Here is a 117,164-nt window from a genome sequence, read left to right on the forward strand (position 1 = left end):
CAGGTCCTTCATCAATTCTCGTGTATGAGGTGGCCCCTCAACTGATCGCTCTGTTTTGAGGTCACAGGCAGCTAGTCATTTGAAGAGCTCTGGAGTAAGGGAAAAGGCCACACCTCAGGGAGGTGACAGGGGGCCACTGTCCTGGCCCAGCTGTGGTCCTGGGAGGTGGCTCACTGTGACAACCCCATGTGACGAAGAGAGGGCTGAAGATTTTATTCCCATGTTTGAAGCTGGAGACATTCAAGCTTCGGCTGAAGCCACTGACCCTTCAGTGAGTTCCCTCCTTGGGCTGGCACTTTGCTGGGCCCTCAGGCGGGACTGGGAGCAGGGAGGGAGACTGGAGTTTGTCCTTGAAGAACTAAGAACAAAGAGGGCAGAAGCAATGTACTCACTCAAGGCAGCCCTTGCTCTCCAACAACTCGTTTCACACCCATCACATCCCCTCAAGCTGGTGTCTGCACATGCCATTCTCCCATGCTGGTGAATTCTTACTCAGAGGTCCCAACCCCGCAACTACTCATTCACTCCCTCCACCGAGTTCCTGCAGCACTTTGCACATTCTTCCACTGCAGAACTCATATCTGACATATCTCAACAACAGGGTTTGTCAAGTACACAGACCGCTTCTTAATTGTCTTTACCCCCGTGCCAATAGAGCTCAGAGGTCCTTGGAGAGGGTTTTCACGAAGGACTCACGTAGGATGCATGGTCCTCATGCTCAGCTTTTGACCTGCAGCCCCACGACAAACTGCTTTCGTTGGCTCAGGTCTACAGACGGCACTGCTGCACACCCTGCTGTGGGCCAGAAACCTGGGAGTGACTCCCCAGCCCTCACTGCCCCCTCTAAACACCTCCCCCTAGTTAGTCATTCTTGAAAATATACCTAAATTCTTCTTGCCGCTCTTACTACACTTATTCACAGGAGGTACTATCTTCCCTTGCCTAGGGGGCAGCAGCCTCCGGAACAGGCATCCGTGCTTCCCACCTTACTGTTCTCCATCCAGAGCAGGACCTTTTAACACGGTGGGCCTGTCCATCCCCTACTGGCCACAGTTCAGTTTCCTAGGTCAACCTGACATTCTTGTTGGGGCCTTCAAGGCCCTGTGCTCCTTGATCCTCACCCCCCATCCCCCCTCAGCCACTACCAGACATTCTCTCAGACCCTTAGGCACACCAGAGGCTCGCCAGCTTTTGTGATCTGTGCTTAGGCTCTCCCTCTTGGAACGCTGCCCACGCCCCCCTCCCCACCCAACTGGCTAACCCAATCATCTAAGCAAGCTCCCTTCTCAGTCAGGGCTTCCTGAATAACCAAGCTCAGCTAGTTCTCTCCAGTTATGCTTACCCAACACCTGTCCTTTGCCCTTCAGGGCACTGATCACAATTAGGAATTTAATGCTCATCTTCTCCAGGAGACCAAGTTCTACATCTTTTGTGTACAAATGAATGACTGAATATATTAGGCACTCTAAAAGACAAGTTACCTCCACAAGTATTATCGTCAATCTGCACCGGAAATCCCAGAGCCAGGATTTGAGGGAAGGTCCTTCACTCCAAGCACATTTGACCCCTACAATGACTTGGTCTCTGCCACAATTACAGACATGTCTCAGGCAGAAAAATAAGGAAGTCTTCACAAGGAATTCCTTTTTAGTTGGGCCATTTCAGTAAGTACCAAAGAAACATCTAAATGTCTGCCCCCACAGCATACTGGTCTCCAGAGAATCCTTCCAGACCATTTTAGGAAACGTTACATTCTGTCTCCTTGGAAAATCCCGAGAGGTTCTGAGACGCCCTGAACTCAAGAAACATATCAATATGCAACTGCAACTGTTTTCCAAGTTTGACTACAGTGCCCATTTTACCTGTAATACTTCACTTGGGGGAATGCTGACATGGAGGCTTCCCAAATGAAAACAGGAAAAGACTAATCCAGCTGTATGTGGAGGCTGTGTAGGGGAATGATGAAAACTACCCAGGTGGAATCCACTTATGGAAACTTGAAAGCCAAGATAAATGGGAACTTAATCCAAGAATGGGAAGCCACATGAACTCCAGGGGAACTGGAGACCTATTTGTAACAGGATATTCACCTTTCCTGATCCACTTCTCTAAGGTGGTGACTAAGAATTCTAAGGCTAGGCAAGGACCTGAGAGGCAACTTGACTGGAAGCTGAGGTATCAACCAGGGTTAAACTGGGTCTGTGGGTGCCACTGCATGAATACTGCTCCCCTGGAGCTACACAAGGTGGAGGTCCTCCTCTGGGCACATCTGGCTTCCAATCACAGGCAATCATTCACCAAAATAAAACTACAAGGCCCAACTGTGAAGGCAGGCAGATGAGGTTCCTGCCTTTTCACTGGAGCTTTCTCAAGCCAGTTTATTAATTAACCCAAGTTCAGAAATGACTTCAAAGTCTGTTTCCTAAACCGTATACAAATGTGTGCGTATCTGCATTTATGTACACTTTTCTTTTAAAAAACCCAATACTTTTATTAGATTCTCAAAAGGTCAGAAGGAAAGGTCCTTTACTCTCAAGTCCTTTTTTCACTTACACACTGCTATGTATCTGTATGTATATCTAACCATCCCAAAATAGTCAATGGTTTAAAGTACTTCCAGGGACTTCCCTGGCAGTCCAATTGTTAAGACTGTGCACATCTACTGTAGGGGTCATGGGTTTGATCCCTAGTCAGGGAACTAAGATCCCATATGCCACTCAGCATGGCCAAAAAAATAAAACAGTACTTCTCATGATTCTCTAGGGTGGCAACCCTTAGCTGGAGGATTCTTTAGTTTCAGGAGGTCAGCAGGGTAGAGGGTCTGGATTTTTGACACTTAAGTTTCTGGTCTGAAAATGTCAGGTTTCCAACTGCAAAAGTACAAACAGCTAAAATATCACTTCTGGCACCTTTGATTAGTGAGAAGTCCAGCCCACACCCTTAAGGAAAATTAGCTCTTATTGGAAGGAGCAGCACTCATATACAGAGATGGGATTGTTGGTGACCATTTCTGGAGGTGACTTACCACACCTTTTTTTTGAGATAAGGGTATAGATTTCTAAAAACTCTGCATATGATTGAATAAAACGTCAGTGGTTTCCAAAACATGTATCGAGTTAAGAAACACTGGTTTTGTGAATGGACATGACTGGTCCAGGGTAAAGATGTTCTCACACAGAGCATCCAGGGGGAGCAGCGGAGCCAAAGCTGTACGACAACACAGGTTATTTTCTCCACTCGGGCACAAATCAACAAACCCCAAACCCCAGAACGGTGGTAGCATCTACAGGTACCACATAACAGAAGAGACAAACTGATATTTCAGCACAAGGGACATTTTTCACCACTGGGCAGTCCTTTTTTACCTTCTTCTTAGTGACATTCATTGGCATTTTGTTGAAGATACCACAAAGGAAGTGGGCAATTAAACTGCCCTCATCAGCAGCAGACAGTCTGGGAGATGCAGTCATACAGGTTTGCAGCAGAAAGTGCTGGAGTAAAACCAGTGTCCAATTCTGTAACTCCATGATCCCAGTGAAGAGCAAAAAGTAGTTTTTAGAACTCCTAACATACATTATATTTAGCAAAGTTTCACCTCATTCTCTGAATATGCAAAACTCTATACAGCACTGTGTATACAAGTGCATCTGTGAAACCATGGGCAGGCGGCATGTTAACCTTCAGTAAGGACTTCTCTTTGGTCGTCACTGGACCTCACTTAATGGGACCTGTCACCTGGGCCTGCACAAACCATGCACAAGCCGAGGGCTGAGTGAAGGCTGGCAGGTGGGGCTCCCGTCTACCTTTTCACTGGAGCTTTCTCAAACCCTCAATCTCCTGAACTGTAGACAAATGTGTGCATATTTGCACTTCTGTATATTTTTCTTTTAAAAGACCCAATACTTTTATTAGATTTTCAAAAGGTCAGAAGTTAAGTAAAATGGGTAAGGATCACCACGGAGAGCAACACTGCTTGATCCCAGTACCTGGGATCATAAAAACCATGCTCCTTCAATGTTTGGCATATCAACTGCTCTTCAAAGGAGAAAAAGGCAGACATGTTTATGCCTAGTGACTAATATACTTCCAAAAAAACTGCTTTTCACTCATTTCATATTCCAGAAGGAATGCATGATGGAAGCAAGTTGTGGTATTTTTTTATACTGGCTTCACATGAACTCCATTAGAGGCCATTCCTAATCCCAGTCAGGCAACCCGCCCAGAACCACAGGGATAAACCAAAGCTCAGGTCATGTCAAGAGAATCATCTTGCCATATAAAGGGCACACCATATTCTTAAAAACTACTTAATGTGACTCACTGTTCCCCCTAGTGAGAAACAGGAAAGCAGGCACCGAGGCATCAGATGACTCACAGTAGTTTTGTCAGAAGCATGGGATCTGGACTCAAGAGAAGCAACGCTTTCATTCTTTTTCTATAACCCAGCACTAAGACTTCTGAGCCTCAAATTTTCTCCTGTGGAAGAGGGCTACAATATTTACCTACAGTGATGATGTGGTAAGGACTGAAGGAAACCACAAAAGTAAAGGGACAGTGCTTACTAAACAGTTTATTCCTAAATCAGAAGCAGAACCAGAATGAGGCACATCTCTGTATCCTGGTTTAGGTCTCTGACCTACAAATGCTGCCTGCTGCTGCTGCTGCTAAGTCGCTTCAGTCGTGTCCGACTCTGCGTGACCCCATAGTCGGCAGCCCACTAGGCACCCCTGTCCCTGGGATTCTCTAGGCAAGAACATTGGAGTGGGTTGCCATTTCCTTCTCCAATGCATGAAAGTGAAAAGGGAAAGTGAAGTCGCTCAGTTGTACCCAACTCTTAGCGACCCCATGGACTGCAGCCTACCAGGCTCCTCCGTCCATGGGATTTTCCAGGCAAGAGTATTGGAGTGGGTCGCCACTGCCTTCTCCAAATGCTGCCTACAGGAGTAACTAAACTCAATTCTTTCATTTTAAAGTTTTCACCAGTCTTGTCATTTTTCTGGCAATGGAAGCCACTAGAAGCATGGGGGACTGTGGCTGAAGCAAAGAAAACTAACTAGAAGGGAGAAGGTAAATCATTAGGGAATCAAACAAGCCAAGAAAGCAAATGGCAGAGGGGAGGGTCAAACAAGGCAGTGTTAAAGTACCCAGCACAGTGCTGAGCAGAAAGGAAGCAATCAGCACATGCTGAGGCTTTTTTCCTCTAGAAATGGTTGGTGCTTCCACTTATGGAGTCTCAGAGATGCAGGAATGACTCGAGACTTTTGCTCTTCTAACGAAGGAGCCTAAGAAGCTAATCTTCTTTTGTACAGGTACAAAAGGAGCCAGAGGGAACAGTCTGACTCAAAACAGCCAAAGAAGTGAACGGTCAGTTCCCACACCTGTAAGGATTTAAAGCAGAGAAATCTTCCTTTGATTTCTAGGTGAGGAAAGAGGGATGACAATCACCGAAGACTTGTGATCTGCACTGTCTATCCACTATCATTGAGGTCCACATTACCTTCCTCAATTTTTCCAAAATGGGAGAGACAAGAGAATTTCCCTTTGATGCAAACACTTAGAAGAGGGAAATCAGGGCACACATTTCTCTAAGATGTGTGTAAGAATGGTCTTTTTATAAGCCTGAGTTTCTCTCATCCCATTTCCCACCCTAGTAGGTGACACGTAGGACTCTAACTTTACCAAGGAAGACACTTAGTTTTTCTGCCAGGAGACGTTCTCACCATGCTGGCCAGAGCGGGCAAAACCACTCCAACAAATACAATTTCCACCTCCCTCCTCTCTACCATCCAGTTAAGTGCCCGGTCTCCCGTTTCTCACACTAGGTAAACGCTACAGGAAAGTGCAGCTACTTTCAGAAATCACCTCAACCTGAGAGAGACAATGATTATTAGAGATGGCATTGCTCACTACTGGCAAGTAAGCCTGGAGATAAAAGAGGACACGTCTGTTCCCACTTCCCACAGCTATCCCACCTAGCCTTACCTCCTGCTGGGTCTTCAAATGGGTAACAGAAACTACTCACAGCTACGCATACCTGTTAGCTGGAACCAGAGTGTGACACACAGAATTTACTCCAGCAACTAGACAAGCTCAGAGTTAAGCACTCCCGCCAGATAGCCTGCATCAGAGGAAAAAACAACTTTCCCCACCCACAAATCATGTCCCTGAACAGTCAGTTTACTGCTTAGAAAATAAACCTCAAGTGCATTTATTAGTGGTAGGCCAGCGGCACCATTTCACACTCAAATGAGAGTTCCTGGGTGAAACAAATTTCAGCAGAGAACATGCTTTATTGAAGAGTAGATATAGAACAGCACATTCTACCACATTTGGGGAAGGGTTAGCTTCTGTAAAAGGCCTTTACCCCTTAAGAAAACCCCCAGTGAAATTGCTTTTGGGTAAATTTTAACAGTGACACTGAAACTGGCAGGGAGCTGCCACTGAACATGCTTAAAGTTAGCTCCCCCCAACCCACAGTGAATATAAGTAGTGTACAAAGATGACAAGAGAAAGGCACAAATGACCAGAGTTAGGATTGTGGGAAGGGCTCCACATGAAGACAGCGGTGTTGCCGGAGACCAAGTTGGGAAGGGTGACATGTCATACATCAAAAGCTGCCCCAAGATAGCAGGTTATAATGGGCTAGAGAAATTAGAGGGAGCATCTCTTCCTTCACTTAAACGACACCAAAAATAGAGGAGACCAGAGAATGGGGGGTGGTGGTAAATCCCAAAAAGGAAATGGAGTTCTTGGAAGGGCATAAGCACTTTAGTCCTTAGAGGGAGGGTGAGGCACTGTTGAAAAGAAAAGCAAACCTTGGCAGGGGTGGCCATTCTGCCTTGCTGAGTCATGGGCTGAGATACGGAAGTCATTTTCAATCACTTCTCCAAGGATGTTCAGACAAAAGCAATGCAACTTATGTGCAACTTAGGTGTGCAATATCAGACCGGTACTGGTGAAAGGTTTCTGCAATATAATTAACCGGTTATCATGCAACATGAAAGGGAGAACTGGAAATTATTTTGGCACCTGCAAAAGTAAAAAGAGGCAGGGAGTAAAGAGAAGAAAACATTTACTACTGGGCACTTTCTCGTGAGGCAAAAAGTAGTATTTCATTCCCTTTCACCAAGATGTTGCCCACTGTTCACAGGTGAACTCAAATCCAAATAGAGAATCACCACCTCTCAATTCTTTTCTCCATCTCATTTAGAGCATATGCTGTAACCAAGACTAATCCCTGCAAGAGTCTTCAGAAGTATTTGGCTCTGGTCAGCCTGATACTGATTAAAAACAGGTCTTTCAGTAAAAATGGAGGAAATAACTTAAAGTGAGATGAAATCCAAAGGGAAGGGACCCCTCCCAACACACACTCAGAAGTGTCACCTCTTCCCTGCCCCTCCAAAAACACATGTAAGGAATAACTGGAAAGGTCCTGGTGGCAGTAACCGTACTTGGTGGTCTGGTGACCAGGTGGCAAGAAGCACTATTACAAAGTTTAGAAGACACGACACAACCTCATGGGGCCAGAGGAGAGAACCAGTGACTGGACAGGTACAGTACCAAAACAGAACACCTTGGGTCAGTGCTACAAGGGATCTGCACTCAAGTCTAATAGAGATCCCATCCAGGCAACCTCACTGAGGCCGAAACAACAGTTCCTCAGAACCAGCGTCTGCAGTGTACACGAAGGTCGGAGCCAGGACAGTCCTGAGGGGGATGGCCTTCCCAAAGGATACTGTACTTGCCAATCACAAGAGCGACAGAAATGACAGACAGATCCCTAGGGTACGGATTCCTACTGCTGGGGTTCGCTGGCTCGGAGTAACCGGTCACTTTAAGTGCCCTTGGGAGGGGTCCATTTTAAACAGCTTGGATCCATGGTTTTATTGGAGTTGGATCTTTTGGCCTCTTTGGCTATCCACTCATCAATGAGATCCTGAGAGAAAACAATGGGAAAAAAACTATTATATGCATTCAACTAAAACATCTTTATATGTGGATTCCAAAATGATTGTTAGCAAAGAAGAAATCACCAAAGGTTTCATAATATACTAAGGTGTGAGACAGGTATAAAAAAAGTTCTTTTGATTTACCTAATGTTCTCCTACCTAATCCATTTCTTCCTATTATGCCCTCAGCAAGACCTGAAAATCATTACCCATCTTCCCTTATTAAATGTTGTGCACACATGCTAAGTTGCTTCAGTTGTGCCTGACTTTGTGCAACCCTTCCAGGCTTCCCTGTTCATGGGATTCTCCAGACAAGAACACTACAGTGGGTTGCCATGGTCCCTCCAGAGTAAATGTTGTAAGTCAACTGAAAACATTTTTTAAATCGACATCAGCTGAGATGGCATTTGTTAAAGGAATTTAAAACCACTTCTGCAGGCCCTGAAGGTTATGGAGATTCTCCTCCACAGATGGGCACTCTTCTCTGATGTAAGAAAATCATCAAAGGACAGAAGTACAACAGTGCAACATAAAGCTGCTTAACTGGAGCTGTTGATGCTTGTGTCATCCAAGTGTGAGCCAGGAGCTTACCAAAAGCTTCTGATAAGGGAACAGTCAGAGACAAGCCTAACAATGAGACCAAGGAAAAGCTGCATGGAGTCAGACTCTTTAAAAAGGGAAGGTTACACTTTAAGGTGTGAAGGCTCCACTTTGCTAGGCCTCAAGAGACATAAAGCAATGAGTAAAAGGCTAACAGAAACTTTACCTGTCTTTTCAAAACTAGGTGTTTTCCTTTCCAATATTTGAGCATCTGAAGGGCTTGCAGAGTGCTGACAATGTCCACAGGATTCACAGCTGTCTCCTGGCTAATTTCTGAAACAGAAGAGCTACTTGCTCAAAATGCAGACCTCCCCACCCCCCTACCAAGGACCCTTTTCCATTGAAGGAAATCTACACAGACTCCAAATGTTTGGAATCTTTGCTACTTGACCCAAGCTGTCCAGAAGTTTATAAAGTATTCCTTTGACCACTTAAAATAACTACAAAAGAGGGACAGTACAGCAGGAAACCACTTTGGCTCCTATAGAAATTGAAGTCAAAGAACAAACTAAATTACTTCACTCTCGCATAAATATTCTGGGATGTTAGAGGTTCCGGTGTGCGCCAAATAACTTGAAGTTTTTCTTTCTTGCTTTTGTTGAGAATTTTGTGAAATAAAGTGTTAGCAACCTAAAATTTGAGAAACCAAATCATATAACCAGTCTCTAGGGCCAAATGCTTTGGAATCCTTAGGCACCTTAGTGAGTGGTCCACATTAGTGAGCCTTCCACTCTCATATTCAGATGAAACATAGAATGTGGCATTATCTTCGCTGATTACAAAACATGAACAGGGCCAAACAGAAAAGTCAGAATATTCAGAGGAGCAAACATCTTAGGTAACATTCTCTAAGAGCAAAAAAACCAACCTTTGATAGAAATCTCTTTGCCTTGGAAATTATGCAGGTAACGAAGAAGCACTTCTTTCCAGTAACTGCGATAGCTTATGAGCCCCAGATCTGAGAGTGGACGTTCTGGGGAGCCAACTTTTTCTTCCACTTTGGAAAGCAAATAACCTGCCAGAGAACAATGCAGATACTGTATCTCATCCTAATAAGAACAGCATACCAAAATGGATAAAGATTTAAGGAGTAGAGTCTGCTTGGCAATATCCATCAGGGTTCAGTCATTTAACGCAATGCTATGTATTAGCTGTAGTATAGTTGACTGCCTTTGTACAAACAAAAGGGGACTAATGTGTTTTCACGTTTACTTATAATGGACATTTAATATAAAAGCCTTCTAGTGGAAGCCTGCACTAGAAACTTATTACCTCAGAACTTGCCTGGTGGTGCAGTGGACAAGAATCCTCCTGCCAATGCAGGGGACACGGGTTCAATGCCAGGTCCAGGAAGATCCTACATGCTTCGGAGCAACTAAGCCTGTGCACCGCAACTGAGGAGCCTGCACCCTAGAGCCCAAGAGCCGAAACTACTGAGCCTGAGTGCCTAGAGCCTGTGCTTCGTAATAAGAGAAGCCACCGGAATGTGAAGTCTGAACACCACACCAAAGAGTAGCCCCGGCTCGCTGAAGCTAGGAAAGCCCAAGCAAAGGAACAAAGACCCAATGCAGCCAAAAATAAAATAATTTAAAAAAAAAAATTTTTTTTTTATGTAACCCTAAAAACTCTTAAAAGAAAAAAGGAATGGATTATCTCAGTACTGCCTATGAAATATTGGTAGTGGGCAGCAGATGGGAATAGACATGATCTGAATTTCACAAAGTCTCCAGTTTTAACAGCTAAACATCTAACTTTCAACACCAGGGGGATGCAGTCAGCAAACTCATACTTCAGGAAACTCAAACTACTATTTATTTAACCAACTTAAATAAATAGCAAAGAAAAGAAAGAGATGGGGCAGGGAACCTCTAAACTAAAAACTGATTTATAAGCTACACAGTTCTATCTCTATCTGAGTAAAAACAACTTCTTTTTTTTTTAAAGAACCAAATCACAAAATAATGAACATTTGAATAGTATATTTTATGACATTAAGGAATTTTTTGTTTTGTAGGGCTTTTTAGGTATAACAGACCTTATACTTTTAGAGATGCCAAGATAACTGAGGGTGGGACTATAGGTAAAACAAGACTAGCCATAAAATGGTGACCATTACAGGAGGATTTATTATACTGTTATGCTACTTTGGTGTATGTTTGAAAATGTCCACAAAGTTTACAAAATAGTTGTTACCTATTCAAAGATACACAACCCCCTCAACTCCATTAGTGGATTAGGCCATTTCCTGATTTATCTCTAACCAGGTGGCTTTAAAAAAAAAAAGGATCAAAAAGCTGATTCTAGGAATTCTAATTTGACCAAAATACATCATGTTACAGTGAACATGGAATAAAATACAGCTGAATCTCATTATTTACAGTAAATTATATTCTATAAAGTCACAGCAAACACTGAATAAGCTATATTGAACCATTGCTCTTGGGGTAAATACAGGGTTAGGTTCCTGTGGGCCCCTCGTCACATTTTCATCAACCAATCAATATATAACCAACTTTGTTTTATGCATTTTTATTTAAAGACACCTATTTAATACATACTGTTGACTTAACACTGAACTAAAAGCCAACAGCACAATCACGAATGCCTAAATAAAAACCTGTCTATAAAACACATTTTCTCTGGAAGGCACATCACAGCCTTACTAGACAGTACTTCAGCACTGTGCTCAGGGGCCACTGAAAACCAACAGGGAATTCCAGTGGCTGGGACTCCACCCTTTCACTGCTGAGGGCCTGGGTTTGATCCCTTGTCAGAGGAATTAAGAGCCCACAAGTTATGTGGCATGGCAAAAAAATAATAATAAAAGATAAAAATAGCAACAAAAAGCATAAAAATATGAACAACATGGCTCTAAAGGACACCAGCTTAAACAAAGCCCAAATAAGTATCTGTTTGACCTCATCTGGAAACATGTGGTTACTTTTTTTTCCCTGCCATGTGTATGTTCTTTGATTTTAGGGTTACAAATAAATTTTACCGAGTAGGCAAATTCCCAAATACAGCATTCATGATTAATAAGACCCAAAGCCTCTATCAGGTACACGAATGCCTTTAGAGAACAACTTACAAAACTGAACTTAACACCCATAAACAAATTCGAAGCTTTACAGATGAATGTGCTATTCATCGGAGAAGGCAATGGCACCCCACTCCAGTACTCTTGCCTGGAAAATCCCATGGATGGAGGAGCCTGGTGGGCTACAGTCCATGGGGTCGCTGAGAGTCGGACACGACTGAGCGACTTCACTTTCACTTTTCACTCTTATGCATTGGAGAAGGAAATGGCAATCCACTCCAGTGTTCTTGCCTTGAGAATCCCAGGGACAGGGGAGCCTGGTGGGCTGCCGTCTATGGGGTCGCACAGAGTCGGACACGACTGAAGCGACTTAGCAGCAGCAGCAGCAGCAGCAGCAGTGCTATTCATAAGTCTCACATTAGGATAATACTAAAGAGCTTACTTTACTATCCTCTATATCTCAGCAGACTATTAGGTACCAACTCAGGGTCCTGTATTCATCTGAGTGTTCAATGTGTATCAGGCCAACTGACAATGTTCAGGTTTTTTCCACTTACTCACTCACTTAATATGAGTGTAATTCCACTATATGCCAGGAATTGTGAAGACAGACCATAGGACAAAAAGACAATACAATAGTCCCTGCTTGTGCAACTTAGGACTTGGCTGTTTTACTTACTGAAATCAATAAGCATCTTGCCATAGCCCTGTCTCATGTACTGAGGCATGGTAAGGATACAGGATACATTGTAGTTGAGGAATGAATTCTTTTCCTAAAATCAAGAGCAAACAGATGAGAAGATTAGAAGAATACGGGACCAAAGGTGTCTCAGCAGTCCCAGATACAAGCAAGGCTGCTTGCAAAATATATGCTAACTAGTCCTGGGAAGTGGCTGTCAGGCCTCATAGCTGGTATATCCACACCCTTTATGCTGATGATCTCAGGGTTTCCCTAGCTGAGACCTCCAGTCTCACCTTAAGGGCAATGACTCTAGGATTCTTTTTTAGAGGCAAAGAGCAAGGCAAGAAGGTTTAGAACACTGAATCCAGTCTAGAGTAGCACTCTTTAAATCACATATTGTATGATTCCATTTATGTGAAATGTCCAGAATATGCAAGCTTAAACAGAGACAGTGGGCCTGCAAACAGAATGAGTGGAAATGAGGAGTGACTACTTATGGGTACGGTGTTTCAAACTGGGAGTAACAAAAACTGATAGTGGTGACTGCATGGTGGCTGCACAACTCTGTGACTATACTAAAACCCACGGCATCGTACACTGTAAATGAGTGAATTGTATGGTATGTGAAAATTATATTTCAATAAAGTTGCTGTATTGAAAAGCTATAAGCAAAATCTGGCCTTGAATCTTTAAAGGTGTAGTGGTGTTATCACTGAAGGAGCCCAGCTAGAAAACCAGGCAAAAGGAACATATTTCCTGGTTTTAAGCTAATAACACAGAGGACAGCAAAGCCAGGAGAGTTGGCTGGCTTGGATGGCAAGATGTGGGCTTGTGGGTTAGGAGGCCGGGTGCTGGCCAGCAACTAATGGGCAGCTTCAACCCACAAGTCCAGAAATGAATAAACCAAAAGCTTTTCATAAAGACTGCACATTTTCATTAAATAATCTTTGATACGTGGATGTCCACCCCACCCCCTGCCACCCTTTAAGAGAAGGGCAATCATCAATGCCCAGGGAACCGCCTCTTTCTGTCAGTGATTTGAGGCTTCATATGCCAACATCAACTATCCTGCTCTGGTCATCAGCTTCTTAATCTCCAGATCCCGCTGACCTTGGAAAAATATCCAATCAGGTGACAACCAGTGCTGTCTGCTTCTGTCATAACATAGAACAGGAAGGGTTCCACATCATAATATAATGTCTTGTGGTCCAGAAAAAGCTTGGCCAACAGGCACAGGTTTTGGCAGTAGATCTGGAAGTAAAGAAACAGCATTTATGTGTCAGCATGTGATTCTTATACTTATCAGATAAAGGCCTAAAATTAAAGATCACGCCATTATTGTTAATGAAGCAGAAACTGTATTTTGGCCAATAGAAAAGTTCTATCTTCTTTACAAGCTGGAGATAAATTTCTAAAACTGGTGAAAGTACATTTCCATCCCTTCTTCTGATATCACCATTTTTACCTTGTTTTTCTTGCCATCCACTTCAAATACAGAGATTGAACCTTTGCGATATATCTCATCACCAGGTGGGTGTTTCCACACACACTTAGCCTGTAAGAGAATGGAATTCACATCAGGCAAACAATCCTTCCCAGTAAGACTTGCTGCTCAAAAGGGAAAAGGAACCACAGGTTGAACTGGGTTAGCTGAGATGGACAGTCTGACAAACTGACAGCAAAATGGATTTTCTTCTTTTAGTGAAACAAAGACTTCTAAATTCACTGCAATATATTTCTGGATTTTTATAGTAGTTTGGAACAAGTTTTCTGGATTATTTTCTGGCGCTGCTCCAACCTAGGAGATTAGATCTTCTACTATGTAAGAGTAAGATAAATAAAAAATACCCAGGCTTATTATAAAATGGCTTGTGCCAACAGGAAATTCTTAAGCAGCTTATTTCCAGCAGCTTAAGAGTTGCTAAGTAAAGGTACTCTCACCTTTACCAGTAACTTCTCATTACCACCTAAACCATTATGGTCTTCTTTTCAGATTAGAAAACAGACCCAGTGATACAAACCATGCCCCGTCTCCAAATGTTCCCTTTGTTGTACTATACTGAAATAGGACATGTCCTTCTGCGGCTTTAGAAAAATAGGCAAGGAAGCCTGGTTGAGCAACAGGAAGACAGGGCTGGGGTGGGGGGTGGGGAGACAACAACTTGGCCACAAGAGGGCACAAGGTACCCCTTTCCTCACCTGCAAGTGCTCACAGATTTAATGCAGGGAAGCCACTACTGTAAATAGGTGACTTTTTGAAAGGTTTTATGTAAATACTTTAAAAAATATCATTAAAAAGCATATGTCTTTTCCAATAGTCATGTACAGTTGTGAGAGTTGGACCATAAAGAAGCCTGCACGCTGAAGAACTGATGGTTTCAAACTGTGGTGCTGGAGAGGACTCTTGAGAGTCCCTTGGACAGCAAGGAGATCAAACCAATCAACGCTAAAAGAAATCAATCCTGAATATTAGTTGGAAGGACTGGTGCTGAAACTCCAATACTCTGGCCACCTGATGCAAAGAGCTGACTCACTGGAAAAGATGCTGGCAAAGAGTGAGGGCAGGAGAAGAGGACAACAGAGGATGAGATGGTTGGATGGCATCACCAACTCAATGGACATGAGTTTTAGCAAACTCTGGGAAAGTGTGATGGTCAGGGAAGCCTGGTGTGCTTCAGTCCATGCAGTCACAGGGTCGGACACGACTGAGTGACTAAACAACAAAAAAAAGCATATACATGAATATTTTTTATGAATTTATATTCTGACTCTTTTAGTCAATAAAGAGTCATAAGGGCATCCATGGTGGTCCAGGGGTTAACAATCCACCTGCCAATGCAGGAGACCCACATGCTGCGTGGCAACTAAGCCCACATGCCGAAACTACTGAGCCAGCACTCTAGATAGAGCGCAGGCACCGCAACTACTAAAGACTATGTGCCTAGAGCCCTGCTCTGCAATGAGAAACCACCACAATGAAGACCCAGCAGAGTCAAAAATAAAATAGTCATTAAAAAAAAGCATGCCCCAATTTGTCACATATAAGTCCACATATTCATTCAGTAATGAGAGCTCCACCTGTGATTTGCTCCTGTCTCCACCCCTTTACTCATGTTGGCTCTTCCCAACAGTGAACAAACTAACACCATTATCTGTTCAGAAACAGAAGCCAAACTGTTGGCCAAATAGGCCAAGAAAGCCCATTTCTGTGATTATGCCTAAAGCAACAAGAGTCTTCGGAGGTATGAATTAAAATAGGTTTTCTATTCCGTGAAATTTGATTTTTATAACTTATATAATACAGTAGCTATTATCAAATATTCAGACTGTTTACTTGATCCTCAGACTATATATAGGCCCTTTGTTTTCTCTCCCTACTATTTCTTGCCTTTTGGCTACTTCATTAGTTAGTACCACTAAATAAACAGAAAGAAAAAAGAAACGGTAAGCAGTTCACATCAATAAAAATACCAGTCTTTCACATAGCAAACTCTGAATTAGCTTATCTTCATGGTCTACAATCATGAAGCCCAGTCCTCACTTATCACCCACCTGCCCCTACTCCCAGCATTCTTCCCTACCCAGTCTAGTGGGAGCCTACTGTGCTGCAGTCTAAAGGGCAGTCTTTAGACTGCAGTCTTAATTGGCAATGGTGGTTCTGGGCCAGAGTGTACTCCAGAGCTGGGAACACAAAAAAGCAGTTTTAGCACCAAACTGAGACAAATACTATGACAGAAACTATAGGAATGCTGGGCTATAGATTCAGCCACAATCACTTGTGACTATGGAAATAAGAAAAAACAGAGGTTTCCTCGTCTTACAGACCAATCTCCACCCCTGCTCCACGGCAGAAATTCAAGACAAGACTTTTCATTCCACAATTAGGAGAAGAAAAATGGCTTAAAACTATAAAATAAGGAATACATTTGTAAAAAAAAATAAATAAAATGATTCAATTGTTTATTCCTATTTTAACAAGAAGGCTGTTCAGAAACCAGCAAACATTAAACAACTCATGGGAAAGGCTGACCCAAGGACCTATTCTGTTAATTTCATAATTTGTCTTTCTTAAGCAAGAGTTCCTTCAACACACATTTATGGGGCATTTATTGCCAAGGCTAGTTGCTAGAGATACAAAGGTGAATCACATTGTCTCAGTTCTGTGTAGTGAAGTCCATCTGTTTTTATCCACTTTGAGTCAGAAAAACTGTGGGCAGAGGTAATTCATACCCCAGGAACAGAGAAGAGCAGGCAGCAAGAAAAAGACAGGGAGATGAAAATGACAGCATGTGTTTCAGAGCCACCCAGCACCAACCTTGCCAAAGGCTGTATACTCCGACTCTAATATGCGGCTTTCAATTTCCTGTGCCTTCATTCCATTTCTGTGGACCACTGAGAGGTATTTAGAAAGATGTCAAAATCTAGAATCCCCAGGCCAGTAAGTGTCTAATATGCTACTGGAGAAGAGCAACAAAATAGCTCCAGAAGGAATGAAGAGGCTGAGCCAAAGTGGAAACACCACCCAGTTGTAGATGTGTCTGGTGGTAAAAGTGAAGTCCGACGCTACAAAGAACAGTACTGCATAGGAACCTGGAATGTTAGGTCCATGAATCAAGGTAAAGGTAAATTGGAAGCAGTCAAACAGGAGATGGCAAGAGTGAGCATCAACATCTCAGGAAATCAATAAGTAAACCAAAAAGGACCGGAATCGGGGAATTTAATTGATGACCATTATACCTACTACTGTGGGCAAGAATCCCTCACAAGAAGTGGAATAGCCCTCATAGTCAACAACAGAGTCCAAAATGCAGTACCTGGGTGCAATCTCAAAAACGACAGAATGATCGATCTCTGTTCGTTTCCAAGGCAAACCATTCAATATCACAGTAATCCAAGTCTATGCCCCAACCACTAATGCCAAAGAAGCTGAAGTTGAACAGTTTTATGAAGACCTACAAGATCTTTTTTTATCATCAAGCACTGGAATGCAAAAGTAAGAAGTCAAGAGATACCTAGAGTACAGGCAAGTTTGGCCTTGGGAGTACAAAATGAAGCAGGGTAAAGGCTTACAGAGTTTTGCTAAGAGAATGCACTGGTCATAGCAAACACTCTCTTCCAACAATACAAGAGATGACTCTATACATGGACATCACCAGATGGTCATCACCAAAACCAAACTGATTATATTCTTTGCAGCCAAAGATGGAGCAGCTCTATACAGTCCAGCAAAAAACAAGACCGGGAGCTGACTGTAGCTCAGATCATGAACTCCTTATTGCAAAATTCAGACTCGAAGAAAGCAGGGAAAACCACTAGGTCACTCAGGTATGACCTAAATCAAAGCCCTTATAATTATATAGTGGAAGTGACAAACAGATATAATGGATTAGATCTGATGAAGAACCATGGACGGAGGTTCGTGACACTGTACAGGAGGCAGTGATCAAAACCATCCCGAAGAAAAAGAAATGCAAAAAGGCAAAGTGGTTGTCTGAGGAGGGCTTACAAATAGCTGAGAAAAGAAGAGAAGAGAAAAGCAAAGGAGAAAAGGAAAGATATATCCATCTGAATAAAGAGTTCCAGAGAATAGCAAGGAGAGGTAAGAAAGCCTTCCTAAAGTAATCACTGCAAAGAAATAAAGGAAAACAATAGAATGGGAAAGCCTAGAGATCTCTTTAAGAAAATCAGAGATACCAAGGGAACATTTCATGCAAAGATGGGCATAAAAAAGGACAGAAACAGTATGGACCTAACAGAAGAAGATATCAAGAAGAGATGGCAAGAATAAACAGAACTATACTAAAAAGATCTTAATGACCCATATAGCCACAATGGTGTGATCACTCACCTGGAGCCAGACATCCTGGAGTCAGGAAGTAGTGGAGGTGACAGAACTCCAGCTGAGCTATTTCAAATCCTAAATGATGATGCTGTTAAAGTGCTGCACCCAATGTGTCAGTGAATTTGGAAAACTCAGCACTAGCCACAGGACTGGAAAATGTCAGTTTTCATTCCAATCCCAAAGAAAGGCAATGCCAGAGAATGTGCAAACTATCACACATTTGCACTCATTTCATCTACTAGTAAAATAATGCTCAAAATTCTTCAAGTTAGGCTTCAACAGTATGTGAACTGAGAACTTCTAGATTTATACAAACTGGATTTAGAAAAGGCTGAGGAAGCAGAGATCAAACTGCCAACATCCCTCGGATCATAGAAAAAGCAAGAGAATTCCAGAAAAACATCTACTTCTGCTTCATTGACTATACTAAAGCCTTTGACTGTGTAGATCACAACAAACTGGAAAATTCTTAGAGAGATGAGAATAGCAGACCACCTTACCTTACGCCTCCTGAGAAATCTGTACACAGATCAAGAAACAACAGTTAGACCAGACACAGAACAACAGACTGGTTCTGTATAGTCAAAGCTATGGTTTTTCCAGCAGTCATGTACAGATGTGAGAGGGGAAAATAAAAAAGCTAAGTGCTGAAGAATTGATGCTCTTGAACTGTGGTGCTGGAGAAGACTCTTGGGAGTCCCTTGGACAGCAAGGAGATCAATCAATCCTAAAAGAAATCAGTCCTGAATATTCATTGGAAAGACTGATGATGAAGTGGAGGCTCCAATACTTTGGCCACCTGATGTGAAGAGCCAACTCACTGGAAAAGACTTTGATGCTGGGAAAGATTGAAGGCAGGAGGAGAAAGGGACGACAGAGGATGAGATGGTTAGACGGCACCACTGACTCAATGGACTTGAGCTTGAGCAAAAGGGAAGCTTTGAGGCAAACCTGGAGTGCTGCTGTCCATGGGGTGGAAAAGCACTGGACACGACTGAGCAACTGGAAAACAACGATCTAGACATCCTAGAGCTTATCGCCACCGTGGTCATGGACCTTCGGACAACTTACCATGTGTCGGCGGAGTATTGTTTGGCTCTTCATGTATTTTAAACAGAATTCACACATGTAAAGACGTCCCAGTCGTGCATATTCTTCAGGATATGGAGAATGGTACCAAGTATCAAGCTCATAGCGACCAAAAGCAATTGTTTTAATCATGTTGCTCCCCTCTGTGATTTGGCCTTGCAGCCTTAACTTCTCCTGTATTGCAGAGAAGAAATCAAGTTAAAGGAGGATAAGAATTAATCATTTCTATTGTTGTAAGCTGTGTGCATGCCACCACAACTGGCTATGAAAAAAATAATATCTGGCTTCTAGCTCATGAGAAACTTGCGATGAAGAGGACTATGGGGGCATGGGTCACCAGGAAGGCTAGAGAAAATGTACTGTCTACACCGCCCAGAGCACAGGTCTTGAGAGTGGCTTTTCTCTGCTACCTACCCACTTGGGCCTCATCTCTTGAACATCAGAACAAGTCCTTCGTAAAATTTTACTTTTTATCAGTCTGAAACAAATCGAATTTTAAAAGACCATTTATCACAAACTCCCTACACCTTAACAAACATTCTAAAACTAAACAAAAGCTTCTCGAGAATGCGCTTCATACATGTGCAAAAGCTTTTATAAAGAAAGCTGTATGGATCTGCATGACATGCACCCATGCTGGCCATGCTCTCAACTTGGGTCCTTTAAAAAACACTTTTGAAACAGGGATGATGCTTTAATTCTGGAATTTAAAGCTAGAAAGTAGAAGATATTTTTGAATACCTGTCCCCACTCAGTGGCTATGAGTTAGTCACAGAAATAATTCTGAAGAATAATTAGGCAGAGCTCTAAAAAGCTGGCCTAGGAAATGTTCAATACCAGGGTAAGATAGAGAAAACCAGCAGCTGTAGCCCAGCCTAAACAAGGGCAGCGATCAAACCCTGGCTCTCCCAAAATTTTAACAAGTCTCCTCTATGGAGCCTTATACCAAGGTCACAGGACAAAAATTTCTGTAATTAACCAAGGTCAGTAGCAACTGTTGCCATGAGCCTCCTGATCTAAATCAGCCAGGTCCTTTACCCTGCATTAGGTAAAATACCCACCCTGAAACATTCTAACCAATCACTTAATGTCACCTTTCCAGTTGAAATTTTCTCTGCCTTGAGGGTATAAAAACTGGCAACTAGCCGAAGAAAGGGGTCAGCTCTCCCTTGAGCCAGCCTGCTGTTCTAATAACATCTCCCACTCTAAGAAACTCTGTTCTCCTCTCATTCTGCCTCATGTCTGGAAATTCTTTTCCAACCAGCCCATGGACCGCTACAGAATCCAGAATTCTTAAATAAAATATTCGATTATAATTTAAAAAAAAAAAAAAAAGGAAGATGAAATTCACTTTACAAACTTTAAGTTTCTTTGGACATAAAGATTCTAAATATCTAAACTATCTGACAACAACCTTGATCATTATTCCTCTCCCATTCTTTTATAGCTGCAATGAAAGGCTGAAGCAATCCCACAAAGGGGAGTTCCTATTTAGGTTAAGAGGACAACAGAGAGGGGTACCTTCCAGTCTAGGGCTTCTCAGAACTGCAAATTATCCAACTGACACAAAGGGGCACCTACTGCTCTACCCAGATAACTACCTCTACCAAATAGGTCCTTCCAGGAGTTGAGGTGGAGAGGGAAAACTTTAAGGGACAAAGGAAGGGAGGAGGGGTAATTAATTTTAAATATCAATAGGAAGGAAGTCTCAAATAAGGATGGCCGGGGGAAGGGAAAAAGAGTCAAGCAGCAAGCTATGTTTAATCCCTAGCAAACTGAGTGCTAATTTTCCTTGGCAGTTCCAAGTGACCCTCACAAGTGGTCCTCACCTTGGAAGTTTTAATACTCACCAGATCCTCTGAAGCACGGGCTTGTGCTCTTCGGAAAAGATCCAAGTCATACTCGCTCGTCAGGTTTTCCAGGAGAGGTTCCCGAGTGTTCCCATAGGTCTGCCTGTGTTCCTAGGAAAATAACCAGAGCATGATACTTTCTGCTTCTAAGATCTTAACCTATTGCATTTCAACGGATGCCAATCAGAGGGCCAAGAATAACCATACCTATTTATTTAGTACCTACTATTAATATTTGCCAGCCATTATACTAGGCACTAGGGATCAAGTACAAAACAAACTATCAGACAGGTTAATTCCAGAAGATACCCACTACCCACTCTAGTGAACCTGGAAAGGAAATGTCCTAATAACCACCCCTAAAGGGAGTTTCATTCTTCAGAATTTTATGCTTCCATTTCTTCCTCTGAAAATGTGCATGGCAAAACAAATAAATAAAATATAACAAAACCCAAATGCACTACCAACTTCTAGAATCCTGAGATCTAGTTGGATAATCATTTAAAAACAAAACCAAATAAAAACTAGAATCTCTAAGCCTTCATTTCTAAGATTTTAGGCTGAAAATAAAATCTACAGGTAGGAAGGAGCAGCTGGACTAAGCAGGCTTTTGTAAACTCTTTCCCTTGAATTGCTGCACCTACTACCATAACACAATCCACCAAAGGCACTGGAATACTCCCACTTTAGAACTCCAGTCCAAGTCTACAGGAAAAAAGGTTAGCTTCCTTGAGAAATGCTTTACTAAATATTAAGCAAGTACAAAAGAGGGAACAGTCATTGAAAACTAGAATCATAAAAATAATCCAGTTTTAAATAAATAATATAAAATCTTACCATAGCAGTCAGTACACAAGTATCCATACACAAGAAAGAAAATCCAAAGGAGCAACTTTCCTTTTAACCTTCAATTCTAGCCCTTCCCACTCCTTCTTAGACTCCGCCTCCTAGCAGAAGGTGAAGAGGATCCGGAAGATAGTAGAAGATAACGGCTAAGAGGATCAGAAGGCTCATTCCAGGAAGAATGCTGTAGACCTTACTCATATATTAGCATATGAAGAAACCACTCACCAGTACTTTTACCCCTATTAAAATTTCTTCTGGCTTATCTGGGCCCCTTTGATGGATATCTTTTTAATTTGGGGTTCTGTCATCTAAGCCTTGGGTTCTAAGTATTTCTTCTAGTTTTGTGTACTTTTTTAAAAAGCTTTAAAAAATCCTATCCAGTACTTTTTTACCAGGAAGGTTCAGCCCAAACTAGAAAGCAGATGTAAGGTAAATTTCAGGAGCTTTTATTCAGACACTCTCTACCTTTATGATTCTGGGAAAATCATAATCTAAATCTCAGTTTTCCATCTATTCAACAGCTGAAATACCACCCATCTTTGTAACAAAGATTATGGGAGCAACATAACCACAGTGCCTGCCTAGCACATAAGCACTTAATAAATGGTATTATCATATTATTACATCTCTACCCAACCTGTAGATAAAAATACTGAACAAGACAGAGGGGAAGCACACAATTTTCACCCGAAAGCCCAATTCTACAGCTGGGTCTTGGCTGCTGGGATGGACTTCCTCTGGCTGCAGGGAATGGGGGCTACTCTTCCTTGAGGTGCGGGGCCTCTTACTGCACTGGCTTCTCCTGCTGCAGAGCACGGGCTCCAGCAGTCAGGCTCAGTGGTTGCGGTGCAATGGCTTAGCTGCTCCAAGGCATATGGGATCTTCCCAGACCAGGGATTGAACCCATGTACCCTGCATTGGTAGGTGGATTCTTAACCACTGGACCACCAGGGAAGTCATAAATGTACACTATTTTTAAAATTAGAAAAATAAAAAACTATAAAAAGATTTACTATATATCACCCAATTAAAACCTTTTATCGTGTAGGTATTTTATTCTTTCATTTAAAGACATGGACTGATGCTTGGCTTGAATATTCTTCCTTATCGTTAACATCGTATTTGTTCAAACAAGAAAATTTAACCCTTTAAACCTAAAGTGAGGTTTATAAACTAGAAGATTCTATTTTTTCTTAATCTAAATTCTAACAGTATTTGTTTTTTGAGGACGCCCAGTTCCACTCTTGTTGGAGAATTATATATACAGTGAACTCTAACTGCCAAAGAGTCCTGTTACAGAGCATACTAAATGGCAAATGTGAAAAGCAGAATCTTAGCAACCAAAAGGAATCAAATGTGATAGCAAGAGTTCATGCTATTAAATATTTAACTTATCCTCACCATATATTTCTCTTTTTGTTCTTTGCTCAGCCCAGAATTTCTTTTCTTCCTGAGTTCAGCAACCTTTTCCTTATATCGCAACTGCCTCTCTGATGGTGCCTAAAAAGAAAAAGGAGAAAATCGAGAAGCTAGCTAGAAAACTCATTATGTAATTAAGTCTCTAAATGAAAGTAACATACACCAAAGAAAGGGTAGAGGGAAAAATGGTCAGGGTGGGATGTGAAGTATATTACAGCCACCCTGTGAATGCTGCAGTTAATTTTTAAACTCCAAATGGGGTTCCCTCATCACCTAGACCACTACCCTGTCAGTTAAAATGAGTTTAGGAAATGTACTTACTTTAATATTAATCCAAATGGAATATAGATTAAGGATGGAAACAACAGGAATAAAATCAAGATCATTTCAATTCATTAGGCATTTATTGAATGCTTACTGCTTTCCAAGCACTGATACGGAAAATGAATAAAAATTTAAACACTGAAAGAATAGAACCCAAGATAAACAATGAAGAAAAGTGTAGCCACCTCTTACTGAGTGCTTATTACCTGCCAAGCACTGAGGACAGGTACTTATGGTACTTTACATGCATAATTTAGCTGACTACACTGCCAGGTAGATATTATTCAAGGAAATAAAATTGAGGGAAGTTAGCTGACCTGCCTAAGACCACGCAGCTAGAGTAACAGAATCGCAGTATTCAAATCCAGACCTGTCTGGCTCCAAAGTCAAACTTCTTCCCGTCACCATGCCTCCTCTGCTATCCACTTATAATCTAACCACAAAAACAGACATCCATATGATGAGATATGAGTATATAAAATGTGCCAAAACCTAAACTAACATTCTGAGAACATTACAAATAGGAATACATGAGGAAGAAATTCATTAATGGTACAAGATTTGGGAAGAATTCCGACAACAGCTAAGAGTTGCACAAGGCCTTGAAGGAAAAACACAATCTCTTCTTGGTATAAGTATAGAGTTCTAGGCCGAAAAACAGCAAGAGAAAACACCAAAGGCATTCGGGGGCAGGGGAGGGGACAAGGAATTAAGCATAATCAACGTGCATGAATGTTCAGAGAGACAAGAAGATTAGAGCAAAGCAGCATCTTGGAATCCAACAGCAAAGAAAAGTAGAAGAAAAATGACATAATCAACAAGCGTCAATGCTAAGAAAAAGTCACTGGTGCCATTGGAAACATACCAGCAGAGAGGGGCCTGAAAGTAAATTATAATGGGTTAGAAAGTGGATGAAAATGAGGATATAGAGCAGAGAATATAATCTTGCAAATAATCAAGATTACCTATTATTATCACAAGTAGCATGATTCCTTCATTTATGAGGTAGAAGTTTTGTTTCTAGAAAATTTACTATTTGGAAAAAGCACTGTTTCTAAGTTTATGACTGAAGACCACTTATGAAGACGCAGCACAGGAAACAAGAGGAGTGGACATAGCTACAATGGTTATGGGGCAGAGAGAATCCAAGACTCGGCTCTCAACTGTGAACGGCCGGAGCGTTAACAAGGCCCGTACCTGGTGCCTGGTTGCATGCCTGTTGTTGTCATCTTGCCTGTGGGACAGCATCCTTTCTTCTATCTGCTTATCCCGGCTCTGTGCTCTCACCTGCAACCATCAACAACGTCAATCAATCCACCTGCTTCTAAAACTATGTTCACTTAAAGTGTAAGAATACAGCAGTAATCCCTTGAATTTACACTGTACTTTCACTTTCAAAGGGTCTTCACGTTAGCACAATCTGTATAAGAAACAGATAAGGCAAGCTTCATATTCTGTTTTCTCAGCCATTATCTGAGAATCACAAAGTGACATAATTACAGCTGGATGGTGGTAAAGCTAGGATTTTAACTAAGTCTGATGACTCTGAGCCTCTTTCCACTGTGCAATGCTAAGTGTGAGGAAGTGCAAGAACAGAGTAAAGAAGTACAAAGAAAAGGTTAGATACTTCAAGTCTAAAGGGAAACCTAACTGCATTTATGACCTTAGATAAATCACCTTCAATTACCAACAGTCTCAGATTCATCTACTGGGCAGTGAGGACTCATATCCAACTCCCTATTTCACATCAACACTAAAACTCAACATGGTCAAAACAGGTCGACTAACACTCTCCCACAAATCTGCTCCACCCCCAAACTCCTCTATAGCAATAAATAGTAGCACTTTTTAAACAACCGATCAGGTCAAAAACTTGAACATCAATGATGTTTGATTCTTCTCTTTCCCACTTCACATGATATTCATCAGCAAGTCTATCAGGCTGCCCCTCTCCAAAACACATCCCAAGTTCAGCCAATTCTGACCATCTCCACTGCCAACAGTCCAAGCCACCATCTACTGCCTGAACCTCAGAGTAGCCTTCCCACAAGTCTACCCTGTGTCAACTCTTTCCCCCTCCAGTTCATTCTCCACATACCAGCAAGCTGTGATTTTTCAAAAGTGTTTTAGTATTTTGCTAAAGCCCTCTGAATGCTTCTCATGGCTGTCAGAACAAAAGCATACTCCTTTTGCCAAGGCCTACAGGCCCTTCATGATCTGGATCCTACTTCTTCATTTCCTATCACATTTCAGCCTCACTAGCCTACTTTCCATCCTTCAAACCCAACCATTTTTTCCCCACCTCACAGCCTTTGAGTTTATCCATCCTTCTACTCAGCATCTAGACACAACTGCCTCTTTGCCATCACCCACGGCTCAGATAAAATGTCTTTCTTCACAGCCCAAGCAAAAGCAGTGCCACCTTGTCACCTCCAAAACAGTCACTCTCAGTTTAGTCTTTTTGTTTCTCACAACGTTTACCACTAAATAAAATTCATACTAATTTTCTATGTTGATTATACCTCTCCCCATGAAAATGTACACTCACTGAATACGGTCTTTTGATTGAATAAAAATGGTAATATTGCTGATTGCAATCATTTATCGGAAAAGTCAGAGTAATTCTGTGCATGCCAAGTATTTTAAAAACTCTGGGGCTTTTAATAAATGTGAGGAATTAGTCTAATGTTTCCATTTGAGATTCTAAATGTAATAAAATATGCATCTTTCAGAAATACTCCTGATCCTCTAACCACACGGTCCAGTAGTAAAGATGGATTATCCTGAGTCTGATTCCCTTTGTAACAGAGACCACAAAAGAGTAAAGTTCAAGAAATATGTTTCTCTTTCCAAAATTTTCTTCCCCAAACTGGAAATTGTCTTTCTCTATCATCCAACAATTTTATACCTTAGGAAGACTTTTATGTAAAACCATCCATAGTATTAGATTATTACATTTAAAGACAAGTAGTAACAGACAACTCCCCCCAAAAAACAGGGATCACAGTTATTTTCAGAGAAAGAAGCACCTAATGCCTTGTCAGCTTCTGAAGGAGAAGACGGAAGAGCTATTTCTGTTTTGATCTGGTCTCATACTAACATGAAGATAATGGCAAGACCTACCACTTCTACAGTCAGCAGAATAAACTGCCTTGCTTATGAGAGAAAGTTGAGATGAAGGAAAACAAGGGTAAGGGTCCACATACTCAAAATTCACGTCAAGTACCGAGAGTGTACTGCTTTACTGAAAGACTAAACACAACACATAAAAAAGCTTTCTCTCCTGTGGTCCACTTGTAAATAAGAGAACACATTCCTGAATCAGGGAGGATTAACGTTAACTAGGGAATCTCATTTTTCTCAGGAGGAATCTGGCCCAGACAGGAACAAACCTGTCATACTGGCCTTGTTAGCAAAATAATCACCACAAAAGCAACAATTAATACTTTGGTCTAACCAACCTGGATACCCTATCCAAATACTACCTGAGCAATGCGTTTAATTAATAACATTTTCAACTTAGGTTTGTCCATAATTCGTTTTTTGGTTTCTCCTTGGTAGCAACAATCCAGACAGACACATACAAAATAGGGTCTTAGGTTCTACTCTTAAATCCATTATTTCAAATTCCAAAAGTTATTTAGAACTGTATTTTTCAAGATTGTAAGACAAGAATTAGCCAAGAGTAGGTATGATTGAGAGTAACAAAAAGGAGAAGTATTCCATAGAAGTAGACATAGAGGAAGAGAATTTAGAAAAACCTTTAAAAAGTAAAATACCTTCATATATTTGTAAGAGAAACTAATGCATAAATACTGAGACCACATATTTATGCAAATTATTCCTTAGTGGAAAAGGTCCCTAGCAATCTTTGAAGAAAATTTTCAACAGAAAATATTGATGCAATTAGAGGGTGACGTTCCAAATATTTCATAGATAATCCCTTTGTTAATTTCTCTCAAAGCACTCCTTACAGACAATAATCCTTTTATTAGTCTGTTTTCCTTTCTTTAAACACAGCTGTTTCATAACGTTTCCTCCACTAGTATGTAAGAACAAGGACCCTGCCCATCTTGTTCACACTGTATCCCCCTTGTTTAGCCAAGTGCCTGGCAAACGGTAAGCACTCAATAAGTATACGGTGAATAAACGACAATATATAATTACCTTGCATTCATCAGCTGAGAGATTATGATAGAGAGGGCATCCTGATATGGAGAAATGTCTCTCGTGTTTTCCTGTAAGGTGTCCTGTTAAAAGAAGAAAAAACTTAACCTCAAGATGAAAGATCTAAGCTTGGAAAGTAATAGTTTTCACTAAAATAAACCTTTTTACGATACCATTTTTATCAAGTATATGTCTGATTACAGATTAAATCCATCAAAGGCAAGGGTCATAACTTGCACCCACAATAAATTATTTTCTTCTACAGGTTGGACCTAACCATCTCTGAACATATTTGCATATATTCAATATAAATTGTAGTTCCTTCTTTTCTGATCACGTAGTTCTCAAATTCCAAAATGTCAGAAACCCATAAATTTACTTAAAAGGCACAAAGTTATAAGCAAGAATATTTTCTTTCGGTAGAACTTAACTTTCCTATGCTAAATTGATCAAGTCATATATTTAATAAGTGTGGTTTCTATTGTGCAATGTTATCCAATCTAAATTGAACTTCTTACAATAATCAAAAGAAGATGGAGATGGAAGTGGTCTTTTCTAACGTATGAGGAAATATACTTTGGTAATTTTGGACCAGATTAAATATATTCATTTTTGTGGAGGGGTGGCTGATTTTGTTTAAAGATTTAGGCTTCTTTTATAATCAAACTTTTAAATTATTACTACTTCGTTTTTAAAATACATAATCAAACTTTTAAACAGGTAGTTTGTGCAAGGGAAAGAAGGAAAAATACTAGAAAAGACAATACAGAAAGCTCTTTTTTATCTAAAGGGGTATTTATTTTTCTGTTTTTCACATGGTTTGTGAAAATACACAGGTAATTGATTATTTCATTTTTATATGTCTCTTCAATCAAAACGTTCATCAAACATCTAAGACTGAGACAGATGGTGAGACAATGCTAATGAAATAAATTAGCTAAGTTAAGCTGCAAATCTACAAAATTCTTTCTTTCATGGAAAAAAGACATTTAATTTGTAGTAAAGGAGACATTTAAAAGAGATTTAAAAATTACACAAGATTTAGAGAGTAAGCTTTAAAGGGTAGCAAAAGAGTTGGACACGACTGAGTGACTTCACTTTCCCTTTTCACTTTCATGCTTTGGAGAAGAAAATGGCAACCCACTCCAGTGCTCTTGCCTGGAAAATCCCAGGGACGGGGGAGCCTGGTGGGCTGCCGTCTATGGGGTCGCACAGTCAGACACGACTGAAGTGACTTAGCAGCAGCAGCAGCAACACAGAATTCCTTGGTGGTCCAGTGGTTAGGACTCTGCATTCACTGCCGAGGGCCCAGATTTGATCCCTGGTTGAGGAACTAAAATCCCACAAGCTGGGCAGAGCGGCCAAAAAATATATAAATAAACAAATAAAGGGTAAAAACAGTGCAAGTATTGCAGGAGAGGAAAATTAATACAGGGCTTTACAGGTGGCACTAGTGGCAAAGAACCCTCCTGCCAATGCAGGAGATGTAAGAGACGTGGGTTTGATCCCCAGGTCAGGAAGATTTCCTGGAGGAGGACATGGCAACCTACTCCAATACTCTTGCTTGGAAATCCCATAGACAGAGGAGCCTGGCAGGTTACAGTCCAAGAGGTCACAAAGAGTTGGACATGACTGAGCACACATACCCAAGAACAAGAGTTAATATAATAATATGCAGGCTGCCATTTCTCCAAGACTATATTATTAAAAATCCTGCCTGCCAATCTAGGAGATATAAGAGAGACATGGGTTCAATCTCTAGGTCAGGAAGATCTCCTGCAGAAGGAAACGGCAACACACTCCAGTATTCTTGCCTGGAGAATCCCATGGACAGAGGGGCCTGGCAATCTACCATCCATAGGATCACAGAGTTGGACACAACTGAAGCAACTTAGCACAGCACAGCACATATTATTAAAAATGCAATCTTAGAGATCCACACATTTATCTTAGACACCAAAAACTACCCTCAGTGATCAAAACCTATGTACAAAATGTAAAGTATCATGGCTCTAGCAAGCCTTTTAGATATTATGCATCTATCTGTAACTTCTAAATAAATTATTCAAGTTTGTTTTATTTTATAATATGTCAACTAAAACCAATCTGCCTGTATTAAAAGATTATAAATGATAGCTGTTCTATTAACCTAGCAAATTCCACTGCTATGAATTCATCCAGTAGATTTCTAGAAAGACACTAAAATATATATACATACAAGGCTATCAATTAGAGTCCTGTTCTAAATAGCTTTTAAAAGCTAAAAAAGGAGAAACAATATAAATATCAATCAATACAGGGCAATTCAAGTAATTTCTGAACTTTCAAATATAATGGAATTCTCTATATCCTTTAAACAAGAGGGACCGCTGAGTGCCAACAATGTAAAATATCTAAGATGTCAAACCAACCATTGTTTATATTCCTTTTTATAAATAACAACAGAGAAAGAAATATATGTGCGCATATACATGTGTTATGTATGTATAGGAACTTACTAGAAGTATTCATACACAACTACCAATAGCAGTTTTTATATCTAGGACATATTCTGGGGATATGAATAAAGGAGAACTTTTACTTAGCAATCAAGCCCTCCTAAAGGGTTTTAATTTTTCACAAGCACATCATACTTTCATACCAAAATTACCAAAAAAAAAACAAACCCAAAAAAAACACACCCCACCCTCAAACCTAATGACATTGTTTTGGCTAAGACGAGGAGTGGAACAGGATCAAGAATCATTGCAGAAGCTCAAGTTCATACTTTTCAAGCTTTGCCAGACATTAAAACCAAAAGTCAAAGTAAACTTCCCTATGATGCAAAAGATTTATATTTACCCTCTGGTCTACCACATTCAGAGTACTGAGTTCAGGGCATAAATAACACTTAAATCAGACCCCTACTCTAACCTCATCTCCTCCTCCCCATTCTGGTCTATATGCCCAGGCACACTGGCCCCTAAAGCATTACTCAAGGTGGCTAGGCACTCTCCTGCCCCAGACCCTGTCCACTTGCTGTGCCCTCTGCCCTTAATGCTTCTCTCCCACAGACTCAAATGGCTCACTCTCTCACTTATTTCAGGTTTCTGCTCACGTATCAGCGTATCAGAGTGGCTGTCCCTACACGGCACGCTCGTGTGCAGGTGCAGTATCCTACCCTCACAGCACACATCTCTAGCGGATTATGTGTTATACATCTGTTTGTCTTCCCCAGTTAGACCACAAGCTACAAGAGGTAGGGAATTTGACATGTTCACAACTCCACCCCCAGAATTTAAAACAGTGCCTGGAACAGGAAAACATTCAGTAAGCACTGAATGACCGGTTAAACGGTACATAAAATAAATGGAACAATTTAAGGATGCATGGACAGCAACAAGCAGAGTTGAAAATTCCTTCTCTTGCTGTGTGGCAAGGAGATCCTCTTAAAGTATATTAGCTATCTCTTGCATTAGTATTTGTATAATACCGTCTATTCTTAGTTTTTCATTATTTATCTCAAGGAAATTGACTTAGGCCTGAAACAACTACCTCAAGTAACAACTGGTACAGCATCCAGGGGAACTCTGCTCTAGTTATGCATTTGATGGGTTGAAATTACCTAAGAAACTGCTGGTAATTAAATACTAGGGAAAACATACTGGTAGTCTGCAAAGCAGCAACTTTTTCTGTTCTACCTTTTTTCTGAACCTGGAGGCCACATTCAAAGGCTAAACTGGTAGACAGAAAGAGAGGCCCATTGTCTCCCAATCAGCACCTTCCAACTCTAGACAAAAGTTTAGACCAACATCTGCACCTAAGCTCACTTAAAGAACACACGTAAGATTTTTAAAACATTACTAGAATCCCTCAGTAAGGAGAAAAAATAACTCTTAAGGAAACAATGATATAATTAATCTATCTGAGAAGAAATATTTATCTAGTTTATACTTCTAAGCATACAAAGCCACAAGACCTAAAACTACTAAAGTCACAAAAGGTCAGGGTCTCATCTATACTCCTCACTTTCAGTGCCTCTTGATCAAAAAATGTTTTTCTCATTTCCTTAATAGCTATGGCCATACAACCATAATTTATTCACCTTACACTCTATTATTAGTCCTCGATACGCTTGAACTATGCACCATACAATGAGGTATTTGGAGATAACTGACATTCTGTTTTTGTTGGAAAAATTAAAGAATTTTTCACTGGGAGGAGTTCTCAATAAACTGAATGGTGCATCATAGTTAATTTCCTTGTAACCAAATCTGTTATTATGGACAATAAGCCAAGAAGCAGGAATGCTTTTATCCAAGTGAGCAATTCAGTGTTATTCTAAGCAGTGGTCATTGAAGAGCCTAAGAAACTAAGTCGTAATGAACACTAAACATTTATGGGTGATCCTAATTCCAGAGAGAAAGAAAATCACACAATCCACGGTGTCATGAGGTGGGGGCACACTTACCTAGGGAGTTACAGCCTGGTGTAGGACACTTCATATTGAAATTGTAGCTTTCGTGGAAGCGGCGGCGCTTGGGGCGATGAGAGAGATCACTGCCCGAGTCCTTCAGGGACATGTCCTTGGCAATGCTCTCATCGTGAGACACGTTGGGGCTGGAGATGTCTATGTCAGATTCAGAAGAAGGGGCATTTCCAGTTGGCGTTCGAGGTGGAGACTCATCATGATCAGCTGTATTTTTAGTTTCTAAAGTAAAACGATTGTAAAACTCATGAATGGAGTTTATTTTACTTAGAGGGTTATTATATTCAGAAGAGTTTACAGGCTTCCCAAAATCCTCTTCCTGTGATTTAACCAGGAACTTTTGCCATTTATCTGCCATAAAACTAAATGCAAAATGAAGAAAAACTAATAACAGCATTCCTCTTCTGCAACTTTAAATTCTGACTAAAATTCCATTTGAGGTTTACATGATACATTTCACTAATTTGTGCTTCTCCCAAGCCCCAAATCATGAATAATCAAACCTGGATGGAAATAAACTTTTAAAAAACACTATCATCCTACTCTCTTGCTGGGAGATACATAGAATGGAATATAAATGAAAATGATTCTTTCTGGATGACACTGAACATACCTGGTGTGAGTGTGAAAGGACTTGACTCTGAATCAGGTGTTGCAAACCAAATGCCTACTAGTGCTGAGCAAGGCCAAATCAAGAGCCGACTGTCTCTCTCAAAGGGATAACTACTATTCAGTTCCAGTCAATTATGTAGTGAATGGCCACCTAACGTTCCCAGAGCTTTCCATTTTTTAAAAGAAACTAGTAACTCATGTTTTTACATAGAATCTTTGTTTTTTCAAATACTGGCCACTTTTTTTTTAAGAAAGTAAATATGATGCCATCAAACCAACAGACCATGTTGGCAGGTTAGAAGTTCAGTAGTCCATAGTCTTTGCTCTAAGGCCTCTAATTTGGCCTGGTGAATCACAACCTCAATAGCCTACCATTCATTCCCCATTACTGACAGTCATTCCTCCTCAGAACTTCAGAGATAAATGGACCCATAAGCATGACTGCAAGAAAATCTGCTTTAAGCCTTCTTTATCTGTCAGTAAGAGGTGGTCAGTTTCTTTTGCCTATTGCAAGCCAGATCAAATAATACTCCAGCTACTCTGGACCTCAAGAGTAGCAGAGTATCAAACTGTCCTCAGCAAGAGGTAAGAAAGGAATCAGACAAACAGCAATCACCTAGCTGAATTTTGTACTGGGCATCTATCTGCAGTGGCTCCAAGCCTCTTCTAAGAGGAAACTGATTAGATCCTCTCTGTAATGAGTCCAAATCACCCATACCCACTCACCTCTATCTGAGAAGTCAACCACTTGTTCAGTTTCTGAGCCAGATGAACGAGTCTGCCGAAGCGGGTATTTTTTCGGAGTCACTGGAGTAGGCTGCTGCTGACTACGGGTCACTCTCCTGGTAGAATAAGCAGGCTCCTCAGTGCCAAAAGACTGCAAATTTCGAACAGGACTGGAATCTGATCCCGATTTTAAAAATAATAAAACAATTAAAGAAAAAAGAAAGAAATCTGTTTTATATTCCATTAGTGTGACTTATTAGCATGTAGGTTCTCCTACATATAAGCAACATAGAGATGGTAGAGAGGTGCAGTACAGCACAGAATTAATGGCTTAGGCACTGGAATCAAGGCTGAATGTAATTCAATTCCACTTCATCATACTAACTAGATGGGCATACTGGGCAAGTTAATCTCTCCAAGCCTATTTCCTGATCTATTAAAAAAATGGGAAAATACTAGTAACACATTCCTCACACATTTGCTGTGAGAAATAAGTGAAATAAATCATATAAGGGACTTAATAAGATCCTTAGATATCTAAATGTAGTGCTTTATAAATATTAGCTACATGTTCTTTCTTCCTTTAACCCACCAGAAAAGAGATACTCTACTACTAAAGATATAACAATACACAAATATTTCCTTTCTTAAAGGACCTTTCTTTCTTCCTGATTACCCTGTCTGACACTCTAAAGCAAAATAATACTAGATTCATAAAGGGTAAGGCAGGGATACAACTTTAAAAATTTTTGGATGCAGAAATCTATTCTGAAGCAGCCAATAGTTCTTTTACATCTCCAATCTGAAGACACTTACAGGAAAAAAAGCAATTCAGAAGTTAAAGTCTATTTTAAACAACAGAAGATCCTAATATGTAAATCTTACAGATTCTTCAAAGAAAACTGAAATTCTCAAACTCTCCTGTAAAACTTAGCACACAGCTCAGTTTTCAGTTTGCATATCTCCAAGGGGCTCCATTTACAATGTAGTCTACATTTTGTTTTAGAAAGGGCCATGTAACATGAATCATAGTGTGAATGGTGTCCTCAGGAGTTGTGTAACTTACTGGTGATAAAGTGTTACTAGAGAGACTAAGTGCTCAGGTATTAGGTTGGTGCCAAAGTAACTGTCGTTTTGCATTGCTGAACTTTGCTGTTTGATATTGGAATACATTCTTAAATAAATGTGGTTATGTTATACATCATTTTAATGCACGTTTCTTGCTTTATCTTTTTGCTAATGACTTATTACTTGCTGTTTATTTTTAGACTATAGAAATGATGTTAGACAAAAAGCATATTCAAGCAATTTTTTTACTTGAGCTCAAAATCGGTCATAAATCAGCAGACAACTCACACATCAACAATGCACTTGGCCCAGGAAAGGCTAATGAACATACAGTGCAGTGGTGGTTCACAAAGTTTTGCAAAGGAAGACAAGAGCCTTCAAGATGAGAAATGCAATGGTTGGCCATCAGAAAGTGACAGCAACCAATAGAGAGCAATCTTCAAAGCTGATCCTCTTACGAATACACAAGAAATTGCCCAAGAAGTCAACGTTGACTTTCTATAGTCATTTGGCATTTGAAGTAAATTGGAAACGTGAAAAAATTTGGTAAGTGGGTGCCTTATGAGCTGACCAAAAATTTTAAAAATTGTCATTTTGAAGTGTTGTCTTCTCTATGCAACAAGGAACCATTTATCGATTGGATTATCACCTGTGACTTGACGACGAAAAGTGGATTTTATACAACAACCAGCGACCAACCAGGTTAGTGGCTGGACAGAGAAGCTCCAAAGCACTTCCCAAAGCCAAACCTGCATCAAAAAAAGGTCACGTTCACTGTTTGGTGGCCTGTTGCAGGTGTCTGATCCACTACAGCTTTCTGAAACCATTACATCTGAGAAGTATGCTCAGCAAATCAATGAGATGCACTGAAAATCGCAACACCTGCAACCAATACTATCAACAGAATTCTTTTCTATTACAATGCTTGATCACACGTCACACAACCAATGCTTCAAAAGTTGAACAAACTGGGCTACAAAGTTTTGATTCATCCACTATATTCATCTGACCTCTCACTAACCAATTACCACTTCTTCAAGCATTTCAACAACTTTCTGCAGGGAAAATGCTTCCACAATCAGCAGGAGGCAGAAAGTGCTTTCCCAGAGTTCATTGAATTCTAAAGCATGGATTTTTACACTACACAAATAAATTTATTTCTTGTTTGCAATAATGTGTTGATTTTAATGGTTCCTATTTTGATTAATAAAGATGTGTTTGAGCTTAGTTATAATGATTTAAAATTCACAGTCCAAAACCGCAATTACTTTTGCACCAACCTAGTAGTAGATGGCACTTCAAAATGATCCTTTTTTTGATTTGTGGTCAGCTCATGAGGCACTCACTTATCGAGCTTTTTCACCTTTCCAATTTGCTTCAAATGCCAAACAATTGTAGAACAAGCCACATTGAGTTCTTGGTTAACTTCTTCATGTAGTTGTAAGAGGATCAGCTTCTATGATTGCTCTCAACTGGTCTCTGTCACCTTCTAATGGCTGGCCACTGTGTTCCTCATCTTGAAGGCCTTTGCAAAATTTCTTGAACTACTACTGCACTGAACGTTCATTAGCAGTTCCTGGGCCAAATGTGTTGCTGATGTTGCAAATTGTCTCTGCTGCTTTATGACCCATTTTGAATTTGAACAAGAAAATTGCTCAAATCTTTTTGTCTAACATCATTTCCATAGTTTAAAATACATATAAAAATAAACAGCAAGTAATAACTCATTAGCAAAAACATAAACCAAGAAATGAGCACTGAGATGATATGTAAGATAATTACTTTTATTCAAGAATGTACTCCAGTATCAAATGGCAAAATTCGACAGTGCAAAACTGCAATTACTTTTGCACCAACCTAATAATTCCTAGTTATTTTGAATATTTACAACTTTCAGCTGTGCAGTGCATGGCCAATTACTTTCTAAGAACACTTATGCACAATCTGTTGCATATATTATACCCTCTGCCTATAATACCACTCTTCCATTTTCAACTTGTAAATTCCTACTAGATCCTTTAAGATTTCCACCTCTGGACTTCCACAGCACTCTATGCCAACCTCTCTCAGAGCCCACTCCACAATACATTATCATATCAGTTTACATCCTGCACTATACTGTAAGCTCCTTGAGGGCAAGAAGTGTGATTTTTCTATCATGGTATTCCAGAACATAGCATAGTACCTCAATTATAGTCACCATTTATCAATATTCCCATTGTACCAAAAGATAAAAACTTAAAGTTGAGAAATCAAGAAACATCTATACTTCAGCTCAAATATTAGATTCAAAAATAAAGAACAGTTGCTAAAAGAGAAGGTTTCCACCTTCTTGCTTGGAAAATAATAGATGTTTTTCTCTTATTCTGCAACATGCTCATACAGCAATAACCAAATCAATGCTATTTAAGTGCTCAAAGTATTTTATATTTTCCTTCTTAATTTACTATCCCTCTTAATTGATCATCTCGTCGGCTTTCTGTATTAATTACAACTTTCTGTCTTCCCCAGAGAATCCCAGAGCAGAGCCAGGAGGGTCAGGGATACCCTCCAAATCTAAGCCCAGATGGCCAATTGCACTACAGAACCTTCCAAAACCGAGATTCCCCATTCTCTACCACCAAAGCAAAATTCTGGGTATTTACAATTGACAGCTGGTCAACTGTTTCTATTTATTAACTGTACCTGACTATATTGTATAATTAAACATGGTTTTAGAAGTACTGGGACTTCTTTGTGGCCCAGCTTGTAAAGAATCTGCCTACAATGCAGGACACCTGGGTTTGATCCCTGGGTTGATCAAAGATCAACCTGGAAGATCCCCTGGAGAAGGGAGAGACTATCCACTCCAGTATTCTGGCCTAGAGAATTCCATGGACTCTATAGTCCATAGGGTCACAAAGAGTCTGACATGACTGGGCAACTTTCACTTCACTTCGCTTCAAAGTACTAGGCCTCCTATAATAACAAGTTCTTCAAGAGACCACTTTAAGTCCCTAGGCCTAAACCACTTTTAGGAAGTGAAAAGATAACACTCTCATTTTACTGATTGGGAAACTGCAATCTATAAAAAATTAAATGACTCAGGACATTCATGTTTCACACATCTATTAAAGCAGACACAGTTCTTTTGGGTCTACAAATCAGACAGTTCCCCAAATGGAACCATTTTAAACACGTAATACTTCGCAGTCATTTATTCTGTATTTTACCAGATTCTGTCATCAACATTCAGACAAGGGACCAGTTTCCACATTAACCAGCACAATAATATGATGTCCAATAAGCTGTGAGGTGTGATCATGAAAAAGGAAGCTGTCTTTTACCTTGGGAACTCTGGCTTAGCCGGGCTGAAGAGCGGGTGACTCGGGCAGATCGCCGGGATGTGCCATCACTTTCTGAACTATCTGTATGCTCAAGATCTGTAGAAAAATCGGAATCTTCGGTTCCATCTGAACTACTCCCTGCATTCCTCTGTAACACCACAGATTCAGACATTAGCACAGAAACATTTACTCAGTGGGTTTGAATTAACACTGGAAATAAAACAGACTGTGATGCTGATAACACCAAGTTCAAACGTTCCTTTTATTTACTTAAATGGAACAACCGACAAATAATGCACCTTTATTAAATAAATACAGAAGAATTCTTACTGTATTATTATAATTCTAAAACAAGTTCATTAGGTCAGTACAACAAACTTTAATAAAGTATTCTACTCAAAACAGTCTGGTTGACATAAAACATGTACTTACAGTAAGTCAAGGGTAATGAGAAAAATGTTAGTGCTAGACCCCACTGAACTTTAGAGTAGCTTTTGTTCAAAGTCTCCATGAACAGTTATTACATTTTTAAAAACCACACACTAATGCAAAATGTCATGGTCCTAAAAGAACTTAGGGAGAAAGAGAGTAACATTCTTCTTTCTTATGTTATCTACTTTTAAAGTTTCTCCATTTGAATGCCAAAAGTGCTTTAAGAAAGGGGGGAAGGGAGTGACTTGCACATAAAGACTTATAGGTAAGCATAAACAGAAGGTTGGAGAAGGCAATGGCAACCCACTCCGGTACTCTTGCCTGGAAAATCCCATGGATGGAGGAGCCTGGTGGGCTGCAGTCCATGGGGTCGCTAAGAGTCGGACACGACTGAGCGACTTCACTTTCACTTTCATGCACTGGAGAAGGAAATGGCAACCCACTCCAGTGTTCTTGCCTGGAGAATCCCAGGGAGGAGGGAGCCTGCTGGGCTGCCGTCTATGGGGTCGCACAGAATCAGACACGACTGAAGTGACTTAGCAGCAGTAGCAGTAGCAAATAGAAAGTTTTTAAAAATCACCTTTTCAATTAATAATTATTTACCAATTGTTAGCCTTCTTAGGCATGATTAGCCACAGAGATAACTTTTATCAACTGTGCTAATAAAAGTGTTAACTTTTATTAACACTATACCTTTGACTAAACCAGAAAGAGAAATATATTTGCTAAAAAAATAAAAAACAAAACCAAAAACAACACTGAAGCTTCAAATTATTGATAGAAGTTCTTTATTCAAAATCCTAAGCACCAGTTGTTTAGAATTCATAATCTTTTAGATTTTTGGAAAGGGAAAAATTTGCATGCATCTGCAAATAATACCCTTTCTGCAGCAAAATGTATAAACATTCACACTAAATGAGACACACAAAAACTGTAAATCGCCTCAGGACAGTTTATGCCACCAAATAAGCTACTAAAAAGCACACATTTTCACAAGTTCTCTGTATTTGGGAACTGCAGAAAGAGAACTGTGGGCCTATTCCAAGGCACCAGTACTACTGTTGCATTTGGTGAGCCTTAACATAAATACCACCTATCAATGTACATCACTGTAGGAGACATTAAAAAGTATAAATACTTGAAAGCCTCTGGGAAGAGAAACATTTCTGCAGAAATGAACAAAAATACAATCAACTTTCCAAATATTCCAAGGCTAATCTGCCCAGATACTGAGTGGAGGCTCCAGAGACAGTCACAGAAAATTGACAGAATAAAAGGGGCGTCTTAAAAGTCATCCAGTCCAATTACTCAGATATTGAATCCCTGACTATCTCTGACCATCACCTTCCTGACTTGATCATGGAATCGAGTTCTTCTCTCCCGGCTTTCACTAATCTACTTCCCATCTTACTCCATAGCAGACTTAATTGCTCTCTCACTTTCCTGCCATTAAGCTTTGTCTACTATTGCCAAGTAGAGAATTTACTAGATCTTTTCAAGTTATTTACGAGTCTGTTTTCCCCATCAGACTCAGATTTCCTTAAGCCAAGGATCATGTCTAATTAATTTTTGAATCCCCAGCAGCCAGCAGGTAGCAAGCAGTCAATAAACATTTGTTGAATTGAATTAGATTTGTTCTGGAGTCCCGGCTCTGCATTGCCTAATTGAGCGGCTTGGGGTACTCCATTAAGCCTGTTTGTTTAGCTGAGAAAAGAAGGGGTGGGGGTGTCCCTAGGTGATCTCATAAACCCCATCCAATTCTAGAAAGTTTCTGATTTAACGAACTGCATTTTGTAGGCGCTGGCTAACTAAGCACACAAGGAAAAATCACAGCTTAGGAGCAACAGGTGAGAGTGAGATCCCTGGGGAGTGGGCGCTGGTTCTCCACCACCCAGTTCTCGGCTTTGTTGTGTCCCCCGCGGGGAAAGGAAGGATGCTCCAAAACTCCGCCTCTGTGAGCATCATCAGACGGAAGGGAGGGGATTCGAGTCACCCAACCGCGGTCCCGATAAACCGCGCCCCCACAGGACAGACTGGCAGGCCTACCCAATCAAGAGAGGAGAGATCGTTCTCTACGGCCTTTCGGACAGCGATAGAGCCGGGCCCAGACACCGCCCCCACACGCGGGGAGGTGACCGTTGAGCCCAAATGGGCGGTGTCACCAGCCAATCAACATGTTTCTAGACGTTTCAGCGACCAATTAACGAGAAGAACGCCTCCGAGCCAGGCAAGCAGAGGGCGGGAATAGTTGCAACCATAGGCCGAGGCCAGGGTCGGGCCCACATTTTTCTGTTGGGTATGGACAGAAGAGGGTTGCTAAGCTAGATTCGGGGGAGCGGCAAGTTGGAACCCAATCATTGTAAGGCGTGGCCAACTGCGTCATGTTTCTCAAACGACTGTCTTTAGAAACCCGCCATCCCTCCCGTCCTGTTCCTCTCACCTTCCTTCGAGGCATTGCCGGCTGCTGCGGCCCGACGGTTATGATTCGGGCAGCGGCGGCAGCAGCAGGAACGGTGGCTCCGGCGGGCTCCGTGGCGGCCTCTGTAGCAGTCCCAATCCTGCGGACGATCCCAAGTGCCTCCTGCTTCTCAGCGTCTAGAGCCTTCTGCGCAGGCGCCGCGGGCTGAGGCGCTTTTTCCTCCACTTCCGGCTGGGGTTTGCGTCACTTAACTTTACGGGTCAGAGAGGATTCTGGGAGGTTCGTTCCCCTGGTGAGGCTACTGAGCGCCATTTTGGACTTGGGCAGGAAGTGGCTCCGGTGGTGGAAAGTGGGGCCAGCCATGTTTAGATAGGGGAATGACACCCTTTGTAGGCGTGGGTAGCCATTCCTGTTTGGGGCAGAAGCCTGACAATTGAAGTTAACGGTTCTCATCTTTACCTTGGGCAAAATTTCCCTTCCTGGTCGTTTTAATTTCTGAAGTCGAGGAAGGAAAGCCCCAGAATCCATCAGGTTGTTGAGATTTAACCCCCTCGTCGCCGAATTGGCTAAAGGACGTTTCCGTTTATGGGCATAAACTCAAAGTTGGGAAGGGATATTTTGCAGAAGAAACAAGTTTAACAGCTATCCTGTGTCAAAATGGTGAGGAATGGGAGCTTGGGAAAGGAACGAAAGGGTAGTGTCCATCACCAGGAAGTTTCTTGTCTGGTAGAGGAGACATTGTCCTTGCCCTTTAGCAAACATCAAGTAGATTAATTCGTTCAATCGCAAAAGGAGACCGAACCATTCTCCAGAAGCTGTAGCTCCAAAGAAGAGCCAGTTTAGCTCTGTGGTGAGCGCCCGTCTCCTTACCCCATCCTGTATGGGTATGAGCGCCTTGGGTGGCCCGCAGGATGAGAATGTGTGTGCATGTGTGTGCGCCAGAGCCGCAGAAGCATTGAACTTCATGAGCCCAAGTGACCTCTCGAAATTCAGCTGCTTCAGCCAAGAGTTGGGGGACGGAGAAACAGGAAGGAGTATTTTTAGTAAAGCTGGATCTCAGGCACTGATTTTTAAATAATAGTGAGGCGGCCTCGAAAGAAGAAGAAGTTGTGGAAGATGTAAGCTAGAAGAGTTTAAAGGCAGGGACGTGGATAGCAGACGTTGAGGGTTTGAGTGAGTGAGTGAAAGTCGCTCAGTCTTGTCCGACTCTGCGACCCCATAGACTGTAGTCCATGGAATTCTCCAGGCCAGAATACTGGAACGGGTACCCTTTTCCTTCCCCAGGGGATGTTCCAACCCAGGGATCGAACCCAGGTCTCCCGCATTGCAGGCGGGTTCTTTACCGGCAGAGCCACAAGAGAAGCCCGTTGAGCATTTAGCTTGCTGAAAGAAGAGCCTTGAGAGGACCAAGGCTTGACCTGGAGCGCATGGGTGGGATCCAGGCAGGCTCAGTCATTAATTTAGGGTCCTGGACCCCAGTGTCACCTAAGGCTAGCTAAAATGGATATCCACCGTCCCCCGCCCCGCTCCTGGAGCTGAGATTAAGAACGAAGCAGCATAAGGCAAACATTTGATTGATGTGCTAAACAGAGGACTCTGAAGGATTGAAGTTCCAGACCCTTAGCTAGCACTCTCCTTGGAGATACTCTGCGTGCTTAATTCCTCAGTCGTGTCTGACTCTTTGCGACCCCATGCACTGCAGCCCGCCAGGCTCCTCTGTCCATGGGATTCTCCAGGCAGGAATACTGGAGTGGGTTGCCAGACCCTCCTCCTGGGGATCTTCCCAATCCAGGGATTGAACTCAGGTCTCCCACCTTACAGGCGGATTCTTTACCAGCTGAGCCACCAGGGAGATATTCTGGGCTAGTGTTAAGGCAGACAGCTTTTGGTATTTTGTTTTTATTATTTTAGCTTTTAGTCTTTACTATAGATACTTTTGGATACCTTACTTAGTTTGAGGTGCACATAAGATCTTATTTGGAAAGGGCTCCTGCTTATTCTTCTTTTGTATCCCCTCAGGACTTAAGCATTTAATTTCACACTATTACTTTTATTCTGCACTTACTGGTATGTTCCTAAGGTTATTTTTGAGTGTTCTGGCTCCCCAACTGTTGGTCAGGAGCTCTTATGTTAAGAGCATGTCTCACTTCTTTAATACCATCCTTAACAGTACTCAGTCCATTCTATGCTGTGCTTAGTCACTCAGTCGTGTGCAACTCTGCGTTCCCATGGACTGTAGCCCACCAGGCTCTTCTGTCCATGGCATTTGTCAGGCAAGAATACTGGAGGGAGTTGCCATTTCCTTTTCCAGGGGATCTTCCCGACTCAGGGATGGAACCCACATCTTTTGCATTGGCAGACGTGTCCAGCATTGGCAGACGGATTATTTACCACTAGCGCCACCTGTGAAGCCTACAGTAAATTCTTGCTGGTCAATCATAATATGTTTACTGTTTCACAGTCTGAATGTATAGCACTCAAAGATGGTGAAGTATGCCTCCCTGGAAATTAGTATTTTAGAGTAAAACCTTATCCTGACTTAACTATTCATCATACAAACACCAACATTACAGATGTTCAACATTAATTAATCACTTAAACTGAATTTTCAAACACTGCAGCCAGCACTAAGAGTTTACGGTTTCATTTAGACATGGTTCTTGCCCTTGGAAAGTGTACCCTCTAGCAAAAAGATGGAAAAACTAACACCAATGGGATAGAAATGTGATCGTAAGAAAAGTGTGTACTAAAGATGAAAGTCAAATACCTAGGTATGTTTAGAATGGAGAGGGGGAAATCCTGAAAGCTTTTTCTCTCTTCCTTTTTTTTTTTTGAACTACACATAATCTTTACTTTGTTATTTTCATCATGACACAGTTATCACCCAAAGCAGGAACTGATGTTGATTTCATCAGCTCAGTTACCTTTTACCAGTTGTCCTGTCCTCATCTGCCAGACTTCACATAGGTAGCTCCACTGTTCTTGCCTTTACACTTTCATACAGGCTTTTCTTCCTGCCTTGATGCATCTCTCAGCCTTGTTTAATATTTACTTTCTTCCGAAGGTCTTTCCTGACTTTTTCTTTCTAAGGTATTAGGGCATAGTGATATATGTTACTCTGCACTTATTGCTTTATAGGTACTTTTTCTTATACAACTTGGTAGATGTGCTGTTTCCCTCACTCTGTGCCTAACAAGCAATAAGAACATAACTCCTACTTATTTTATTCATCAGCTCTTCTAGTGTCCAATACAGGGCTTTGATGTCAGATTTAGATTTGAATTTCAGCTCTGTCACTTTCTCTCTGCATTGCTCGTGGACAATTTATAAAATTTACCTGTGTCTCAGTTTTCTCATCTATAAAGTGGAGATACAAATAGCCACTTTAAGAGTTGGTATAAAGGTTAAAGGAAATGATTGTTATAAAGAGCTTAGCACAATTCCTGATAGAGTAAGTGCTAAGTAAATGGCTGTTGTTATTCCAGTCACCCTAGTAATGGCTGTAACATCTTAATGTTTGTGACTATAACTTTATATGGTCTCAGTGGGTTGTTTGCTTTTTTCTATTGAGCTTCACTTAATTCAAAAGATACAGAATGATTACCCAGGCATTATATATTAGGTATTGAGTCAAAGCAAGATAGACAAAACATCGTGTTTCCCTAGGTCAGTAAGCTTGTTGTTCCAAAACACAATAGAGCAGTAATGGAAAAATAGAAAAATGAGCAAAGTTCAAAAGTGGTACAGAGGAGGAAATGTATTTTATCTGGAAGCTTTAGGAAAGTATGCATAGAGGAGGTGAACTTTTAGGACAAATAAGTTTGCCTGCAGACAAGGAGAAGAAGGACTTTCTTACAAAGGGAACAGCATGTGCAAAAGCAGAGGTGTGGAGCAGCCCTGTGTGTGGGTGGCTGAAGGCATGTCTAGATATGGAGTGGCTGACATAAAGAAGAGGCAGGAATGGTTTGGGAAACTATTTAAATGTCCTGGAGCCTGGGCCAAAGGTGAGGGGGAGTCTCTAAAGGATTTTAAGCAGAGGAGTCCCACAATTAGGCTTGCACTTTAGAGATCTGTTTCTGGAAGCTGTGAGGGGGACTGATCAGAGTGGCAAGGAGACCAATCAGAACGCTGCCATAATAATAACCTTACCCAGAGTCGAGGAGGAACCAAACAGGGCAGGGGTAGCAGGGATAATCTTTTGTGTATGTTCTTGTGAATTTTCTTCCTCATATCTGTATCTCCTCTCCTCTGTTACATTTGAAACTTCCTAAAATATCCCTCAATCTCCTTTCAGATGTTCCCCTTGCCAGTAAAATGATATATACCATATTTCAAATACAAAGTATAGTTGTCCATTGTTTGTTTCAAAGGCCTAGGAGTTCCTCAAGGTTGGGAGCCTTGCCTGGCTGGCCTCATCATCTCCAGCTTCTTTCTTGCTGGCATCTAAAAGGGCTCGGTAAATGGGGTAGCCACTGCCAGGTGTTGCTCGGTTAGGAAAGACTTGCACAGAACCAGTCGTCCTCTCTCCTCTAAGCCTCTTTCTGACCAGTAGTGGTTAAGGACAGCAGTTTCTTCTGTGTGCATAATAACTGTCCCGTAAGGTGAAGAAGCAGGCCTTGACTTTTTAAAGACAACGCTAGTGTAGCCAGGCCAGTCTCATAACTTCTGAGTAAAAGTATTGACCTAGTCCCTATCCCTCTGTGAAAATCTCAGAATTTGCTGATGTGACCATAATTCATATTAAAATCTTTTCATTTACAGCTGCCTTAAAAATAGAATCAGTGAAAATATGTTTTTTTTAATTGAAAAAAAAAATAGAGTCAGTGAGATCATTTGTGGTTCCTTCTTTTCTTACTTTTGCTAGATAAGGCCAGGGACTTCTCTTACCTTCTTGGCCACTTGTTAATTTGGTTCTTGGATCACCTTGTCCACACCCACCTCCAGCCCTACCCTGGGGGAAGGTATTGGACAGATCCCAGCAAGCTCAGGCACTGTTCCCCGCCTCTGCAGCTGGGGTTATAAATAACCACCAAAACTCAACAGTCAAATAAGTACATTTTGAAAATTGCTCAAATTAAAAAAAAAGATCACTCTGATCCTGATTGAGTAGCAGTTTTCCCACTCCTGCCCTTCATTTCCCCCTTTCTTTCACTTATCTACCTCTCTTCTCTGATCCAAGCTCCCTAGGGAAGCCAATCTAAGCACAAAGCCCTCATACAATGAAGACGTCTTTTCCCTTATTTGACAGGGGCAAAGCCCTCCAGGGCTGTAGTTATAGTTACACAATGTTGTTATAGCAGCAGAGGCCTCAGGGCAACATATGTTCCTGGGTGGTAATTGGGTTTGCTTTAACAGACTGTCTCTCGCTGTTTCTCTATGCCCAAATTCATTTATCAAGAAAACCAGGGAATTGCCATTATGGATGGGCCTTCATGTTTTGTTTTGTTTTTTTATTCCAGCAAAACCAAATTCTTTTTTATTCCCAGGGTAGAATGTATTTAGTGATCACGGGTTGAGACGTTTTAGACTGAAGTTATTTTCATTTATTCATTCAACTAATATTTATCAAGCATCTGATAAGTGCTATGCATTGGGTAGGAGCTGAGTGTACTCTGTGAATAAACAGACAGGTCTTTTCCTCCTAGAGCTGTCGATTTAGGACCAGTGTGTAATAGTGGGGGCTGGGGGAGTATGACGTACACCTGCACCAACCCTCTCCACCTTTTCAAAAGTTATTAATCCAGTATAATAACACTAAATAAATGTTTGAAAAAATAAAACATCCTTAATCTCACTGCTGCTATAGAGCTATTTTTATTGTTTGCATATTGCCTTCCAATTTTTCTCCACATGCATACATTTTATTATATGTACACATTTTGCATAGATGCACTCATTGCTTACATGAAATTCCATATTTTTTACACATTCTTAATATCTCCTTGTTTCTCTGTAGTCCTCGTAATCATAATTGTAATTGCTGTGTAATGTTGTAATGTGGCCCTGTGACATAACGTGCTCTGTTTGGGATTATTGAGGTTCTTTTAAGTCAGATAATGATGCAGTGAGTGTCTGCATGCATCTTAGCTCTCCCTGTTTTTATTTCTACCTCTTCTACATTGATTTTTTTTCCCCAAAGACTTGTCCAAATTTAAAGTGTCACCATCCTTGTGGGAGGATACCAATTTTAAGATGTTCCCAGAACTGAGTGTTACCACTTAATAAAATCTTGCAAGTTTAGTTAAAAAAAAGAAAGAAAAGTGCACCTCAAATGTGCTTTTCATTTTATTTCTAGTTAGGATGGACTTCAGTCTTCATGTGTTTATTTACTAGTCCTGTTTCCTCTTCCATGAAATCCCGTGCATTACTCATTTCTCTACTGAGGTCTTGATGATTTTCTTTTTAAGTTTGAAAGACGGAGAGACAGATGCTTTGTCTGAGCCACATTCAGCTATTGAGTCCATGTTATTGAGAAAGGAGAACATTTGCTTCATAATGATTTATCTGGTAGTTTCTCCTCACTCTCTCTGGCTTCTCTATTATCTCTAGTGGTAAAGTCTTTGTCAAGTATGCATGCTATTGAGAAAGAGAATGAGATTATGAACAGAATGTGTAGATGACATGGGTAAAAGCAGTGAGGAAGCAGGTTATGTCTTTCCTCAGCAAGAACTGAGGAGCAACTTTAAAAGCTGTAGTCACTCTTGCCCACTACAGAAACTTTGAAGATGGCTTACAGACACTATTTTCCTGATTACCTAGGAGAAATTGAGTCCCAGAAGAAAAAAAAAATTCACAAGCCAGTCAATTTCAGGAAGATGCAAAATGATCCTGCATTATGCCATTTGTAAACTAAGGGTCATTTCATTTGTTGGGAGATGTTTTCCCCAGAATAGGGGCTAGGAATGGGTTTCTCTGAGTCACTTACATATGCTTAGTCAATCTCCCTTGTGACTAATTGTCCCCAAATGTGAATCAACTGCCAGGGTGAGGGATGCAAGCTACAACTAGGAAAATAATTTCTCTATTTAAGGTAAATCAGCACATACATGGTCCAGACTCACAACCTTGGATGTCTTAGTCTTGCTCTAACCAACTGACGTTACTGATCCAACCCAATCTCAGGGGTGAAGGATGATTTTCTTACTAGTTTGGAAATTACCTGGAGATGAGTGGGCATCTGGTCATTTTCTTTCCTGCCTAGCCTTGCCGGTAGATGTCACTACACCAGAGCATATTCTCCAAAGATAGGCTCAGAAGGAAAGAGAGGGCTTCAGAAAGGCCCAATCCAACCATCTTGACCCTATTCTCCCATGGCTTCCATTAATAACTCTGGAAAACTATCAGAAATATGTATATACATGGCTCCAGACAGTACTAAAGCCTGAACTCAGAAGGCCAAGACCTCAGGTTCTGGGCAGAGTCAGAGATCTTATCCAGAGGCCTTCCCCAGATGGGGTGGGGCACACAGCTGCTGTAGGAAGGGTGGCAAGACCATTTCAATGGGGGTGTGCATGTGATACACTTATCAGGGAACAAGAGCCGTAGTCTTGGGGCTCTTCCAAATGTCACTGTAGAGTAGATACCTCAAGCAAAGCACTCCACCCACCCTCCACCCTTGCCCCTCTGTCCACACTGACAGGGGCCATCCCTTGCCTGAGGGTTGCCAGGCTGGGGCTGGTTCATCAGCTTTGGGCCTTCAGAGGGCCAGCCAGACATGTAGCCACACCCTGCCAGGAAACTGGGAAAGTTCCTAATAGTTCGTAAAAGTTCCTAATAGTCATTACTGTTCTCCTTCAAGACAAATATAAGTAGCATTAATAATCCAGGGAAATGAGCTATTCTATAAAGACTTTGGTTCCATAGTCTTCTGTAGGATAAAACTGAAATTCTTACCTGGCCTGACTATATTCTCCAAAGATAGGCCTGGAAGGAAAGAGAGGGCTTCAAAAAGGCCTAGTCCAACTATCATGACCTTCCCTGCATTATCTGCCCTCTGGTTAATTCTCCAGCCTATTCCATACAACCTCATTCTCTGTGTTTTAACCTCATTGACCCTCCTGCCCTGGTTCCTTCCACCTCAGGACCTTTGCACATACTCTTTACGCTGACTGGAAATTTCTTCCCTCATTTTCTTCTTCACCTCTTTCTACTAATCCTTCAGATCTAAAGTCAAATGTCATTTCCTCAGGGAACTATTTCCCCAAAGCTTCTAGATTAGACCAAAGCCCTCATTTCTATACTGTTACAGTACCCTGCATTTTTCTTCATACCAGTTGTCTCAGTTTATAATTATATATCTATTTGTATGTCTGTTTAATCTAGATCCTTTGCCTTCTGTCCTCCCAATGCATACCCTAAAGGTTTCATGAAAGCAGTGTCCATTTTACTTACCACTGCATTCTCAGCACCTAGGAAGGTACATAGCACTTAACAGGCACTTAGCAACTATTGGATGTATGAAAAAAATGGCAGTAATAATAATAAATGAAGGAAGTTAGAAAACATAACATTACTCTTGTACCCGCATGCATATAGCATTTGTAGATGTGTCTATATAGTATCTAATTATAGTCACTCAATTCCTAAGACATATCAGAGTCCAAAGAAACTTCTAAATTGGTCAAGAGGAAAGTGGAAGTTACCATATGAGGCAAAATCTTAAACGCTGTGGAAAGATGGAGGCTGAGGCTCTGATCCATCCATGTGAAACTATAAAGGAGATAAGTACAGATTTATTTACTAAATCCCCAAAATCAGTGCAAAGGAAAATTTTTTGAAAACTAGACTATGGACTCCCCAGAGAAGAGACTGTGTGTTATTTATCTCTATATCCCCAGCACCTAGCATGATGTCTGGCACATAGTAGGAGCTCAAGAAACGTATGTTGAACTATTTTGTTGAAGCTTGAAAGAGGTAGACGTGGGTCTGGGGATAAAGTAGAATACAGTTTTTCACTTGGGAAATCTCAGAGGCAGAAAAGTATGAATAGGGTCAAGAAGGGCTCCTTTACATGTATGGACAATAGCTATACAATAGATTGTTTCAGGGACATTAGGGCTATTCAGGGCCCATCCCTTGACCTTTTGAGATCATCCTTATGAAGGGCAATTACTATGCACTCCCACAAAATGCATCGTCTCTCCACCAGCAGGGACCAAACTCTAAGCTATATAAAGCATTGATCTCACCCTGCCTAACACTGTTATCTCCAGTGCCCTCCAGACTCTTGGGCACATGCCCTGTTGGTTCCATGGGCATATTCTACTCTGGTTTTCACCAAAGAAGGGAAAAACCCAGATGATGATGCCCTTCAAACAGAAATAAAAATGGCTGCATCTCTCAGGGCAACCAGAGCCTGGGGCTGGTATTCCTGAGCCCACAGCAGGGAGGCCATTAGCCCCAGTCCCAAGAATCCTTGCAAGCAGCATCCCTGGCATTTAGCCTTCCATCCCTGGCACTTAACCTCAGGCCCCTTAAGTGGGGACATTTCAAACAGTTTTTCTTACAACCATGGAGGGTTCAAAAGAATTCTTGCACATTAAAAAAATAAATCCTCCAAAAACAGCTATTGAGCTGCTCGACCTCACTTATTTCTTCCCTCTCCCAGCAGTGTGTGGCTTAAAGTAAAGGTTGCGGACTTGGTTGTATGTTCATTAGCCTTGTTCCAGCCAGCTCTGCTGGTCTCATCCTATCTGGTACCAGCAGGGTAAGGGCTGTGTCTTTCAAAGATGGGCCTGAAGGCATAGGCATCACAAAAATAATTTGACTCTTGTCAGTGATACGCTGATGTGTTATGGAAACTAGTCCCAGGGGCTTGTCGCCTCTGACTTCCCTCCTCCCCTTATAGCAGCCTATAAATCACTGAGTATTAATATTGTCTGGAGGACCCTTCTCTCCCCACCCCTACTCTGGGGCTCCCCAGCAGGCAGAAGGCTGCAAACTAAGCAGGGAGAAAACAAGAATGGGCAGCAGGCAGGGGTGCCCATCATTTATCAACCAAATGCAGTGGTTGGTGGCTCTCTCCAGCAGTGCTCTGGCAGGCTGAGCAGGCAGTGCAGCCGTGTTTTCTGTCAAGATGGAGAGCACAGTCCAGCAAGAGTTCCCCTTATTTGGCTGCCCCAGCCCAGAAGTAGGGAGTCAAGGCATGAGTCCTTTTCTTTTTTTTTTGGTTTTGGTGGGTTCAGAATTAAAACACACTTTTGGTCCTGGATAGATTCTTACCTCTTTCCCACTCTCTTCTGCCAAGTCTTCCGTGGGGCCTCCTCTGGTAGCTTCTCTTTTGACCCCACGAAGAGCTTTCTCACTTTACTTGGCACATTACAGAAGTTTCTTAAGAGTCCCAGTTCCAGAGCTCTGGCCGGCTTTCTTAAAGGGCAGCACCACCCTCCTCCTCCTTTGATCGTCTCTGGTTTCTCCTTAATGGAAATCCCCCAGCTTCCCATCTCTCTCTCTTTCTCTAAGGTAGGGAAAACTTGGAGAAAGGAAGTGCATTTAGTCCACTGAACAAGAGACATGCTTTTGTCAAGAAGTTCCAAAAAATGTTCCAACTCCCTCACCAAGAACAGCTGGAACCTGCCAGAATCACCTCCATAATTTCTGAGCATTGCTTCTCTGCAATATAAACAAAGTCAGAGTTCTAGGGAGTTTAGGACCCAGGGAAGTGACTGGGAGGCAGGGAAGTGGATTATAGCATGACCAATCTGGACTGTCTTCCTAACTCTGACCTTCAATTTCTGGATAAGGAGTGGACCTCCAGGTCTGCATCCCTCTGACTTAGTCCTTTGAGCCCCTCCGTAATGGTTATAGACATAGTCTTTGAAGGCAGATGGACCTGTCTTCTCTAGCTGCATACCCTTCAATACACTTCTTAACCTTTCTGAGTCTCAGTTTTCTCACCTGTGAACTGGGGATAGTTATGTCTACTTATAGGATATAATAACTGTGACTAAGAGTTAAATAATATTATGTGGGCAAATTACTTAGCCTATAGGAAGCTCCCAGTAAGTAGAAGTGGTATTCTTCTATGTCTTTTGGCCAGGGCACATGGCCTATAGCATCCTGAGTATATTGCTTTCTTCCTGGGGCCTTGATGTTAGTGTCTCCTCAGGTGGCACAAGCTTCGTGGGCATTCTGAGGAACACAGACTCACCACTGATTCAGAGATCCCAGGATTTCTAACCTATTTGGGGAAGAAATCAAAATTTGGTGTATATAGCCAAAAAATTGACAGGGTTGAGATCTAGAATCTGGCTTGACATTCTAGGCAAACACCAGTAGATCAGAGAATTGGATGGAGCTTCCAGGGAAGGTACCAACTTGTGTGATGCTATCAGACTGTCATGGAAGAAGCCAGACCAAGGAAAATACACACTATTTTGTAGACTACCAGGCCTTTGCCTAAGTTGAATGGAAGCAGGGGTTACAGAGGCCACTGGTGGAATGTACTGGAACATTCCAGGCCCTTCTGCTGCACAACATCACCCCTTGAGCTTACAGCCATCAGGGTCTTCCAGGAAGAATTGGGTACAAGGACCTCCCCCTCCACCATGCACAGCAAGAAATCACCTGCTCTGGAAGAAGCATTATTCTAAGTGCTACCAAGTTACTGAGTGTGGGGAGTGTCAGTACAGTCTTTTGGGAGTTTTTCACCAGATAGAGAGACCCGGCTGCTAAGGCCATTTTATTGAGCGAGGTGCATCTTGTGGAAAAGATCTGCTGCATATAGGATACCCATAGGAAAAGCCAGGAAGAGGCACCTAATCAATCAGGGCTTAAGAGCTGGATGAGATATAACTTCATTTTTCAGTAAGAAACAGATACAATGAAGCTAATGAAACTCAAGAGTCAGAGCCCCTCACTTGCACAGAACCCTTCCAAGTCCTTATTCCTAATTCTATAATTATTTTACTATTTAACTTGAGGAAGCCTCAAGTGGTATGAGCCTTAGACTTCACAGAACCTGAAGCCTTCCCTGCTTTTAGTCTGCAGGACTTTTAGCCTCAACCTACAGGAGTGATCATAAACAGTTGGAAAAACAAATATGTAAATAATCAACTTTGCCCCAACATTGCCAGATGCAGTGGCATGCCCTAGTAACTGACAAGAAATAACAGAGCAAATGTGTTCCTTTGCTTGGAACTGGGGAGAAAGGGGACTTCCTTGGTGGCTCAGTGGATAAGAATCCGCTTGCCAGTGTAAGGGTATGGGTTCGATCCCTGGTCGGGGAAGATTCCACATGCCTCGGGGCAACTAAGCCCATGTGCCACAACTACTGAGCCTGGGCTCTAGGGCCCTCTAGCCGCAACTCCCAAGCCCACATGCTGCTACTACTGAAGCCCGCAGGCCTAGAACCTGTGCTCCACGATGAAAAGCCAACACAGTGAGATGCATGCTCCACAATGAAAAGGAGCCCCAGCTCGCCGAAACCCAGAGCAACTAAAGCTTGTGCGAAGCAACAAAGATCCAGCACAACCAAAAGTAAGTTAATTAATTTAAAAAAAATAATTGGGGAGAAAGGACAAACATATAAAATGACAGAAGAGGAATTATGAAGCTACTCATGCTGCTAAGTAAGCATGGGCCAAATAATGGGCCAAACACCTAAGTCCTGGAGGCATCATTACTGTCTTGCAGGATTAGCTGAGGAGTGCTTGCAGGAAGTGAGGTCTGATTGGAAGTTGATGATGAAGACGGTAGACAGGGCAGCTTGGTGTGCTGCAGTCCATGAGGTTGCAAAGAGTCGGACATGACTGAGCGACTGAACTGAACTGAGGGGGAATATCATCTCCAAAGCACAAAAGATAAAACTGCGGACACATCTGTAGTGATATTTTACAGTTATCTATTACAAAAGCCTTTTAGATAATATTCTTGGCTCTGAAAATAATTTCTGAGCCTATGTCCTAGGTCTGAAGGAAATCAAACTACAGCTCAACTTTCACATCACTTGTCTCTTCTGTTACATTTATAGTATCTTTGAACTGGATTTTATGGTACTTGATTCTTCATTTGGTACATGGTGTGAGGGTAAGGGAGAGGATTAGATGTGAAATTAGATGAAGAATGTTTAGAGTATTGTAGCTTATTTGCCCAGGGGTTATTGTATTTTTGAGGCTGACCTGGATAAGGTAAATGGGAACAATGGTGGGGAAGAGAGAAGTCTAAAGTGGTGTGAAATGAATAGGTCTTTTGGTCTATACACAGTCTTCTAAGGATATACACAACCAGCATTTCCTCTCCAGAGACTGATCTCTAAAGGACCTGGGAGAGTCATATGTGGGGGATGCAAACTGTTCCCACCAAGGTGCTGCTCTAAAAAGATGGTCCCTCAAGGTACCCATAATCACATGACACTGCAGAACTAAAGTTTAATTTGCTTTTTGTGAAGCAATATCTGCATGCTGGTCATAGTGCTGGATGTAGTCATTAGACTGAGGACCAAGACATGCCTGTTCTCCTCAAGAAACTTCAATATTTTAGTGAGGAGGACACTTAAGAAGAATGCTAACCTGGATATTTCATAAGTCAAAGAACCAAATCTTTTGTGTCTCACAGTGACCTTTTAGGGATATCATCAGTTCAGTTCAGTAGCTCAGTTGTGTCCAACTCTTTGTGACCCCATGAATCTCAGCACGCCAGGCCTCCCTGTCCATCATCAACTCCTGGAGTTCACCCAAATTTATGTGCATCGAGTCGGTGATGCCATCCAGCCATATCATCCTCTGTCGTCCCCTTCTCCTCCTGCCCCCAATCCCTCCCAACTTCAGGGTCTTTTCCAATGAGTCAACTCTTTGCATAAGGCGGCCAAAGTTTTCGAGTTTCAGCCTCAGCATCAGTCCTTCCAATGAATACCTAGGACTGGTCTCCTTCAGGATAGACTGGTTGGATCTCCTTGCAGTCCAAGGGACTCTCAAGAGTCTTCTCCAACACCACAGTTCAAAAGCGTCAATTCTTCGGTGCCCAGCTTTCTTCACAGTCCAACTCTTACATCCATACATGACCACTGGAAAAACCATAGCCTTGACTCGATGGATCTTTGTTGGCAAAGTAATATCTCTGATTTTTAATATGCTATCTAGGTTGGCCATAACTTTCCTTCCAAGGAGTAAGCATTTTTTAATTTCATGGCTGCAGTCACCATCTTCAGTAATTTTGGAGCTCCCAAAAATAAAGTCTGACACTGTTTCCCCATCTTTTTCCCATAAAGTAATGGGACCAGATGCCATGATCTTCGTTTTCTGAATGTTGAGCTTTAAGCCAACTTTTTCACTCTCCACTTTCACTTTCATCAAGAGGCTTTTTAATTCCTCTATACTTTCTGCCATAAGGGTGGTGTCATCTGCATATCTGAGGTTATTGATATTTCTCCTGGCAATCTTGATTCCAGCTTGTGTTTCTTCCAGTCCAGCATTTCTCATGATGTACTCTGCATATATAAGTTAAATAAGCAGGGTGACATTATACAGCCTTGACGTACTCCTTTTCCTATTTGGAACCAGTCTGTTGTTTCATGTCCAGTTCTAACTGTTGCTTCCTGACCTGCATACAGATTTCTCAAGAAGCAGGTCAGAGGGTCTGGTATTCCATCTCTTTCAGAATTTTCCACAGTTTATTGTGATCCACACAGTCAAAGGCTTTGGCATAGTCAATAAAGCAGAAATAGATGTTTTTCTGGAACTCTATTGCTTTTTCCATGATCCAGAGGATGTTGGCAATTTGATCTCTGGTTCCTCTGCCTTTTCTAAAACCAATTTGAACATCTGGAAGTTCACGGTTCACGTATTGCTGAAGACTGGCTTGGAGAATTTTGAGCATTACTTTACTAGCGTGTGAGATGAGTGCAATTGTGCGGTAGTTTGAGCATTCTTTGGCATTGCTTTTCTTTGGGATTAGAATGAAAACTGACCTTTTCCAGTCCTGTGGCCACTGCTGAGTTTTCCAAATTTGCTGGCACATGGATATCATAGGGGTAGGTATATCTTTTTCATGAAATGTTCCCTTAAAAGATTAGCAGGGTCTGACACACATTACCTAAATCAAATCCCTTATGATTATACAGTGGAAGTGAGAAATAGATTTAAGGGACTAGATCTGATAGAGTGCCTGATGAACTATGGACTGAGGTTCGTGACATTGTACAGGAGACAGGGATCAAGACCATCCCCATGGAAAAGAAATGCAAAAAAGCAAAATGGCTGTCTGGGGAGGCCTTACAAATAGCTGTGAAAAGAAGAGAAGCAAAAAGCAAAGGAGAAAAGGAAAGATATAAGCATCTGAATGCAGAGTTCCAAAGAATAGCGAGAAGAGATAAGAAAGCCTTCCTCAACGATCAATGCAAAGAAATAGAGGAAAACAACAGAATGGGAAAGACTAGAGATCTCTTCAAGAAAATTAGAGATACCAAGGGAACATTTCATGCAAAGATGGGCTCGATAAAGGACAGAAATGGTATGGACCTAACAGAAGCAGAAGATATTAAGAAGAGGTGGCAAGAATACACAGAAGAACTGTACAAAAAAGATCTTCACGACCCAGATAATCACGACGGTGTGATCACTGACCTAGAGCCAGACATCCTGGAATGTGAAGTCAAGTGGGCCTTAGAAAGCATCACTACGAACAAAGCTAGTGGAGGTGATGGAATTCCTGTGGAGCTATTTCAAATCCTGAAAGATGATGCTGTGAAAGTGCTGCACTCAATATGCCAGCAAATCTGGAAAACTCAGCAGTGGCCACAGGACTGGAAAAGGTCAGTTTTCATTCTAATCCCAAAGAAAGGCAATGCCAAAGAATGCTCAAACTACTACACAATTGCACTCATCTCACACGCTAGTAAAGTAATGCTCAAAATTCTCCAAGCCAGGCTTCAGCAATATGTGAACCGTGAACTTCCTGATGTTCAAGCTGGTTTTAGAAAAGGCAGAGGAACCAGAGATCAAATTGCCAACATCCTCTGGATCATGGAAAAAGCAAGAGAGTTCCAGAAAAACATCTATTTCTGCTTTATTGACTATGCCAAAGCCTTTGACTGTGTGGATCACAATAAACTGTGGAAAATTCTGAAAGAGATGGGAATACCAGACCACCTGATCTGCCTCTTGAGAAATCTGTATGCAGGTCAGGAAGCAACAGTTAGAACTGGACATGAAACAACAGACTGGTTCCAAATAGGAAAAGGAGTACGTCAAGGCTGTATAATGTCACCCTGCTTATTTATATGCAGAGTACATCATGAGAAATGCTGGACTGGAAGAAACACAAGCTGGAATCAAGATTGCCGGAAGAAATATCAATAACCTCAGATATGCAGATGACACCACCTTTATGGCAGAAAGTGAAGAGGAACTAAAAAGCCTCTTGATGAAAGTGAAAGTGGAGAGTGAAAAAGTTGGCTTAAAGCTCAACATTCAGAAAACGAAGATCATGGCATCCGGTCCCATCACTTCATGGGAAATAGATGGGGAAACAGTGGAAACAGTGTCAGACTTTATTTTTGGGAGCTCCAAAATCACTGCAGATGGTGACTGCAGCCATGAAATTAAAAGACGCTTACTCCTTGGAAGGAAAGTTATGACCAACCTAGATAGCATATTCAAAAGCAGAGACATTACTTTGCCAACAAAGGTCCATCTAGTCAAGGCTATGGTTTTTCCTGTGGTCACGTATGGATGTGAGAGTTGGACTGTGAAGAAGGCTGAGCGCCCAAGAATTGATGCTTTTGAACTGTGGTGTTGGAGAAGACTCTTGAGAGTCCCTTGGACTGCAAGGAGATCCAACCAGTCCATTCTGAAGGAGATCAGCCCTGGGATTTCTTTGGAAGGAATGATGCTAAAGCTGAAACTCCAGTACTTTGGCCACGTCATGCGAAGAGTTGACTCATTGGAAAAAGACTCTGATGCTGGGACGGTTTGAGGGTAGGAGGAGAAGGGGACGACAGAGGATGAGATGGCTGGATGGCATCACTGACTCAATGGATGTGAGTCTGGGTAACTCCGGGAGTTGGTGAGGGACAGGAAGGCCTGGCGTGCTGTGATACATGAGGTCGCAAAGAATCGGACACGACTGAGCAACTGAACTGAACTGAACTGACACACATCAGGGATCTCTCATCCATAAACATACATAAATCCTTTTTTAAAAGCAGCTTGATTGAGGCATAAATCATATACCATAAAATTCACTTAGTATACGTGTATAATTCTATGATTTTTTAAAGTTTATAGAGTTGTGCAACCATCAGCATATTCCAGTTTTGGATCATTTCCATCACCCCAAAAAGTTCCACTGTGCCTGTTTGCAGATAATCCCTGCTTCTACTCTCAGCTGGAGGCAACCTCTGATCTGTTTTCTCTATAAATTTGCCTTTTCTAGATAGTTCACATAAATGGAATCATATAATATGTGGTCTTTTGTATCTGGCTCCTTTTACTTAGCATATTGTTTTTAAGGTCCATCCACATTGTAACATATATCAGTAGTTTATTCCCTTTTATTTCTGAACAGTATTCTCTATAAATTCTTTTGGAAGTTATTTATGTTTTGAGGTAACACTGACCAGGATGCAGGAGCCCTGGTCTTCTGTCCTGCCTCTTATTTGCCAACTGACCTCTACCAAGTCCTTCCCTTGTCTTGAAACCCACTTCTCCATTTGTAAAATGAAGGGACTAGACTGATCATACACAGTCTCTAATGGGTCTTTGTACTTTTCATGGAGTACCACTAGGTCCTGTATACCAAAATTTTGATGTCTCATTTACCCATTTTGATGTCACATTTACCCTTTACCTATGGGTCAGGACGATCCCCTGGAGAAGGGAATGGCTACCCAATCCAGTATTCTTTGCCTGGAGAGTTCCAGAGGACCCTGAACTGTCCATGGGGGTCACAAAGAGTTGGACAAGACTGAGTGACTAACACTTTGACTTTTTTTTTTTTTTTAATTCTAAAATGTAACAAATCCTTTATTGTTAAGGATGAGGAAACTTCAGTTTTAAAACGCTGCAGTTTAGCAAGAAAAGTTGATTCCCACTGAGAGGAAAAGAAGAGTTAAGGAGTGAACATTATCCAGTCTGAGAGATGGAGAATGAACAAGTGAGAGAACTAAGCAGAAGACAGAAAGTGGTGGGCCGCAGCAAGGCACAAAGTGTGTCAGGCAGAGCCCCGAAGGTCAAAATCCAGGCCACAGTTATCCTGGGAGTAATAGGGCAGGGATGCAGGAAAGGGAGGCCCCCAGAGTGGGAGAGATGTTGAGGGCTAGCCCCCCTCCCTACTCTGTTCCCATAACCTCATTCATTCCCTCAACACTCCTTCTCAATCCCTCTAAGGCTGCTCTGCTCCTTCAGCTCTGACCCCATTTCCTCAGGATCTCGTTCCCTGAGGAACCAGGCCTGACATTTCAGACAGAGGCTGAGGGAATGAGGTAGGTCAGAAAAAGACACTGTGTTTCTGCGTCATTTTATTTTTTGCCTTTATTACTTTGGAACCCAGGGGCCAAAGATGGAAGTACTTATACATTTACCAGGAAGTTCAGAGATAGTCCCAGGTACCAAGGAATATCAAGACTTCTCTAATCTTTGCTGAACAATTGCTCCTGAGTATCAGATTCTAGAGAATAAAAATGGTGATTTGAAATTTCCATTCTTGTTGGTTATTGTGGCATAAATGTACAGGGTAAAGGATCAAGGTGCCCCAGAAGTAGGGCCAGACGGCACCTTCAGAACTGGAAAGCTTCTCTTGACTATGACAACCCAACCTTCTCTTAATTCAGTAGCTAGTGGATCCTACAGATCCTCTGATCTAGCAATCTCCAAAGCCTTTCATCCTTGGTAGCCCTTCAGACATCTGCAGCTTTTAAGACCCCAGGCCTTATAGGGACTACTTGGGAAAGGGCTATACCTCTGACCCCATACTTGTAGGAAAAATAATTTGAGTCCTCATTTATTTGTGACAGCTGTGGACATCCCAAGAGCAGGCTAGGATCAAGAGGCTGAGCATTTGCTGTTGGAACCTTCTGAGGAAAATAATTCTCCCATAGATGAAAAATAATTTATTGATATACTTGGTGTATGTAATCCTCCACTTTTTTTAAAATTTAAATTTATTTATTTTAATTGGAGGCTAATTACTTTACATAATCCTCCACTTTTGATGTTTTTGAGTGCCTGCAACCAACCTCCCTGAAAGCAGCACCCAGAACATGTCTCTAGACCACTTCTGCTTACAGGCTCCAAGGCCTGCTGGGTTATGAACTCCAGAATAGGAAGTATGTCTCTGAATATTATTGTCATTCCATAGTGCCTAGCTCTGTGTCTGGCACATAGTGGTCATTTCAATAAATTTGTGACAAGCAAATTAATTGGTAACAATCAGGTTGATAAAGATGACAGAGAGACAATGAAAAGGTTTTCTTGAAGCTAGAAGATGCTTTTAAGGCAACCTCCCTTTGGCAGCACGCACTCTCCCCCAAACCCTGGCTGCTTCTTCCTTTTTAAAAGAATGTTTTTTTTAATTTGGCTATGTGGGGTCATAGTTGCAGCATGCAGGTTCTTTAGTTGAAGCACATGGGATCGAGTTCCCTGGCCAGGGATTGAACCCAGGCCCCCTGCATTGGGAGCATGGAGTCTTAGTCACTGGACCACCAGGGAAGTCGTAAACTCTGGCTTCTTTAATTAGAGGAAACAGACAGGAGTTGATCTTCAGATGAGGTCTTTATCCTCCCATCATGTCCATGCCAGGAGAAGCAACCAGTGATAGAGAAGGGAATGAGAGACAGCTGCTTGGGCATGATACCTGGGGTAAGGAGAGGACAGGGATCTCCTCTGCACGCCTGTCTTCGCATTCCTCCAGCTGGGCCATCTTAGTGTCTTTAGCCAGCTTATCAAGAAGGAACACGACTCTCTGGATTCAGAAGATCCAGTTCTTCAGCTGCTGTGCCACCTCCACCAACTCTTCTGCCACTGTCTAGGGCCTCTATTCTTGGTACTTTGGCTTTAAAATGAAATTTAAACTCCATATCCTTGAGACTGCCCTCTTCTATCCCAGGGAAGAATGCCACTGCCCAATAATATGGCATTTTCTCTTTAGAACAACTCTATCAGGTTGATAAAGCACAGTTGATTCTGGGTCAGAGAAAGGAAGTCATTTCTCCAAAGTATTTCAAGATTCCTCACTCCGGGCTTTTACCTGTAACACACACCATATGGCCCAACCAGTAAAAATCACACATCATCTTCTAAGACTGCCTGAGAATTTACATGTTGTGTCCTAAAATGGACAAAGTTGTCAGGCAAGAATAGATTTTAAGAGGCCAACTGGCCCACACTTTGGCTATCAGGCAAGTTAATTGTCCAGAAGTTTAGTGTGTGTTGAGAAAATACTTGAATCTGAAGTCAAAAGACCTAAGATGTTTGTCCTGGGTCTGCCATTTATTAAGTGGACAATCTTGGGCAAGTCATCTAAGCCTCTGGGACTTAGCTTTCTGTAAAATAGGGACAATAATATTTTCATTTTCTACCTATTGTACATATAATAGTCTACCTATTACGCACTTGTGAAAATTAAATGAGATGGTGTGTGTGAAAGCTATGAAGTACAAGACAAGTGTTAATTTTAACATCTCAGCCAAACTGTATCTTTGGAGACTCTTTATGTAAAATGTAAATAGTAATCCTTTTTTGTTTATAAGAAAGTTTTATAATAACAGAGATTAGGAGTTCATCTCTGGAGTCAGGCTGCCTGAGTAACCTTGGGCAGTAAGCAATCTTGCTTCTTTCAGAAGCCTCCATGAAGAGGAGATAATACCCATCTCATAGGTATGCTCATGAGAATTAAATGAGGCAATGTATGCATGGTACTTAGGATATACCTGTTATGGAGAAAGAAACTCTGTGAATGTTAGCTGCTACTATTACTGATTTTATTAATGAAAGTGTGCCATAATGAGGCAGTGTAGTCTATTAAGATCTGATAGAGATCTGAGTCAAGAATCAAAAAGATTCACCTTTTTGGACCTCAGTTTCTCTACCTGCACCATAATAAAAATCATGGTTTCCTTTTTCCAGATTTTCATGGGGATTAAAAAAACATACATGAAGACTTTGAACTAACTGGAATGTTATAAATTGTAAGATTTTTTTTAATTGAGTTATTTATTAAGACTAAATTTTTATCAGTTCATCAATTTTTGTTCATTCCTATCTGCCTTTGGTAAAGTTGTCCACTTCATAGAAAAGGAGTACATCATCTCCCTGTCAGTAAAAAAGATTTCAAATATCATCTTAAAGTACATTTTACAAAAAATCTGCAAGAATATACTCTTTGCAAAGAAAAATTTTCTTTAGGGTGTTCCATATCCTCAATTTGTTTTCTGTACATAGGCTGATTTTAATATTAACCCAACTCTTGAATTTCCACTTTGGGTATTATCTGCTTTCAATATTTAATCCCCAAAATGACCTCTCAATGCCTTGTAGCGTGCTTCCAGATTACCTCCTTTTTTCTGATTATTAATAGTTAGTATGGCTTCAGGGAATACTTTCATTTTAACATTAAACTGGGAAAAAACAGAAATAGAAAGATAAATCTGTAGCAAGATCAAAAATAGATATCATGGCTAAATATAAATCTGGAGGGAATTATCTAATTATTTGGATGGTCCCTTATCACAGACAATCTAGGATTGATTGCCTTTCACTTTTTCCACATAAGAGAACAAAATGGTTAATGAATACCAAGAGTAATAATTTTTTTTCTTTTGAAGAGAACAATTTTAAGCAGTAACTTAAATGCTTCTTCCCCTCAAACGTCTCATGTATATATTATAGCATGTGATTTTCACAAGGGCGTGCATTCTCTTTGTGGCCCATTCAGGTTCATTTTGACTTGTAGGTCAGAGAGCAATGAGCTGGGAAGACCAGGATTTGGTTATGGAGTCACTGTGTAGATTTGCTCAACTTTCTCAGTTACTTTGTTCTTTCCACTCTGCTGAACAGACTTGGAATGGACAACTCTGCTCCTTTTCAGTCTCAGTTTAATTTACAAGCTAGCAGCTGCGTTTTTAGGTTGGACCAACACCAAGTAAGGACTTAGATATGTGAAGAAAGACAAATGTGGTGCCACATGAGGCACAGTAGCTATTAAGTTCACGGATATAATGCAAATCGCATGCAAATATTATGCAAACTTTTCATTAATTTGTAGAAATTTACTTTAGAGCTTGCAAGCAACATTGAGATCCTATGAGGATTTTAAACTGTTTTTAGGTTAAACCAAAAGTAATGCTTTTTGAAGTTATTGCTTTCTTCATACTTACCGGGACTCAATTGCTGAAAGTTTGACACTCCTCCCAGCTCCCCAAGATGATTTCACTACTGCTTTATTCCATCTTACACCCGGCCTCGGCCCCGGCCCCGGCCCCGGCCCCGCCCCCACTTTGCTTGACGTCACGTGACATAGTATTTGCATACTACCTGGGACTGGGTGTGACGCTCCCCTTTTCTGCATCTTGTCATTGGCGGTACCGGAGAACCAGCCCCCTTCCGGACGGACCAATCAGCGAACTCTCGGACGTGGGGCAGCAGGCGGAGGTGGGATGGAGGTGGGGTCTTGGGGTTGGATCGCTAGGCATATTAACCAATCATCCTCTGGTAGAGGAAGATCAAGCCGCGGATTGGTTGGGAGGAGGGGTCTGGGGATCCGTAGGCCAATGAGGGCTCTGGGCTGAGGGGGCCGGTCGCCGCCCCGTAGGGCAGATAAGCAGCTGCAGCGGGGGTTGGGGGCTGTGTGGGGCTCGCTGTGGGTCCGAGGCGGGCGAGCGGTCCGGCGGGAGGGCGATGGCGGGGGCCGCAGCAGGCGGCAGAGGCGGAGGTGCCTGGGGGCCGGGTCGCGGAGGGGCCGGGGGGCTCCGGCGGGGCTGCTCTCCTCCAGTCCCTGCCGGCTCCCCCCGGGCTGGTCTGCAGCCGCTCAGGGCCACCGTCCCCTTCCAGCTGCAGCAGCCGCACCAGCGCCGGGACGGGGGTGGCCGCGCAGGTGAGCCGGGCCTGGAGTGCGTGCCGCTGAGGGAGCCGTTGGCGGGGGTGGGGGGGGGGGTGGCTCGCGTGTCGGGGGAGGGGTAGGGGGAAAAGTGTAAGGGGGAAGTGGAATAGGGGCGAAGGAAGAGAAAGGGGGTCGCGGAGAGTCTGCGAGGACGGAAGGAGCGAGAGCGAGGAGCGGTGAACGCGGAGTGCACCGCCGGGACATAGTGCAGGGGAGTCGGGCCGGGAGGTGAGGGGAAGGTCCTGGCAGATGGAGGCTGGCTTTGGGGGCGTAACCGAAATGTGGGCAGGGATGTGGTGTGGGGGTGAATGGAAGATGCACGGGTGGCAGCGAGGTGTGAGGCGCGTGATGGGGGCGCCCTATGCAGGGATTGCACTGGAGCGGGGAGCCGGTGGGCGTTGGATATCTGCACGCTGAGGGGGAGGGGCATGGAGAGAGCCCCGTGGAGCCATGTGTTAGTTCTCCAACTTGAGTTTGGCCCCAGCATCCCGTTCTGCAGCTCTGGAGTTCCTTTTCCCACCACTTCATATGCGCTTCGCTTTATGGCACCTCCTGGAGCTTGTTTCTTCTAAGCCATTGGAATAAGTTTAACGGCTTCTACCACCATACAAACGCTCCGCTCCTACTCCCTACGTTCCTGTTGGTATGGCCCAAAAGTTGTATGTTCCCAGATCACAAACCTGCTTAATATGGTTGTCTCATTCCAACCATCGCGCGCGCGTGTGTGTGGAGGTGTAGGATCTGGGTAGTTTGCCCACTGCCTTTCCGTTCTCTCCCCACCAATGCTGTTTTGTCCTGAGCTTGTCGGTCAACGTGGCAGTGGGGTGAGGGCTACAATCAAGTACAGTGTAGCAAATACTCCCACTTTTTCAACAGCACCAAAAAGATGTCTAAATAGCAGCTTAACGTGGTGGATGTGGTTGGCAAAGAGCAAGCTTAACCTTGCTTTCACACTCAAAGTTGTAATGGATCCCCTGCAAATGCAGGCAGTTAGGAATGGGAGAAGGAACCTACTTGCATGAGGAGGTTGGCCATAAGTTGAAAGTGAGGCTTATATTTGATTCACACCAGATGTGAAAAGATCATTGCACACTTCCAAAGCCTCAGGGTCTACCAAATGTACAAAAGTCATAGTCCCTGCCATCTGATGGTTAATGACATTCTCTAAACCAGAGTTTCTCAGGCTTTTTGTGATTACTAAGCTTAGTTCCAGCCCCTCCTGAAAGTGTAGTTGCTACGGTGCCTTCCTAGGTAGGAATGGGATTAAGAGGGTCTCTGAACTAGAAAGTCTTCGTCTGTCTGGACTTCACTGTAAATGTTAGCATTGCATCTTGGAACACAGAAACTTGGTCAAATCTGGTAGCAAGATGGTAACCAACTAGTACAAGTATGCCTAGAATCTGACGATGTAGAGCAAGGCAATGCCCAGACAAACTCAGGCCTATCGTGAACTGCTCTAAAGCAAACCACAAGAGTACAAACCTGTTGGTTTTGTTTGTGCCTCCTTAGAGTCAGGGAAGTTAGTAGAACAGCAAGCACCAGAACCTAGTCACTTTTAGTGGACATCAGCAGAAAGCCTGCCTGTGTAGTAGTTGGAAAGCTGGTAACAGTTATATTTTAAGAGCGGTTATGTTGTGTTTACTATAGAACTAACATTAAAAGGACAAACACTGCTGGATACTGTGGAAAGAAGAGTGTAGCTTTGGATGACTGAGTTCTTTACGTGGCCAGTTCCTTTTTTTAGGACCAGGTACTCTAAGATACTGGTAAAAAACATAGGAGGCTAGAGCTCTGCATGATTTGTTGGATTATTTAAGACAGATTGAGTGATTAATTGCTTATAGATTGGGCTGAAGGATTGTTTCTCCTCCACCTATTAGTATCCCAGAGGCACTACTAATTAGGCACTTACCTGGTCTGTAGTGGGATTATTTGTAGGTTTGCAGTGAAGCAGGAGAGAGGAAAGCGCAGCCTGAGCCTGTGGACTTATTTGTGACCAAACATTAAAGGAATGTCCCTGGCCTTTGGTTTGGGAGTGCATCAGGTCTTCTGCATATTAACTTTTACCTTATGTGTGTTCAGATTTTTTCCATTCCTCGGCCTTGAGAAGTGGCAGAAGTGGTTTCCTCTGGGCCCGAAGGGTGTATGTGATAGAAGGAAATGCTTAGTGGTCATAAACCCTTAAGAGAATGGCTTTGGATGCCAGAGTTACCTGGGTATCAAATCCAGGTTTTATTTTTTACTAGCTGAGTGGCCTAGAAGAAGTTAAGTAACTTCTGTGCCTCAATTTCCTCATCTGTAGAGTATGAATAATAATACCTACATCATAAGAATCAAATGACTCAATAGCTGTAAAGTGCTTAGAACAGTGCCTGGCAAGTAGAAGGTACTCTGCAGTGTTTGCTGCTGCTTATATTGTTATTTTCTCCACCCAGCCAAGGTGAGAGCCTGTTGGCCAGAGCATGTTGCCTTTTCAGGCTTCAAAGAGCAAACCCATATTGGTCTGAAACCAGTACTGCGGGTTTCAGAATTTCAGGGCCTCTCCTTACACTTTTATTCACTCATCCTTTAAAATGGGCTTTCTAAAGAGGGCTCTGAAACCCAGCTTTAAAAAAACGTGAGCTGGAACTGAGTCTCAGAAACAATTGTGTCGTCACTGTTTCTGTTTCCCATCTCAAAGTGATGTACTGCTCAGGGCTGTGCAATTATCTCTCCACCACACACCCTGTTGTGTTCTTGACAAGATATCTCAGATGTTGTTGTTTATTTTATTCATTTATTTATTTATTTTTGGCTGTGCTGGATCTTCAGTCCTGTCTGTGCTTTTCTGTAGTTGCAGCAAATGGCTATTCTCTAGTTGCAGTGTTACTTCTCTTGTGGGAGCATGGGCTCTACGATGTGCAGGCTTCAGTAGTCACGGGTCGTGGCCTCAGAGGTTGCAGCTCCCAGGCTCTAGAGCACAGGCTCAATAGTTGTGATGCATGGGTTTAGTTGCTCCGGTGGCATGTGGGATCTTCCCAGATCAGGGTTCCAACCCGTGTCTCCTGGTAGGAGGATTCTTTACCACTGAGCCACTGGGGAAGTCCTAGATGTGTTTTAAAAGAGGAGGGGTTAAGGATTTACCTTCTGTGGCCATTCATCCTTAAGGGATGTCTTCATAAAGTGAAGACGCCTGGGCTTTTATGAGCCTGGGCAGGGGGTGTGGAAGGCAGAAGAGTGGAGAGAAAAATGAAGATCAACTCTTAAGAAGCTAAGAGCTCCTAGTAGGTAGCAGAAACCCAGGAGAAATATCTTACTGCAGTTTCTCCTTTAATTAAATTCTTGTTTGTGTCTTATGTCAATTGGAGTCTGCTGACTTTTAAGTTCTTCTAGGACAGACTGATGTTGAACAAAATGGGGCTAGGAGGTAAACTGTTCTGGGCCCCAGTCTTACCTATTCTGTCTCTGTCTCCATGTCCTGAAAATGAAGCTAATGTTCAATTGAGGTTTGCAAATTCTTCCCTAGAAGACCAGCCCCACGGGCCAGCTGGGTGCCGGGGGAGCCAAATGCTGCCTCCGAATCTCCTCTGCGCACTAGATTCTTCTTAAACCAAGGCTTGGCATTATGGCCGGCAGACCAAATCCAGGCTTCTGCCTGGTTTTGTAGATAAAGGTTTATTGGAATACGGCCATGCTCCTTCATTTATGTATTGTCTGTGGCTGTTTTGCACATTGGCAAAATTTGAGAAGTTTTGCACAGTGATAGAGTTGAGTAGTTTTGATAGAGACCAAATAGCCACAAAACCTAAAGTATTTACTATGTGAACTTTTCAGGAAACAAACAAAAAAAATAGCCTACCCCTTGTCTTCAACAATGTTCCTGACCCATATTACTGTGTAAAGACGAGTTTCAAATGTATGTAGTATATACCTCTGCAGAAAATCCTAAGGGAGCAAAGTAAACTCAAGCCTGTATCCCCACTCATATTTTAGGGAAAAAGAAAGGAACATTGTCAACGTCTAGTCAGTTCTCAATCTTTATAGAAGATCAGCACATGTAAACCCAGGCTATTCACCCCCACCCTTGTCAGGTGATGTGTTCAGTAGATAAAACTAGTTTGGATTTACATAAAAGCTTAACTGTTACACAAATTTGCATCTCTTCCCTTCTTAACCCTCCTTCCAAAGCTAACAACCCACAGTTGCAGTGAACACATTTCAAAGTCAGATGGAAATTACTTTCGGCTTATCTCCTGTTTTGGATTCTTCTCCTTACCTTTTATTTTTCTGAACAGATCATTGAGAGGTGGCATAGTCATCGTTGCCCTCAGATACTGACTTCCCCACAGGGACATAGAGGCAAATGTCCATCAGGTTTTCCACGATGGCCGTCTCAGTGAATGTAAAGCAGCATTGTTATTAGCAGTGCTATTGGTAATTATTAAACTCTCTTTCCCTGCCATGCTTTTGTAAACTTCGTCCTTAGGGATGGGTGTTTGGAGAGGTATGGAACAATAAAGGAGGTTGCTTATTAGCGACCCTCATCAGACCATGGTCCTTTTGGACCTTGGTGTTAGAAACAGCCTGGAGATTAGAATAGAGTGTAACTTTTCTATGCCACAGAGCCATCTGCCTATAAAGAAGCTTGGGGCTGCAGTTAAAATCCTTTAAGAGCTACAATTGTCCTTTAAAAACCTGTGATTGAAGCAGCTTCTGTTTGGGAGGCATTAAACATGAAGCACTTCCCAGCCTGACACTGCTAGCTTGCTTTTGACAGCTTTGCTAGCATGAGGCACATGGTCAGCAAAATGCACTGTTGAAGTATCTGACTCTTAAATGTTATCACCAGTGATGGCATCCTTGAAATTGGGGGCCACAATTCCTAACTACTTATCCTTTTGGTACCCAGAGAAGCATGGGTCCATGTGTTATTCAGTATTTTGTACAGCAAAGGATTATCCATATGGGAAGCTCTCCACTTAGGTAACATAGAGTGAGGATTTTTCAAACTATTTGAGGTCAGTGGAGAAAGGCTGAGAACAATGGTGGGGTGTGGCAGTAAGAGGACATTGTTCTTTCTGGTTCCAGATATAGACTATCGTCTAGAAAATTTGAGGCAGGATTGCAAAATTTTCATAGTTGTGTTGGCAATATGAGTGTTGCCAGAGTGGTTGGTGGCTTTAGTAGTCCAAGAACACTTCACCTACATTTTCTGCCAGTTTACAATGAATGATGTGATGGGTACCAAGGCCACACTATCCCTTGGATCTTAATGGATCCCTCGGATCTTAATCCTGCTCTGGATTCTTACAGTCCTCATGTAGAGCCTTGATGCCAAAGGATTCAGATTTTATTTTAGGGTGTGACATGTTCTGGGGGCAGGTCTCATTTTGAGTTCTTTTTGACACTATCATATATATCACATGCTATATGACACTAGCACAAAAGCTTTACTAGACTTACCTGGGCTTGCTTTTATTCCACAGGCAGCTTGGAGCCCTTTGAAAGGGCTGGAAGGGAAAGCCTTGTGTTTCTTCCCATTTCAGAGTGAAGGTGGGTCGCTACCCGCAAGTTAGTTTGGTGAGATGGGGCTATCTCATCTTTTATCACCCTCTGAGATGGATAGAAGAGGAATCAGGGAAGAGTGAAAGCAGAGAAAAGATGAGTGAGAAATCTGGTGATTTGAGTCTTCACAGCGGGCTCTGTTATTTGGTTTGCCACTTTATGAATTAACCAAACATTAGCCAAACTAGTCACATTGTTGGGTCCAAAACAAATCCTGATCTCAGAAAAGAGTTTGGGATTATGTTTAAAGTTATAAATGATCTGTGCTTCAGTTCCTCTCCAGTCGTGTGGAACTGAAGGGGCTCTTGTTCTTGGGAACAGCTGTCTGGAGGGAGGCTCTCCACAGCTGGCTGCTCTCAGCCAGGCCTCCGGCTCATGGTCCCTACTGAACTTCCTGGGTTTGAAAACTCTTCCTGGCACTTTGCTTTTTTCTCCACACTTTTCCTCAGAGTTGCTACAAAACTGAATGCCCAGCTTGGAGTTATTTAAGTATTTGTCCTCAGGCTCTGAATATACTTCAGTTGACTTTTACTTTGTGCGAGCACCACAGCCAATCAAGGGTGGCTTTAATGAACTTAAAAGAATGCTATCAAAGTATTTCATAATAGGAAAACTTTTAACTCCAGCCCCTGGGGAACCTGGAACGAAAGTCTGGGCTGTGTGCAGACACTTACTCAGACAACTGACACCAGGGGTGGTGAACGCCTTGGGGTCAGCTCTGCTCCACATTCTGGAAGGGTGGATTGGCGGGGGGTGCTGGGGAGATACCTCCGAGGGCTTTGGATGATCTGAAGTGGCAGGCTTTAGGGTTGGGGGAGTTTTCTCTCCGACGCTGCCCAACTGTGACTTCTTAGAGTTGGCAGGATTTCGCAGGCAGAGTGGTAGTTTGGGGCACCACTTCTCTGACCTGTGTGCCCCATCTTGCAAATGGCGGGTGGCTTTCCCAGGAGGAACTTTGTTAACAAGTGTAGTTTACCACCTGCCCTGCTGCTTGCCTCCTTCATCATCCGATCCTAAATAAAAACGTGCAGGAGAGCATGGAGGTCTAACCTCCTTAAGAGGCAGAGGTAGGATTAAACATACAGCTCTGAAAGCAAATTACTAACACACGCACTGGTGAATAAAATGTAAATTCAAGCTAGAGGAGGTACAAAATGAAGGAATATTTAGAGTTAGGTAGGATTAATTAGAGAATTACTGAGATGTCTCTAGTAGGCTTTTTTTTTAAGTTGGCCGGTATATTATTCTCCCTACGGTTAAATTAAATTTTTACTCTCTCCCTTCCCTTTTGAAAGTGGCATTAGTGTGTCCTTGTTTGGTCAGCTGTGCTCTTTAACTTTCTCAAATCTCTTTAGGCCCTTCTGCCCCATGTTGGAAATTGTGTGCCTGCCTTTTTAAAAGATAGGCACCTCATGTTTCAAGTTCAAGTGCAATGGAACTCACCCTGCAGCTTGAACAGATTTGAGTGTTTTTGCAGAGGGAGGGCCAGGGCAGCTGGGGAGTGTCGTGCTCAATAAATACTTGTTGGATGGAGTTGCTGGAAAGGGAGCAGGGGAGGGGGAGTGAGCCGCGCTTCCCCAGGCTCATTTGAAATGGTTTTTCCCACTTTTGGTCCCCACACACTCTCTTTAGCTACTTACAAGGCACCCCCTCCCCTCCTGAAGTGTTAGTGTTCTCTCTCTTCCAATCACTGGTCTCCCATTCATCCTGGTTATTGGGCTCAAAGCCCAGCTGGTGGCAAAGACGTGGCATTTCCATGGATGTCTTTGCTAGGCCTGTAGATTCTTTTCCCCCACACACTGAAAGCCAGAGGGTGAGCTTGGGTGGTTAGTTACCGGGTTGATCCATGGAAACAGCCAATGTTTAGGATTTTGTTGTGATTTTGTAAAAGAGCCAGATGACCTGGCTTTAGGCTTAGACGTGTATATGGGTGAGAAGCCAAGGATGAAGGCTGGATGTCCTTTGATTCCAGGTGGATTTGCACCAAATTCCTAGGAGTGCTATAATGTATAAGGAAAGCAGAATCTGAATTAGCAGCTTTTCTGGGCTAAAGAACGGAATTGTCTAGCTTGTTGGCTAGACAAAATTGTTGGCTTTAGGGTGACCAGAGGTGTGATCAGGCTAGAAGCTCCCATCCCAACCCAGGCACCATCCTTTATATTAATACAAAGCACTGCTGTTTCTTCTTCTCTTTTCCCCACCAAGTGGGGGAAATACTGTAAAGAGATGCTCACTGTCATTCTCCAAGCCCTGATACCTACACTATCATGTGTCGAGCCTGTATTCTCCTGCCAAACTGCAGGCCTGGTGGCTTAGTCAAAATGGTTTCATAAACCTGCCCAGCTAGGAGTAACTTTGAACAGAGTAAAAATGTGATTATAAGGGGGGAAAAAGCAGCTTCTTCCCTCCTCCCTTCTTCTCCACCCCCCAACCCCACTGCCACATACTGCTTCCCTTTAAGAGTTTTCTGTGCTCTGTGTGTGTTTGATCGCCCACACGACTTTGAGAGGACCGCAGCTGATAACACGTGCGCTCCCTGCCCCACACCTGCAAGCTGGCTGAGAACCTGATGCCTGGCCCCTATTTGGCGATTGTCTTGTAACTCATGCCCATCAGATATGACACACAAATTGGAGTTGAGAGTGGAGTGGATAGCATTTGGCGTGACGGAGGGATGCAACCAGAGAGCTTTCACAATATTTTGTCGTCTGGATTTCGAGGTAGGGGAGGGGAGGCCCATGCAAGGCCATCCATGTGGTGTGTGCACATCTTAATGCCGGAGGCAGCACCTGGACTCTTTCTCATTAGAACCTCTATCCTGGGGAGTTCTCTTTTCACAGAAGGCTAAAGCAGCTGCTTCTGTGGAAAGAAAGTTTGGATCCCAACCCCAGAAAGCCCCAAAATCCATGTGGATTTTTCAGGGAAGCTGAGAATGTGGGTAGCGTTAGTTGTGACAGTGCATTCTGCATGTTTAGCTCCTCGTTGCTTGCAGTCGGTACCCTTGAATGCTTTTCCTTTATTCTCGTCAGAGACCTGCAGTGCAGGTGGCATTTGCTTGTTTTTGCAGATAGGAAAACTGAGGCCCTTAGAGGAAGTGACTTGCCCAAGACTGTGTGACTAGTGAAGTCCTTTTGCTCCTGATCCAGGGCTCTTCCCACTTACGTGTGGAGAGCCCGTGAGGAATTTCCCTCCAGGCTGGCATCCTGTGCTGCCTGCCCACACACATCCAGCCTGTTTCCCTTCTGCTCACAAATCTGTATACCAGGAGCAAAAGTTCATATGTTTAATTGACCAGAGAGAATTAGGAAGATGGGCTGCAGAGAAATCTGTTCCTTTAACGCCCCATAAGTGACTGTCCACTTGATGTGGCTGACTGGAAGTTGATGGTAGCAACATTATATGTGTGATATGGTGGCAGCTTTTGAGTGTTTCCAACTGGTTTGAAATATGCAATTTCCATGCAGAATGAGAAGCTAACCGAGAGGCAGAGTTTTCCTACCTCTGTGGAGTCATGGTTATGGTTGCTGAGCTTTGACCCATGTCAAGGAGATATTCTTAAGGTGGAGCTTACGGGAAGGGTGTCTTTCTTGTGTGTAAGTGTGGAATCCCCCAAAAGCACCCAGATAAACGTGGGTGGTGCATTCCTATGGTGGGGAGATAGGTACAGATGGGATTGCGGCTTAGATGACAATTTAGTCCTCCATATAGGGGATGACTGGTGCAGACCTCCACCACCCTGACCATGTCCTGCCTGAATGTGTCTCTCTTCTAGCTTTAGATCAACTGGGAGTGGATTCATTGTGATACCCGATAGTGCCTTTATGAGACAAGTGTGTATCCAATAAGGGGACTGTCAGGGACTTGAACTCAGGAGTAAGCTCCATCTAGGGATGTGGTATCATGGAGGACTGCCTGGGCTGCTCTGACTTCCTTATTTCTCTTACAAAGCCAGATTTTGTATAGAATTCTTGAATGTTCTAATAACCATATGCTTATGTGGAACCTTTCTTTCCCAGTTATTTCCCAACTGCATAGGTAAAGCCCCATTATAACAAATATAAATATAGTTCTATATAATAAAGTTGTTTCCATGCTTCATTTAAATCCTTTTGTTGTTGTTTTTTTTGTGTTTTTTTCTTGTTTAAAGAAAAAGATAACCAACTGTCTTATGTAAATAGTACTTTTTCTGGTCCCTGTCCATGTAACAGTTTATCTCTAAGCCAGAATATGCGAGTGCTTACTTTTGCTTTGGAGGTGGGGAGTGGGGCTGTGGACCTATCACCAAGTAGCATGCCCCACTTGGCTTTTTCTTCATTGCGAACCGCACCGCCCCCCCCGCCCCCGCCCCGGTCGTTTAGACAGACCACCACACAAAACCCAACAAAGGACAGTATGTGTTGTGTAGCTGGATGTGAGTGTGTGTGTGTGTGTGTGTGTGTGTGTGCACACACTCACATTTGTCTTAAGTGAGAACATGTGGGTGCTGGATGTGACTGTAGGAGAGCATGTATTTGAGTGTGTATGTAAAGAAAAGTGCGTGTGAAAGAAAGCAAATGATAAACAGGACAAATGTTTAACATCAGGCAAATCTGGGGAGAGGGCGTATGGGTATTCTGTGTCCTGTTCTTGCTCTCACATCTATATGTTTGAAATGCTTTCCAAATAAGTTTTGAAAAATGCTAGGCTAATTTGACTGTATCAGGAGTTCTTTAGAATGGAAGTTTTCTTCTGTCATCCTTGTAACATTTCTTATTCTTCCCATTTAACAGAAAGAACAACCGAAGCCCAAAGAAGTTAAGTGACTCGTCTTGAGTTCATGTAGCACATTGAGGCAGGATTTGAGCCCAAGTGTTGACCGTTATGGTAGGAGACTGCAGCTTGTCCCTGCTGCTTGAGCTGGACAAGGTTGGCATCAGATTCTGAGAGCCACTGGGTGACTGCTACCATGTGTCTGAGCCCAGTCTGTGCCCCACATTAACCCAGCAGAGGGGTCAGTAGTATTGCAACAGGCTGCTAATCCGCACTGAGCATGTTCAGGATATCCAGGTATCTTCTAGGGAAAAGTGCTTCCTCATTCTGAGAAACGTTCTTACTCTGCTCTTCATTCAGCTCTCTTCATTTCTTAAAATACATGAAATCAGAAGGCTTTCGTGTGCCAGAGCTGCAGAGTAATACTACTTTTCATGTTTATAGTAGAAATCTGAGGGGAAAATAAGTTTTGTTTATTAATAGAAAGTGATGCCAGATTATAGGCTGGGCCAGGCAGCTTTCTTGGCTGTGTACCTGTCTGCCTGTTGTGCCCACCACCTTGTGAGTGTACAGGAGCCTATGCTCCAGTGCAACTCATCTCACCAAGTAGACAGGAGTTACAACTTCATACACAAAGGAAGAGCTGTACTCTTTGTCGATGAAAATCTTCCACTGACCACAGGGCCCCAAGAGGAGTGGATCTGGTCATCGCCGCTAAGCAGTGTTAAGGGTCCAGATGCTACTGTTTGTTCCCAGCCCTTGTTCTCTCACTCCACACTGCGTACTCTGCATCTGTCTGTGCTCCTTCAAGGCACTTGAATTATTCCTGACATTTTTGTTTACTGACATTTCCTGCCAGCTTTCAGAATTGGGGTAAGTGAATGAGTCCAACTCTACTTCTTAACATAGAAGAAACAGTTTTTGGAAAATCTTTAGTTTTAGTATGTGTCGTTTACGTAACTAAATTGCCATCCCGCGACCACCCTAAAGTGTGAGACTGTGGTTAAGTTGGCCTCAAAGGACTTTTTTCAGGTACTCCAGCCAGTTATGTGAAATGGACCCAAGAGCATTTACTGTGTTGTGCTGTGCCCACGTCTGACTCTTTGGGACCCCATGGACTGTAGCCCGCCAGGCTCCTCTGTCCGTAGGGATTCTCCAGGCAAGAATACAGGAATGGGTTGCCATGTCCTTCTCCAGAGGATCTTCCCGACCCAGGGATCGAACCCAGGTCTCCCACATTGCAGGCAGATTCTTTACAGTCTAAGCCACCAGGGAAGCCCAAGAATACTGGAGTGGGTAGCCTATCCCTTCTTTATGGGAATTTCCTGACGCAGGAATCGAACTGGGGTCTCCTGCATTGCAGGCGGATTCTTTACCAGTTGAGCTATCTGGGAAGCCCCTTTAGTATATTACTGTGCCAGTTTTTATGCTTTGGTTGTTTGTTCTTAAGCGGTTATCAAGCTACATAGGCTGTCTCCAGTGTTCTTTTGGCTTTGTCTCACCCCAAAATCAGTGCCCAGTGGATAGCATCCAGAATCCAGATAAGATGCAAGAGGATGAGAAAAGGCTGTCCCCAAGGTCCTGCTGGGTGCTGTGGAGTGTAGAGGCATGTGTTAGAGCTGCTGTACAGATGGCCAGAGCTGTCTACTTGAGGGGGACCCTGACCACTGAGTCTTCTTCTTCCAGCTCTTAGAGGCATGGAGGGGACATCTTGGTAATTAACACCCCAGTCTGTTCCCATGGATCATATTCTCCCTTTGCTTCAGGAGGATAAGCCTGTTTTTTACCTGACTCATAAAAGGTATAGTTACTGTCAAGCAGCTTTTGGTTTAAGGGCAGATATAAAACCCATCACGTATGGGGAAAATGGTATTACCCACCTTCTACGTCCTCCTCAGCCCCTGAAAGCACATGTGGAGAGGTCACTTGACAAGCATCCTTCTGCTGTGAAGTCATCAGTGGTCTCAGGTGTACAGTGAGGGTAGGAAAAGTCTTCCCAAGGTCATACCTTTCAAGGCTCTTTCTAGAGGAGCCATTTGATCTGGTGTTTCAGACAGGGTTTACCCTGGAGGCACTATATGACCTTTGAGCCTCTCTTAGGAGATCTAAGCAACCAGCACGATTGGGGCTTTAGAGCAGGGGCTGCCCTGGAATGTTGCCTAGCACACTTTGGGGTTTTTCCACCAGGCACAGCCTGGGAATTTGCCTGGGATTTGAGGTCAGGCTGGATCAGTTCCAGAATGTTAGAGGCCAGGTAGGGAATCACTCAGTGGAATGGAGTGGTCTTTTGGGTATTTCCGTTTTGAAGCTGGGAACAGAGTAGAACTTGAGTAAAGAGATGGACATAACCAGAGAAGACTTTGCAAGTGGGACAAAATGATCATGGAGGTTTTCAAGGCTTTGAGGGTTGAGCAGAGTCAACCCTAATAGGATTTTAGACCCTGAAGGCAAAGCATGGCCCTGATAAACAGAATTGATTAATTGCTCCTTTAAACCCCCCTCACCAACCCCCAGCCCGAAGCAAAATGAACCAGAGAAGAGGTCCTGTCAGACCTATTGAGGTGTAGCAACTGAGCAAACCTGCCTCCTGAGCTCTGGTGTCTACTCAACAGTTACCACGTGACAGCCCTTCTGCCTGTGGCAAGCCACAGGTAAATTGAGTGCTATTTATACTCTCCTGCGTGGGGGTGGAGGTGGGAGAGATGGCATGGGAGCCCACAATACAGCTGCCTGATCAGCCCAGGTAAGACATATCTCACTTTGACTCCCTTAGCTAATTTTGCCCCAAATGACAGCATGGGCTTTGTTTTGGGGCTTTCAGTTTAGCTGACTCTGTCAGTAGCCATCTCTTATGATTCACTCTTTAACACTTGGGGAATTCTAGAGAGCGGGGACTCAAACTCTCCAGGTACAACCTCCTGCCTTCTGGGAGGTGAATATTGAGACCTCTGGGGCCATGTGACGATCCTTCCCTGGAGCTCTGCAAGGGCAGACACTACCATCTTCCTCATCCGTCCCTCCTGTTCTGATGAGCAGGAAGTTCTTCCTTTTATCTGGTTGGAATCCCTCCTAATTGAAGTCTTTTTCTGTCCTTTGTTTTTACACTCACACAGTTCACCTTCCTCCTGGGATCTAGCTACCTTCCCTTTAGCTACCTTTACTCATTTTCCCTGGGATCTCACTGGTTCCCACATTCCTGCTGTAGAGCAGTAATGGTGAATGGATGCCCAGGGCTAACAAGGTGGGGCTTAACTGAGGTGATATCCAATTCCATCTGTGTTTCTGGACCTGTGGGAACCCCTTAAATTTGCCCCGTCTAGGTCTTGCTCCTGGGATGACATGCCACTTCTTAATTTTGTTTTTTGTTTGTTTTAAAATTTTTGGTCATGCTGGGCAGCATGCAGGATCTTAGTTCCCAAGCCAGGGATCGAAACTGCCTCCATCCCCTGTATTTCCTGCAAGTGGGAAGTTAGGTCTGGGGCCCAATTTGATTCAAGTAAAACATTTTGGGCATGACCGTTTCATGGGTGAAGTTGTGTGCCCATGATGTATCACTTCAGGAGGCACATGGGGTCAGGTCTTCCATTACTAGTAATGCTGAGTTTGATCACTTGAGGTGGTGACCACCAGTTTTCCCACTGCAGAAGTACATTATTCTCTTATAAGTGGTTTATGGGGAGATACTTCAGCGTTAAATACCCTGTTCCCCACAGTGTTTTCCCCAGTACTTTTGGCATCCACTGATGACTCTTCCTGACTGAGCTGTTACTTTGGGAGTTGTATAAAGCTGGCTCTAAACTAACATAGAAGGGCATGAGTATTAATGTGAGCTGTTCTAAAGAGGAATAAAACATTTGGGAGTTTTGGAATCCACTGGTGGGGGTGAAGGCAACAAATTGAGGCCATCAAATTCAGTCAAAGTCTAGATTATTTTGTGTGACTTGAACTGATAATAAATTGAGTATCGGCTGCTCACACATATGTTGCTCTCTGGCAGTTCGTGAGGTTAGGGAGAAGGCAGGCTAGATGAAGCTAAAAGTAGGTCATGATTTGTTTACAAAGCAGAAATTATTTTGACTATTTGAACATTATCTGTAATTCTGTTCTCTTTTTTTGTAATTCTATTCTTATTTCCTTTTCTTTCTTTCACTCACTTTCCACTGTCCTCACTAGAAAAGGGATCCCTCCTTTTTTAATTGTCTTCTTTGTCCTTTTGTCTCACATGCCCAGTGAGCAGAACTGTCCCCTGGATGCAGGTTTGACTGCGCTGGTTCCTAGTGGGGGAAAGGAATAGAGAACCCTTCCAGACTGAAGGGAAGTTCCTGAACCAAGGCATCCAGCCAGTCATGCCAATTGAGTCTGACAATGAAACACAAGAGGGGAAATGAACTTTGAAAAGTCTTCTGTGGGGAAAAAAGACCTGTGTCTCAAGTTGCTCTGTAGCATTGGAGAGATGTTTACATGAGGGTGTTCCTGGGCCCTCACCTGGAGAATTCCTGAGAGTATGTGGGGCATACGCATTCAGAACAGAACTCAGGGTAGGGTTTCAATCACGGTTGTCCTCTCACAGGATTTACTGTAGATGAACCTCCCCAGCCTCTGGTTCTTCCTTCACCTCTTTTATCTTTAAATAGCTGACTGGGCATCATGGTTTCTTCTCTGCTTGATAGGGATCAGATTGTTGTCCTGAGTGAAGATACTGAAGGTTTATGCTTGTCCTCTGAGTTTCTAGCAATGCAGAAATTCATCACTCCCAAATCAACTGTGAGAATTGTTTTTACGGGGAGAAGGCTAGGCCATGGCTATTTATGCTCTTCTTACAAAGCCCAACTAGACCCCCAAAGAAAGCATGCTCCAGTCAGTAACTGCTAGTATTTTGTCCTGTTTTAAGAATGTTGAAATCCTACAGAACTCCTTTTCAGAGAATTCAGATAAAAGGTGAAAAGTCCACACCACTTCCTTTTCTTCTAAGTGCAGCTGCTTGAGAATTGAACAAATATCTAAGTAACTGCTGTTTTCTCTTTGTGCGCACACGCGTGCGCGCGTGCACACACACACACACACACACACACACGTACACTGTGGAATCACCCTTTCCCTCCTTGCTAGGAAGAGTCTGGGACTTCCTTATTTTTTCCCCATAGTGAAAAACCTCCAAATAAGTTTCTACTGACCCTTCTCTCCAGCCACCCATAGGTGTGGTCTGCATCCTGGGGAGTCAGACACAGTGAGAAATGCTTTCACCTGAGCTGCACACTTAGATACGGAGGGAGTATTAAGTACAGAGCCAGTATTGACGTCTTGGCTGAAGTTTTTCATTTTTTTTCTCTTTAGTTAAGCCTTCTTGGTAAGGGAAATGTGCTGTTACTCTTTTTTTTCTTCTTTCTTTTTAATCTCGTTTCTTTAGTTTCTTCTCCCTGTTATGGTTGAAATGAGCTATTGCTTGGTGTTGAAAGAAGTGTTTAAAGCTCCGGGTTTAATTTTCCCAGCTGGGATGGATGGGGTCTCCTTGGGCTTTCCAAGGAGGGCTTCTAACTCCTGTACAGTCATATTGGGGATTTCGGTTTGACCACAACTTCCCTCCAAAACCCACATGTCCCTGAGTTAAGCAGTTAAGCGGCGCGGGACCACAAGCAGCTCAGAAGACTGCCTGCACTGCTTAATCCCAGCACACATACTAAAATGGAAAAGTAATCCCCATGAAGCTGCGAGAAGGAACTTCCCCTAATTACTGCAAATCTGGTATTGGGGAAATGTTTAGAAACTTGGAATCTCTGTTTTACTTTGCTCCCCTCCAGATGAGCATTCCTCCCTGCCCCCACCCCCAGCGAAAGTGCTGCATCCCAGCTAGGAGACAGGACAGGGCCTGCTCTCCGGTGTGCAACCGGCTGCCTGCCCCAGCCTCCCAGCCGCCTGCCTATGCCCGCTCCCAGCGTGAAGATCAGCAACTGAAAAAAGCACATTGTGAGAAAAACATGTGTAATAGGATCTCATTAAAAAAAAATTATATATATATATACGCCTATGTATGTGCCCCGAGATCAGGAAGGATTGCTCAGTAGTGATTTCTGAGTGGTGGCATGCGTCATTTTTTAAGTTTTGCTAATCTGCATTTTAAAAATTTCCTTTAATTTCCTCCCATATATTTACAGCTTCTGTTATAATGAGAGTTTTTTCTCTTAAAGAGGGGAGGTAAGACTAGTGCTATTGGTTCAAACCTCAGCAACATGAGACAGCGACTAATAACTTGTTTGTTGAACCTGCCAGTTGCTTAGTTTTGCCACGTGTGAAATCTCATTGACTGTCTCTCTTCTTACTTCTGTAGTCCTTCTTGGATATTTTGGGGTTACTCAGACTCATGGAGTGAGTCTGGAGGATGGATGGAGAGTAGCCTCATCTTACTTCCCAGGCTTCTCTCTCCTGTGTTGCCCAAAAGATAGTAAAATAAGGGAAGTAGCCCCACAGCTGCTCAGCCAGGACCCTTTGGTCAGGGGCTGTTCTCTCCTTGTAAGCTGCTAAGCCTCCACCCTGCAGTCTAGCTCTGGCCAAGTTGAGAAGGGCAGCCGCAGATGCCTCACTTCCTGTGTCATCTGCTGCCTTCCTCCTGCCCCGACCCCTCCTCCTAAGAGCTGTTGCCCTTCTCCTTTGGGTTCTCAGAGTGGGGGTTTACTGGTGTGGTCAGGCCTGAGCTGATTTCCAGCCAGGGATATGAGGTCCTTCTGGAGAGTCAGTGGCTGGAGGAACCCCAGAGGCTGAGCTGGCAGCCTGGCCCTTAGGGATTATATTGGCTGCCCCCACTTTAGCCTGGTCAGAAGCTTCTTGTCCTGCTCCTCCTGTGTCACCATCGCTGGCTCATGATGGGCACTTAGAATCTGCTACTGAAGGAATCGATCAGTCTGCTGTGGTGTGCCCGGCCCCTTGTCAGCTGTTCGTGTGTTTCCGCCCTATTCACTGTTCCCCAAGACACAGACACTGGACCGCTGGTCCTCTCCACTCAGAGGCCCCCTCCCCAAAGCCATACACAGGCAGCAGTTGGGAGACAGGGCCAAGTGGCTCCGGAAGATAGCACCTAGGGCTCCTTATCTCCGGTGTGTGCTGTTTTGTTTTTCCCATTTGCTGTTGCCCAAGAACCGAAGCATCCGCCACTGCTCAGCTGCATGGTGAAACAGCCTGGCCCTGTGCCAGGGAGCTTCGCCAGGTGGTTGGGCTGTGGAGGCTGCTGCATGCGATGAGCCGATAATACCCACAGCACTGTAAACAGGACACCCCACCCTCCTGCAGCCACCCATCCAGTGCCCCGGCAGCCTGTTGCTTTGTCTTGGCCTGTCGTGATAGGGGCGGCTCTTCTCAGACAGGGCAGCCAATTGTCCTGTTTCTCTCCCCCTGTTTCCCAAATCTGAGAGGGTACTTTCCAGAAATGAAACCAGTCCATTTTCCGACCACAAGCAACCGTTCTTTGTGACTTCTCAACGCTTCTCCTTTAACCATAATCACACAATTGCAGGGCAGAACCCCATCCCCAGGTCTTTCCGGTATACCCATGAGGGAGGGAGAGCCCAGAAGCTCCTGTTCCATTTGCACTCACTCAGGGGACATGCCAATCTGACCAAGCCGCTGATGCCTACGCCTCCCAGTGGCTGTTTCCCCTGCACTATTCTCTCTGGAGACTGTCTGGCCTGGGTTAGACCAACACTAGGGGAGGAAAAGGCTCTGACACTAAGCTGCCCCCTTCCCAGGGGACGTTGGTGGCTGGAACTCACCCTGCATGTCTCCTCTTCCTATTCGCCCCACCTCCACTTTCAGTCCTAAAAGATCACAACGTGGAGAAGGGTTAACTGACAGTAATTGGTTTGATGTAATCTATCAAAGTCAAGTCTTTTGCCTCTCATCTTCTGTTCTTTGCAGCAGGGGTCCAACCGATACCTCGTCTCAGATCAGCGGCAGCATTAGATTAGAAACAAAGTGCGCAATAAGTGTAATGTGCTTAACATATCCCGAAACCATCCCCTTCACTCCAGGTCTGTGGAAAAATTGTCTTCCCGGAAATCGGTCCCTGGTGCCAAAAAGGTTGGGGAGCGCTGCTTCCCTAAGAGATAACAAGCCGGGACTGTGCTCCTGCCGACGATAGAAGAGCAGGTCTGGTGAGGGATGAAGGGTGCATGGTGCGGGCTGCAGTCACATCACAGTGAGGGCTGAGCTGAGATCGGAACCAGATTGCTTGCACCCAAGTCCCTTCCAGATATGTCGGGGCCACGCTCCACCAGCCTGTGGCCCCTTTGAGGATGGTACAGAGCATGCCAGTGTCTGACTTCGGCTTTGGTTTGTGTTGCATTTGCGGGGGAATGTGACGCCTTGGTTTTGCCCTAATCAGTTTTGGTGATATTCCTTTTTTTTTTTGTATTTGGAGGAGCAAGTCAGAACCCCCGAAACCCTGAGAGTCTTTGTGAATAACTTTGGTCAGAAATGACTGGAGGGCATGTAGAATTGACCGAAATGGGTGGTTGGAGTCTTACACCAAATTCCAGGATCTTGGGCCCTCCCCAGCCCTAGGGGTGCTGGGGAGTAATGTAGCCTCTGGTTGCTGCCCTTGAGAGTGGGCCCCTGTAGTTCAGCAGTGGGGTAGGCTGTGCAGGGTATCCATGGGAACAGTGTAAGACAGGCATGGTTTCAGACATCCCTGGGGATACCAGACTTTCCCCCAGGTTTCAAAACCTCCTCCAGAAAACCAACCAACCATCTGCTCCATGCGCCCCCCCCTGCCCCCCGCCCCCAAAATAGACACCTGGTCTGGCCCGCAGTCTCCTTCCTCACTCCCCTCCCTGAAGGAGCTGCCAGGCACTCCTTCCTTCAGGTGTGTAGGCAGGTGTCCCACACCCTCAAGAGCATTACTGATACAGGAAGGTCAAGAGCCCCCGTGAGCTGATGTAGGAAGGAGGAAGGTTGGGTTTGAATGTATGACTGCTCCTCACTCACTGGGCGACCAAGCCCAGTGTGAGACTGGACTTCTCTGTGCCTTGTTTTCCTTATCAGTCTTTCTGGAATCTCTTTTAGGAAAACAAAAGACTGTACCCACACAAGTACTTTGGGGTAAAACTTGAAAGTATTATGTAAATAAGGGTATACTTAAAGCCTCAGAATGGAAAAATTCTAAAGGAGCTTTTTGCAACAAATTCTGCTGAGGGGCTGGGAGAGGTGTCTCCAAGAAATCTTTCTCCCTAGAGCTTTTTCTCACCCCTGGAGCCACAGCCCCCTTCCTTCCAACAGCAGTGAAGCAGCTGTTACGATCATGGTGTTCTAGCCTCTATGCCAGTCTCTGGCTCATCTGCTTCCCACCTGCTCTTTGCTTCTCTGTCATGTAATCTTGTAAACTTGCCCTCCAGAACCCCTGCCTCATCCATGGTCTCTGAGAGACAGTTTGGGAGAACCACAGGATAGCATTTTGGTGTCTGATCAGGCTGCCAGCATGGGTCAGAAGCTCCCAGAAATATCCGGATTGCCATCTTCTGATCTTAAACCAAGGATAGAAAAACAAGTGGTTGAAATGCCAATGTAGGAGATGCAGTTGGGACTTGAACCTAGCACTAACTTATTGAGCTACAGGTGCAGGGAAGAAAGGAAAGACATTGGGCCTCCCTGAGCCTCAGAGGAAAGGGACAAGCGACTCTGGGGGATTTACTCACAGGGAGCAAGGCTGAGCATGGATATGCAAGGCAGACACTCTTGGAATCCAGGTGTAATTAGAGCAGGCTCACCCTTTTAGTAACAGGTTTTTGATTTTGTGCAAATACTTAATGCATCTGCCAGTGTTCAGCCCTATGCTGTAGATGCTGTGTGGGGTTCAAAGATAAACTAGATAGAGCCCTTGGCCACTGGTTATTCATTATCTGGGAGTTACAAATACTTGTCATCCGAGAGAAGCTGCGAAGTACTAGAAGAGGACACAGCAAGGGCTTCCCTGGGGGTCCAGCAGTTAAGATTTTGTGCTTCCACTGCAGAGGGCATGAGTTGAATCTGGTCAGGGAATTAAGATCCTGCATGCTGCACAGAGCAGTCTAGACAGAAAAGAAAAAAGGAAGAGTACAGAGTACTGAGGAAAATCAGAAAATCCTGAGACATTCCCTCCAGGGGACCCAGGAGACTCCGTCAAGGTGGAGATGGTTAGGCTGGCCCTGATGGATGGGTCAGATTTTAGCCCTGATCCACATGTGCAAAACCTCAGAGGAGGTCAGGCCCAAGTCGTGGATGGGAAATGGTGTACAGTAGTTTGTCTGGGACATAAGATACCTTGAAGAGTAGTGATGTGTAAAGAAAAGGTAAGTGGGACCAGAAAACAAGACTTTTGAGTACCATCTTTGAAAGAAAGCCTTTAAAGAGTTTTAAGAGTGTTAAGGTCATTTAAAATGATGTGTTGAGATCACTGTATATTGATTTGGAAAGGTGTTTATAAGGTGAAAACACTGCAAAATAATATGTATAGTATAATCCCATTTTTATTTTGAAATATATGCATACACACACTGCACAGAAGGCAAGGCCCCCAAGGATGTATATCTCATAGTATTATCATTGAAGCTGAGTGCTGAAGAATTGATGCTTTTGAACTCTGGTGTTGGAGAAGACTCTTGAGAGTCCCTTAGACTGCAAGGAGATCAGTCCTGGGTGTTCATTGGAAGGACTGATGTTGAAGCTGAAACTCCAATACTTTGGCCACCTGATGCGAAGAACTGACTCATTTGAAAAGACCCTGATGCTGGGAAAGATTGAAAGCAGGAGAAGGGGACGACAGAGGATGAGATGGTTGGATGGCATCACTGACTCAATGGACATGAGTTTGGATAGACTCTGGGAGTTGGTGATGGACAGGGAGGCCTGGCATGCTGCGGTCTATGGGGTCACAAGGAGTCAGACACAACTGAGCAACTGAACTGAACTGAATTGATCTCTGGGTATTGAGATTTGAAGCTCTTTGCTTGTTTATTTACATATTTCTTTGCACTACTTTTTTTTTTTTTAATTTATCTTTTGTTGTGGCGGCATGTGACTTCTGTAATCTTAGTTCCCTGAGAACCTGGGCTCACAGCAGTGAAAACATGGAGTCCTAACCACGGGACCACCAGGGAAGTTCCCACATTTTTATGTCATTTTTAATTTCTTTTAAATGAGTACATATATGATAGCTGAGGGAAATGATCTAGAACTATAGGAATTAGACAAAAGGAATTAGATAAAAACTGAGACAAAAGGAATTAGATATGAGACTAAAAGTTATCCATGCAGTAGTATTTATGATATTCAAATTGAGAGGAACCTCTCAAACATCTAATAATATGGGAGTGGTTAAGCAAACTACTGTATATAAACTTGGTAAAATGTTGTTCAGTTGCTAAGTTGTGTCCAACTCTTTGTGACCCCATGGTTTTTAGCACACCAGGCTTCCCTGTCCTTCACTGTCTCCTGGAGTTTGCTCAGATTCATGTCCATTGAGTTGGTGATGATATCTAACCATCTCATCATCTACTGCCCCCTTCTCCTCCTGCCCTCAATCTTTCCCAGATTGAGGGAAAGATCATCAAGTTCTTTTCCAGTGAGTTGGCTCTTCGCATCAGGTTGCCAAAATATTGGAGCTTCAGCTTTAGCATCAGTCCTTCCAATGAATATTCAGGGTTGATTTCCTGGTTTGATCTCCTTGCAGTCCAAGGGACTCTCAAGTCTTCTCTAGGACCACAGTTTGAAGGTATCAATTCTTTGATGCTCAAGCTTCTTTATGGTCCAACTGTCAGATCCATACATGACTATGAGAAATATATGACTACTAGAAAAATGATAGCTTTGACTATACAGACCTTTGTTGGCAAAGTGGTGTCTTTACTTTTTTAATACACTGTTTTAAAAATGACAGATATGTGGATCATTCATACTTGAAAATGAGTATATGAAATGGGTAGAACAAAGAAGAATATCATTAATAGATTTCATATTGATTACTATGTCATGTACTACATTTCACACGGTAAAATGTGTGTAAATATTTAAATGGATTTGGAGAATGTAGACAGTATTACTAGTGTTTCTCTTTTTTCTGTTGTGGTAAAACAGACATAGGGGCCTCCCAAGTGGTTCAGTGGTAAAGAATCCACCTGCCAATGCAGAAGTCTCAGGACACGCGGGTTCGATCCTGGGTCAAGAAGATCCCCTGGAGGAGGAAATTGCAACCTACTCCAGTATTCTTGCCTGGAAAAATCCCATGGACAGAGGAGCCTGGTGGGCTACAGTCCATGGGGTCACAGAGTTGCACACACATGACACACATAACATAAAATTTCCCATTTAACCATTTTAAGGTTATGATTCAGTGGCATTAAGTACACTCACAGTGTTGTGTGATGATCACCACTGTCCATTTCCAGAACATTTTCATCGCCCCAAGCAGAAACTGGTGCATGCCTGCTAAGTTGCTTCAAGCATGTCCGACTCTTTGTAACCCAGTGGACTGTAGACGCCAGGCTTCTCTGTCTGTGGGATTCTCCAGACAAGAATACTGGAGTGGGCTGCCATGCCCTCTTCCAGAGGATCTTCCCAGTACAGGATTTGAACCAGTGTCTCTATGTCCCGTTTATTGGCAGGCACGTTCTTTACCACCAGCACCACCTGGGAGCAGAAACTCTGTGCCCATTAAATAATAATAATACTCCATTCGCTTCTCCTGCTGAGCCCCTGGTAATCTGTTCTATTTTCTGTCCCTGTGAATTTGCCTGTCCTAGGTACCTCATTTAAATGGAATCATGTAATATTTGTTCTTTTGTGAAGTTTCATTCGTGGTGTAGCAGGTATCAGAACCTCATTCCTTTCTGAGACTCTCTTGTATATTTGGAACACATTGTGCTTATCCTTTCATCTGTCAGTGGACACTTGATCGTTTCTACCTCTTGGCTGTTGTGAATAGTGCTGCTATGAATGTGGGTACAAATGTCTCTTTGAGACCCTCCTTTCAATTCTTTTGTATATATACCTAGAAGTAGAATTGCTGGATTGTATGGTAATTCTTCATTTAACTTTTTAAGGAACTGCCAACCTGTTAGTGTCTTCTTAATATAAAGCTCTTCAAGTTTATATCTATAGCCCCCAGTTCCTTTTGCTGTGATTAATGCACACATGAATTATCAAGAGATTAATACAGATATGAAAGCATTTTGCTTTGTTTAAAGGGAAGAATTTTGTAGAGCTTAAGGCCGTAGTGTGTTTTGGATGTGGTTATGGAAGACATGGTCAACTCAGATAACTGAAAGTTACAGATGATTCTACAACTCTTAGATTTTATCAACAGTTTCAACTTTTACCTTCTCCCAGAAAGATTTAATCAAGGTAAAAATAAAATGAGTGGACTTATAATTGGTTTATTTTTGTTCTGTTTAGCCAGGGGTCAGAGGCAGAGAAGAGAACCAAAAGACTGGGATATTCTCCTGGATCCTGGATAGATAAAAGTAGTTACATCATTCTGTTTGTCTCAGTCACCTAGGTTCCCCAGAGCTAATGGTCTTGGAGGAAGCAGGAAGTGTCCTTCAGTTAATTGGGTTGAATTTGTGCATAGGAACCCTGCAATCAGAGCTGCAAGGAAGAAGAAAAGATGCAGGAAACAAAAGATGAAGGAAAACTTGGTTTTTGTCCACTTCCAGCATCCAGTTGTTTTTTTATTGATGGGAAACAGACCTCTCTCGGGAAACTCAGTGTGGAGACCTGGAGTTCACAGTTCGTAGTCCATTAGGAACAGGAGAAAGAGGACGTATATAAAGTAATCCCTCATCCAGAGGGACATGGTGTAAATTGTTTCCAGTGACAAAGACCAGCTGGTTAAGTCAGGAGAGCTTTGGTCAAGCTGTATGTGCTTTTATGGGCTGCTTCGGATTCCTGTAGGAGGGAAGTGAGTGAAGATGCAGCAGTTCAGCCAGGCTTCCTAAAAGAGAGACAGTTGATGACCACGTCTGCTTCTTCCATGCTGACCTCTAGGTGTACGGGCTGTGCTCTCTTCCAGCCAGCGTCCCATGTTCTGTGGCCCCAGAAAAACCAGTGTGTAGGCCTCAGCCACCCCAGGTCCGACGTACATTCTCCTTGGACACCATCCTCAGCTCCTACCTTCTGGGCCAGTGGCCACGAGATGCTGATGGGGCCTTCACCTGCTGTACCAATGACAAGGCCACCCAGGTAATGAAGCTCTCTCTAATGGGGTGAGGGTAAGGGTGGGGTGGTGGAGTGACTGAGAAGGTCTTGGGTCTACTTATCAACCCTCAATCATTTATGTGACTTGTCCTCAGTTTCGGCTATGCATATTCACTATACATGAAAAGCTATATACATATAGCTTTTGATTATCTCATGTTTACCAGCTTAGTTCTCTTTGTAAATGTACCTGAAAATGAGTTTGCATTCCACCTGTTGGGAGAGAGAAGGCAAACTGTTTGTCTTTGAGTATTCATGTGTGGATATACAAGAGTTGATTTTGGAATTTATCCTAGATTTTAATAAATGAGATTTACCTTGCTAAAACAAGCCAATATTCAGCTGAGTATGCATTCCCCACACAACTGGAAGAGGTGGTCAAAATATGTGTTGAGCCAGAATATATCCCACTGGAGCAACAGGACTGGGAAGTTCTCAGATAACGGAGAGTTGCTCCTTAGTCAGCAGCCCTATCTGGGATTTTAGGGGACCCATTTGAGTCCTGTGGACCCCAGGTCCCCTCTTCAGGGTTTTTCTTTTCATTAAGAATCCTAAACTTAAAAGGAATCTCTACAATCACCTGGTTCATTGGTCAGTTTTTGAATAAAGTAGTATTAGCCTGAGCAAGAAATTGTCTGAAGTGTGAAATTATACAAAGATATTTCTTTGTCTGACTGAGGACTTTGACATTCTCAGGAGTTAAGTTTTTAAGAATCAAATCTTCTCCCTTTGATGCAGTTTAAGCCCATTCCTGTTCAACTTCAGGACAAATGAGTTGTTCTCAGGAAAGAGGAAACAGGGCGGGGAGAACACAGGCTCAGAGGCGAGGCAGCCCACATCCTGGGGGATGCTGGGCCAGTTGCTCTTCCTTTGCAATCGCTGCAGTGTGCCCATCCCGCCTGATCGGAGGTGGAGCGCTGGCCAAGTGGAAAAGGCTTTTGTGTGCTCACTTCCCCTGTCCTCCTCTGTTGAGCACATCTCATCAGTCCCTTTTATTTATTTTTTAAATGAGATCCATTTTCAAATGTTATTAGTGAACGTTTGAATGCCCAGTGCTGTTCTTGGCATGTCAGAGTGAAGAACAAGGAAATGAGAACAAGGTTTGGCCTTGGTGAGTCTGGATGCCAGTTCCATGAAGGCCAGTAAACCGGGAGCCAAGGGATGAGATGTGGCCAAGTGTCTGGCACAGTTTACAGGAGGGACATTCTCACAGGAATACGCCACCTTGGAGCAACAAAAGTTTGCAGTTAAAATCGATGGCCCTTTTTAGATCTAGGAACAGACTGTAAAGTATGCTCTGGGTAGCAGACCAAATAGGCCTACTTCCTGGGAGCCCTGGACACTAGTTCCCTGTATCCCCTGAAAAGGGCAAGTAGTATAGGTTATGATTCCCCATCACAGGCCTGGAGCACACATCCCTTTCTCTTTTGAGAGAATGGTTAGTTCAAGTAATGTGTCTAGTCATGGAGGGCTTCCTGGAGGAGCAGGACTTGAGGTTGCTTCAGATGTGCTCATGATTACACCCGCTTCATCAGACAGCGGGCTTCCACACACCCCACCTATCCCTGAATCCCTATCTCTGTCATTTCCTGCTCTCCGCCTTCTAGGAAGCCTCCATCCCACTCCTCAGATGGCGTTCTCTTTGTCAACTCAGAGCAGGGTTGGCCTCAGATGTTCCCTGGCCAGATTTAGAGGCATGGACTCTAGGCTCTGTGTTTTTGCTCAGGCTCCAGCTGCAGGCCAGATCTTTTATATAACAAGTCTGGGCTTCTTGCCACAGCAAGACAGAGGTCAGCGATGCGCCTCCATGGGTCTGGCAAGGCTGAGCTCTGCAGCTTTCCTCTTTCCCTGGGATGGGCTCCAGCCCTCGAGGAACTCTTAGCAACCTGTCAATATTGTGGCTGCATGAGGAGGTGGGAGAATTCTGATCAACACAGGCATCCAAACCCAAGTATGTGCTCGGCCCGTCTTTCATTCCAGGCCTTCTGGGAACTTTCTGCTTCTAGGTTTTGGGCTCCATTCAAATTCCTGCTTAAGCACCCTGGCCTGGCACAAGCTACCTTCTTCAACACCGGGGTTACACCAGGAACCAAAGCCTCTCCTGACATCTCCCAAAGTAACTGGTACTCCTCCCCTACGGAGCACAGCTACATCACCTAGAAAGGACTGGAGATGGGGGAGAGGTTTTATGGGGGAGATACAAGAGGTGTAGTGAAGAGTGGAGGGAAGGTAGTGAGGCCAGATCTACCAAAGTTCTTGAAAGCTTTCAGTTCAGTTCAGTCTGACTCTTTGCAACCCCATGGACTGCAGCAGTTGCTAAAAATAGATGACGCCAGCACCTTCCCCTAATTCCTTTGAGCTCGAGGGGCGACAGCCTCCCCCTCCCCTACCTCCTGTGCTCTGTCTTCTAGCCACACCAGTGTAGTACCTCCCTCGCTTCTGCTCTCTTAGCTGTGCCGCCCACCCCTGCCTCCACCCCTCCTCATACACACCTCCAGCCAGCCACCAGAGTGTGTGTTTGAAGACCTCATCACCCTGGCACTCCTGGGGCAGGACCTGCGATGAAGACAGCAGCCATAGTCATGGGGTAGGCCAAGCAGCTAAGCTCCCCTCTCCAAACCCCTGGAGTAGGAAGGAACCCTGCAAGTTTCACATGAGAACACACTGTCCTCAAGGCTTCTCCCAAGGCAGAAGATGGAGTTAAAGTTCTCAGTTCTCGAAGACAGCAGGTTACAAACAGTCCCAGTATTCTCTCCTTGGGTTTAGCCATGTTTTAAGCCCTTAGGAAAGCACAAAGGAAGCATGGGTGGTTCCCAGGCAACTTGTGGTCTGATGTAGAGAGCTAGCTTACCCAGATATTTGGGACAAGTGAGGAAGAGAGGTGGGTGGACCTTATTTGGGAAATTGGTTCTTCTAAAGGGGTGTGAATGTGGTCATCCGGGAAGGAGGGCTTTGGAGCTGCTCATGTTCTGAGCCAGGGTGCGCTCCAGGAGCAAGATGACCAGATCTCCCAGAGGTCAGCATGGTGGGTGTAAGGAAGAGCTTGGGTGCAGTGGGTGCTGGACACGGAAGGCACAATCAATGAGGACTAGGAAGGCTCCTCTGTGGTGTCACCATCATCTGGAGGTGTCTTAATGTCTCGGAAAACTCTGCCAGGATTGTCCAGGTCAGTCTGCCCTCCCCCAGGTTAGCTGGTCACTCAGAGCTGGCCACCAAGTGCCGTGGGCCAGTCCCTCCTAGCGCTGGGCCTGGGCGGGTAATGGCAGCACATTCTAGTGGTGGCGATCGCCCCCTGCCTTCTTTCTGGGAGTCTTCTGAAGGGAGGAAGTGGTCTTACCACAGTGGGATGACTGTTGGAGCCACTGGTGTTCTCATCCTGCAGACAGATGCAACCCTGGGTGCCTGTTCGCCTGGCCCCATCCTGCTCATCCCTAGCCCCTTTTCCTCTTCAGGCTCCAGGTGATGTGGGGAAATGCCCTGATGATAGACCTTTTTCCTTCCTTTAGGTCTGAGTTACCTTTTGGGGAAAAAATTAGCTTAAGTCCTTGACTAGCAGGGCAGAGGTGGCAGGCTTTGTTTAGAAAGCCTGTTTTTTCTCTTTGTTTTCCCTTTCTATGACTTTCCCAACCTCTGTGCTGTCCTTCTCTTTTCCCCAACACAGTGCCTCAGCATTTGGTGATGACACACAACTCAGTCTGCTCATCATGGGCTTTTTTTGCGGTTGTGAGGGTCTGGGCACAACGCCTGTTTCCCAAACTGGTGAGCAGAACCAGTTGTTCAGTATACAGTTTGATGGCAGCTCAGAATATTTGAAAATGGGTCCATGATGGAAAATTTGAGGGTTGCAGACACTGAGGGACCAGAGAACTCTAACTCTGCAGCTCGAGTTCTTGGTGCTGGCTGGCCGACCACCCTCAGAGCCCTCCCTGCCTCTTTTTCTGGCCAGAGTCCCAAATGGTGGCTTCCCTGCTGAATTTCAGCTCCCCGTGTAGTTACTGAGCATCTGTACTAGGCCAGGCACCATGCTGCTCTGCACATCCGCATAGTAGGTACACATAGGGTTATGTCCCCAGAGCCCAGCCAAGGTCACTGGAGAAAGCAAGGACCAGGACTCTTCCTGCCTCAGAATCTGGACAGAAGCTTAGTTGGCTGTGGGGCAGAGAAAGAGGTTCCAGTCTGGGGGGTTTTGGCTCCATCTCACCCCTACCCTCTTGTTAGATCAGGCTGTTGTTTGGAAAGCTGTCCTCACCCTAACCCAGTTTTCCTACATGTTGCTCCTAGACTTCAGAGTCCCAGGCAAAGCTTCCTTGGTCTAACTCACATCAGTTTTGCATAATCCAAGCATCATCTGCATAGTTGGCTGATGCCACTCATGACCAGTAAGTAGCCCTGCTTCTCTCTCAGCTGCTCCCCAAGGCCAGGGTGTTAAAATAAATCTGTTCCAGTGTGTGAGTCCCTTTGACAAACACGACTGGCCTGCTGAGCTCAAGCTTTATCCTGCTTCCAGAAGACCATCTGGAACAGCTACTTACGGTGCTGTCACACAGCCTGGCTTGACCCCTGTTGTGCCATAAAGGGTCACTCTTTGAAGAGTACCCTTCCTTAGCTTTGACTTTTCTGTGCTCCAAGGAAACCTTGGACTAGATACCTGGGGTGAGACCCAAGAGGAGGAGCCTGTCTACCCAGGAGCACTGGAAATAAGGCAAAGGCATGGTCCCTCTCTTGATGCTCCCAGTTCAGTTGGAGTGGCCAAAGCCCACACCTGTGCACATGCCTGCCTGAATGAAGAATACTCAGGGTCAGTGTGTAAGCAGCTTCAAACACAGGATAACCTACTGTATTAGGTTCCTGAGGCGATGTAACAAATTACCTCAAACTTAGTGGCTTAAAATGGTGGAAGTTTATTGTCATAGTTCTGAAAGTCAAAAGTCTGAATTCCATTCCACTGGGCCAAGATCAAGGTGTTGGCTGGGCTATACTCTCTCTGGAGGCTCTCTGGGAGACCCGTTCCTTGCATCTTCCAGCTTCTGGTGGCTGCCAGCATTCTTTGGCTTGTGGCCACATCACTCCACTCTCTGCCTCCATGGTCACATCTTCTTCTGTGAGTGTCTATGTTTCCCTCTTATAAGGACACTTTTAATGGCATTAGGGCCCACCAGGATAAACTTCCCATCTCAAGAGCCTTAACTTAATTGCATTTGCAAACACTTTCCCATATAAGGTAACAATAACAGGCCCCAGGGATTAGGACCTGATTTCTTTGGGGGGCCATTTTCAATCTGTCACACCTACTGATGTCGCCTACTACTCTGCCCCTTGCTCACTCTACCCCAGCCACACCGATCTCCTTATCGCTCACAAACCTGCCAGACTGGCTCCTGCTTCAGGACCTTTGCACTTGCTGTTCCCTCCATGTAGGTCACTGTCACCTGTGATATTACGCGGCTCACTCCTCACCTCCTTCATGTTTTCATCAGATTCTCCCTTTTCAACGAGGACTTCCCTGACATTTAAAGTTATGTTCCCCAACCTAAGATTCCTATCCTCTTTCTTTAAAAAAAAAAAATTATTTACCTTTGGCTGCACTGGGTCTTTGTTGCCGCGCACGGGCTTTCTCTAATTGTGACGAGCGGGGACGCCCCTCTAGTTGTGACATTGCGTGGGCTTCTCATTGCAGTGGCTTTGACTTCTCTTGTGGAGCATGGGGGCTCTAGACACACAGGCTCAGTAGTTGCGGTGCACAGGTTTAGTTGCTCTGAGGCATGTGGGATCTTCTCAAACCAGGGAATTGAACCCGTGTTCCCTGCATTGGCAGGTGGATTTTTAACCACTAGAGCCCTGGGGAAGTCCCTCCTATCTCCTGTCTTTGCTGTATTTTTCTCTTTTACCTATCACTGTTTAAACTGTGCCTCCAACTAGAATGTACACTCAAAGGAGATGAGAATTTTTGTCATGTTGTGTGTTGTTATATCCCCAGCACCTGACACACAGTTTGCATTCAGTAACTCTTTGTTGAGTGCACATGTGATATGTGCCCTGAACCCACATGATCAGAGAAGATGCAGAGGGGGCAGCAGGCCACGTGAGGTGGACAGTTAAGAAGGGCCCCTGATGGGAAGGCTGGAAAGAGCTGGTAGAATGTGCTGTCTTAGTTGGGGACGCCAGGCTTAGAGGTCAAGGGATAAGGAAAGACAAAGGAGATGGAGCTACATTTGTCTGCATGACAGAGAGCCTGGGGTGGAGGGTAAGATGGTGATGTCTGTGGCAAGGGGTGGGTGTTAAGGCAAAGCGATGGCCTTTAGTAGCACAGTTTACAGAGTAGGCAGTAGTTGCCAGGAGATGCTGCTGAGCAGACTGAGGTGCGGTGGACAGAGAGGACTGAGAGAGGAGAGTCTCCCAGCTGCCGTGAGTTTTCACATCCATTCTAGCCTCTAGCGCTGGCCTACACTTCTCCTTCCACCCCCTCACATACTTCAGAAGAAAGAGGCAGTTGAAAAGTTCTCAAGAGATGTTAGTAGACCCGGGGGCAAGCCTGAAGGTGGCTGATTCACCGCCTTCTCACCACCCACCTGTGGGTGCAGTGTCTTCCCAGAAGAGGAGAAACGGGCAACACCTGAGCCTTTGTCGCCCCTCCTCCGCAGCCTCTGCCACCTTTCCAGGGACAGCAAGCTTGAGTGGAGTTCAGCCCTAATGAGCAGACCTAGTTATGTATCGGTTTGGCTTGGAGCCCTGGTAAGGAGGAACGTTTGTGCATCTGCCCAGCTCAGGGGGCTATGGGAAAGGGGGCTTCTCCTCTCTTTTCAGTATATGCAGTGGTGGGGATTTTCTGAGGCTATGTCTGCCAGAACTCTGATGGGCATTTGGAAGTAGACCGGCTGCTTGGTTTCCCCTGTCAGAGCCAGCTCCACCTTCAGGCTTTGGGGTACAGCCTGAGGTCACCCTTCTGCAGAAGAAGGGATGGTGGGGATGCATCTCTGGAGGGTCCCCCTTGTGGTGCTGGTCTCAGGGAAAGGAGTCGGGACAGTCCTCTCACCCTGGCTGTCTTGCACGGCCCGGCAGAGTTCCTGATGGGTGGGCAGCTGGGAGAAGGAAGAGGCAGGGAGGCTCGGCCCCCTGTGGCCCCTCTCCTGCAGCTGTCGTGCAGGGCAGCCTGCTCCCACAGCCCCGCTCAGACTGCCCCCACTGAGCTCTTCTTAACAGCTGTTGGGTGGTGAGTTGTTGGGCTTGTTCCCTCTTATCCTCCCCCTTTTCTGTTTGCAACAACCTCTCGGGAGAGGTCAGCGGATCTGTTGGAGGAGACGGTTCCCAGGCCCTCATGGTTTTGGCAGCTTGTGCAAAGAAGTTAGAGAGGAACTGGTTCCACTGGAGCCTCCCCCTTGGGCCCTCCCTTGGAATGGAAGTAGGGATGCTGGCGGGGGAGATGGACCATGTCCTCCTCTCCCTCATGCTTAGAGTCAACAGCTTCCCCCCTGCAGCAGGGGCTCAGGAAGTGGGTCTACAACTGCCCCTGCCTCCATCCTGGGTCCTCTGTCTTCTGCGCAGCGGGGGAGGAAGAATGGCGGATTGAGAGCCTGGTTCTCACAGTGGCAGAGCAGGAGCTAGGAGAAGGAGCTGCGATAAAGCCAAGAGACGTCAGGCATCTGAGCTGACTTCAGAATTCTGGTGCCCCCGCTTTGTGAAAATCCCTCCTGCCATATATTCAGGGGAACACTGGGGCCCCCAACACTCTGTGGACAGGGAAACATCACAGAACAAGCTTGAGGCACTGCTCTGCAAGAAGTCTCCTGCTTCAGTCCAGGATGGAGAGCAGGGCATCTCTGTTGAGCTTTTTCCTCTCTTACCAATTAATGACTCCTTAATGGGGTCTCGTCTGGTAACGTATTTTTATTAGACTCACAGGAACCTGGGCCCATACTGGGCTCTTAGATGGCGAGGGAATCGGGGATCCCAGTGGTTCCTGAACTCAAGCTCATTTGGACCTGGTTGGGATAGAGAGGGACAAAACTGGTCCTCACTGTTGGGGAGAAGCACCTGGACTTTCTGGGGCTATAATCCACGTGCAAAAGTCTTAAGAGAGTGAAGAGCAGGTTGTCCTCATTGGCTCATCAGGGACAGTTTCCTGGAGGACGTAGGAAGAGGCAGTGCAAGTGGAGAAGCCTGAAAGAATAAGAGGGGCTGGCAGCGTCCTGGGGGTCGACGTGCAGGTGAGAGAAGACCACCCAGAGCCACCACCTCTGTCCTGAAAATGGTGTGTCTGCTTCCACAGGGCTCATTTGAGGAGCTGAGCTGTCTCACTGGGTTTCTCTCCCTGCAGACCCCCCTATCCTGGCAAGAGCTTGAAGGCGAGCGGGCCATCTCCTGCACACACAAGCGCTCAGCATCCTGGGGCAGCACAGACCACCGGAAAGAGGTAATCGCCCCGTGATGCCACGGCCAGGGTAGCTGCCTCTTGTCTCCCCCAGCACCATCTGCTCCAAAGTGGACCCACGTTTTCAGTCTCACCCGCCTTGATCTAGCCTTTTCCTGATGAGTTGGTGTCTTCGTAGCTGCCTCCCAGCCTCCTGGTGGCCTGGATTTATGAGCCCAGGCCCTCCTGTAGGCAGGGGCTTGGCCCGGACCTACTGCTGCCCTCCAACAGCCAAGCTCAGGGTGGGGGTGGCCATTGTTCTCACTTCACTTTGAGGTTGCATACAGATAAGCAGTTCAGAGACCAGAGAGAGACAGAGAATGAGTTTTCTGGGAATTGGAAGCCTCCAACCTCACTACTTAACCACTCATCCAGCCTTATTTTTAAAAGCAGAGAAAAATAGTGAAAATAGTGATATGTTCCCAAACACTCCTTCCTGGCCCTCCCTCCCTCTCATGAGGGCCCTTGGGGTTTGAGAGTGAGGAGAGAAAAAGACATAGACTGGATTCCAAGGCTCCCAACCCAGGAGGACCAGCTTGCCGGGGGTCACCATTTACAGGGCAGTAGCTTCTGCCCTCTTGGCTGCAAGAACAGAAGGAGAATTGTTGTTATTCAGTCGCTCAGTCATGTCTGACTCTTTGCCACCCCACGGACTGCAGCACGCCAGGTTTCCCTGTCCTTCATGTTCTCCCAGTAGGAGAATATGAAGTATTTAAGGCTAGTAGGAAATACAAAGTATTTGCGATTTTTAATTATCAGAATATTTACATTAAGGATCAGTAGGTCCAGAATTACAAAGTGACTGGGATAACAGTCAAAGTTGTTGATGATGCTCCATAATTGTTACCGGATATGAAGTTGGGACAAAAGCTGATATTCCTTCTAGAGAGGCTGCTCCTTGCTGAGCACAGTCTACTTTAAAATGGGGGTGGGGGGAGCTTCCCTGGTGGTCCAGTGGTTAAGAATCCTCCTTGCAATGCAAGGGACACTGGTTCCATCCCTGATCCAGGAAGATCCCCATGCCCACAGAGCAACTCGGCCCGTGTGCCATACTGAGCCAGCGCTCTGGAGCCTGAGAGCTGCAGCTACTGAAGCCCATGTGTTTAGAGCCCATCTCCACAGCAAGAGGAACCACTGCAACAAGAAGCCCACATGCCGCAACAGAGAGTCCCCCCGGCTCAGGGGCCACAACGAGAGAAAGCCCTCGAGCAGCAGTGAAGACCCACCACAGCCCCTGCCCCCAAAATAACAGTCATAATAAAATAGGGGGAAATCCTTCTATCCTTCCGGGTCCCAGGGCCTTTGAGATAGCTGTGAATGTACTTTGAGGAGTGAATGTAAAAACGTCATTTCCCATTTTTATTAATAGAGTAGTTTTCCGTGCCTTTGGAATCTGTGAAAGACAAAAATGGTTTCAGGGTTGTATATTTTTAATTTTTTCAAACCTGAGCCACCTGTAGAATACATGGTAATTCAAAACATCCAATAATCTGGTCAATATGGCGTCTAGCTTGCCTGAGCATATCATCACAGATGTGAACACCACTGAAGTATTTTGAGATGGAAGATTAACTTCCATCTTCTTTTTATGTATTTTATGTATCCTGAGCTTTTTGGCAGGAGCCATGCCTGAGAGAGGGCCTTCCCAGGTGTCACTAGTGGTAAAGCACCTGCCTGCCAGTGCAGGAAATGTAAGCAATGCGGGGTTTGATCCCTGGGTTGGGAAGATCCCCTGGAGGAGGGCATGGCAACCCACTCCAGTGTTCTTGCCTGGAGAATCCCATGGACAGAGGAGCCTGGCGGGCTGCAGTGCATGGGCTTGCTCACAGTCAGACACTCCTGAAGCACCTTTGCACACACAGCTGGCAGGGAGGACCAGTGCACCTTTGCTTTGCTTCACCTGTCTGTCCTCTCCCCTCTACTGGCCGCTAGATTACCAAGTTGAAGCAACAGCTGCAGAGGACAAAGCTGAGCCGCAGTGGGAAGGAGAAGGAGCGGGGCTCCCCACTCCAAGGGGACCGTGCTGTGCGGGGAGCACGAAGGGTATGTCTGTCCCCCAGCCCTCTCCCTGCTTATCCTCTGTGGTGGGCCCCCTAGCGTGGGCAGGTCCTCTGAGCCCTTGCTCACCGCAGGGCCCATGGCCGCGTGGGTGCCGGGGAAGTTCTGAGGCAGCATTGGAAAGGGCACATGCTGCATGTCTCTGTCATCCCCACCCCCTGAACACTTGAGGCTGCGGTGCAGACTCTAAAAGCACACCCTGGGCCTCTGCCTTATAGAGAAAGCCCCACTGAATTGGTAACTGTCCCCAAACTCTCCTTTACGCACTTGGTTCTGCTGTGTAGACAAGACTGTTACCCGCTGATCAGAACTAATACCTGGATGGTGTCTGGTAGGATTCAGTGATGGCCTTATCTGCCTCCTCCTCAGGCATCCCCTCCCAGCTTCCCCACAGGGTCCCCTGTCTTGAGACTCAGCCCCTGCCTGCACCGGAGCCTGGAAGGGCTCAACCAAGAGCTGGAGGAGGTGTTTGTGAAGGACCAGGGTGAAGAGGAGCTGCTGCGGGTGAGTGGGGGCCACACCCTGGGTGCACAGACAGTCGCATCTTGCTGAGTCTGGACACAGGGAGGTGGGACCTGTACTGTCTGAGGGTGCACAGGCTGTGCACCTGTCAACAAAGCAGTGTGGAGTTTATTAGACCCAAATGGACTTGACCACAAGAACAGCAGAGCTGGGTGGGTGCAGCTGGGAAGGCTTTGGGGCAGTGAGTAGAAAGACAAGGAGTAGGGGTTGGCAGAGAGGAGGGCCCCTAGCTGGGAGGAGCTGACTAGGCGTCACTCTTCAGCCAAAGCACCAGCTCAGTGCTCCTGGCACACTCGTCACTGTCACCATCACCACCACCCAGCTGTGCCTCCATTCAAGCAGCCTCGGTGCCTGAGTTACCGCTTCCCTTTCCTCCATTGCTACCTGGTCACACGGGTTCATCCTTCATGCCCAGCTGCCTTTGTGCAGCCTTCTCCCCCGCTCCACTCCCAGATGGATTATTTGCTCCCTTTTCTGCAGTCTCAGGCACATTTTTATACTGACACAGGAGAATTGGGGAATGCCAGTTGGGCAGTATTAATATAATTCTAATGGGCACACTCCTCAGTTTATGATTTACTTGCTGGCTGCTTTTTAATGTGCATATATGTAGGATTTTACATACGCATACAGATTGGTGAGCTGTTGATACAAGTGCCCTTGAATGTTAAAAAAGGGAGTGTGTGTTTAATGCATGATACTGCGCTGCCCGTTTTTATTGCCATGGCCTGACCGTGTCCTGCTGGCTTGCTCCTTTTCGTGCCCCCATGTGTATTCACCTTTGTGTTCCCAGAGCCTGACACACGGGAGGCCCCTGCCCTCGTGAGGCGTACAGCCTAGGGGAGCGACACATGGATGAAACCATAAAATTTGTGGTTATAACGTGCTGTCCATGAGGGAAAAGAACAAAGCACTCTGATGGGGCTGGTTGGGAAAGTCAGGGAAGTGAAGAAATGGTGTCACCATGTTGTGAAGAGAGGACAAGGACAATGGCAAGGGGAGGATCCTAAGGGTCCCTGCAGCCCTGATGGCATGAGGGGACAGGCCTGAGAGTCCCCATCCCCATTCTTCCTCGGCAGATCCTTGAAATCCCTGACGGGCACCGCGCCCCAGCTCCCTCCCAGAGCGGCAGCTGTGATCACCCCCTCCTCCTCCTGGAGCCTGGAAACCTTGCCAGCTCTCCCTCCATTCCCCTGGCATCCCCCCAGCCTTCTGGCCAGACCAGCCGTGAGGAGCACCGGGGTGCAGCCGAGGAGCTGGCGTCCGTCCCCAGCGACAAAGGTAAGCTGGGGAGGCCGAGGCCGCATGGCCCGTGTCGAGTATGGGGTCACCTCTGCGCCCTTTCCCAACTCGTCACCTTCTGGCCGGGCACTTTTACTTACTAACCAACTAGAATATCTTCATTCTGTATGTTATAGTGATCCTTGATATAGATTCTGATTTATAATTTATATGAAGCTTCTGCACTTACAGTTTTATTTAATCCTCACTTGTAATCCAGAGAAGCAATCCCTCCCACCTCCATTTTTTGGCTGAGGTCCGGCTGTAATGGAGAACCCGTGAGCCCATCAAGTGTTCATTGTACCCATAACCAGGCACGTATCTCAGGGCAGGTGTGAGTGCTATAAATAAAAGAATGACTCTTGCCCAGAGTCACACAGTCTGAGCCAGATCAAAACCCAAGCTTTCTCATCCAGGTCTCCACTTTGTGCTTCCTCCATGACTGGATCACCAGGTCCCTCTTTCCTGTATGGATGATCCTAACATTCTAACATGCAGGCACTGTTGCCTGCATCACCTGACTTGATCTCATAGCAACCCCATCAGGTAGGCCGGTCAAAGGCATGATCTGACAATACAGAGCACAGAATAATAAACGTGAGATAAACACAGATAAAGTCAATATTTGAAACCTCAGCAAAGTACATTTGCTGTGTGGAAAATGAGAGGAATCTTATCCCACAAGTGGGGTGAGTAAAGATTGCTTGTCTGAGTCAGTAGAAGAGCTCTTCCTGGAAGAAGGGATAGATTTTCAAGAGCGTGGAAAGGAAGAAGCTGTGGTATGTTGGCAGGCAGGGCGGTGCAGTCTTGGAAGAAGGCAGAGAGACAGACGTTAGGATTCTTTTCAGTCTGAGACTTGGAGTTCCAATCGCAGTCTACCTCCGGGGCATATGGAATTGGTATTAGACCAGACTTTTCCTCAATTCAACTGTATTTTTTTACCGTGTATAACAGAAGCTATAATTTTGTAAGCTGCCTCAAAGATGTTTCAAGGTAGAGTGTAGACAAACAACCTGGATGGACATAACCACTGCCACCCACGGTGCCATGTCTCCCAGTCCCGCCCAGGAAAGCTGAGGCTTCCTTTGGTGCCGCTCAGCTCAGCCTTACTCTGTGTGCAGCTTCCTCTCCAGGCCACCCCACCTTCCTTGAAGATGGCAGCCCATCTCCAGTCCTTGCTTTTGCCGCCTCCCCTCGGCCCAATCACAGCTATGTCTTCAAACGGGAGCCCCCAGAAGGCTGTGAGAGAGTACGGGTGTTTGAAGAGGCCACGTGAGTACCTCAGCTGGTTGGTGGGGGTCTGGGCATGCGAGGGAGGGACAGAGATGTTGGCTGAGCCCTGTGGTGTCCCACCAGATAGGCCCCTCTTCAGGCTCGGACTCCCTCTCGTCAGGAGACACTGTCAGCCATAGACAATCAGTACTGCAGTTTTTCCATGATGAAACTTGTTGACATTACCTCCTCTGAGCACCTAAATCTTTGCTTATCATGATCTCCATAGAAACCTGCTCTCTGCCCACATGCCAGCCACAAGCGCAGCAGGAGCTGGAAAGGAAAGAGATCTGAAACTTAAACCCTTTGTTTCTTCTATTTTTTTTCCATCTCCAAGGAAGGTGTGAGAATTTGTTAGACCATCATGAGAGAGAGTGAGAACTTATTAGTAATTCTCTTCAGGCAGAGCTTAGACGTGCCTCACGCCCACCGGCGTGGCCAGGGGAGCCTAAACAGCTTTCATACGGCTTCTGAGTCAAATCTTCACCCTGCAGCTGCAGTGGTCCAAGTGTCATGAACTTCCTGACAGAAATTTCCAGTCTTTGCAAGTAAGGACTGTGGAATATTCCCAAACCAGCCTGGACAGTTCAGAAGTCATTCTTAAATTGATTTCTTTACTACAGTTCTCTCCCATTAGCAGAGAGAATCCAGAGCCAAAGCTTTCCACATGCTCACGGCCCCACTTAGCAGGAGCTGGGAAGAGAGCTCATCACATTCCCGCTATCACTTGGGGATAAAGTTCCTTGGGGCCATTTCACAGTGGAAGCTATGGTTTCGACAGCAGTCAGGAAGTTCAGTTATGGTGTATGAGTGGAGATTTAGCTAGGACAGGGCTTGGGGGCTTGATGGCTCTATCTGTATCCCAGATAAGGGACAGGATGACCCTTGGTAGTAGCAGGAGGTACATACATAACCCAGAGGGAGTTATGGGGGAAACCATGGGCACTGGGGGTTTGCTCGCATCATCACTGTTGCCATTTCTCCTAGAATCCTCAGTCCTCTGGGGTGGGTGAGAGGGAAAAGGCCAGATCTTGTAGCTGAAGCAGACTCTGGACCCTGTCTCCTTCCCCAGTGCACGGTATAGTTGAGTAATTATAGCCTGGAATTGCATGTGACAATTAGGCTTCTGCTTGACTTTATTCTTTTGTAGGCTCTTAAGGCCAGAAAAGGGTTAAAGCCATCTCATCCAGCTTCCTGCCCCTGTCTTAACTCTTTTAAGCGAGGTAGTGAGCCATCAGTTACTTTCTAAGATATCCTGCGACAGAAATAGTCAACTCATTGGTGTCTCTTCATTGTATGAACTTTCCTACTGGGAGGTTCTTCTGTTTAGTCGTTCTTCTTTCATATTTTCCTCTTCCTGGCTGCCTAGCTGGTAAGATGGCCTGGATTTCCCGGGGAGGGAATGAAGCTGTTCAGGGTCATGCTGGTTGTCATGCTCCTTGAGCGTTACTTGGTCTTCCCTCGGTCACCCTCCTCCCGTGTGCCTGCTTACGTCGAGGGCATGCCCTCTCCTGCCCATCCGCTACCTCTTCCTAAAGTGGGATTCTTGTAAGTCCTTCTCAGTCAGGGGATACCTTGCCACTGCGGAGTTCTGTGGGACCCCAGGCTTCCAAACACCCTCTGCACGTGGGCCCTCACTGCCTTCCACCTTTCCTCCCACCTCCCACGCTGGGCCAACATCTGCCCTCCTCCATATGCCTTGCTCTTCTTCCTGGGTTTGGAATGGTTAGAATTAAAATTAAATGGTACTACAATTAAAATGGTGATGAGTTTATCAAGCTGTGCACTGAGTGCATTTTTCTGTCTGTATATGTTATACTTGAAGAAAAAGTTAGGCGATGGGAAGCACTGGCACAGAGCTCGACTGTCTGCTCACCTGTTTGTGTTCTTGCCTGGAATCCTCACAACCAGCAGCTTCTTGGGGCTTCTTCACCCTTGAAGCGTGGCCAGACATTCTTTCGGGGGAAAGAACCTTTTTTTTAAATCATACGGATTCCTTACTCTAGAACTCTCTGACCTGACCTGTTTTAATCCTTCCATTTCCCCTACGTGATCGGCAGAGTAGGGAATTCTTTCCACGTTAGGTGAGGCAGGTTAGGCCAAGAGCACAAGGTAAGTTAGAACCTAGATCTCCTGATAAGGTCTAGCTGTTGTCCTTTCCTTTCAGCAAGGGTTTTTGAAAATCATACCTTTTAAATCTTTTCAATCTGCTCAAGAATTAGATTCTTGAGGCCAGGAGATTTCAATGAGGGGTAGTTTTCCTCTGAGGGGACATTTGGCAATGTCAAGAGGCATTTTCGGTTGTCACAACATGGGGTAGTCGTGCTCCTGGCATACAGTGGGTGGAGACCAGGGATGCTGTTAAACATCCCACGATGCACAGGATAGTTCCCCACAGGCAAGAGTTACCCAGCTCCAAATGCCAATAATGGGGAGGTTGAGCATCTTGGCTCTAGGCTATAAAGAGTCTAAGAAAGTCACTTTGCCTAGGATCTCTGCTTTCAGGCAAGAGGTCTGCCCCCAAAACACTGTTCGCTGATAAAAATCTCTCAAATTAATAGGCCTCTCAGTCTCTTCTTCTAGAATCACAGTCAGGAAGTTCTTCCTGTCTAGCTTTAATCCCTTCTGTTTTTAGCTAAAGTAGATTTCCGGTTGTTTAGCCCTGTTTCTAAAACGTGGAGAGCTGAGGGGCATACACACTCGTTGTTGCTCAGTAGCCTGTCGTTTTTTGGTCAAGCTCCCAACCTGTTGGAACAGAGACCCAGCTCCCCGGCACTGTGACGCCTCTCATCCCTTCTCACTGGCTATTTGTGTTTGTGTTTCTGTCTCCATCCTCCAGGTCCCCAGGTCCTGACCTGGCCTTCCTGACTTCCTGTCCTGACAAGAACAAAGTCCATTTCAACCCAACCGGCTCGGCCTTCTGCCCCGTCAGCTTGATGAAGCCCCTCTTCCCCAGCATGGGCTTCATCTTCCGTAACTGCCCCTCAAGCCCGGGATCCCCGCTGCCCCCTGCCAGCTCCAGGCCACCGCCTCGGAAGGATCCAGAGGCCTCCAAGGCCTCCTCGCTGCCCTTTGAGCCGTGGCAGCGCACCCCACCATCAGAAGAGCCTGTGCTTTTCCAGAGCTCTCTGGTGGTCTGAGGGAGCTTTACCTCCACTTTCCCATGGAGACAGTGCCTTGGTGGCAGGACCCTCCCTAACGCCCCTGAGGCGGGGGATGAAGGAGCCCTTCCCTCTCGGCCTTCGAGCACTTTCGTTTATTGTGTCAAAGCCCTGGGTCCTCTTTCTGATGAACACTGGCCCCTTCAAATGTGAGGGGCCCTGCTTTGTCCACTAATAGCTGGGCAGCTCACAAGTCACACCTGTGTTCTTGCCACCTCTCTCCCTTGGTGGAAAACTCACCCAGAAGGTCTTGGGTCTCCCACACCTGGGTATGAGTCCAAAGGGCTGTGTACGGGACCCTTGTCTTTATCATGGAGTGAGCTGGCCATGGTTGAAGGAGAGGGGACACCACAGATTTCCCTCCCTCTCCTTCAGACATAGACAAGGAGATCCAAACACATACCCCCATCCTCTCAGTCCCATCCGCATGCCACCCTCTCACTGGAGGAGCTGACCAAAGCAGCCTGAAAGGGCCATGACACTTGACCAATCCAGCTGCTGGCAGAGGGGGAACCAGGCGTTTTCCCAAGTGGCATTTTCATCTCACTTTCACCCTAAGATTGTCTTAAGTAGCAGCCCAGCCTGCCCAGCCCCAGGTGGGTCATAGGGGAGAGGGAGAGCTGGCATTCCTCTGGGTGGCAAGTGGCGACTCTCCACCCTCCACCTGCCCCAGGACTGGGTTGGATTAGGAAAATGCCTATTTTTCTTGTATCGATGTAGAAACTCTATTTTCTCCCAAAGACACTATTTTTGCAGCTGTTTGAAGTTTGTATATTTTCCGTACTGCAGAGCTTACACAAAATTGAAGAAGAATGTTAATGTTCAAGTTTTATTATCCTGTGTTTAGAAGGTTTTTTTTTTTTTTTTTGCAGATCTTGGTGTTAATAGACCAAATAAATAAGTATTCCCAGCAGCTTGAGTTTCTGTTAAATATTTTGGGGGTGAGGGAGCAGGATGGAGATTGAGGGTATCATTAATCACTTCATCCTTGTCTTCAAGAGGAGCCTTTACTTAACACATAATGTTGGGTGGATGGGTCCAAAGTCTGTGTCCTCAGGACAGCAGACTTGCCTTCTCTACATGGACATATAAACAGTGCAGCCAGAGAAGGGATGTCCTGAATGCAGTGGATGAGGAGTGAAGGAGTTAGTGGGGGAAGTCATCCTTTCTTGGGTGAGTCTGGAAAAACACCCTAACAGAGAGTGCATTTTACCTGGGAAATGAGGGTGACCAAGGGGAAACGGTTTGGCAATTTACAAGACAAGGGAATGGCATTCAGATTGAATCTCTGGGCACAGTTTTAGGGAAGCTTTAGCTCCTTCTGAGTGTTCTTTTCACATGAGTGAGCACCCACAACACAGATGGTAGAAGAAACTGTTCTGGTCCTTTTGCAGCCTATCAGCTTTATAGTGCCCCACCTGTAAGAGCCTTTGGGGGAAATGAGAATAACCAACCCACCATTCTGTTAGTGATTTGCCATTTACAAAGCATTTTCACAAAAGACATTATCCCCATTGTTTGGGTAAAAAGTTGACTACCTTAAGGGCAGTCATAATAACTATAATTGCATCTATCTCAAAAAGCCTCAAAACAAACCAGGCTCTCCCAACTACCATGAATTAGCTAGGTAGGCAACAGATACACTGTAAAATGCTTTACGTAAAGGTCACTGAAATATCATAAACCATCTGATGTGATAAATCCCACTGTACTGAGGGAAGGACAAATGGGGGAGCTAGGATTGGGAACCAGATCATTTGATTCCAGTGCTCATTATTCTAACCAGAGTACTCTCCCAGTCATTATATTTCCATTAATTTCAACTGAGGAAACGACTCAGAGGTCAAATGAATTGTTTGAAGTGCCAGCTAGGAAAAAGGCAGAGCTGGGACTGGAACCCTAGCTCGGTGCCCTGGAATCGTCAGCTAATTTAGTAGAGGAAGACACTGGGCAAGAGAGTAAAAGTGTGGGGGTCCCCCTCCCCAATTAATATAAAGAAGACAGTTGGGGACAGACCCTACTTCTACTTCTTGCCCCTCCCCTGAAAGACGTTTGGCCTACCCCCAAAGTCTTAGTGAGTCAGGCCCAGAGGGATGGGTGTGGTGCTGCCCCGAGTTTCCTTCCTTTGCCTGAGGCTGTGCCAGAGGAGTAGGCTGCTGGAAGGGGAGAAGGAGCCTCTACCCAGAGAGCAGCCCAGAGTCCAGTGACTACCATGGGGCTTGAGGCTGGTAGTGGCAAGCCCTGGGGTTAGTCTGGCCTTAGCTCCTGGTGTCATCAGGTGGGGGCCCAATAAGGAGTTCATTAATGCAGGAGGGTTTGCTCCCTTGTTGGTGAGTTGCAAGACCCTGAAGAAAATCCACTTCAGCAAGCTTCCATTTACATCTCCAGATGTGAGGAAATAAGATCAGACTTGAGAACAAGTCATGACTAATAAATACCGTAAACTTGCACAGCACACTTTTACAGTTTATAAAACACTTTCACCAAGCTCAGCTCATTTGATCCTCAACAGTCAAGAGGTGACAAAGTGGCTATTACTAATTCCTATGGACTATATATATAGAGATTAGGAAAACTGTAGCTCGGCATTTAGGTGGCACGCACAGGTTACCCTGCCTTTGAGAGCTGAGACAAGAGCCCTGCCGCCCTTGGGAGCCTTGTGATGTGCTATAGGAGGAGGATGTGCTCCCCAAAGACAGGCCTTGAATGCTCTTCTGGTAGAGGGTAGAGTCGGGGACACTGGGGGCCCGCTAGGGGGCGCTAAGGTTACATTGACAGTTTCCGGGAGTTAGGACCCAGCAGAAGCCTGACAGCCGACCGGGAAAAAGGCTATTCGATTTGCTCGGCCGGCGTACTCCTCCTTCCCACTCCCTTGACTGTCTTTGCACTGAGTAGCCAATTGGTTACCTCCACATCATTATACGTCATCATTCCACGTCCACGTATCGCCTAGGCCATCCCGTCGCGCTCCGGGTCGCGGCTGTCCTCGGAGTTGCCTGATCGGAAAGTCTCGAGGGCGAGGCGTTGCCCTCGATTCAGCTGGTTCCCCTGGCCATCAGGGACGAGGCCAAGGCCCCAGGGTGGGTCTCCTTTTCTTGGAAGCGGGTTCTGGGTTTTGAGGAGTTTTCCCCTTGGTGGTCCTGCGCTGGCAGTTCCAGCGGTGGCTGCTGGGGCCCTCCGCAGCGGCGGTCTCATGCAGCTCCTATGAGGCCCCTGTCGCCGGTCGGCGATGTCCGGCTGGACTTGTCACCGCCGCCGCTGCCGGCTGTGAGCGGGTCTCCGGTTGGGTCCTCCGGGCGTCTCATGGCCGCTAGCAGCTCCCTGGTGCCCGACCGGCTGCGTCTGCCGCTCTGCTTCCTGGGCGTCTTTGTCTGCTATTTCTACTATGGGATCCTGCAGGAAAAGATGTGAGCGGATCCCCAGGGTGGGAACGCAGACCACCCCCCCCCATCCCCCCGCCGCACCACCCCCCGCGCCCCGCCCGCTCAATCCTGCCTTGTCTCCCCAGCCTGTGGTCAGGTTCAGGTTCGCGGTCCTCCCGCCCCTAGCCCCAGTGTTCCCTTTGGCCCCTTCTGCTCTCCCAGCATCCTGACCCCTTTGCTGCTAAACCTCCCAAGGGTTATACAAAACGCGAAAGTTGGTTCCTAGATTCTCTGGAGGTGGTTATTTTTCTTCCCTTAATTGATGTTTTTCCTGTTGGTTCTAAAGGACTGGGTTTTACAGACTTAGGTTTCCATGACCTGTGCTGGGCTGTCCTTGGAATTCCTATATTCTTGCAGATTGCTGATTACTTCACCCTCGGCCCTGCCCCGGTGTACGTCGTTTCACCAATTTTTCATGTTTCATTCAGCTCCATCCTGTACGGATATGTGTACACAGACAGACACACACACACACAATTTTTCACGTTTCCTTCAGCACCATCCTGTACGGATATGTGTGTACACACACGCACAGAGTTTGTTTCATTCAGTTCTCTGATTAGCAGCCTGGAGTATCTAGTTTCTAGCTCCAATAAAATTGGCTCCTGTTGTAAATGTGCCCGGTGATCCTTACCAAACTTTCCCTAAGTCTAGGGAAGAAAAACAATTTCAAAGCGTTCAGTGGCTCTGGATTACTGGAGGACCCTGAGGGAAGTATATTAATTCGTCTCTTTCCCATGCGTTTTATTCTTAGAACAAGAGGAAAGTATGGGGAGGGAGCCAAGCAGGAGACCTTCACTTTTGCCTTAACTTTGGTCTTCATCCAATGTGTGGTCAATGCTGTGTTTGCCAAGATCTGTGAGTACTTAGATAATAATCTGTTTTGTGTCCCCTTCCCTATGTATCCTAGGCATTAGGTCTAACTCTCAAGACCCTCAACCCCTTTAGTGCTAACAACAGCCTCTCTATTAGACTTATAAAATGAGTGGCTTTGGAAAAAGGTGGGATTCTGTTTCCTTAAACTAAATCAATTTCTCCATCAGAAATGTGCAGAGAATGGATCTGTATTCCGGATCCCCATGAGAATATTTAAAACTTTTTCTTTGTCTTTTTGGTTTTCCTTTTTGTGTCGGCTCTCTTTGTTCCCTGGGGGCTAGCAGCAGGGCTGACTAGTCCCTTGATCTGAATGAACATCCACCCCCCGCCCCCCACCGCTCCCCTGCATGAGGTCTTGTGTTAGGTTTAGATGGGGTTGGAGAGTTGGAGAATCTTCAGAGATTTCCCAATCTAAGAGGACAGAAATAGTTCTAAGTACTTCTCATCTTATTTGACAGATAAATTCCTTTCATGTGGCTTTGACTTTTGCTCAGTGGTCCATCCTAGGCCCACCAACTTTCTCTTGTGTGTTTGTTTCTTTTGTCTTCTCCCAGTGATCCAGTTTTTTGACACTGCCAGAGTGGATCGTACTCGGAGCTGGCTCTATGCTGCGTGTTCTGTCTCCTATCTGGGTGCTATGGTCTCCAGCAACTCAGCACTACAGTTTGTCAACTACCCAACTCAGGTGAAACCTCAGGGTGGGGTGAGGGTTGGCTCAGAAGTTCAAAAGGATGAAAGATTCTTCCCTCAGGTCTATGACTTAAATAAAAGGAGAATGTGTCTGGGAAATTAAGAGTGTGAAGAACCACAGATCTGAAATTTAGTGATAGTGGGTGGGCTGTGATAGAGCCGTTTTCTGAGGCTACAGTCTCTGGTGCAGGCCCCACGCTAACTTACTCATCTTATGTAGCACCTAGTTCAGTACCTGGCATGTCAAAGACGCTCAGAAATTATTTTTGCTCAATTTAATTTCAGGTCCTTGGTAAATCCTGCAAGCCCATCCCAGGTAAGCAGAAGAAGATGGTCACTGTCATCCATCCTGTCTTCCTCTAGTGAGCTTGATCCTCCTCTGCTAGGGCTCTATTCCTCTGAGCTTTGTCATCTCACCATTGCTATCTCTAGGGACCTCCCTGCATCCCTTCCTCCTGCCCATCCTGTCATCTGTATCACTTCCTGTTGTGTTGGGTATTCATTAGCTGGTAATCCTCACTGTGAGCTAGAAGCTGACCTCATCTGCTTCACATGGTCAGTCGTTTTGGTGGCCTACATTGTATTAGATACCCTAAATCCCATTTGATCATCAGTTTCCTTATTCTCAATTTCTCATTCTTCCCTACTGCCCCACCTTTGCCAGGTTCCTTCCTGGAGCCTTTGTTCTTTACGTTTCTCTGCTTTATATTCTTCGTTCAATCTTGTTGCACAGTCATCTCTACGTAGGTGCTAGTCTTGCACTCTCCTCTTTTTGTCCTCTGTCAGCTCTCCTTCTCAGACATTCTTTTTTCCCCACGAGTCTTTGGCTCCTAGGAGATTATTGGTCTCAACAGTGCCTATGGGTGCCTGAATTTTCCACCCTGTTTCTTCTCTGTAGTCATGCTCCTTGGAGTGACCCTCTTGAAGAAGAAGTACCCAATGGCCAAGTACCTGTGTGTGTTGCTAATTGTGGCTGGAGTGGCCCTTTTCATGTACAAACCCAAAAAAGTAGTCGGGATAGAAGAACACACAATTGGCTATGGAGAGCTGCTCCTGGTATGTAATCCTGTTGGGAAAGGAAGCCTTTTCCAGTAACCTTAACAGGAATATCCACCCCCTGCACATACAGAAGGCCAGTTATATGCTTTGAGAGAGATAAGTGATGTTTCCTGCCCCCCGTTTCTGGTTTTTGTCTCTTGCTGCAGCGTCCTTGGCTCTGCTGAGGCTGTAGTGGGGAGCCTAGAATATTTCACAGCAGTTCAGCTCTCCTTCTGGAGAAGAGATAACTCTGAGGCCTGTGTCTAAATGCTGCTGTGAGGTCCCTGAGACCTGAGAGTAAAGAGGAAAGGAGCAGTGTGTCTCTCATTGGCTTTCCGAGAAACCTGGAAGCCAGAGTTTAAAATGATAGTATATAGCCAGCTAAGCCAACCATGCTCTTTTCCCCATGGGGGCCCAGTGTGCAGTGGCTGCAAACAGCAGCCTCCCTGGTAGTGTATGCAGCCTGTTGCCTGTACAGATTGCCCTAAGGGACCTTGGAGATAACTCTGGCCAGTGGACATTCATGACTGGCATGCTGTCCCCAATCTAGGCTCCAGACAGATATGCGTGGTGCCTTTGGAAAGCCTAGGGCACAGTGGCCAGAGTCCACTTTGGCCAAGTTATAATGTCTATTCACACCAAGCTGCAGAACAAGGGGCATATGATTGAGGCCCTCCACAGGGCCAAGTTCAAGTTCCTGGCCACCAGAAGATCCACATCGCCAAGAAGTAGAGATTTACTAAGTTTAACGCAGATGAATTTGAAACCGTGGTGGCAGAAAAGTGGCTCCTCCCACATGGCTGTGGGGTCAAATACACCCCTAATCGTGGTCCTCTGGACAAAGGGCCCTGCGCTCATGAGGGCGCTGTCCCCTCCTTCCTCCTGCCCACCAATAACTCCTACTTCCTGTCAAAAAATAATAATACTATAGTAGCTATTGCCCACTAGGTATTAGGTACTGTTCCAAGGGTTCTACATGAAAATTAGTTAATTTTTACAATAACTTCATAACTTAGTATTAATCTCCATTTTACAGATGAAGAAAATGAGGCAAAGAAAAGTTAAATCGTTTGCCCATGGCCACATGGCTGTTAATTGGCAGAGTTAATGGCTAACTTGGGCTTCCCAGGTGGCACTAGGGGTAAAGAATCCGCCTGCCAATGCAGGTTAGACCTCACAGACACAGGTTCAATCCCTGGGTTGGAAAGATCCCCTGGAGTAGGAAATGGCAACCCACTCCAGTATTCTTGCCTGGGAAATCCCATGGACAGAGGAGCCTGGCGGGCTACAGTCCATGGGGTCCCAAGGAGTTGGATATTACTGAACAAATTATGTCCAATATTGCCCTGGATTCTAATCCGACAATGTGACCACAGAATCCAATCTCTGAAGCACTGGACTCCCAAGCCAGGAGGCTAACATTCTGGGATTAGATTTCCTCTCTCCACCTTTAGTGGAAGAATGTGTGTGGCTCACCATGGCCTATTCTAGGCCCCTGCATGCCAGGCTTCACGGCATTGAGTTGAGAAGTGTTAGGCTTCCTGCCCTGCTCTGATCACGTTACATCTGTGTGGCTCAGATCACCTGTCCTTCCGGTGCTGGGGGCAGGAGGGAGCCCACGTGGTTTCTTGTCATCCTCTGCTTGTGGGCAAATGGCAGCGTTTTGTTCTGAGGACTCTGTCTTTAGGCTGCGGCTTTCTGAGGGATCTCAGAAAAGTGAGAGGTCTGTTTCCTGAGTTGGGGAGGGCCCCAGTGGCCTTCTCACTGCAGCCTGTACTCTTTCTTTCCCAGCTCTTGTCTCTAACCCTCGATGGACTGACCGGTGTTTCCCAGGACCACATGCGAGCTCACTACCAAACAGGCTCCAACCACATGATGCTGAACATCAACCTTTGGTCGACACTGCTGCTGGGAGCTGGTAAGGAGTGGTTCTGCTATTCTTCCCATGTATCAGCAGAGGGCAGACTGCCTTCATCCACTTAATCTCTAGCTCTGGTGCCAGCTGTGCTCTTTGCCCAGGCCAAAGGTCAGCCTCAGTTCTCAGATGCCTTATTGTCCAAGCCCTTGAGAAGCCGTCTTAGAGAAACTTGCACCAGTCAGCTCTGCCTGCTGCTTGTACTGGCACAATCAGGAGTAGATCTGTGTCAGGTGTCATGGGAAGACGCACAGTAGCAAAACGCAGGGGTGCCCTGGGAACTCACCCTTCTCTGAGGTAGATGAGACATTAGTCTGTGGTGAATACTGAAGATTGTTCAAACATGGATGTGTTTGCTTTTAAATCAGTGCTTTCTAGCTTTTTTTTCAAATCTGGGCACACACAGGGAGTATTTTTCATACAACACACTAGGGTTAACAGAGGAGGCTGTGGATGGCTGGAATTGACCAGTGCTTGGGGCTGCCTTGAGCTGGGGATGTGTGGATCAGTATCTTCACAGCATCTGAGGTTCGCTTCTTTCTGTCACTTTGACAGAAGTAACTCATTAACTTATAAGTATTTCCCAGAAGAGTCTTTAGTTTCTCTATTCAGAAAAATAGGAGATGCTTGATGGGACAATACAAACTCACGCCATACATTTCCCCTTGCCCTACCCCCCTTCAGAGTGCTTCGCAGGGCTCTGCAGGTGTATGCGTGAGTGTGGCCACACAGGGTGCACCGTTCATCTTTGGGTGCTTTTTCCTAGGAATCCTGTTCACCGGGGAGCTCTGGGAGTTCTTGAGCTTTGCCGAAAGGTACCCTACCATCGTCTATAACATCCTCCTCTTTGGCCTGACTAGTGCCCTGGGCCAGGTGAGTGCCTTGATGGGTGATGGCTTGGCTTCCCCAAGAGAGACTGGCCTGGCTGGGAGAAGAGGGTGGCAAGATCAGCTGTGATGTCCTGTTACAGACTTTCCTTGGTAGAGACTCAGGAACCAGCCTGACTTTGTCTTTCTGTCTTTCTCTAGAGCTTCATCTTCATGACAGTTGTGTATTTCGGTCCCCTGACCTGCTCCATCATCACCACAACTCGAAAGTTCTTCACCATTTTGGCCTCTGTGATCCTCTTCGCCAACCCCATCAGCCCCATGCAGTGGGTGGGCACCGTGCTGGTGTTCTTGGGTAAGTTACATCCAGAGCATGCAGCTCTGGGCCATACAAAGGGACTTTATTTTTTTTTTCCCTTAATACTTGTATATTTTTTAAATGTGTTATTTTAGAGCAGACTTTTTTTAAAAAGAAGAGGAAGCATTACCTGTAATCCAGCCTTCCTAAGGAACATTTCATTTGAATGATTTCTTTCCAATGATTCTTTTTTCCCCAGATACTGAGCAGGGTAAAATTATTATACTTATTCCCTACTAATTGGCACTGCTGTGGATGAGCTGAGAGAACTAGAAGGTTGACTCTTAAATTTCATTCAGTCTTGCTGTGGTTTTTTCTTTGGCTGCACCATGGAGCACACAGGATCTTAGTTCCCCCACCAGGGATCGAACCCGTGCTCCCTGTAGTGGAAGCAAGAAGTCTTAACCACTGGACTGCCGGGAAAATCCCTGCTGTATTTTATATACACATGTAATTTATCAGTATCTTGGTGATTTTTTTCATTTGATACTAATCTCTCTTCTCTGAGGAGATTTTATAAAACTGATGTTTGAAAATTATAGTTTTATTTAAAGCTCCAATTTTGGAGACCAAGGCACACCCCACTTCCCATCCTCAAATAATTTGTAGACTTCATTTCTCCCCATAAAGTTAAGCCCATGTTCTCTCTTTCCATAGGTCTCGGTCTTGATGCCAAGTTTGGGAAGGGAGCCAAGAAGACATCCCACTAGGAAGAGAGAGACTACCTCCACTCCAAGAATATTTAAGTTATTTTCTCCAACAGTGACATCTCTTGGGAAAACGGACACAATAGAGATAAAGGACTAGTGTCAGTCTGGGTTTTTTTGTTTTTGTTGTTGTTATTTTTTAAAGAAGCAAAATCACATATTCTAAAAAAAGCATTTGGATTTTAACAAGACAGTTGGCCATTTCTGTTCTTGACGACCAGGAGCACAGTCTCACACAAAACAAGAGGGAAAGAGAAGAGGCAGAGCTTGGTGTTCATGACCCAATCTGCTCCCACGTGGGTGTGGTTAACGTGGCTGGGTGGCTGGTTCCCCCAAGAACTGTTGCGCTTATGGCCTCTATTCCCACAGGCGAAGGTCTAAATACGCTAGAACAGGTAGGTGTCTGTGAGAGCTAGAGAGTGTAAAAAGCACTTTATCTCTTAAAGCTCTGATGGGCAAATATTTCTTAAAAAACTGCAGATATATTCTCTCCTCAAGAAACTTCTCTTGAGGTTGAGATGAAACGAGCCCAGAGCCTCAGAGTCTGCTGCGTTTTGACATTTCCCCATTTCCTCCCCTTCAACCAAAGCTCAACCAAAACGAGAGCGGAGACCCAGTGTGCATGTCGTGAACAGCTTTGGAAGGTCTGCCTCCCTCCTTCTACCTCCGTGTCTGTTCTCAGTCATCTCGGTCCCCTCCTGGGGAGGCTGGGTTAATCCTCCCTTGTCCTCTTCAGCTGCTAAAGCCTTGCAGGCCTCTGCCATCCTGGCGGTGCCCTGGTATTCCCATGCCAGCTCCTGCCTGTTGAAAGGGATGCTGGCTGAAGGCACAGTGGTTGAGTCCTGGCATAGAGCTGCTGTTGAGTTTTCTGGGTGGCAGTGGGGGGAGAAGGCGGAGCATGGAGCAGAGCCACCTGCCCACTGCTGCCTTCGGAGTTGGAAATCGCTATCCTCCGTGGACCAAACTTTACACATGAAAGTGCATTTCCACCAGCTGCAACTTTCACTCCATCTGTTCAGCAGCCCCAGCCCCTTGGCTCTCCAGATGGGCGCCCAGCCTCCTTCCTGCGCTGCTGCCTTCCCACCCCCTGCACCCAGCCTTTCAAGCCTGGCTCAGTTGCACTCGTCTCTCTCTCTTGGGGCCCTGGGTGTCACTGCAGCTCTGCCCTGAAAGGCCCCCTCTCATTTTGAACTCCTCCTTGAGAAGAGAGGTTTTAAATGCATCTGGCTGAACTTCCTTCTTTTCTCCACCCCTTTCTTTTCTCTGTTTCTCATCCTGAAAGTCGCATCAATTAGCTCCTTACCTACTGGACTGATAGTTCTTCCAAACTCTCTTCTGTGGATTAGTTAGGCAGTGAGAGCATGTTACCAGGGCCAGGGGCCTATTTAGCAGTCCTTACCTGGGCCTGGTGTTTCTTTGTTTTGGGTTTTTAAAAAATAATTGTTTATTTGTCTGTGCTGGATCTTAGCAGTGGCACGCAGGATCTTTAGTTGCAGCATGTGGGATATAGTTCCCTGACCAGGAATCAAACCCAGGACCTCTGCGTTGGGAGCATGGAGTCTTAGCCATTGAACCACCAGGGAAGTCCCTGGGCCTGGTGTTTTAACAAGAGACATTTTCCCAGTTATCAGGCCAGTCCCCTCCACCTCTACCCTCTGCCTTACCCAACCAGGGGTCTCAGGCACACCTCATACTAGTCACCAAGAGAAGGAAGGATTTCCAACAGCTCAGCATGGCTGTCACCTGATACTAGAGCAAGGCTGTCCTATCCTCGGAGAGCCAGGAGCCCAGTTCTGGTATATTCATTCGGTTCTTTGCCTGTTCTTCTAATCCTTCTGTATGCCACATCCTATGGACATGCTGGGAGTTCAAAGTTGACTAGGATCAGTAGTTACCCTCTAGGGTCTAACAGGGAGTCGGGTAGATAAATCATTGCATCTCAGAAATGCAGAGCTAACAACAAAGGTGTCTGGGCAAGGTGAGGCTTGAGCTGGGTAGAGTGTGGGAAGATGAAAGGAAGTGAAAAGGGAGGTTTGGCTCTACTGCCAATTGGGAAATACGGTTTTAAACTGCCTGGCTTCTCCCCATGCTCCTGCTCCTTTTTGTCTTACAAACTTTTAATTTTATATTGGGGTATAGCCACTCAGCCACACATGTATCCAGTTTCCCCCAAAGCCCCCTCCCATCCGGGCTGTTAGCAGAATTCCATGAGCTATACAATAACATTAGTAGCGTT

The 117,164-nt window shown here is 44.6% G+C and overlaps 3 protein-coding genes and 2 non-coding genes across 8 annotated transcripts; 4 read left to right on the plus strand and 1 right to left on the minus strand.

Annotated features, from left to right (window-relative positions):
* Positions 1 to 6,270: 6,270 nt before the first annotated feature.
* KAT7 (lysine acetyltransferase 7) lies at positions 6,271 to 41,046 on the minus strand. Of its 3 annotated transcripts, NM_001076818.1 has the most exons (15): positions 40,878 to 40,987; positions 38,006 to 38,153; positions 33,612 to 33,788; positions 32,256 to 32,495; positions 27,806 to 27,888; positions 24,836 to 24,925; positions 23,297 to 23,395; positions 21,050 to 21,160; positions 19,182 to 19,373; positions 13,734 to 13,823; positions 13,379 to 13,519; positions 12,266 to 12,359; positions 9,418 to 9,564; positions 8,716 to 8,822; positions 6,271 to 7,936 (listed from the first exon to the last, which is right to left on the minus strand). In NM_001076818.1, exons 1-15 carry the CDS (start codon positions 40,890 to 40,892, stop codon positions 7,835 to 7,837), a joined length of 1,836 nt encoding a protein of 611 aa, NP_001070286.1. In that variant the 5' UTR covers positions 40,893 to 40,987; the 3' UTR covers positions 6,271 to 7,834. The 3 variants fall into 3 exon arrangements, with proteins under 3 accessions (NP_001070286.1, XP_005220587.1, XP_005220586.1); XM_005220530.5 differs by lacking the exon at positions 24,836 to 24,925 and having other exon boundaries at positions 40,878 to 41,046; XM_005220529.2 differs by lacking the exon at positions 40,878 to 40,987 and having other exon boundaries at positions 38,006 to 38,192.
* A 12,193-nt stretch (positions 41,047 to 53,239) lies between these two features.
* FAM117A (family with sequence similarity 117 member A) lies at positions 53,240 to 106,008 on the plus strand. Of its 2 annotated transcripts, none has more exons than XM_059877889.1 (8): positions 53,240 to 53,333; positions 88,210 to 88,379; positions 96,709 to 96,804; positions 98,734 to 98,844; positions 99,229 to 99,363; positions 100,461 to 100,662; positions 101,784 to 101,934; positions 104,774 to 106,008. In XM_059877889.1, exons 1-8 carry the CDS (start codon positions 53,255 to 53,257, stop codon positions 105,072 to 105,074), a joined length of 1,245 nt encoding a protein of 414 aa, XP_059733872.1. In that variant the 5' UTR covers positions 53,240 to 53,254; the 3' UTR covers positions 105,075 to 106,008.
* MIR10183 (microRNA mir-10183) lies at positions 63,632 to 63,705 on the plus strand. The gene has a single exon (NR_162220.1). It is a non-coding gene; the product is annotated as a microRNA mir-10183 (primary transcript).
* Positions 106,009 to 108,290: 2,282 nt separating the features above from the next.
* SLC35B1 (solute carrier family 35 member B1) lies at positions 108,291 to 115,119 on the plus strand. The gene is given in 9 exon segments (NM_181338.2): positions 108,291 to 108,502; positions 109,272 to 109,375; positions 109,948 to 110,078; positions 110,369 to 110,399; positions 110,982 to 111,139; positions 112,913 to 113,039; positions 113,803 to 113,909; positions 114,065 to 114,218; positions 114,879 to 115,119. Coding segments are annotated over 9 exon segments (1,068 nt in total). The 5' UTR covers positions 108,291 to 108,299; the 3' UTR covers positions 114,932 to 115,119.
* On the plus strand, positions 111,493 to 111,627 carry LOC112442794 (small nucleolar RNA SNORA70). The gene has a single exon (XR_003031087.1). It is a non-coding gene; the product is annotated as a small nucleolar RNA SNORA70 (small nucleolar RNA).
* Positions 115,120 to 117,164: the final 2,045 nt, after the last annotated feature.

Source organism: Bos taurus, chromosome 19, assembly GCF_002263795.3.
Source record: "Bos taurus isolate L1 Dominette 01449 registration number 42190680 breed Hereford chromosome 19, ARS-UCD2.0, whole genome shotgun sequence".
Classification (NCBI taxonomy): Eukaryota; Metazoa; Chordata; class Mammalia; order Artiodactyla; family Bovidae; genus Bos; species Bos taurus.

What these genes read in the sequence shown, in the direction of transcription:
- KAT7 (XM_005220529.2), bottom strand. Translation starts at nt 38,177, where the DNA reads ATGTCTGAATCTGTGGTGTTACAGAGGAATGCAGGGAGTAGTTCAGAT. An exon ending in CCCGTGCTTCAGAGGATCTG is followed by an intron (nt 19,374 to 21,049) that starts GTGAGTATTAAA and finishes TCTGCAATACAG; the next exon opens with GAGAAGTTAAGGCTGCAAGG. An exon ending in ACCTAGTTTTGAAAAGACAG is followed by an intron (nt 7,937 to 8,715) that starts GTAAAGTTTCTG and finishes GTTTTCTCTCAG; the next exon opens with GATCTCATTGATGAGTGGAT.
- FAM117A (XM_059877889.1), top strand. Translation starts at nt 53,255, where the DNA reads ATGAAAAGGAGCCCCAGCTCGCCGAAACCCAGAGCAACTAAAGCTTGT. An exon ending in CCAATGACAAGGCCACCCAG is followed by an intron (nt 88,380 to 96,708) that starts GTAATGAAGCTC and finishes CTCTCCCTGCAG; the next exon opens with ACCCCCCTATCCTGGCAAGA. An exon ending in CGGGTGTTTGAAGAGGCCAC is followed by an intron (nt 101,935 to 104,773) that starts GTGAGTACCTCA and finishes TCCATCCTCCAG; the next exon opens with GTCCCCAGGTCCTGACCTGG.